Here is a 143,460-nt window from a genome sequence, read left to right as displayed (position 1 = left end):
AGGAAGGGATGGGTGAGAGGAAGAACAGGTTAGGAAAGCAGAGACAGGCTGGGCTGGTTTTGTGATGCTGTGGGGGGAGGGGACGAGCTGGGCTGGTTTTGTGATGCAGTTGGGGAAGGGGAAGAACTGGGCTGGTTTTGGGATGCAGTGGGGGAAGGGGAGATTTTGAAGCTTGTGAAGTCCACATTGATACCATTGGGCTGCAGGGTTCCCAAGCGGAATATGAGTTGCTGTTCCTGCAACCTTCGGGTGGCATCATTGTGGCACTGCAGGAGGCCCATGATGGACATGTCATCTGAGGAATGGGAGGGGGCGTTGAAATGGTTTGCAACTGGGAGGTGCAGTTGTTTGTTGCGAACCGAGCAGAAGTGTTCTGCAATGCGGTCCCCAAGCCTCCACTTGGTTTCCCCAATGTCGAGGAAGCCACACCGGGTGCAATGGATACAATATACCACATTGGCAGATGTGCAGGTGAACATCTGCTTGATATGGAAGGTCATCTTGGGGCCTGGAATGAGGGTGAGGGAGGAGGTGTGGGGGCAAGTGTAGCACTTCCTGCGGTTGCAGGGGAAGGTGCTGGGTGTGGTGGGGTTGGAGGGGAGTGTGGAGCGGACAAGGGAGTCGCGGAGAGAGTGGTCTCTCCGGAGGGCAGACAAGGGTGGGGATGGAAAAATAGCTTGGGTGGTGGGGTCAGATTGTGGATGGCGGAAGTGTCAGAGGATGATACGTTGTATCCAGAGGTTGGTGGGGTGGTATGTGAGAATGAGGGGGATCCTCTGGGGACGGTTGTGGTGGGGGCGGGGGTGTAAGGGTGTAAGGGTCTTCGGTCCACCTTCTCCTCTCTCCCTATTTATTCCAGTTCCCTCTCCCCATCCCCCTCTCTGATGAAGCTTTTGTGCTCCTGAGATGCTGCTTGGCCTGCTGTGTTCATCCAGCTCCACACTTTGTTATCTTGGAATCTCCAGCATCTACAGTTCCCATTATCATGGACTCCATTTTCTCCCACTTAGTCCAGGAACTCCCTACCTACGTCCGTGACACCACCCACACCTTCCACCTCCTCCAGAACTTCCACCTCCCCAGTCCCCAACACCTCATCTTTACCATGGACGTCAAGTCTCTGTACACCTGCATTCCCTGTACAGAGGGCCTAAAGGCCCTCCGCTTCTTTGTCCTGCAGGCCCAAGCAGGCCCCCCCTCCACTGACACCCTCATCCACTTAGCCGAACTCATCTGCACCCTCAACAACTTCTCTTTCAATTCCTTCCACTTCCTACAGACAAAGGGGGTGGCCATGGGTACCCGCATGGCCCCAAGCTATGCCTGCCTCTTTGTTACGTGGTTACGTGGAACAATCCCTCTTCAGTACACTGGCCCTAAATCCCACCTCTTCCTGCAATACATCGATGACTGTATCAGCGCCGCCTCGTACTCCCATGAGGAGGTTGAACAGTTCATCCACTTCACCAACAACTCCACCCCAACCTTAAGTTTACCTAGACCATCTCTAATACCTTTCTCTCCTTCCTGGGCCTCTCTGTCTCCATCTCCGACAACCACCTAGAAACTGATTTCCATTTCAAGCCCACAGACTCGCACAGTTACCAAGAATACACCTCCTCCCACCCACCTTCCTGCAAAAATGCCATCCCCTATTCCCAATTCCTTTGCCTCCGCTGCATCTGCTCCCAGGATGAGGCATTCCACTCCCGTACATCTCAGATGTCCTCGTTTTTCAAGTACCGCAACTTCCCCCCCTCAGTAGTCGAGGATGTTCTCGACTGTGTCTCCCGCATTTCCCGCAGCTCATCCCTCACACCCCTCCCGCAACAAAAAAACCAAACCAGAATCGCCCCTCGTCTTCACGTACCACCCCACCAACCTCCGGATCCAACGCATCATCCTCTGATACTTGCACCATCTGCAATCCGACCCCAACACCAAAGACATTTTTCCCTTCCCACCCTTAACTGCCTTCTGTAGGGACCATTCTCTCCGTGACTCCCTTGTCTGGTCCACACTCCCCTCCAGCGCCACCACACCCAGCACTTTTCCCTGCAACCGCAGAAAGTGCTACACCTGCCCCTACACCTCACCTCCATCCCAGGTCCAAAGAAGACTTTACACATCAAGCATATGTTCATCTGCACATCTGCTAATGTGCTATACTGCATCCGCTGTTCCTGTTGTGGCTTCCTCTACACCGTGGAAACCAAGCGGAGGCTTGGGGACCGCTTTGTAGAACACCTATGTTCACACTAAACAACTGCACCATTCCCCCTCCCATTCTGCAGATGACATGTCCATCTTGGGCCTCTTGCAGTGCCACAACGATGCTACCTGAAGGTTGCAGGAACGGCAATTCATATTCCGCTTGGGAACCCCTGCAACCCAATGGTATCAATGTGGTCTTCACAAGCTTCAAAATCTCCCCTCCCCCTACCGCATCCCAAAACCAGCTCAGCTCGTCCCCGCCTCCCTAACCTGTCCTTCCACCTGTCCCCTCCTTCTACCTCAAGCCCCAATCCCATCTCCTACCTACTAACCTCATCCCGCCCCCTTGACCTGTCCGTCCTCCCTGGACTGACCTATCTCCTCCCTACCTCCCCATCTACACTCACCTTTACTGGCTCCATCCCTGCCTCTTTGACCAGTGTGTCTCCTCTCCACCTATCTTCTCTTTTATCCACCTTCTATCTGCTTCCTCTTCTCTCCCTATTTATTTCAGAACGTCCTCTCCTTCCCCCATTTCTGAAGAAGGGTCTAGGCTCAAAACGTCAGCTTTCCTGCTCCTCTGATGCCGCTTGGCCTGCTGTGTTCATCCAGCTCTACACCTTGTTATCTCTGCTTCTTAGGCACCATTCTCTTTGCCACTGGTCCCACCTGGCTGTTGCCGAGCCCACACTGAACCCACACTTGCCCCACAACTACGAGTCCCTGGCTCCGCTGTGGCCTCCATGACCCCAGGAGTCCCCACTCTGTGCATGCCATGTTGCTGCCTCCTCGCTATTGCCAGGAATGCCCACTCTGGTCTCACTGCAACCAAAAATCCCTGGCAAGGCCAAACAGCATTAGAGGAGCAGGAAAACTGACGTTTTGGGTCTGGACTCTTCTTCAGGAATTTTTATTTCCCCCTCTGATGCTGCTGTGTTCATCCAGCTCTACACCTTGTTATCTCAAATTCTTTAGCATCGGCAGTTCCTTCTATTACTGTGCCTAGAGTCCTGCTCTGGGCAGACCCAACATTTTGCCTTGTCCGTGCTACCTTGAAGAGTCTACGACCACTGCCACCAATGCTGGAGATTTGCTGCCGCTGCCACTGCCACTACTGCTGGCCCTAAACGCCGGGAGAACATCCTTACTCTGTTTCAGAGATAATAGGAAGAAAAGTCTTTGGCTGAAGAAGGGTCTAGGCCCGAAACTCAGCCTTCCTGCTCCTCTGACGCTGCTTGGCCTGCTATGTTCATCTAGCACTACACCTTGTTACCCTTACTGTGTTGTTGTCGTTGTGTCGAACATCTTTACTGCCGCTACCACCACCTTCAATCGCCAGGAGGAGCTGTGTTACCCGCTACCGCCTCCGACTGCTGGGAGACTGCCGGCATTCCGTGCATGGCCCGCTTTCGCTGCCGCGCTGATACTGTCGACTAACTCACCAAAGAAAAGAAATGATAAAGAGCAAAAGTGAAAAGAAAGCAAGCAAATGGGAGTGGTTGAGCCCCGGGCAAGAGCCCGCATAAAGCGCTGCTACTCCACCTGCCTCTCCCCAGGAAATTACTGGGACCAAACTAGGAGAAAATCAAAAGAGCATTACTTTAAAAATTATGTTTGTTTTCATTTTCTTTGAATGTTTTACATTTATTATGTATGATTTATAAAATGGAGTTTAAACAGGTCAATACAAACACATAACATTCATTTTGATTGATTGTAACAAATTTGATTGCACTATTTAAGACATATTTTCCTTTTACTGATGGAATTAATTAGCCTATCGAAGGCAAACTGCTGCAGATGCTGGAAATCTGAAATAAATTGTAGCACCTTTGTCTGTTTCTCTTTTTAAAACTGAGATAATGAAGAGGAATTTCATCTCGGAATCTTTGGAAGTTCTTGCCATAAGGGAGCTGTGGAGACAGAGTTCTTCTGTGTATTTAAAGCTGATATTTACAAGGAAAGACATGAAATGGACATGTGGAATGTTAGATTGGGTATGACCCTATTGAATGGCAGAGAAGGCTCAAGGGGCCAAACAAGTTACTTTGGTGATAGTAGGAACTGCAGATGCTGGAGAATCTGAGACAGCAAGGTGTAGAGCTGGATGAACACAGCAGGCCAAGCAGCATCAAAGGAGCAGGAAAGCTGACGTTTTGGGCCTAGACCTTTCTGTTACTTACTGGCAAGTTACTTCTGTTCTAATTTTTATTGTCTTAAAATTCTCAGCATGCCTGAAACAGCTTAATGTTGAGATTTTATCAGTTGTGATAATCCTTGAAACAGAATTACCCATGGCACCATGCATGCAATTGCATACGGTGTAACATCTGCCCATTTACTTTCTCCTTTCTCACCATCCAAGACCCCTGACAGCAGCAGTTAACTTGTACTTTTTCTAATCTAGTCCACCTGTTTGCTGCTCACAATACTTTACGTTGCTAAGAACTAACATATATTGGGTGACCACTTTATGGAACACATCCATCATGTTCGTAGGAATGACCCTGCCCATCAGCTGCATGCTATTTAAATAAACCATCTTTCTCCCACATTAACATTTCTGTCCTTGGGCTGCCGCAGAATTCCAATGAAGCTCAACACAACCTGGAAGAACTGCACCTCTTACCGCCTAGGTAATCTTCAACAACTAAGACTCAACATTGTGCTCCATAACATTAGAGTCTGACCTCTGTTTCTTTTTCTTACATGCCCCCATTCTTTGCTGGCTAAGTCTTGTGTCTTTGATCTCAGCAGAGTGGACCCATTTTCTCTTTCTCACATCTAATATTTACACCTATTTTACATATATATCACTCTGTTATCACCATTACCACTACTTTTGTGTTTTACCCAATACCACTAAGTCACCTAATTGATTTACAGGGTGGATAAAGGGCAGTATAGCAGAAGAATGAATTATTTTGTTTAGCTTCAACCCTATGATTCTATGAAGGGCAAACTCTTGTGGATGCTCTAGGCACCTCTGAATCTGTTCCACATGCTCCCTCTGTCAACTGGACAAAATACAACATCTTCCAGTTTTGAAGAGCAGTTTTACTGGACTTGAAATGTTAACTTTGTTTCTCTCGCCACATTTTTTAATGGCAAAAATGTACTTTATTCATAAAAATATCTATAATTGCTTACAAAAACATTCTCATTCTGTTCTGTACAATCTTCTCAATGAGGGAACAGAAACACAAACGATACATTGGAATTTTACATCCCATTGAGCAATGGCTTTTTGATCGTAGAAAGAAAATATTTACATTTTGAGGCAACAAGGCTTTCTGACAATTGAACAGACCACTGTTATACTTTGGCAGAAAGATCACAGACCATAGTCTCTCCAGATATGCAGCCAAACCTGCTGACTTTCTCTAGCTTTTTTTTTCATTCCAGGAATATAGAGTTTTGACTTTCCTAGGATAACACCACAATTTCTTTGGTATGGCTTTCGATACATGTTTACAGCCTAATATAAATTGTAACCAAAGTACTTGAAGTGCCTTTGAACAAGTCTTTATTTTAAATTAACTTTTCACTCACTCCACGTTATGTTGGCAGAACGAAAATATAATTTGTAATCTAATTAATATGTAAATGATAATGTAATTGATGATGTTACTCTGGCATCAGAAAAAGAGAGCAGAGATCTTGTAGGGAGTTGTTTCACAGTAGACATATGGAAAATTGGAGCACAAATAAGTCATTTGGCCATTAAGTCTAGTCCACCATTCAACATGATCATGGCTAATCATCTATCTCAATGCCACAATCCTGCTCTCACCCCATACAACAGCCCTTGTTGACACCCTTAGCTGCTGGAAATCTATTTCTTTTTATTAAGTATTTTCAATGATTTCACATCTTGCCTTCTGTAGTAGAGAATTCCACAACTTTACCACTCAGTGAAGAAATTTCTCTTCATCACAATGGCCGATCTTGTACCCTGTGACCATATCCTTGTTCTGCAATCCCTGGCCACGGAAACATCAACCTTGCATCCAGTCTGTATGGACTTGCCAGAATTTTATACATTTTAATTAGATTCCCTTTAATTTTTCTCAACTCCAGTGATATTTAGACCAGTCAACCTGATTTCTCTTCATATTATATGCCCTGCCATCCAGGAATTAGTCTGGTGCAACTTTGCAGCACTGTTTATGTGGTGCGTATATTTTTTAAACAATACTCCAGGTTTGGTCTCACCAAGTCACTGCAGTTAGATTTTCTTGTTCCAGTACGCCAACCCTCTTGTAATGAAAACCAACATACCACTTGTCTTCCTAATTACTTACTGCACCTACATGCTCACTTTCAATGACCAGTGTAGAAGGGCAGCCAGGTCCCTTTTATGCATCAATCTTTTCCAATCTGTCACCATTTAATTATGGTGATTTAAATCTATCTAAATCACCAATCTATCACAGGATAGTTTGCCATTCTATTTTTCATAACAAAGTGGACAACATCACATTTACCCACTTATACTGCATTTGTCATTTATTTATTAAATTAGATTAGATTCCCTACAGTGTAGAAACAGGCCCTTCAGCCCAACAAGTCCACAACGCCCCTTGGAGCATCCCACCCAGACCCATTCCCCTATAACCCACACACCCCTGAACGCTATGGGCAATTTAGCATGGCCGATCCACCTATTCTGCACATCTTTGGACTGTGGGAGGAAACCGGAGCACCCAGAGGAAACCCACGCAGACACGGGGAGAATGTGCAAACTCCACACAGACAGTTACCCGAGGCGAGAATTGAACCCGGGTCCCTAGTGCTGTGAGGCTGGTATATATGCAACTTGTCTAAATTGTCCTGAAGCCTCTTTATGTCCTCCTCACCACTCACACTGTCATCTAGTTTTGTGGCATCAGCAAATTGAAAATATTACTTTTGATTCCCTCACCCAAGTTGTTGATGTCTATTATGAATAGCTGATGTTCAACCACTGATGCATGTGGTATCACACTAGTGCCTGCCTTCGACCCTGAAAATGACCCATTTATTCCTACTCTCTATTTCCTGTTTGCTAAGCAATTCTCAACCCACGCCAGTATATTACCACTAATCCCATGTGTTTGTTTTTGTATAATAGCAAAAAAACTCACATTCAAATACATCAAATCTGCTGGTTCTCCCTCATCTATTCCACTGATGACATCCTGAAAAAATTCCAATATGTTTGTGAAAAACAATTTCCCTTTCATAAACCTAGGCAGATTGGTGGATTTAAGAATCCTGTTATCATATCATTTATAATCGACTCTAGCCTCTGATGTTAGGCTGAACAAACTGTAATTCCTGGGTTTTCCTGCTCCTTCCTCTCTTAAATGATGGTATATTTGTCACACTCTGATATACCAGGCCTGTTCCAGAATCTACAGAGTTTTGAAGATGAAAAAAATCAATAGATTCACTACTTTTATGGCCACCTCCTTAGCACCCTGAATGTAAATTATCAGGCCCTGGCAATTTATCAACCTGTTCCATTAACTTTTTCAGCACTTTTTAAAATACTAATTTCCTTATATTCCTTCTTCCCAAAAGGCCCGTGATCCTTAGCACTTCTGGGAAAACTATTGTGTCTTCTATGAAGACAGAATTAAAATGATTATTTAAATGTTTGCCATTTCCTTATTGTCCATTATTCTCCTGTTACAGACTGTAATGGGTCTACATTTGTCTTCAATAATCATTTTCTTTTACATATTTATAGAAGTTCTTCCAGTTTGCTTTTATGTTCCCTGCACATTAACTCTCATATTCAATTTTTCCAACTTAATGAACCTCCTGGCCTTACTTTGCCAAATTCTAAACTACTCCCAGTCCTGAGGCTTGTTGTTTTTTCGAGAAACTTTTATGTAACTCCTCTTTGGATCTAACATTATCCTTAATTTCTTTCATTAACCATGGTTGGACCTGTTGTATTAATTCACATCAGAAAAATGCATAACTGCTGCAAGGCTTACATTCATTCATTCATTAAATATTAACCATTGCCTTTCCTTTGTCATGCCTCTGAATTAAGTTGTCCAGTCTACCACAACTGACTAACCCATTTCTCTCTATACTTTACTTTGTTTAGATTTAGAATCCTAGTTTTCAGTTGGACTACCCAATTACCCAGTTGGACTATCCAAAAGGAGCTTTCACAGCAAAATTATTAATTAACCCCATTTTAAATGCACAGAAGCAAATCTAGGTTACCCTGCCCTCGGGTTGGTTCTTCAATGTACTGATCTAAAAATCTATTTTGTACACACTTTAGGAATTCATCCACCACAAAATGAATGCAAATATGGTTTGACCAAACCATAAAAATCAGTCATGATTAATTTAGGATAATAAAGTGTGAAGCTGGATGAACACAGCTGGCCAAGCAGCATCCTAGGAGCACAAAAGCTGACGTTTCGGGCCTAGACCCTTCATCAGAGAGGGGGATTGGGTGAGGGTTCTGGAATAAAATTTTATTCCAGAACCCTCACCCCATCCCCGTCTCTGGTGAAGGGTCTAGGCCCGAAACGTCAGCTTTTGTGCTCCTGAGATGCTGCTTGGCCTGCTGTGTTCATCCAGCTTCACACTTTATTATTTTAGATTCTCCAGCATCTGCAGCTCCCATTATCAATGATTAATTTAGGACCTTTGTTGCATGCATGTCTAATTTCCTGTCATCCCGTACCTCACCGTTAGTATTTGGAGGCCTATAGATACTACCACCACTTGATACCATCTCCCAACACTCTAGTTTTAATCCATCTCCACTATATCAGTGGATGCCCTGTGAGGATATTGGTCATGGTTCTGCTGGGATGCCATTCTTCCAGCTTGTGTGGATCCCATCTGCTCTGGAATCGAACTCAGTGCCTCAAAAATCTAATTGCCTCCCTCCGACACCATCTCCAGTCATATATTCTTTTGATCTATTCTCTGTTTCCTATCTCGCTAGTACATGTCATTGGAATAATCTTGAAATTCCTACCTTTGAGATGCAACTTTTTAGTTTCATGCTGGCTGGGTCCCTATATTCTGTTTGAAGGACCCCATCCTTGGCTTGATTGACCATTTGCAATTTACTGACATGGTGACCAATCACTGAACATATTCACAAGAGGCTGCCAATGTACTTTTTACAAAAGAACATCAAAGTTTTGGATGTGAGTTTGCTCGCTGAGCTGGAAGGTTAGTTTTCAGATGTTTCGTCACTTTTGTTTTATTTGAAAAGATATAATTTATTCGTAAGATGTACAAAAAAAAACATATTTATACACCTACCCAGTCATGCAAGCCGCTCTGGGTTACCCAGGGGGTACGTACACGAACTAAAGGAAAAAAACAAACAAAGAAGAAAAAAAAACAAAGCAAATACCCCGGCAGTCGTCACCCCGCACAGTCCCAGTTCGCCCCCTGACCAGTTGGGGAAGGTGCCAGCAGGGCCCAGTTACCAGATAGGGCCCTTTTTTCTATTCTGGACGAGAGGTTTCATACGGTGGTCTTTCCCCACCGCGCCTTGGCGGCGGCTGCCGCAAGCTTTAGCGTGTCCCTCAGCACATATTCCTGGACCTTGGAGTGAGCCAGTCTGCAACATTCGGTTGGGGTCAGTTCTTTCAGCTGGCAGACCAGCAAGTTGCGGGCAGACCAAAGAGCGTCTTTCACCACATTGATGGTCCTCCAGGCGCAGTTCATGTTGGTCTCGGTGTGCGTCCCGGGAAACAGCCCGTAGAGCACGGAGTCCCGCGTCACGGAGCTGCTCGGGACGAACCTCGACAAATACCACTGCATCCCCCTCCAGACCTCCTGTGCATAGGCACACTCCAGAAGGAGGTGATCGACAGTCTCGTCCCCCCCGCAGCCACTTCGAGGGCAGCGTGCAGTGGCGCAGAGATTCCGGGCATGCATAAAGGATCTCACTGGCAGAACCCCTCTCACCGCCAGCCAAGCAATGTCCTTGTGCTTGTTTGAAAGTTCTGGCGATGAGGCATTCTGCCAAACGACTTTGGCAGTCTGCGTGGGGAACCACACGACGGGATCCACCCTCTCCTTTTCCCGAAGGGTCTCGAGGATACTACGTGCTGACCATGCCTGACGGCGTTGTGGTCAAAGGTGTTTCCTTTCAAAAATTTCTCCACGAAGGACAGGTGGTACGGAATGGTCCAACTACTCGGAGCGTTCTGCGGCAACAAGGCCAGGCCCATCCTTCGCAACACCGGGGACAGGTAGAACCTCAGTAACTAGTGACACTTGGTATTTGCGTACTGAGGATCTACGCACAGCTTGATGCAGCCGCACACAAAGGTAGCTGTCAGGGAGAGGGTGGCGTTCGGTACGCCCTTTCCCCCATTTTCCAGGTCTTTGTACATGGTGTCCCTGCGGACCCGGTCCATCCTCGACCCCCAAATGAAGTGGAAGATGGCCCGGATGACGGCAGCAGTGCAGGTCCAGGGAATAGGCCAGGCCTGTGCCACATACAACAGTACCGAAAGCCCCTCGCACCTGACAACCAGGTTCTTACCCGCAATGGAGAGGGACCGGAGCGTCCACCTGCCCAGCTTCTGCTTCAATTTGGTGATACGCTCCTCCCAAGTCTTAGTGCACGCCCCAGCTCCAACAAACCAAACACCCAGCACTTTCAGATAATCTGTCCTGACGGTGAAGGGGATGAAGGAGCAGTCGTCCCAGTTCCCGAAGAACATGACCTCGCTCTTACCCCTATTGACTTTGGCACCCGAGGCCAGTTCAAACTGGCCGCAGATGTCCAATAGTCTACTCACCGACTGACGATCGGTGCAGAAGACAGCGACGTCATCCATGTACAGGGAGGTCTTGACCTGAAGGCCTCCGCTGCCTGGGATAGTCACGCCCTTCAGGCTCACGTCCTTCCTGATGGACGCGGCGAAGGGCTCCACACAGCACACGAACAAGGCAGGAGAGAGTGGGCAGCTGTGCCTGACTCCACATCTGATGGGAAAACTGTCCAATTCCCACCCGTTGATCGAGACTGCGCTAACCATGTTGGTGTAGAGCAGCCGGATCCAATTGCGGATGCCCTCCCCGAACCCCAATTTGGAGAGGACTCTTCTCCTGGTCCAGGCTGACGAGGCAGGTGTCCACCTGCCTGTTCTGTACGTAGGCGATCGTATCCCTGATGAGCGCGAGGCTCTCAGCGATCTTCCTGCCGGGCACAGCACAGGTTTGGTCAGGGTGAATCACCGACTCCAGGACAGACCTGACCTGGTTGGCTATGACCTTGGCCAGCATTTTGTAGTCCACGTTCAATAGTGAAATCGGACGCCAATTCTTAATTTCTTTCCTCTCCCTCTTCCTCTTGTAAATGAGGGTGATGATGCCCTTCCTCATGGACTTGCACATTTCCCCTGCCCGAAGCGCACTATCGTACACCTCTAGCAGGTCCTGGCCGACCATGTCCCACAGAGCGGAATACAGCTCGACCTGTAAGCCGTCGCTCCCGTGAGTCCTATTCTTCTCCAAGGACTTGAGGGCTCTGGAAAGCTCGTCCAGGGATATCGGCCGGTGCAGCCACTCCCTCGTGCCGTCGTCTAAGACCTCCATGATAGACGACAGGGACAACTCGGAGGCCGTGCTGTCCGTGGGCTTCGTGTCGTACAGTCCGGCATAGAAGGATCTGCTGATCCTCAAAATGTCGGGCCGAGACGACGTCACCGAGCCGTCGTCCTCCTTCAGCCGGCTAAGCACAGAGCTCTCTTTGTGCACCTTCTGAAAGAAGAAACGCGAGCACGTCTCGTCCTGCTCCACCGAGCGGACCCTGGACCGGAAGATTATCCTGGAGGCCTCCGCGGTGAAGAGCGAGGCTTGCTGGCCCCTCACCTCGCGGAGGTCCTCCGTGACATCGACCCCCATCATCTGCAGAAGGAGCAGGTTCTGCACCCTTTTCTGGAGTCGCGACAGCTTTCCCCGCCTCTCTCTCGCCTTCCGAACACCCTTGAGGACAAAGAACTCTTGATGTTCTCCTTCATCGCCTCCCACCAGTCGCCCAGAGACTCAAAGAGGGGTTTCACGGTTCTCCAACCGGCGTACTCCCTCTTAAGCTCCTCGACGTTCTCTGGGGTCAACAGAGTCGTGTTGAGCTTCCACGTCCCCTTGCTGGCCAGCTGGTCGTCCTGTAAGTGACAGTTGGCCAGCAGGAGGCAGTGGTCAGAGAAGAACACCAGCTCGACGCCGGTGGACCTGACCGAGAACGCCCATGACACAAACAGGAAGTCTATCCTTGAGCAAATAGACCCGTCCGGCTGCGACCAGGTGTCCCTCCGCTGCGCTCCGTCTGCAGGGGTGCTGAAGACGTCGAGCAGCTTGGCGTCCTTCACCGTGCCCATCAGGAATCTGGACGTGATGTCCAGTTGACTCCCCCCACCCACTGTCCCCGCGCCAGATCTTCCATCAGGGGAGCGTTCCTGTAGGTGACGTCAGCTACTAGGAGGCACCACCACCCCGACCACCTCCTGAACTTGAGAGATGGTGAAGTCGCGCCCCCGCAGCAGAATAGCCAGGCCCGAGGAGCGACAGTCGTTACCCCCCGACCAGACCGAAGGACCACAGGTCCAGGCGCCGGACCATTTCCCGTACCTGCCGAGGTGCGGTATCCCGCACTCCTGCAGAAACAGGAGGTCCGCCTTGATGGTGGTCAGGTAGGCCAACGTGGATACACATCTTGCGGTGGACTTGACACTGCGCATATTAATGCTCGCAACTCGTACCCCCATTGTGGGCAGTGACCGCAGTACCCTCCCCAAGTCCAAGGTCCAGCCCCTCCATCTGTCCCTTCATGCCCATTGCCCGGGCTAACTGCTGGACGCTCTCCGGGCTGAGGAAACCGTCCGTGCTGCCTTCCGGGTGGCATCCCCCCGTCGGGGGTATGGAGGCAGAAGAGTCCGGCTCTGGATCAGGCTGGGGACGCGCTGTTTCCTCCTTCCCGCCTGGAAGTTCCCGGGGGCCCTCCAGGGCCCCAGCGGCACGTGACTGGGTGTCAGAGGGAGCCTCAGGACAACTCCCATCACCTGGAAGCGTGGTGCTGCTTTCCTTCTCCCTCGAGATCTTTAACTTCTGCTTCGGGCGGGCCCTCTCCGAATCCCCCTCGTCAGAGGAGCTCTTATAGCCCCCCGTAGCTGTCTCTTCCCGCCTGATGGTTGCGGTTCCTGGGCCTGCCGACGCACCTTCCTCCTCACTTTCCGGGCCGTCGTCCACTCCCCTGGGTCGCCTGTCGCTGCCTCCATCGACTCCAGGTTGTCGGGGGGGACCGGAGCCTGCAGGGGCGCTTTGCTGGCCTCGGGTCCGTCCTGCGGGGCTGGGCCCTCCTGCACGACCTGGCCCTCCTGCACATTAGTGGGGTCCTTGCTGGGCCCTGGTGCCTTCCTCTCCTCCGGGGGGGCTGGCCCCGCATTGCCCCTGCCAGCGACCTGGGCGTAGGTGGTCCCCCGCAGCGGACATGCCCTATAGAGGTGGCCTGCTTCCCCGCAAAGGTTGCAGTTTTTTTCTTTTGGGCATTCCTTTGCAAGGTGTTCCTCCTCCCTGCAGTTCCTGCAGATGGTGGCTTTGCAGTCAGCCGCCACGTGACCTGACCTACCACAGGCATGGCAGACTTTAGGTTGCCCTGCATAGGTCAGGTAGCCCCTGCTCCCGCCGATCGCGAAGCTGGACAGTGGGTGTACGACGTTCCCGTCCGCGCCCATCCTCAGCGTCACCTTGACCTGCCTCTTACTGCTCCAGATGCCAAAGGGGTCCATGATGTCAGTTAGGTCCCCTTCCACCTTCACGTACCTTCCAAGGAAGGTCAGTACATCAACTGCTGGCACATGCGGGTTGTATATGTGTACAGTCACCATACGGCTCCTCTGCGCTGGCATCACAAACAGCGGGACAGCGGTCAATACAGAGAGGGGGCCCTCACCTCCTTTCTCCTTGAAAACCTCCAGGAAGCGCTCGCAAAGCTTGGCTCTCCTGAAGGTCTCATCGTAAAAACCTCCTCCGGGGAAATCCTGCAGGCAGTAAATGTCCGCAGCAGCGAACCCGCAAGAGTCCAACAGGACCCTCTTCACGAAGAAGGTGCGGTCTACAGGTGCACCTTCATCCACCTTCTTTACAGAAACACGGATGGTGTTCTGGACCCCCTGACCTGGGGCACAAGCACTTGCCGCAGCCATCGTTGCAGGTTGGCTGCTCCCCTGAACCAGCGTTAGGCCGAAGCCAGCATTAAGATCCACCGGTTGCGAGGGTGCACAGCCAACCCGACGTCTTCCTTTCACCTCCAACCCAGCACTCTCCTCCTCTCGGTCCACAAGAGAGTGGGTCTTTATTTTGTTCCAGATGTAAGCTGGTTCACTGAGCTTGAAGGTGTGTTCCCAGATGTTTCGTCACTTTTTTTTTATTTGAAAAAATATACTTTATTCATAGAATGTACAAAAAAATAAAACATTTATACACCTACCCAGTCATGCAAGCCACTCCGGGTTACCCGGGGGTACATACACCAACTAAAGGAAAAAAAACAAAACAGAGAGAAAAAAAAACAAAGCAAAGAAAACACCCCGGCAGTCGTCACCCCGCACAGTCCCAGTTGGCCCCCTGACCAGTTGGGGAAGGCGCCAGCTGGGCCCAGTTACCAGATAGGATTCTTTTCCCTTTTCTGGACGAGGGGGCTCATACGGTGGTCTTTCCCCACCGCGCCTTGGCGGCGGCTGCCCCAAGCTTTAGCGCGTCCCTCAGCACGTAGCCCTGGACCTTGGAGTGCGCCAGTCTGCAACACTCGGTCGGGGTCAGTTCTTTCAGCTGGCAGACCAGCAAGTTGCGGGCAGACCAAAGAGCGTCTTTCACCACATTGATGGTCCTCCAGGCGCAGTTGATGTTGGTCTCGGTGTGCGTCCCCGGAAACAGCCCGTAGAGCACGGAGTCTCGCGTCACGGAGCTGCTCGGGACGAACCTCGACAAATACCACTGCATCCCCCTCCAGACCTCCTGCGCATAGGCACACTCCAGAAGGAGGTGATCAACAGTCTCGTCCCCCCCGCAGCCACCTCGAGGGCAGCGTGCAGTGGTGCAGAGATTCCGGGCATGCATAAAGGATCTCACTGGCAGAGCCCCTCTCACCGCCAGCCAAGCAATGTCCTTGTGCTTGTTTGAAAGTTCTGGCGATGAGGCATTCTGCCAAACGATATTGGCAGTCTGCGTGGGGAACCACACGACGGGATCCACCCTCTCCTTTTCCCGAAGGGTCCTGAGGATACTACGTGCTGACCACTGCCTGACGGCCTTGTGGTCCAAGGTGTTTCCTTTCAAAAATTTCTCCACGAAGGACAGGTGGTACGGAATGGTCCAACTACTCGGAGCGTTCCGCGGCAACGAGGCCAGGCCCATCCTTCGCAACACCGGGGACAGGTAGAACCTCAGTAAGTAGTGACACTTGGTGTTTGCATACTGAGGATCTACGCACAGCTTGATGCAGCCACACACAAAGGTAGCCTTCAGGGCGAGGGTGGCGTTCGGTATGCCCTTTCCCCCATTTCCCAGGTCTTTGTACATGGTGTCTCTGCGGACCCGGTCCATCCTCGACCCCCAAATGAAGTGGAAGATGGCCCGGGCGACCGCAGCGGTGCAGGTCCAGGTAATAGGCCAGGCCTGCGCCACATACAACAGTACCAAAAGCCCCTCGCACCTGACAACCAGGTTCTTACCCGCGATGGAGAGGGACCGGAGCGTCCACCTACCCAGCTTCTGCTTAAATTTGGCAATACGCCCCTCCCAAGTCTTAGTGCATGCCCCAGCTCCACCAAACCAAACACCCAGCACCTTCATGTATTCTGTCCTGACGGTGAAGGGGATGAAGGAGCGGTCGTCCCAGTTCCCGAAGAACATGACCTCGCTCTTACCCCGATTGACTTTGGCACCCGAGGCCAGTTCAAACTGGCCGCAGATGTCCAACAGCCTACTCACCGACCAACGATCGGTGCAGAAGACGGCGACATCGTCTATGTACAGGGAGGTCTTGACCTGAAGGCCTCCGCTGCCTGGGATAGTCACGCCCTTCAGGCTCACGTCCTTCCTGATGGAGGCGGCGAAGGGCTCCACACAGCACACGAACAAGGCAGGAGAGAGTGGGCAGCCCTGCCTGACTCCAGATCTAACAGGAAAACTGTGTGATTCCCACCCGTTGATCGAGACTGCGCTAATGATGTTAGCGTAGAGCAGCCGGATCCAATTGCGGATGCCCTCCCCGAACCCCAATTTGGAGAGGACGTCCCTCATGTAAGCATGAGAGACCCTGTCGAAGGCCTTCTCCTGGTCCAGGCTGACGAGGCAGGTGTCCACCCACCTGTCCTGTGCGTAGGCGATCGTATCCCTGATGAGCGCGAGGCTCTCAGAGATCTTCCTGCCCGGCACAGCACAGGTTTGGTCAGGGTGAATCACTGACTCCAGGACAGACCTGACCCGGTTGGCAATGACCTTGGCCAGGATTTTGTAGTCCACGTTCAAAAGTGAAATGGGACGCCAATTCTTAATTTCTTCCCTCTCCCCCTTCCTCTTGTAAATGAGGGTGATGATGCCCTTCCTCATGGACTTGCACATTTCCCCTGCCCGAAGCGCACTATCGTACACCTCCAGCAGGTCCTGGCCGACCAGGCCCCACAGAGCGGAATACAGCTCGACCGGTAAGCCGTCACTTCCGGGAGTCCTATTCCTCTCCAAGGACTTGAGGGCTCTGGCCAGCTCGTCCAGGGATATCGGCCGGTCCAGCCACTCCCTCGTGCCGTCGTCTAAGACCTCCGTGATAGACGACAGGAACGACTCGGAGGCCGTGCTGTCCATGGGCTTTGTGTCGTACAGTCCGGCATAGAAGGATCTGCTGATCCTCAAAACGTCGGGCCGAGACGACGTCACCGAGCCGTCGTCCTCCTTCAGCCAGCTAAGCACAGAGCTCTCTTTGTGCACCTTCTGAAAGAAGAAACGCGAGCACGTCTCGTCCTGCTCCACGGAGCGGACCCTGGACCGGAAGATTATCCTGGAGGCCTCCGCGGCGAAGAGCGAGGCTTGCTGGCCCCTCACCTCGCGGAGGTCCTCCGTGACATTGACCCCCATCAACTGCAGAAGGAGCAGGTTCTGCACCCTTTTCTGGAGTCGCGACAGCTTTCCCCGCCTCTCTCTTGCCTTCTGAACACCCTTGAGGACATAGAACCTCTTGATGTTCTCCTTCACCGTCTCCCACCAGTCGCCTGGAGACTCAAAGAGGGGTTTCACGGTTCTCCAACCGCCGTCCTCCCTCTTAAGCTCCTCGACATTCTCTGGGGTCAACAGAGTCGTGTTGAGCTTCCACGTCCCCTTGCCGGCCGGCTGGTTGTCCTGTAAGTGACAGTCGGCCAACAGGAGGCAGTGGTCAGAGAAGAACACCGGCTCGACACCAGTGGACCTGACCGAGAACGTCCGTGACACAAACAGGAAGTCTATCCTTGAGCGGATAGACCCGTCTGGCCGCGACCAGGTGTACCTCTGCTGCGCTCCGTCTGCAGGGGTGCCGAAGACGTCGAGCAGCTTGGCGTCCTTCACCGTGCCCATCAGGAATCTGGACGTGACGTCCAGTTGACTCCCCCCACCCGCTGTCCCCACGCCGGATCTTCCATCTGCATCAATGACGCAGTTGAAGTCTCCGCCTAGGATGACCGGCCTGGACGTGGCCAGCAGGGGTGGAAGCCGCTGCAGGACGGCCAACCGCTCACTCCGTACCGCTGGGGCGTACACGTTGATCAGCCGCAGGGGAGCATTCCTGTAGGTGATGTCAGCCACTAGGAGGCGCCCCCCCCCCCACCACCTCCTGAACTTGAGAGATGGTGAAGTTGCACCCCCGCAGCAGAATAGCCAGGCCCGAGGAGCGACAGTCGTTACCCCCCGACCAGATCGAAGGCCCACAGGTCCAGGCGCCAGACCATTTCCCGTACCTGCCGAGGTGCGGTATTCCGCACTCCTGCAGAAACAGGAGGTCCGCCTTGATGGTGGTCAGGTAGGCCAACGTGGACACACATCTCGCGGTTGACTTGACGCTGCGCACATTAATGCTCGCAATTCGTACCCCCATTGTGGGCAGTGACCGCAGTACCCTCCCCAAGTCCAAGGTCCAGCCCCTCCATCTGTCCCTTCATGCCCATTGCCCGGGCTAACTGCTGGACGCTCTCCGGGCTGAGGAAACCGTCCGTGCTGCCTTCCGGGTGGCATCCCCCCGTCAGGGGTGCGGAGGCAGGAGGGTCCGGCTCCAGGTCAGGCTGGGGACGCGCTGTTTCCTCCTTCCCGCCTGGAAGTTCCGGGGGGCCCTCCAGTGCTCCAGCGGCACTTGACTGGGTGTCGGAGTTTGCCTCAGGACGCCTCCCATCACCTGGAAGCGGGGTGCTGCTTTCCTTCCCCCTCGAGACCTTTAACTTCTGCTTCAGGTGGGCCCTCTCCGAATCCTCCTCGTCAGAGGAGCTCTTATAGCCCCCCTGTAGCTGCCTCTTCCCGCCTGATTGTTGCAGTTCCTGGGCCCGTCGACGCACCTTCCTCCTCGCTTTCCGGACTGTTGTCCACTCCCCTGGGTCGCCTGTCGCCGCCTCCATTGGCTCCGGGTTGTCGGGGGGTATCGGAGCCTGCAGGGGTGCTTTGCTGGCCTCGGGCCCATCCTGCACGGCCTGGCCCTCCTGCACATTAGTGGGGTCCTTGCTGGGCCCTGGTGCCTTCCTCTCCTCCGGGGGGGCTGGCCCCACATTTCCCCTGCCGGCGACCTGGGCGTAGGTGGCACCCCGCTGCGGGCATGCCCTATAGAAGTGGCCCGCTTCCCCGCAAAGGTTGCAGCTTCTCTCTCGTGGGCAATCCTTTGCAAGGTGTCCCTTCTCCCTGCAGTTCCTGCAGATGGTGGCTTTGCAGTCGACCGCCATGTGACCTGACCTACCACAGGCATGGCAGACTTTAGGTTGCCCTGCATAGGTCAGGTAGCCCCTGCTCCCGCCGATCGCGAAGCTGGACGGTGGATGTGCGACATTCCCGTCTGCGCCCATCCTCAGCGTCACCTTGACCTGCCTCTTACTCGTCCAGATGCCAAAGGGGTCCACGATGTCAGTTAGGTTCCCTTCCACCTTCACATACCTTCCAAGGAAGGTCAGGACATCAACTGCTGGCACATGCGGGTTGTACATGTGTACAGTCACCATACGGCTCCTCTGTGCTGGCATCACAAACAGTGGGACAGCGGTCAATACAGAGAGGGGGCCCTCACCTCCTTTCTCCTTGAAAACCTCCAAGAAGCGCTCGCAAAGTTTGGCACTCCGGAAGGTCACGTCATAAAAACCTCCTCCGGGGAAATCCTGCAGGCAGTAAATGTCCGCAGCAGCGAACCCACAACAGTCCAACAGGACCCTCTTCACGAAGAAGGTGCGGTCCACAGGTGCAACTTCATCCACCTTCTTTACGGAAACACGGATGGTGTTCCGGATCCCCTGACCTGGGGCACAAGCACTTGCTGCAGCCATCGTTGCAGGTTGGCTGCTCCCCTGAACCAGCGTTAGGCCGAAGCCAGCATTAAGATCCACTGGTCGCAAGGGTGCACAGCCAACCCGACGTCCTCCTTTCACCTCCAAGATAGCACTCTCGTCCTCTCGGTCCACAAGAGAGTGGGTCTTTATTGTGTTCAAGATGTAAGCTAGTTCACTGAGCTTGCCGGTTTGTTCCCAGATGTTTCATCACCATTCCAGGTAACATCATCAGTGAGCCTCCGACCAAGCGCTGGCGTTATGTCCCGCTTTCTATTTATCTGGTTAGGTTTCCTTGGGTTGGTGATGTCATTTCCTGCATTGGTGATGTCATTTCCTGTTCTTTTTCTCAGGGGATGGTAGATTGGCTCCAAATCAATGTGTTTGTTGATGGAGTTCCGGTTGGAATGCCATGCTTCTAGGAATTCTCTTGCGTGTCTGTTTGGCTTGTCCTAGGATGGATGTGTTGTCCCAATCAAAGTGGTGCCTTCCTCATCTGTGTGTAAGGATACAAGTGATAGTGGGTCATGTCGTTTTGTGGCTCGTTGATGTTCATGTATTCTGGTGGCTAGCTTTCTGCCAGTTTGTCCAATGTAGTGTTTGTCACAGTTGACATCATCAACGCAGGAAATGACATCACCAACCCAAGGAAACCTAACCAGATAAATAGAAAGCGGGACATAACACCAGCGCTTCGTCGGAGGCTCACTGATGATGTTACCTAGATTGGTGATGAAACGTCTGAAAACTAACCTTCCAGTCAGCGAAAAAACTCACATCCTGAGCTACAAATCTTCTCAAAACTCACTAACATCAAAGTTTATTATAACAATTACCCTACTTAACAATTATACAATTTAAAAGGAAAAATTGAAGTATTTTACACAATACAAGAACCAAGTGAAATATTCCAAATATCACTAATAAAGATTCAATATTTTTTACTCTTAACATTATAGCTACTCATACTTCAACGAAAGGTCACCTTACTTCCAATTTAAAGTTCTGTGTACAGTGAGTGTGACTGTACCTGATTGCTTTCCAGCACATTTCTGCACTCACTTGATGCTAGCTTCTTTACTTAATGACTCCTCATGAGACCCTTCATCAAACTGCCAACACAGTTTAACATGTATTCCTTAAAATTTAACAGCCTTGTAGGACGTGTTCCTGTCTAACACCATTAAACCATCTGTTTCTGGAGTTTTTCTCTTCCTACTTTTAAGCTGTGCATGGCTTCTTTTCTTCTGCCTTAACTGTTTTGGAGATTGCAGTGGCCAAAATAAATTTGAACCTTGATATTACAGAATGTTTTGACAGGTACAGCTATGACCAGCAGCTTGTCAGAAGAACAATTTGAAAAATATGATGCTGTCAAAAAGGGAATACTCAATGCCTATGAGCTTACCCTGAAGCTTATCAATTGAAATTTAGGACAACAAGAATGAAATCTAAGCAGATATTTGTGGAATTTGCAAGGAAGAATGAAATGCTGTAGGATCAGTAGTTCAGATCACTTACACTAGAGAAACATTTTCAGAACATGATAGAAACTGTGATCATGAAAAAATGCCAAAACAGCATTCTCACAAATTTTAAAATGTTATAGAATCGTAGAATGCAGAAGAAGCCCTTTGGCTCACTGAGACTACGTCAACCTGTGAGAAACACTTGACCTTCAACCTATTCTCATTTACCAGCACTTGACCCATAGCCTGGAATGTTATGATGTGCCAAATGCTCATCCAGGTACTTTTTAAAAGATATGAGGCAACTTGCCCCTACCACCCTCCCAGGCAGCACATTCCAGACTGTCACCACCCTCTCGGTAAAAGGTTTTTCCTCACATACCCCCAAACCTTCCAACTGTCTTCTTGAACTAGTGTCCCCTTATTACTGACCCTTCAACGAAGGGGAACAGGTTCTGCTTATTCATTCTGTCCATACCCTTAATAATTTTGTACTCCTCAATGAGATCGGCCTCTCAGTCTTCACTGTTCCAACAAAAACAGCCCAAGCCAATCCAAACTTTCCTCTTAACTTAAATTTTCCATCCCAGGCAGCATCCTGGTGAATTTCCTCTGCATCCCCTCCAGAGCAATCACATTCTTCCTGTAACGTGGTGATCAGAGCTACACATAGTACACTAGCTGTGGTCTCATCAAAGTTCTATACATCTCCAACATGAGTTCCCTGCTTTTGTAATCTATGCCTCAACTGATAAAAGCAAGTGTCCCATATGCCCTTTTCACCACCCGACTAACATGCCTTCTACCTTCAGAGATCTATGGACAAACATGCCAAGGCCCCTTTGTTCCATAGAACTTGTTAGAATAGAATTGTTATGCCATTCGTTGAATACTTCCTTGTCAGATTACTCCTTCCAAAGTATGTATCCCCTCACTTTTCAGAGTTAAATTCCATCCGCTACTCACCTGCCCTTTTAATCATTCTGTGTACATATTCTTGTAGGTACAAAACACTCAATCTCACTGTTCATCAACCAACCTATCCTTGTGTCGTCTGCAAACTTAGTAATCCAACCACCCTACACAGTCATCTATGTCATTTATATAAATGACAATGATAGGGGACCCAGCACAGATCCCTAAAAGCAGCCTTTTGTCATCATCTTCTGTCTCCTAAAACTGAGCCAATTTTGAAAACACTTTATCAAATTACCTTTTATTCCATTTGCTTTCTTGATAAGTCTCCCGTGTAGGATTTTGTCAAAGATTTTGCTAAAATCCAAAAAACTACATCAACTGCAGTACCCTCACCTACACACCTGGTCACCTCCTCAAAACATTAAGCCAAATTTGTTAGGTATGACTTCTCTCTGATAAAGCCATACTGACTATCCCCGATGAAATCTTGCCTCTCCCAGTAGAGGTTGATGCTTTCCTTAAGAATTTTTTCCAATAGTTTCCCTACCATTGATATGTGATTCATTGGTCTGTAATTCTCTCACTTATCTCTGCAATCCTTCTTAAATATTGGAACCACATTAGGTGTTCTCCAGTCCTGTGGTACCTGCTGTGTGGCCAGAGAGGAATTAAAAATTTGGGCTAGTGCCCTAAAATCTCCTCTGTTGGCTCCCACAGCAGTCTGAAACAAAATTCATCCAGACCTGGAGATTTGTCCATTTTTGAGCCCGTTAACATCTCCAATACTTGGTTTTCCCTGCGTTGATTTGCTCAAGTACTTTGCAGTGTCTCTCTTTAGGTTCCATACCTTCACTCTCATTCTCTTGGATGAAGATGGAGGTAAAATATTTGTTCAACACTCTACCTATTTCCTTTTGCTCACCCACAGATTGCCCCCATGGTCTCTAATGGACCCTATTCTTTCACTCGTTGTCATTTTCCCATTTATATACTCAGAGAATATCTTGGGATTTTCCCTATTTTTACTCACTGGAGTTTTCTCATATCCCTTCTTTGTTTCCCTAATTGCTTTCTTATACTTCAACCTGGACTTTCTGGACTCCACTAATGTTTCACTGATTTGTACCCCATGTATTTGCTAAAAGCTTCCTTCCCTTCTCTTTGTGCCCTGAATATCTCTGATCATCCGTGGTTCTCTGAGCTTGTTACTTCTTCCTATCACCCTTAAGAGAACATGTTGGACTAGTACCCTCCCATTTACCTTTTGAATAGCCCCCCATTGCTGTTCTATAGATTTTCCCACCAGTAGCTGTTCTCAGTTTACCTTGGCCAGATCCTGCCTTATTTTACTAAACTGCTCCCCACCACCAACTCAACCACTTGTCTGGTTTCATTCACCAGAATTAGATCTAGAACTGCACACTCCCTTGTTGGATCCTCTACATATTGGCCTAAAAGGTTCTCCTGTACACATTTCAAGAATTCCTTTCCATCCAAGTCCTTAACACTATGAGTATCCCAGTTACTGCTGTGAAAGTTGAAATCGCCTACTATAATTATCCTTCTGTTATTATTTTTAAGCATTTCTGTGATTTGTGCTGAAATTTGCTCCTTAATTTCCCACCAACTCTATGATGATCTATTAATAAACAGCTAGCTGCACCTTTTTTATTCTTAAACTCTTACCCACAAAGCTTCATTCAATGCCACCTCCAAGATATTATCTCTCTTTACTTCGATAATTGATGCCTCAACTAACAATGCAATAACTAATAATGCAATGCCACCTCCACTTTTACACCTTCGTCTGTCTTGCATGAAGATTCGATATCCCAAATGTGGAGTTACCAATCCTGCCACACTCTCAACCACATCTCTGTGATGGCTACTGTATATCATTTCTAAATCTCAATCATTGCCAAATCTCAATCATTGCCCTTAGCTCATCCATTTTACCTGTGACACTTTGAATTAAAGACTATCCAGCCATGCCTTACTCCCTTGAAAGTTATATAGCTGCTCTCCCTCGGACTTGATTGTTTTATTGTGGAATGCTGTGCCCATATTCTGCTAACAGTCTCTGTACCCTCCCCAAGCTGAATTAGTTTAAACTCAGCCCACCAGCACTAGTAATTGGTTCTATAAGAATGTCAATCCAGCACTGTCTGAGATGTAGAATGTTCTGCTTTTACAAGTCCCACCTTCCCAGAAATGGTCCTGCTGATTCAGGAATCTGAAATCCTCTTTCCTACATGAAATGTTAAGCCATGCATTCATCTGCACTATCCTCCCATTTCCGCGCTTGCTAGCATGTGGCACTGGAAATAGTCTAGAGATTGTAATCAAAAGGTCCTGTTTTCTTAGTCCACATTAGCTGTTGTTCAGTCGTGCGGTTCCTCCCCCACGGCCAGAGAGGAATTAAAAGTTGGGTCAGTGCCCCAGCAATCTCAATTCCAAATCTGCTTGTTGTATTTCTGTTAAGGACGATGGACTAAATGTATCAGCATCGTCTCTTTGTCATCATCCTTTGTGGTAAGTAGTCAAAAATTATATATGATAACTGAATTTCCAAATTATTTCCTGTTTCATAGATTTCTTTGCTTCCCATTTAATTTTATGGGATCTGAGATATATTCAGAACACAGTCTGGAAATATTCAAGGATGTTGTTTTTATAACATTTCAGGTTCTTTTAACTGCATTGGTCCTTCTACCACTCTTGTTGAACACAATAATCTTGAATGTGCTGGATCATTTGCCCAGATAAAAATTAAATCCCCCTATGGAATTTGTTTCATCACTTCAACTCCTGCATCTCCATTTGAACAAGTAAATCTTTAATCCAATTCTCTAATGTGATTGGTTTATAACCTCTGTGAATTGGGTGGCACAGTGGTTAGCACTGCTGCCTCATAGCTCCAAGAACCTGGGTTTAATTCCACTCTTGGGCAACTGTCTATGTGGAGTTTGCATGTTCTCCCTATGTCTGCATGTGTTCCCTCCGGGTACTCCGGTTTCCTCCCACAGTCCAAAAGTGTGCACACTCAGTGGATTGGCCGTGCTAAATTGCCCATAGTATTCAGGGATGTGTAGATTATGGGGGATGGATCTGGATGGAATGCTCTGAAGATCAGTGTGGACTTGTTGGGCTGAAGAGCCTGTCTCCACACTGTAAAGATTTGATTTGATTTCCTCTTCAGCAACTTTCTCCTGTTGCATTAAACTGAACTGTGATGTTAATGGCTATGCTGAGCTGACATGAAAGAGGAGTTAAGGTCCAGGGCTGATCAGCCATTATTTTGGTGAATGACAGGGCAGACGTGAGGAGTCAAATGACCTATTTCTGTTCCTACTTCTTATGTTTCTACGTAATTCCAGAAGGTGTGCCACTAGGAAAAATTCTGCCAAATTGATAGTGAAAGTTAGGTCAATTTTTACTACAGCTATGATTACCCATAGAAATATAATCAGATCAAGGTGACATTCTTCAGAAAGGATGGACATTGCAAAGTAGCTGTTATGAACCTTTTGAGTAAGGAGTCAGTACTGCATCTGATGACTTTCCACAAGCAAAGCCACGTTATTTTCCAGCCATGTTAGAAAAAAAGCAAATATCGCAGACAAATAGCATATTGGAGCATTAGATTCCTCAGAATTTTGGATAGCAAAGGTAACCTGGAAACAATTTTAGTCACAGACTTTTATGGATTCCAGCTGGAATATGAAACAGTGCACATTGTTTCTCTGAGAATTGGCACATTTATTTTGAATGTGCACTGCATTGATAGATAAGAAAAAATAGTTAAAAAAATGGCAAAAATTCTTCACAAAAAGGTGAAAATGAAGGGAGACAGTAAACAGTGTGTCCACAACTTGGAACAAACAGATGAAATTTGAGGAGCTTTGTTAAGATGTTTCAGAAGGCTGATATTGGAAGAATTGAATCTTTAGGGAATTAATTAGAGCTGGTAAAGATTATAGAAAAGAGCTGTTTGAATTATTGTTGGAAATATAGACAAGATTAAGAATTTTAAATACAATGCATTGGACAGCAGAGAATTTGCGCAAATATTAAATGTGGGGACGAAACGTGAGCAGAAACCCTGAAGGACTATGAAGAAGCATTTGATTTTTGTACAATTGAATTTTAAGTGTCACCTCGGTATACCACTCCAACTGGAGTCAAACATTATTTGTGGTTTCTTCAACAGAAAGGAAGGCACGTAAATCTAAACTGACATCTGATAGAAGTTCTGAATGGATAAGGAAATGTTAATTGTTCTGAGGCACTCCCTCAGGATCAAGGAAGGCTTGAGTGTCAGAGGTACGACCTTTAAGATTAAGATAAATTGAAGCCATCTCTCCACTCTAAAATCAAATAGTTATGGTACAGAGAAGTCACTTCACTGTACACTGACTCTTTGAAAGTTATCTAATTAGTCCTACTCATCTATGCTTTATCCGTCATTGTGCAAATTTTTCCACTTCAAAGATTTTTAAAATTCCCTTTTGAGAGTAATTATTCATTCTTCTTCTGCCACTCTGTCATGCAGACAATATTTTCCAAGCCTTTGTGTTTTCTTCTCTCTGTATAGTTGTTCACATGTGATGCCGCACATGAAGCTTTTGGTCAAGTGCTGGAAAATGGGAGTAGAACAGTTAGGTGGTTGTTTTTTGATCAGCGCAGACCTGATGATGCTATTGATGTATCACTATGTCACCCCAATTCTTTTGCCAGTTATGTTAAATATGCATCTTCTGGTTCCAAGCCTTCTGCCAATGGAAATAACTTCTCCTTTATTTTCTTCTTGAGAATTTTCACACTTCTGTCAAATTATTTCAGTCTTTACAACTCTAAGGAGAACAGAACCAGTTTCGATAAACTCTCTATACTTATGTCTTTTGACCTTGCTCTTCCAGTAAATCTCCTCTTCTCCCTTTCTAAGGCTTTGACATCCTTCATTTTGAGCGGATTTTTCCACCTGAGGCTGACACGTTTTCTAAAGGGTAAGCATGACTTTTTGACTTCTGTGATTTTATTCAGAGAGCCAAGGTCCCTTCTTAACTTGACCTGCAATCTTCAGAGACTGTGTATGTACAAATTTCAAGGTCTCTCTTTTCCTGCACTACCTTTAAATTTGTTTTGCCAGTTCTCTTGTCTCTCTCTTCTTTCTGCCAAAACATATCACTTCATATCTCTGCTTTAAATTTAAACTGTTCCATGTATCAGAGAAGTTAATCAGGGAGAGCAGCATGAATTCATGACAGGTAGGTCATACCTGACAAACCTCACTGAAGTTTTTGAAGAGGTGATTAAGCTAGTGGACAGGGACTGTCTATGGATATTGTTTTTATGGACATCCAGAAGGTATTTGATAAAGTCGCACATAAGAGCTTGTTAACAAAGGTAGAAACCACAGAGTGTAGGCAAATTACTGACATGGCTGGGAAACTGGTTGAGTGATAGGTGACACAAAGTAGGGATAATAGGTAGATACTTAAATTGACAGGATGTGACTAGTGAGCGCCACAAGGATCTGTGTTAGGGCCTCAATTATTCACTTTATTTATTAACAATTTGGATAACGGCATAGAAAATCACATATCTGAATTTGCTGATGGCACAAAGTTAGGTGGCATTGTAGACCTAATTGTAGACTGTGTACATTATAGCATAAAATTACATAAGGATATTAATAAACTAGGTGAATGGGCAAAACTGTGGCAGATGGAGTTCATTGCAAACAAGTGTGAGTTTATCCATTTTGGCCTGAAAAAGGATAAATCAGGGTACTTTCTGGGTGGAATGAAGGTAAATACAGTGGATGTCCACAGTGACTTGGTGGTTCAGGTACATAGATCTATAAAATGTTACAAATAGGTACAGAAAATAATCAAGAGTGCTATGTAATGCTGGCTTCTATATCTAGAGGACTGGAGTTAAAGGATGCAAAAGTTATCCTGTAGCCATACAAAACCCTAGTTAGATCTCACCTTGAGTACCACATCTTCGGAATGATATGTTGGCCTTGGAAGGAATAAAACATAGGTTTACACAAATTGACTTCAGAAGTTAAGTTATGAGGAGAGGTTATACAAATTAGAGATAACAAGGTGTAGATCTGGATGAGTACAGCATCAGAGGAGTAGGAAAGCTGACATTTCGGGCCTAGACACTTCTTCAGATATGAAGAATTCTGAAGAATTTCTGAAAAAGGGTCTATGCCCAAAAGATCAGCTTTCTTGCTCCTCTGATGCTGCTTGGCCTGCTGTGTTCATTCAGCTTCACACCGTGTTATCACAGATAAAGATGAACTACTTACACTGGTTGGAGATTCTAAGACTTGGGAGCATAGTCTAAAAATTAAGGCCAGACTGCTCAGGAGAGATTTTAGGAGGCACTTCTATACGTGAAAGGTGATAGAGGTTTTGAACTCTCTTCACAAATAGCAGTTGATGGTAGATCAGTTGTTAGTTTTAAATCTGAGATCAATTTTTTTTTGTTAAGCAAAGATATTAAGGGATATGAGCCAAAGGCAGGTATGTGGTGTTAGAGCACAGATTTCGATGAATACTGTAACAGGTTTGAAGGGCTGAATAGCCTGCGCTGGCTCCCACATTCCTGTGTGTCTTCCCATTTCAACAGTCTGTGTATGTCATTCTGAACTCTGTTACTGTGATCCTCACTGTTAAAAAATATCATTTTTAAGTTTTGAGTCATCTGCAAACTTTGGAATTATGTACCTGTCACAAATGTGTAATTACAATATTGTAGATTTGGTATAAAATACAATCTCCCTTTCAAAATGGAAACAAAAGAGCATTCAAACATGCCTTTCAAAAGTCAGAGAAGGATCTAGACCCGAAGCTTCAGCTTTCCTGCTCCTCTGATGCTGCTTGGCATGCTGTGTTCATCCAGCTTTAAACCTTGTTATCTCTTCCTATAGCCTGTCACAGCCAACCAGTATCACCAGTATAACAAAATGTGGAGCTGGATGAACACAGCAGGCCAAGCAGTATCTTAGGAGCACTAAAGCTGACATTTCGGGCCTAGACGCTTCATCAGAAAAAAAAATCACCTATAGGTGTACGTGCGTGGGACAGTTTTGATGTTCTGGATAACACTCCATTTCCACAGGTTTTGCAGCACAACACATGAAACAAAGTGTGGAGCTGGATGAGCACAGCAGGCCAAGCAGCATCTCAGGAGAACAAAAGCTGACGTTTCAGGCCTAGACCCTTCATCTGCAGTTCCCATTATCTCTGATTGTTGAGTACCTTCCTTTGTAACTCACAGTGTCAGAAAAATATCCCTACTTTTATGTACTATTCACAGTTAGTTCAGTGGAGAATGGCCTGGAATAATCTTTTTGTTATCCTGAAATTTACACCAAATGGCTATTCATAGTCTGACATTATCGATATCGTACATGGTTGCTAAATTAAACTGTTGAATTATCTATCCATGTTAGGTATTGGGTTCGGCCTTGTCTGGTGTATAACTATATCCATTATCTTTTAGCCAAGGTAATTAACATTCTAAGTTACTCAGACATTAACTTCAATGGCTGATATTCTTTCAGATTTGGTGAGGTAGCTAGAGCTATTTACACCTCTAAGGAAGGCATTGTCAATGAGTTTCTGCTTATCTTTCTGGTAAAATGCACATAGAACTTCAAGTATTGAGTGGTCTTTTTTGATAACAGTGATGTCAAGTTCCAATCATTATCAACTTCAAAGGAGAAGCCAAATGACTTTTGAAAGACATAACGAGGTGTAGAGCTGGATGAACACAGCAGGCCAAGCAGCATCAGAGGAGCAGGAAGGCTGACATTTCGGGCTGAGACCCTTCTTCAGATTTCTTCATGTCTGAAGAAGCGTGTAGGCCTGAAACGTCAGCTTTCCTGCTCCTCTCTTGCTGCTTGGCCTGCTCTGTTCATCCAGATCTACACCTTGTTATCTCAGATTCTCCAGCATCAGCAGTTCCTACTATCTCTGTAACACAAACACACACACACCCACCCACACACCCACACACACACACACACACACACACACATTCCCCCACCCTCGGTAGTGTTTGTGGTGTAAGTTTCCTTGGCCATTGCATACTTCCTTCTCTGCTGTTGCTGCCTCATCATCTGGCCTTCTCCAGCTGCCCTGCTGTCTAGGGAGGGGCTGTTACTGGAGCCAGATGGCCATGCCTGAGGACCAGGGCTGCTCACATGCCTATTTCACAATCCCACCATCCTCCCACCTCCCCCATCCCACACCCACCAGATCCTCCAACTTGTCCAGCGACAAAAGTGTAAATCTCTTCTGAACCTTTCCAGCTTGATAATCCCCTCCTTATAACAGGGAGACCAGATCTGGACACAGTACTCCAGAAGAGGCTTCACCAACATCCTGTACAACCTCAACGTAATGTCCCAACTCCTAAACAATGAAGGTGAGCATGCCAAATGCTTTCTTAATCACCCTACCTATATGTGGTGCAAACTTCAAAGAATTACGTACCTGAAGCCCTAGGTCTCTCTGTTCTACAACACTGCCCAAGACCCTACTTTTAATTGTATAAATCTTGTCTTTGTTTTTTCTACCAAAATGCAATACCTTTCATTTATTCAAATTGAACTCCATTTGCTACTGTTCAGCCTATTGCCCCAATTGGTCAAGATCTCTTTGTAGTTTTAAATAACCATCTTCACTGTCCACCATTCAACTGATCTTGGTGTCATCCACAAACTTACTGACCATGCTTTCTATATTCTCATCTAAATGGCATGGTGTCTCAGTAGTTTAGCACTGCTGCCTTACAGCACCAGGGAGCCAGGTTCGATTCCACTCTCGGGTGACTGTCTGTGTGGAGTTTGCATGTTCTCCCCGAGTCTGTGCGGGTTTCTGCTGGGTGCTCTGATTTCCCCTCACAGTCCAGAAATATGTAGACTGGGTAGATTAGCCATGCTAAATTGCCCATAGTGTCCAGGGGTGTATAAATTATGTGGATTAGACATGGGAAATGCAGGTTTACAGGGAAAGTTTAGGGGGTTGGGACTGGGTGGGTGCACTTTGGAAGGATGGTGTGGACTTGTTGGGCTGAATGGCCTGTTTCCACACCGTAGGGATTCTATGATCTAAATCATTTATATAAATGACAAACACAAACCATTGCAGCTGCTAAACATAATTCTTAACATTCCACTCCTTCAGTCCAGCCAACCAATACTTCATTTGGAAGTTATGGGCCTGCAACAATATCAGAAAGAACAGAGCTGAATTTCATAAGGATACTTATTTGCAATTAGTTGTTGTATATAGTCATAGAACGTCATAGAGTGATACAGCATAAAAATTGGCCCTTTGGTCCATCATGCCTATCACAACCAATAAACAACAAACTATATTAATCCCATGTACCTGCACTTGGTCCTACTATGCCTTCACACTTGTCTGTGCCTGTCTAGATGCTTCTTAAGCTTTTGCAAGTGTAACCTGTTTCCAACACCTTCTTGAGCAGCACTTTCCATTATTTTTACTACCCTTGGGATGGATTTTATTTTCTCACATCTCCTCTCAACCACTTGGTCTTCACTTTAAACCTATGTCCTCTAGTCTTAGACACTTCTATCATAGGAAGAGATTCTCACAATCTGTTTCCATGCCTCTCATAATTTTGTATACTTCAATCAAATCACCTCTCAGCCTCCTTTACTCCAAAGAAAACAAACTTAGCCTGTTCAGTCTCTGTCCATAACTGAGACTTTTCATCCCAGACACATCCTGATGAATGTCCTCTGCACCCACTCCAGCACAATCACATCCTTCCAATCGTGTGGCAACCAGAATTGACACAATATTTCATCTTTTGATTATTCAATGTTTTATAAAGTTGTAGCAGGACTTCCTTGCTCCCATATTCTGTTCCCTGGCTAATGAAGACGAGCATCCCAAGTGCGTTCTTCACCACCCCATCTACCTGTGCTGACACCTTCAGGAATCTGTGGACTTGTACACCTAAATCCCTTTGTTCTTCGATATATCTTAGGGACCTACCATTCACTGTGCATATTCTTCTCCTATTAGACTTCCCAAAATGCATCACGTTGTACTTATTGGCATTCAATTCTATCTACCATTGCGCTACCAAATTTACCAGCTGATCAATATCAGACTGTAGCCTCAGACTAAGCTCCTCACCATCAAATGATCTGTAATAATCTAAGTTTTATGTTATTTAAGACCAAGTCCTAGATTTTCACAATGACAAGGAACTCCTTGGTCATGGTAAAAATGGTGTAAGATATCAGAAATCTCAAGATTACCCCACAATCCCTGCATTTTCATTTTCGCAGGGGTAGTTCTTAGTTTATATATAAATTTCTCACAGGTAGCCCTCCATTTAAATAATATCTGCCTCCACTCAAAATCGGATGTGGAGAACCAGGTTTCTGAAAGCTGGAAAGTGACTAGATCAAGTGAAAGCCTGTCTCTTGACAATGCATTCCTTTTGAATAACCATGTTATTATTTTGGTGATATTCCATGTCTATGGCCCAGGACACCTTCGGTGTACTGGTCAAAGATCCTTTGGAGATGAGGTGGTCATGTATCTTTTGGAAAGCGTGGCATGACAGTGGAATGTGGTGATTCTTGGGATTGTTAACTGTGGAGAAGATTATGCCCAGGCCCCTTAGAAAATCTAACTTGACACGGCCTGTCAAGGAATGTTAATCTATTTCAACTTAATAGGTGACTACCATTCTCTGGTCAAAATTTTTCCATGAGAAATGAACCAGTCAGTGTTAACCTGCCTGGTTTAAATTTAAACAAAGCATGACTGTTAGCTGTCAGTTATTACCTAACTACTGCATTCTCCATTACAATACTTATGCAAATCAGAGTCGACATGCTGTAGGAAATATTTTTCCACTTTATGTTGCTCCTCTTGTGAACTTCCCGATGAGTGGAAACAAAAGGTTTTGGTAAAGGGTGTATTTTTTCAAAAATACCCGAGTTCTATATTACCAAACATCTACTTATATAGAGATATAAATCAAAATAATTCCATGTGTTTTAAGTTTTCAAATTAGATTGTCAAATATCTTTTGAACATCCATATACACACTAACCATACTATTCTCTTTGCTCTTCAGTATTACTTCATCAAATAACTCAACAGTATCAGTTGAAACGACTTAATCTTAATTTCTGGTGGATATAGTTCTTTTGGAGTAATGTCATTGAACGAATAAATCAGAATTCTGGGCTAATTTCCTCGGAGTATAAATTCAGATCTCCCATGGTTTCTGGTTGCATTTAAATTCAATTAATTAATACAAATCTGTAGTTGAATGCTAGTTGCAATAATGGTGCTATGATTGTCACAAAAACCCATCTGGTTCACTAATGTCTTCAGGGAAGGGAATCATCTCTTGTTACCTGATCTGACCTACCTATGACACCAGACCCACAGCAATGTGGTTATCTTTCAACTGGCCTCTGAAATAGTCTAGCAAGTCATTTAGTCCAAGGGCAATTAGTGGCTTTGCCAGTGATGCCCAGAACCCATTAAAGACTCATAAAAAAAAGAATGCTAGCTTTTATATCCAAATTCCAATTAATTTTGACTTGGATCAATGTCTCCTAAAGTTTCCTTATTAACAAATGTGTAGTTGCCAAGTTTACCTTTTCTCCCACTTTCACAACAGGGTTGTCACATCTGCAAGAATCTTCATTTCCTGACGCCATTCCCATTTCTAAGGAGGAGGGCAGGACCAGGAGTAATGTCCTCAGGGTTTTTTTTGCTTGTGCTACTGGGGACAGTTTAAACCAGAATGACAAGGATGGAAACCTGAGGAGGGAGAAACAAAGACAGAAGGTAAGATACAAAAGTGGAAGACAGAACAAACCTGGGAGATAAACAAGCGGGGCTAGAATGCAAAATAAAGCCAAGATGACGAACGAAGTTAAAAACACAATTCTAAAGGTTTGTGTCTTAAATCATGGAGCATTCACAAAAAGCTAAATGAATTAGCAATGAAAATAGATACAAATGGTCATGAGATATAATGGGAACTGCAGATGCTGGAGAATCCAAGATAACAAAGTGTGGAGCTGGATGAACACAGCAGGCCAAGCAGCATCTCAGGAGCACAAAAGCTGACGTTGCGGGCCTAGACCCTTTATCAGAGAGCTGATGAAGGGTCTCGGCCCGAAACGTCAGCTTTTGTGCTCCTGAGATGCTGCTTGGCCTGCTGTGTTCATCCAGCTCCACACTTTGTTATCTTGGTCGTGAGATAGTTGTGATTATGGAGACATGGCTGCAGAGCGACTTAGAATTGAACATCCATGGGTACTCATTATTTAGGATGGAGAGCCAAGAAGGACAAATATGTGGGGTTGCATTATTTGTAAAGGAGGAATCAATGCGGTATACAAGATAATGAGAGGCATAGATAGAGTTGATAGCCAGAGACTATTTCCCAGGGCAGAAATGGCTAGCACGAGGGGTCATAGTTTTAAGCTGGTTGGAAGAAAGTATAGAGGGGTTGTCAGAGGCGGGTTCTTTACACAGAGAGTTGTGAGAGCATGGAATGCGTTGCCAGCAGCAGTTGTGGAAGCAAGGTCATTGGGGTCATTTAAGAGACTGCTGGACATGCATATGGTCACAGAAATTTGAGGGTGCATACATAAGGATCAATGGTCGGCATAACATTGTGGGCTGAAGGGCCTGTTCTGTGCTGTACTGTTCTACGTTCTATGTTCTAATGCAACAGTGAGGAACGATATTAGTTTGGAAAATCATGATGTGAAATCTGTACAAGTGAAAAGAAGAAATGCCAAGGGGCAGGAATCTATAGGAGAGATGTAAAGAAAGGGATGAAACAAAATATCATAGATGAATGCAATAAGGGTACAACAGGAGTCATGGGTGACTTTAAGTTACATATAGATTGTACAAAATAAACTAGCAATTTTACTATGGAGGAAAGTTTCCTGGCGTGTGTATGTTTTTTTTATGCCAGAGAAATGGCTGTTCTAGACCGGGTATTGTGCAATAATAAAGGATTCATTTTCAATCTTGATGTGCAGGGACTGTTGGAAAAGAGCAATCGTAATATGATCAAATTCTTCATTAAGATGGAGAGTGAAGTATGCAATCTGAAACTAAGGTCCTCAATCTAAATAAAGAGAACTACAGACTATGAGGTATGAATTGCAAGGATGGATTGGAGAACCATACTAAAAGTGTTTGCGGTGGATAGGCAATGGTTAATTTATTTTTTAAAATGTGCATGAATTACTATTATTCATTCCTGTCTGGTGTAGAAACAAGAGGAAAAATGGCTCAACTATTGCTTACAAAATAATTTAAGAATAGTATTAGATCCAAAGAGGAGACATGTAAAATTGTCAGAACAAACTGCAAGCCTGAGGATTGGGAGCATTTTAGAATGCAGCAAAAAAAGACAAATGTTTAACCAAGAAAGGGAAAGTACAGTGTGAGGGTAAGTTTGGAGGAAACACAAAAAGCAAAGCTTCTATCACTGCTTGAAGAGGACAAAAAAGGCTGAGTAAAGACAAATATAAGCCATTTATAGTGAGAAGCTGGGGGAATTATCATGGGGAACAAAGAAACGGTAGAATGAACTTTGGTTCTGTCTTCAAAGAAGAAGGCACATATTATCTCCTAGAAATGTTAAGAAACCAAGTGACAGGATGAAATTGAAGGAAATCAATATTGGTAGGAAAATAGTGTGAGGAAAATTAGTGGGTTAAGGCTGTCAAATCACCAGGGCCTGTTAACCTAAATCTAAAAATTACTAAAGGAAGTGGTCCTAGAAATATCAGATGCATTCATGGTAATCTTCCAAAATTCTGCAGAAGCTCCCACAGATTTGGGTGTGGAAAATGTAACCCCACTATTTAAAATAGGCGAGCGAGAGAAAACAGAATTACAGACCAGTTAGCCTACCATCAGTCATGGGAAAAATGTTAGAATTTATTATAAAAGACAAGACAGCAGAACACTTGGAAACCATTAGCGGGAATGAGCAAAGCCAGCATGGATTTATAAAAGGTGAACAATGCTTAACAAAATCCACCGGATGTAACTAGTAGAATAGATAAGGGAGAACAAGTAGGTGTAGTGTATTTGGATTTTCAGTATTCTTTTAAAAAGGTCCATATAAGAGGTAGTTGCAAAATTGAAAGTACATGGGATATGGGGTAATATGGATTCAGAATTGATTGACTGACTAGAAGCAGAAAGTGGGAATAAATGGGTCTTTTTCCAAATGGCAGGCAGTAGTTAATGATCAGTGCCTGGTCCCCAGCTTTTCTTGATTATATATATATGACCTGGATGAGGGAACCAAATGCAACGTTTCCATGTTTGCTGATGACACAAAACGGAAAAGATGGTGACATATTGGTAATATCCCAGCTGATGTTCTAGGACCTGGGTTTGAATCCCACCATGGCAGACAGTGAAATTTGAATTTAATTTTTTTTTGCTGGAAAATGGCATTTGAAATGTTGGGTTTTTTAAAAAACCAGCAGGGATGTGATGGCCCATTAGGCCTTTTTATGCCCTATGGACAGGATTGTGAGTTACATGGAGGATACTTGGAAGCTTTGAGGTAACTTAGATAAAATGCATGTGTGGGCAAATATGTGATAGATGCAGAACAACACAGATAAATGTGAAGTCAAAAACTTTGATGTAAAAATTAGGAAGATATCATTATTTAAATAATGATATTACTATGACATAGGGAAAGCAAGCCAAACCAAGTCAGCCTCCCTATCCCTGGATTCACAATACAGTAAAAGTAAAACATTCAATGACCCTCAAAATCACTCAACTGTTCCTATTTAAGACTTTAAGCATATGAGATACTGCATTTATAATTTAAACAGAAATTAACAATTTATTATTAATGTAACTTTAGCTGAATGGATAAACAACAAGGCAATCTACTTAATACCTATGATTGAAGCCCAATTTTATTTATTCAGAACCTATGACTCTCAAACTGACTGACAAGTTAGACATAAAATATACGAAAAAGAAATTGTAATTTGCCAATTCAGTAGTTTCCTGATGGGCAGTCATAAATCCTTGTTTAATGGAGTTGTCCGCAGGCAAGTAAACTGTAGGTCTTGCTCAAATTCCAAAATCACCAATTCATGTGAGCAGGTCCAATAGCCTTCCTGGATTATTCATTCATTTCTTACACAGGGGTGCTTTCCTTAGCAGAACAACCAACAAATTTACAACTGCTGTAAAGCCAAAGAGAGAAAAACCAAAACATGGCAGCACTATCCACTGCTACTTTTTGTGTTTTTTAAAATATACTCACGGCTTTAAAGTTCCAGTCGAAACTGGTTCACTCTTATTCTTGTCTCTGACCACCATTAATTTACCTCACAAATCTGCCCTTAATTAGCCAATTTAATATCCAACCAGTTGCTAGTCCTGAGTTGGAGAACACCTTGGTGCTGAAATGTCTTTAGTGTTCTAAGGACGGTAATTAACCTGCAATTACCTTTCCAGGCCAGTTGTCATAAAGTTTATTAGTTTGTTTCTCAAAAACAGGTTCTTTTTCAGATTTTAAAGGCGTCATGAGGTGTGGGGCAAAAGTTGGAGTATGACATTGGGATAGAGGATCAGCCATTGCCATTTTGAATGGTTGAGCAGGCCTGAAGAGCTGAATGTTTGGTTCATTGTTTCTATGAAATTTGAAGCCAGAGCTTTAGGAAATATAAACCCTTACTACCCTCAGGACTCCAGCTGCAGGACATTTCTACTTTTATGAACCTCTTTATTTTAATCCTATCCTATCTAATTCATCCAAAATCTCATCCTTTATAGTTCACTTGACATCATCCTCATTTCTAATGAAGACACTAGCAAAGTATTCCGTATTTCAGCCACGACTTTTAAGGTCCTTAAGTAGATCTATCCTTGCTTTGACTATATTTTTATTATTTATATCTGCAGTGCATCTATCCCTCACAACCAATCTATTGCGATGTGAAGTGGATGCTAAAAACATCTCCAGCAGTGTTCTGCAACCGCGAGCCTCTCACCTATCAGAAGCCACCGCCCTGTCCAATCACTGCGAGTGAGGGAAACATGTGGGCCATTCGATTTTGATCCAATCAAAGCATGAGCATTTGTCTGGCTTCGTCCAATCAGCAAGCGTACCTCCCACACTACGTCCAATCAGAATGTTGTTAGCCGTTCGGCATTGTCCAATGAAAGTGCGCGGTGCGGTTGGAAACCAAGCGCTTGTCACATGACACGGTCTAGATGGAGTTGTTTAACTTTTATGTACAATGGTGCCGAATGATTTTATTTTGTACCAATAAAATGGTACAAAATGGCTCCGACTTTGCTGAAAAAGCTGTTTAATAAAAGAACGAATGCGGCGTTGCCTTTGAAAAGTTCTAAGGAGGGTCCAGGGTTTAGGTAACGTCGAGTAAAATGTCTGATATGGTCTAAAGGGAGCTGCAGCAAGGTTTTTGGGGACATGAGTGAAGAAGGAGGGACAGGGAATTGGGATCTTATTATATGGGATGAGACGCGGGAGGCGTTCCGAAATGTATGTGTGTATGTATCCATGTATGCATCGGTATGGACGTCTCGGGCCGGCCATGAATACTGCTGTATTGTTCGTGCCGTTAACCTCTGTTGCTATAAGATGGTTTATAGTTACAGGTATTTGCTACGATCGATTTATTTATGCAATAAGGGTATATTTTCAATTGGCATATTTATGTTTGTATAAAAATAAATTGACTTAGAATAGTGCCCCTAAGTTTCGTGGTGGATATGTTCAGAAATTACCATCAATTTCTATATGTTGATAAGCAGTTTCGTATTATAATACGATTGAACTGAAATATTAATGACTGCTGGCTTCCTCTGAAGAAATAGTTCGTACTGCTTCACTGTGCCGTATTAGATATCAGTTTGCAATTAGCATGCTTGTTGATAATATAGATTGGTTTTTTTTAAAGAACTTAAATGATAAAGGCACACATTGATGTATGACGTTTTTGGTTATGTGAGTGCAAAGTAAACTTGCAGTAAGTAAGGCTGAAAGAATTTTTGCTCTTGCACTCCCTTTAAAAGCTTTACTCTGCAGAGCATGTTCCTTTGAACTACTTCTACAAACTTAATTTTACTGAAAGCCCCATCTGTACTTATAAGCAGCCTTCAGTTTTCTCTTTTATAATAGTGTTGTCAAAAATTACTTGTATATTTTATGGATTTAAGAAAACTTGACTTTAATTTTATGCAGAGAAAAGTAATTAAGTGCATGTTGATTGATGGAAAAATGATCAATATTCTCCAGTGATTGTTTTTCAGCTGGGAAACCTCATGATTCTAACTGTATGGTAAGCTATAAATTGAGCATGGGCATCCAAGAATATGTGTATTAACTCCACATTCAGTGTGAAAATTTTCAATAATCCATCAAAGTGGAAGTTCAGACCTGGTTCACCATAGCCATAAGTTTGTTGCTTGAGTTGAGGGACTATATGGGGGTAAACTGATAGATCCCAAATAAGAATGTTAAAGAAGCCAGTTTGATGATTTTCAGAATTGAACCAATTCATGCACCTGACCTGAGAATAATATAGGGTCAAATGAACTTGCTCATTTGAGATTCTTGTTCAAGTTTGCAAAAATACTTAGATAATTCCATTTGTGTGGCAATTTGTGGTGGGTTGCATTATTTGCAATTCAGAGTATTAACTTGTTTGTGACTTTCATTTAAAAGGTGAAGAAACTTCATTTTTTTTAAATTTCAGACTTATTAAGGGTAAGTTCTTCACCATAAAACACATCTTTTAATATGTATGTCACTGGTGCAATCAGCAATTGACTGTCCCTTGTTTGGATTTTCAGACGGCAGTTAAGAGTCATTCACATTATTGTTTGCTGGAGTTGTATGTTGGATAGCTCAGGTTTGCTTTCTTCAAGGAGGTTAGTGGACCAGTTTTTTTTAATTTAAACAATATAACAAGCAATGCGGTCAGAATTGCTGAGACTAGATTTCCATTCCAGATACTGTTAACTTAATTTCAAATATCAGCTGCTGTAGTGGGATATGAACACAGCAGGCCAAGCAGGAAAGCTGACGTTTCGGGCCTAGACCATTCTCAGAAATACTTAAAAGGCCCGAAACGCCAGCTTTTGTGCTTGGCCTGCTGTGTTCATCCAGCTCCGCACCTTGTTATCTCGGATTCTCCAGCATCTGCAGTTCCTATTATCACTAACAGCAACTAGTTGTCCCACTGCTGCCTCCCTCAATATCTCTTAAATTTGTCAAAATGTTTCAATTTGCAGAAATTTGCTGAATTCAGTATTGAGAATGCTGTAACCAGCTTCAGGATTCATATAAACAATACTTTTTGTTTGACCACTGATCCTATCCTTCATGGAAATCAGATTGTCTGCAACTCCCTCTTTACTACATTCAGACATATTTATTCTAAAATGTTCCTGGCCAGCTTCTGACTTTCTGCCCTCTATAAACTTGAACATCCATGTTCTTGTTCCCACATTCTTATTGCTGCATCACCCTCAGATATCATTCTTGAGCTCACTGACTTTTACTGGCACTGGTTCAAAAATCTAACTTGATTTGGAAATGCTCATTCTTGTTGACAGATCTCTCCCTGACCTTGTCTTTCCCAATCACTGTGGTCTTCAAACTCTTAAATCCTCATCTGCAGTCAATTTTGGCCTCGAGGAGCAAGTGTAATTCTAATCAAACCGCCATTGGTGGCTATACTTTCAGCAATCGAACATGCAAGCTCTAGAATTTGCTTCATTAAACTGTAGCTTTAAGATGCTCTTAACAGCTTGGTAAAAGTTGCATGTTCTGAGCATTCACCCTAATATCACCTTATGTAGCTTTGTTGTTTTGTAATTTACCCCATGAAAAGTCTTGCAACATTTTATAATGTTAAACATGCTGTTTCAGTATTAGTTTGTCTGTTGCCTTGAGTCAAACCTGAACCTATAGGACGGTTGTCTTATATATTGGTTTCCATCATGCCAAATTTTCAGTGGACGTGCCATGAGTATCTGAAAATAATTTGCATGTATTGACTTTATTGTTGCATGTACCAAAGTACAAAGAAAATATTTGTTTACAGGCAGGCTGTAGTAAGCAAGGATTTCTTGATCAAAAAGACTTAGATATAGGTGAGATCAACATTAGCAAGATCTGCATTATTTAAGGCTAACGAGTCTGTTCATTGGTCACATAATGGCCAGGAAGCTGTTCCTGAACCTGCTTGTTGTTTATCTCTGTCTTTTCCCTGACTTTCTAATTCAGCTGTACTCCAATAATCCTGAGCACCAGTGCCTTTAAATGAGGTCATGGTTTTTGTGGTTGCTAATGATGTGAAATGCTTCCTTAGTCACTACATGTAAATGATGAGTGAAATAAACCTAAGGATTGAATGTTGAGGACTCTTGGACTCACTTCTGAGCTGGCAATGTTCCATTTGCTGTATAAGGGAAGAGCACACTGCCTTACTCATGCTTCAGACCACATGTTAACAGAGTAATGTCACACAAAAATGGTCAAAATTATATAATGCACGAGTTTGGATTGCCTTGCAACATACACCAAAAATCTCAAGTATAACTTTAACAGCAGTCTGGAAGCAGCTTCCATTGAATCTCAATTGCAGCTTGTAAGATAACTGAGCTTGGCTCTTGCAATCAACTGACATTTATTCTGTGGTAGAACCAGGAAAAAGACAAACTCGGGTTGAGCAAAACAGCTGTTAGAAAGTTACCTTCTCACACCACTCACTTGGCCAGAAATAGAAGGTAGCTGTTATGGTCGTATCCTGGGAATATTCCTGATTCAATATTGAATATGGTTTTTTTTGATTAACATTAAATTTATGTGGCCAGTTTTGTCAGAATTTTTAATTAAAATTTTGAATTAAACCTTTGTTTTTATTTGTGACACTTTGCAAGTAAACTAAATTAGAGCCTAACAGAATTTCTTAAGTTTGCTGGACCAAAGTAGAGCAGGGAATTATCCCATGTGCACTGAGATACAGGGAAAAGTATTCTATTGCATGCTAGTCAGACAAATCATACCTTTTATAAAAGTACAGCAGGGTAATAGAACAGAATGTAATGTTAAAACTACAGAGATGGTGCAGAGAAAGATAAACTTCAATATGAAAGGTCTGTTCATAAGTCTGTCAACAGTGAGCAAGAAGTTATTGAAATCTGTTGTTTTCAATCTCTTGTTTCTTAGACTATAACTGAGGTGGGAGGGGTCTTTAGGTTGACCACTTTTCTACGGCAGTGGAAAATGTAGAGAATCAATGGAAGAAAGGCTGGCTTTTGTGACGGACTGGGCTGTGTTTGTAACTTCTTGTCTTGGGCAGAAGAGTTGTTGTCTCAAGCTGTGATGCATCTGGGTAGGATGCTTCCTGTGGTGTGTCTGTAAAAAGTTCTATGACTCAATCTGGACTGTCTGAATTTTGTTACCCTTCTGAGGAAGTGGAGGTGTTGGTATGCTGTCTTGACTGTAGTGTCAATGTGGATTTATCAGGATAGATCTTTGGAGACATTTACTGCATGAGACTTTTTGAGCTCTTGACCCCATCCACGTCAGCACCATTGATACAGATAGGGGCATGTCCTCCAGCTCACTTGTTGAGGTTGATGACCCACTCCATTATTTTGCTGAGCTTTTGTCTTTACAATGGGCCACTAAGCTGTCTATATCCTTGCTTTGATAACAAGGTGTAGAGCTGGATGAACACAGTAGGCCGAGCAGGAAAGCTGACTTTTCGGGTCAAGAACCTTGTTCAGAAAGCTAGGGAAGGGTCTAGACCCAAGACGTCAGCTTTCCTGCTCCTCTGAGCATGCTTGGCCTGCTGTGTTCATCCAGCTTGACACATTGTTATCTCATTTTCCAGCATCGGCAGTTCCTACCGTCTCTATACCCTCTCTGTACTCTGTTTCATCACTATTTGAGATCCAACCCACTACGGTGGTGTCAGCAGCAAATTTCTAAATGGAATTAGAGGTGAATTTTGCCACACGGTTAAGTGTGTCGGTGATATATTAAACGGCTGAGTACACAGCCTCACAGGCACTGGTATTGAGAATTATCGTGGAGGTGGTGTCGCCTGTCCTAATCAGATTGAGTGTGCGGATTCGGGAAGCCGAGGACCCCGTGCAAAGAGGGGAGCAGAGTCCTTGGTCTTTTGTCTATGACCTGACCATCAGGAACTTAGTGAAATAAATACTGATGTCTTGGAAAGGTTACAGAACAGGTGGTAGTGGTGGCGGTAGCAGCCTTAAAAAGCATAAAGGTAGATTAATCTCCAGGACTTGAGCAAGTGCATCCCAGGATGTTGTGGGAAGCTGGGGAAGAAATTGCAGGGCTCCTAGCACAAAGATTTATGTCATCTACAGCTGCAAGTGAGGTGCCAAAAGACTGGATTGTGGCTAATATTGTGCCTTTCTCTAAAGTTGTAAGGAAAAGCCTGGGAACTGTAGACCCCCTGAGTTTAGTCAGTGGTGGATAAATTATTGGAGGGGATTCTGAGAGAGGATTTACGTGCATTTGGAGAGGCAAGGGCCGATTTTTAAAGTTTAGGCAGCATGGCTTTATCTGCAGAAAATTGTGGCTTTCAAACTTGATTAAGTTTTTTTTGAAAAGGTGACCAAGAAGATAGATGAAGGCATAACTATAGTCATTAGCAAAGGCCTTTTCCCTGGGGTAAAGGCAGTTCAAAACTAGAGAACGTGTTTTAAGGTGAAGAGAGAGTTTTAAAAGGGACCTGATGGGCAACTTTATCACACTCAGGATGGTTTGAACGCAGAACGAACTGCTAGAGGAAGCGGTAGATGCAGGTAAAGTTACAACATGTAAAAGACATTTGGACAAATGTGTAAGAAGGAAATATTTTTTAGAGGATTATGAGCCATGGGGCAAATGGGACTAGTTTAGGTTGGGAAACCTGGTCAGCATAGACTAATTGGACCAAAGGATCTGTTTCTGTGCTGTATCACTTTCACTCTAAATTGGTTTCTGCATCACTTGTTAGTGACTGCTTCAGCATTATTTAATTGACTAAAGGCTTTTGAGGAAAACTAAGTGGGTGATCACCACCACGCCTGTCTTCTCATTTCTGAACTTCCAGTGCAAAATTGTATCTAATCTAATGTGTATTGTTTGGTTAAGTTATTCATTGTCTTCAATTTTGCTTTATCCATTAATGGAAAGCCAAGAAGCTCTGCTCAGCCTTTGATAGGAGACTGTCTGTCTTTTGATTTGGCTTCTGAGGTGCATGGCTATGAAGTGGTCACTCTGATAATCTTCGTACTTCACATGCACAAACCTGCATCTATGATATAAGAGCTCGAGTTGTTTCTGGACTCACTATTTGAAGAATCATGAACTAACTTTACAGATCAATCTATTATACCATCAGGCTGCTATATTTTTGTCTGAAATACAGATTTAGGATTGTGCATACAGTGTAGACACATAGAAGCTTCTTCAGCAGTCGCTTGTCCCGTACATTGTGAAGCTAAATAAAGTATGTGTCATGTTCAAGGGTGCTAATTGTGCTGTGGTTTTCTTAAAAGATGAAAACAATAAAACATCTTTGAAAATCATTTTCATTTTCACTGACCTAGTAAACTACTTGTCCCGATCATGCATTTAATTCAGGCATGTTCTCAAGCAGGAATAGTGTGGTCTTTTAGTCTGCACTGTTAAATTTTGGGTCTAAATCAATATTTTCATCTCTTGTAAACAAGATTTCTAATCTGTGCCATTGTGTTGCCAACAGCCTGCAGTGTTAAGAATTTCAATTCCCCTGGAAACTAGTATTAACTCTTTAAATGAAACAAGCTGGTGCCATGAAGCTTATAACAAGCGTGTCATACATATGAAGTGCAAGCCAGCTGACGAGCTGAAGCTTGTTATTTTGACATAACTGTATTTCTGCAGACACAAATTTTAAAAATACTTAATCCCATAAATCCACACTTCACACATGCAAATTGTTCAACCAGTAAGGTTGTTGTGCACAGTTTGCTGTCTTTTCTGTAAGGCAGATCACAAATTGGATGCCAATGCTGAAAGATTTCAGATTTCCAAATGTTGTTTCTTGTTTACAGCCATAACTAAATGGCTGTCTGATTTTGATTACTTTCCTGCTTTGGAAGATACACTTTTTTTGAGCCTGAGTGAGTTTTCTGTTCGTTCTTGGCTCATTAATGGACATTCCTCATTCCTCTTTATTTTAGAGTAGAGAGAGACATTTGGTTCAGTGTGAATTTTCCAGTGTTGTTTTAGAATGCTCTGAGGTGCTGGTAATGGTGCAGATTCTGAGACGGGGTGCCACCTGTTTCCAATCCTCAGTGAAGACGCTGCTTCATGCTGTGTATAGCCTGATGATAAGACAGGTCTCCAGGCATTCTGTAATAGTTTAAATTTAGCATCCCTTATAAGAGAGATTCATATATAGTACCTTACATTATCTGAGAAATAATACGTAAATGCATTTCTCAGACTGTCAAGTATGTTCTGTTGTGTCCAACTGGTCTAGTAAATTTGTACAAAGCGTAAACTCCAAACTCTGTCATTTAAATAAAGGAGCAGCTTTCTTATAGCATTGGGTAAGGGAAGTATATTGGCCAAGTGTGGTTCCCTTAGTGGCAGATGTATCAAAGTACTTACTATTAAGTAAATTTACTTTTGAATGATCAGAAATTTTATTCTGACCTCCACCTCTTTACACAGTCCAGGTGTCCCCAAATTTTGGGCCTTCATAGTATTTTGAGCTGTAGCTGAGGGCAAGGTGTACAACAAAAATGCAAATACTTTTCATGAGAGCAGGAAAAGCTGCAGTTGTGACTGAAAGGCTTCCCCTCTCCAACAAGTTTGCTGTATGATCGGAGGAACAGAAAGAGAGTGAGCACCTGTATCTGGAACTGGAGCATCACAAATAACATGATTTGTTACAGAGCTTAGTAAACATTATTTTGTCCCCATTTGGAGTATGTGGCAGGGAAAAGTCAGATATCAGGAAAATGACCTTAGGGCGCTATACTGCTGCATTTGCTATGCCGTCAGACATAGAATGTATTAAATTTAGGGCAGCACGGTGGCTCAGTGGTTAGCACTGCAGCCTCAGTGCCAGGGACCCGGGTTCGATTCCAGCCTTGGGTAACTGTGCGGATTTTGCACATTCTCCCCATGTCTGCATGTGTTTCCTACAGGTGCTCTGGTTTCCTCCCACAGTCCAAAGATGTGCAGGCTAGGTGGATCGGCCATGCTAAATTGCCCGTAGTGTTCAGGGGTGTGTGGGTTATAAGGGTGATGGGTCTGGGTGGGATGCTCCAAGGGGCAGCGTGGACTTGTTGGGCCGAAGGGCAGAGGTGATGATACCTAATGTTGGCTAGTTGAATCCTTGGAAACTGAACAATAATCCTGAGAATGACCACAGGGCCCAGCAGATGAAGGTCAGTGTGAGTGAACGGGTGATCAGGTATATATTATCAAAGTGGTAAATGTTTCAAATGAGCTGTCGGTAGAGGTGATAACAGCAAATAATATCCAGTAGCAATTTAAGAGGTAATTGGGTGGCTCAATAGTTAGTTGTCCTCATTGCACTAAAATACCAGTTTTAAAATTCCTCCATGGCCTCGCTGCTTTTTGTTTTTGTCACTTTCTCTGAATCTATAACCCTCTGAGATATATGCTCCTCGAAGTCAAGCCTTTTGTATATCCCTGATTTTTATTTTTAACTTACTCCTGCATCATTGGCTGTACCTTCATTTTGTTGAGATTCTAATTGTTCTCTTGCCATCTGTTTTTCACCCAAGGACTGCTTAAAACCCATCTCTTTGGCCAAGCTTTTATCCATTATTCTATCTCTTGTCACAGTTTCATTTTGTTTGCTCCTCTGAAGTGCTTTGGAACATTGTACTGCATTAAAAGTGATACATAAGTACAAGGTAGACAAACAGGAAGCTGGAAGAACACAGCAAAGAAAGAAGCAGTAAACATTTCGGTTATTACCCTTCCAGCCTCCTGTCTGTCTACCTTGAATTCCAGCATCTACAGGTTTTTTTCCCTCTCTAAGTACAAGATTTGAGATCACTTGAGAGGTGTAAGCATGATGTGCATTTTTGTTTCTGAAGTATGATCTGAACCGGTCTTTTAAAGTTCAATTCCAGCCTTGGGCATCTGTCTGTGTGGAGTTTTCACATTCTCCCCATGCCTGCATGGGTTTTCTCCCACAGTCCAAAGATGTGTAGGCTGGGTGGATTGGCCATGCTAATTTGCCCATAGTCTTCAGGGGTGTGTAGATTAAATGGGTTATAGAGGGATGTGTCTGGGTGGGATGTTCTGAGGATTGACGTGGACTTGTCGGGCCGAAGGGTCTGTTTCCACACTGTAGGGATTGACTTTTTTAAAAAAACATGCCAAATTGGAGAACAGAAAATGTGCCCTGAATCAGATTCTAACATTGTCTGTCATCCACTTTACACAGGTATGAATTGAGATATTGGACTAAGCATCTCCAGGCGATTTCAACTTATTGACTTCTCAGCAAGGCATTGGACACTTGTTTCAATTTCAGTTTCATTTTGGAAACTGCTGTATGGAGACAAGTGACAATTATATTTGTGATTCCCAGCAAACAATGGCAATTGGCTAATCTTGTCCTATCCCACTTATCCAATGTGTATAGGCATGCATTCCTGATCATAATCTTTCCAGATAGCATAGCCAGTGAACTTCCTGGTTCTAAACCAGGGCTGGTGATGCAATTATGGGACACCTACTAAGGTTTGGAGACATGGTGGAAAATGGAGATGAAAGCTTGTTGTGACTTTCAAAGTTAATACATTTCAGCCCAAGCAGAAGCAGATGAGATTTGCTGGCTTCCTTCATCTCCTCCCCCAAAACAAAGATTAACATTATTGGTCCCTTAAGTTGGTTGTGATTTAATGCAGTGACTTTGGCAGAGACATGATTACTTTCCCATCAGCATTTTTTGGTAGATAGCACACAAAGTTTCAATTCATAACGATAGAATTCTCTGAAACCTTGCTTTACTGGATGTACGTCTTACTAATCCAGACCTACCAAGTCAGAAGATAAATGTTATACAGCTTGAAAGATTTCCCTCAATTTGTAAACTGGAAATAAACCAAACAATTATTGCAGTACGGCAAAATAAGAAAAAAGACAAAACCTGAATTCAGACTTAATTGTTCAAATTTGCTGCTGTTTGCTGGAAGACAAGTGACCATTCTTGTTAGTTAAACTGCACGGTGCTTTATGAAGATCCTTTCTGAGAATCAACTTGTGAAACACTGGCAGAATTCTGTTCTCTTCAGCAAAACAATACATTTACTAGCTAAATTGCCCTCCTGAGAGCCAAATGTGGCTCATTTGGTAAAGCCCTAGCCTCTAGTTAAGGATCTTGGTTCAACTACTAAACTAGAGCTTGAATACACTATATTCCAGCACAGCATTGAAGGTGTTGTGTTGTTGGTGTTTTCATTTTATATTTGTGGTATTGAAATATGGGTTTTAAAGGTCCATGATTCCCAATATTCTTACCTATACCTACCCCTCAATCAACATCACAGTAAAATGGATACTCTGTCGTGATTTATCATATTACTGTTTCTGAAAGCTTGCTGTGCAAAAAGTTTGACTCCCAAGTTGCTTGCATGGCAATGGTGGTATGGTTCAAAAACACTATTGGCTGGCTGTATAGGTTCTTTTTGAGAGATCTGTGATTGTGAAAACTGTCATAAAATTCTAAGTCCTTTCTAACAAGAACAAAAATACTGTAACAAATACTGTCATGTTCTTAGGCATGTGACTGGCATAATCTAACTTCAGAATTTGGTGCTTTTTTTGGGTGTGGCTTTTGTTTGTACTCTGATATGATTTACAAACAGGAACTCTGGTTTTTCTGTTAACTACAGGATTAACTACATGTAATAAAGCCTGTTTGATGGAAAGCGCTGCAGTATGGCTAATTTGTTGGTTTCAATTTTAAAAATGCTGTTCTATTTTTCTATGTTATCTCAAATTCAGTTAAGCATTCTGATGGGAAATTCAAATTTCTAAGGAGTTCAGTGAAGTAATCAAAAATAAATTTATTTTCTTTTTGAAAGATGGTTTAAAAACTGCTGATGCTGGAGCTGGAGGAGCACAGCAGGCCAGGCAGCATCAGAGGAGCAGGGAAGCTGAAGTTTCTGGTTGGGGCCTTTATTGCATCTATTATAAGGTGCGTATGAATATTGTATCAGAGATTATGGGAACTGTAGATGCTGGAGAATTGAGCTGGGCTGGTTTTGGGATGCGGTAGGGGGAGGGGAGATTTTTGAGGCTGACGAAATCCACTTTGATACTATTGGGCTGCAGGGTTCCCAAGTGGAATATGAGTTGCTGTTCCTGTAACCTTCGGGTGGCACTGCAGGAGGCCCAGGATGGACATCTCATATGATGAGTTAGAGAGGGAGTTGAAATGGTTCGTGACTGGGAGGCGCAGTTGTTCATTGTGAACTGATCATAGGTGTTCTGCAAAGCGGTCCCCAAGCCTCTGCTTGGTTTCCCCAGATGTAGAGGAGGCCTCAACGGATGCAGCTTTCCAGAGGGACCACTCTCTCCATGACTCCCTTGTCCACTCCACACTCCCCTCCAACCCCACCACACCTGGCCCTTTCCCCTGCAGCCACAGGAACTGCTACATCTGCCCCCACTTTCCACATCAAGCAGATATTCACCTGCACATCTGCCAACATGGTATACTGCATCCGCTGTACCGTTGCCGCCTCTACATCAGAAACTAAAGAGGCTTGGGGACTGCTTTGCAGAACACCTCTGCTCGGTTCGCAATAAACAACTGCGCCTCCCAGGCGCGAACCATTTCAACTCGCCCTCCAACTCCTCAGGTGACGTCCATCCTGGGGCTCCCGCAGTGCCATGATGATGTCATCTGAAGGTTGCAGGAACAGCAACTCTCATTCTGCTTGGGAACCCTGCAGCCCAATGATATCAATGTGGATTTCACCAAGCTTCAAAATCTCCTCTTCCCCTACTGCATCCCAAAACCAGCCCAGCTCATCCCTGCCTCCCTAACCTATTCTTCCTCTCATCTATTTTCTCCACACCCCCACTTCGTACCTACTAACCTCATCCCGCCCCCTTGACCTGTCCATCCTCCCTGGACTGACCATCTCCTACCTCCCTTCCCACCTACACTCTCTCACCTCCTACTGGCTCCATTCCCACCTCTTTAACTTATCTGTCTCCCCTCTACCTATTTTCTCCTCTGTCCATCTTCAATCTGCCTCTTCTCCTCCCCCCCCCCCCAACTTATTTCAGAATCCTCTTTGCCCCTCTCCCTTCTCTGAAGGGTCTAAGCCCAAAACATCAGCTTTTGTGCTCCTAAGATGCTGCTGGGCCTACTGTGTTCATCTGGCTCCATGCTTTGTTATTGTGTATGAATATTGTGGCTGAATTTAAAATAATTCAGATTTAAGAGGTGAATACACTACTGTGTTTTTGTCATAGATGGTAGTTATCTTCAGTTCTCCAGTGTGTATTGCATTGAAGCAAAATATATGCTTAGTAACATAGCTGCTTTATTTAGCTGTGTACTTGGATTAGATCAGATCACATGCTTTGGAGTTGGAATGAAGAGCATGTGAAATGGTACAGTCTAGACCAGACATTCCCAAATGTAATATGTTGAGTCCTGTCTCTTGAGGCATATTTAATGTCCTCCCCTATTTCTGTAGCAAGTATTTTGTCAAATGGCAGAATTAAGTCCCTTTTTTAAAAATATTGAGATACAAAATTGAAGAGTCTTTTAGAAAATGAAGTCATGTAGAGTTGTGCCTCAAATAGAAAACTGATCAGGATATATCAAAGAAATGTCTGTCATCTTGCCTTGCGTCACTAAAGTGAGTCAGTTCAAAATAATACTTTAGAGTAATTGCAGAACAGTGTAAGGTGTTTGACGATTTCCTAAAGAAATGGACATTTAGATGTATCTGAGCTGTTTCAAGCAAGAAGTAATCAGTTGCTGTGTACCAGCAGGAACTCTGTCCATGTTTAGAAATTGACGGTTCACCTAGTGATGCACTGTGGTGGTAATAGTGAAGAAAGGACATATTTTGAGTGGTGCAATACAAGAATGATTTGTTAGCTCATTGAGGAAGTAACCTTAGCATAGCCCGTGTACGTGTGAACTAAGTCTGCTGTAGTTAGTTGTGCTTTTTTTTTTGTTTTTACTGCTCCTATCCCTAACTTTCAGTTTGTCTTCCCTAAATTGCACTATAAAATCTACATAAACCCCCACTACTGTTTTCTGTCCACTGGTCCATTTACACCATACACTTCACCTGCTACAAACATCCATCCCTTGCTGTTGTTAATCTCCCCTTTATTGAAGTTGATTGGTTCGCCGAGCTGGTTTGTTGTCCTGCAGATTTTTCGTTACTGTGCTTGCTAACATCCTCAGTGCAGCCTCTGATGAAGCGTCAGTGTGTTTTCCCACCTGGTTTTAAACTCTGGAGTCCATTGCAATGGATTACCCCACTTCTGGGTTTCCTCCGTATTGGAATGTATATGGGGTCGAGTTCTGTGTTTCTTAATAGCGTGCTTCATGGAGCGCCATCCTTCCAAAAATTCTCGTGCTTGTCTCTGCCTAACCGGTCCTAGGATCTCGGTGTTGTCCCAGTCGAAGTCTTGGTTCTCCTTGTCTGTGTGGATTGAGATGAGTGACTATATTGATCGTGTCTTTTTGTAGCCAGTTGGTGTTTGTTTTCACTTGTTAGTTTCCTTCCTGTTTGTCTGATTTGTACCGTTTCTTGCAGCTTCTGCAGGGGATTTTGTAGATGACATTGGTCCTGCCCATGGGGAGTGGCTCTTTTAGTTTGGGTGAGCAATTGTCATACGGTTGATGTGCGTTTGTGAGCCTCTCTAGTGCCCAGCGGTCGTAGATGTCTTGTGGTGAGTTCTGACGTGTTCCTGATGTTGTGGTGAGTGTGTCAGGACGTACAGAATCTTTTTGCTGTTCCTGTAGGCATCTCCTGACCCAGGTCTTTGGATATCCATCATCCCAGAATACTTGGAAGAGTATTCCTCCTCCCTGTTGGCATAGTTCTGTTCCTGCAGTGTGTTGTTGCCCTTTTTTGAATAGTGTTCGCATGCAGCTTTGTTTGTATGCTGGGGTGGTTACTGTTGAAGTTCAGTTCGCTCTGGCTCTGTGTGTGTCCCTCCTTTCGGTGTACCTACATGTGCAGTTCCCCGTCGGTTGTGCTCTCTACCATGACATCCTGGAATGAGAGTTTTGTTGTTCTCCTCCTCTCTGGTGAATATTATTCCAGTGAGGGAGGTGTATGAGTTCGTATATCTCTTCTAATTTGGTCCATTTTAATGCTGACAAAGGTGTCGTCTACATAGCATATCCATAATTTTTAGGCTGGATTTGCAGAAGGGCTGTCCGTTCCAGTCTTTCCATTACTGCTTTTGCTATGGGTCCGGAGATGGGCGATCCCATGGGTCTTCTGTTGATTTTGTTCATACGTTTGGCCATTTGAAGATGAAGTGGGTGGTCAGGCATAGGTCCAGTAGTTTAAGTGTGTTGTCCTTGGAGATGGTTTCACTGGGGTCATGTTCTTGTTCAAGTAGTGTTGTCATTGTTTTCCTTGCTAGTGGTATGTTTATTGATGTGAATAGGGCAGTGACATCCAGCAATATCATGGTCATAACCAAGAAATTACATGCCAAAACAAACAATATTCCAGAAAGTTTGTTTTCACTGTGACCCTGTTTGGATTCTTGCCAATCAATTTTCTTCTTTCCAACTGGCTTTTGGTTTTTCCTTTTTTTTTTAGTTCCCTCTCTTCTGTTTTCTCCCCTCCCTGCCCCCCCGCTCCCCCAATTTTTTTAATATAATGATTCCCACTGACTTGCAATTTTCATTCTCCCCAATTGCACCAGCAAATGCACCCCAAGAACATTCATTCCCAGACCTACCAAGGTGCAACCAATCCAGCTTATACTAGTTCAACCCCCCCCCCCCCCCGAACCAGTCTCGATACCTCAGGAATCTGAAACCCTCCGCCTCAGCATTTGTCCAGCCATGTATTCATCTGATAAATCCAGCTACGTCTACTCTGGCATGTGGCACAATAGTAATATCTGGATTGGTACTTTTTTTTATTCCTACTTTTTAATCTGCTTCCTAAATCCCTATATTCTGCTTTTAGGACTTCATATTTTATTTATTTTTATGTTCACCCTCCTATATCAGAATGTCTTCTAGGGGATAACTGAAGAGATAGTGGAAGCATTATTGGTGATTTTTCAGGAATCACTAGAGCCAGGGAGGGTCCCAGAGGATGGGAAAATTGCTAATGTGACACCCCTGTTTAAGAAAGGAGTAGGGCAAAGGATGGAAAATTACAGGCCAATTAGCCTAACCTCGGTCGTGGGCAAGATTTTGGAGTCTGTTGTAAAGAATGTGATTTCTGAATATTTGGAAGTGCATAGTGAAATAGGGCAAAGTCAGCATGGTTTCGTCAAGGACATCATGCCTGCGAAATCTCCTAGAATTCTTTGAGGAAGTAACGAGCAGGGTAGACCGAGGAGACCCAATGGATGTTTTCTACCTGGAGTTCAAGAAGGCCTTTGATAGGGTGCTGCACAAGAGGCTGCCAAGTAAGATAAGGGCCCACGGTGTTAGAGGTAAGGAGCTAGCATGGCTAGAAGATTGTTTTCTGGCAGAGTGGTATTAAAGGGGACTTTCTCAGGATGGCAGCCAGTGACGAGTGGTGTCCTGCAAGGGTCAGTGCTGGGACCACAACTTTTCACTTTAAACATTTAATCTAGTTGAAGGAACTGGTGGGCATTCTGGCTAAGTTTGTAGACAATACAAAGATAGGTGTCGGGATGAGTATTGAGGAGGTGGCAACAGGTCATATCCAGGGATGCTGAAGGTGTTTGTGGGATCATTTATTTAAATATCCAATAACCAGGAAGGTGGGAGTGGGGAGAGAAAGTCCTAGAAATCTGTGATTATAGTTAAGCCTTAGATCTTCAGGTATTCTGCTCTTCAAATAGTACCTTGTATCCTGTTGAAGATCTAATTTGATATCATGTTGAAAGATGACACCTCTGGCAAAAGTTATTTAGAATTGCACAAGTATCAATCGAAGATGTGCTCAAACTCCTAGAGTGGGCCTTGAATCTGAGATTTTGACTTTTAAAACATGTGCTGCACACATTTCAAAGTGGCAACAGCCTATTCTGTGTGCGCACATAGCAAACACCAATTGGTCACAAGGCTTGGCTTTGCTCCTTTTTTAACCTTACCCATACCTTGTTTACATTAACCTGCACCAAAGTACTCTCTTTATGGGTGAAAGAGACTGGAGTGATTGTGCTGTCTATGTTTTTGTGATATGTAGTTCTTTGTCAATACACGCATTGCATTCCTAGAAGTACCATGATTTGTCCAGTGATCTAAAATTTTTAGATTTTAGTTTTTAGTACATATTACTATTACCTGAACTCAGTTTTACAAATTTGGCTTGCTTTTTCCATCCAACAGTAGAGAGGCTCAGAGAAGCAATGTTTAATAATGTTCAGGCTTCTTGAAAAAGATGTGACATTCCGCAAGACAATGGTACTGTGACAAAGCAGATATTTTTCTACACTGATTCAGGAGGTGAATCTCCATATAAACATAGATAATAACAGAAGTAGATTATTTCAGCCTTCATGCTTGCTCTGCCATTGGATGATCATCCATCATCCTGCTGACCTCTTACCATGTGCTCACTTTTTCTCTCTATATAGCTATTGAGCCTTTGATCCTCGGAACTATCCAATTCCTTTAGAAAGCAGTTGATCGCAAAACGTTGAATGTTGTAATGATAGAAAACTCCAGTTTCCCCATCTAGACTGTGATCTATGCACCACTTCTTCAATTTAAATCATTTTTAAGATATGATAGAAATAAATGAATGTAACTCAACTGATTTGAATATATTGAAATTATTTTACTCCCTCTCTGAATCACTTTAAAAGCTGTTTGTATAAGCAGGAACTTTTTTGTCCTGTATACTGCAAGCAAAATAACTTCCATGTTTCCCACTTGGAGTTGTGCGTAGATGGGTAGAGAAGAGCCTTTGCATGTAGGTACAATTGATGACTTTACACAAATAGATGGTGCAGAATTACATTTTGTCATGAACATTTTCCTACATTAAGCTGTGTTATATTAAAGTTTAAACTTTCAAGAAAAATACTATGTAGAATTGTAGGGGAAATGGGTATTGGCTAAACAATTTTAAGGAAGTGAACTTTAAAAAGTAGAAATTTTTTTTGGACAACATGAAAGAAAAACAAAACAGCTAATCAATGTTAAAGTCAGACATTAACAGAATGCAAGAGAAACTCGGCTGGTCTGGGGATCTGTGGAAGGAGCAAAACAGCTAATGTTTTGAGTTTGGTATGACATTTTTCTGGAGCTACTTCATACTAGATTCAAATGTTACTTCTCTTTCCACAGACGCTGCCAGAACTGTTGAGTTTCTTCAGAAATCTGTGTTTCAGATTTCTAGCATCTGCAATACATTTGCTGTTATTTGAGCTCAGACATTTTACTTAAGTAGCTAAAGATGTCCACTATTTGCTAATTATGTAAGGTATATTTTAGTGTGACTGAACAAAGTAATAATGTAACTTAATTCCTTTTATGTATTTTTATTGCCCTCCTTGATTTTTGACTGTTCTGTGTGACCGTGTTTGTTTCTGTTGGGCTAAAAGGCTTGTCTTTGGTTTGTGTGCAGCCAGTATCACTTTCATCACTGATTCTTCTGAGCAACATCAAATTCAGTTTTAAATTTTTAATGTCAAATTAATGGTGAGGCTAATGATGCTGCCTGTACATGAGTGGTAAACAACTTCAGGTGAGGAGCAAGTGAGTATTTAATCAAAATATGAACATTTGATGCCTGTATTGTGCACTGCACTACACTACCATTGGCTTTGAATACAGAACATATAAAACACTGCTTTGCAAAAGCAGCATTTGACTACCTCATTATTGATATGTATGGGATATTATCAAATTGATTTGCACAATAATAGCAAATTGTAAATGTGACACTTATTGCAAACCTAGATAAACCTTTTCATTCCGTATCATGAATGTTGTGCTGAAGGCAGATCTTTGGCTTATTATCTGTTGATAGCTTGTCCTGGGTCATTTCTCTTGGAGGTTATTCTCACTAGTGATTCCCTGCCACACTTAAGGCACAGTGAGCAGGCAGATCAAGGTCAGTTCAGCCAGGGCAGGAATTACAGCCGTGTTGGCATTATGAGTCACGTCTAACCAACCGATCTAACAAGACATCCACCTTACCTGTCAAAAATCAGATAAATGTTGATGACTGCCAATCAATCTCCTTTTAGTATGCAAAATTAGTTACTATAGCTTTGTTTTATAAAGCACCTTTCTGTAGGGAGCGGCTGATCACGCTGGGGCTATCCTCCCTGGAGTGTTGGAGGCTGATGGGTGATCTTAAAAGTTTATAAAATTATGTGGAGCATGTACAGGGTGAATAATCAACGTCTTTGTCCCAGGGTAGGAGTGTCAAAAACTAGAGGGCGTAAGTTTAAGGCAAGAGGGGAAAGATACAAATTGTCCCTTGGGTCCCTTTTATAAGAGGATGGTAGGTGTGTGAAATGAACTAGCAGAGGAAGTGATGGAGGTTAGCACAATTGCAACGTTTGAAAAGTATCTGGATGAGTGCATGAATAGGAATGGTTTGGAGGGATAGGGACTACATTAATTTAGAGCACCTGGTCAGCATGAACTGAATTGCACTAAAGCGTCTGTATCTATGCTGTACAACACTTACACCTCTCTAATTTTAAAACAAAAATTGACATTAAAAGCACCTGAGGAGAGATTGTAGGCAGGGGATCAAAATCTTAGGTCAAGCTAATTTTAAAGACTGTCTTGCAAGTGGGCCAAGAACTTAGTAAGAAAATTCCGGATCTTGGGGACTTGGCAGCTGAAGGCAGAACCATGATTGGTGGAACAACTGAAGTCAGATGAGGAAGAAGCCAGAAATATGGCTTTGGAGTTCCAGAAAATTGGAAAGGGCTGAACTAATAAAAGCACTTGAAAAGGAGAATAGACAATTCAAAATTTGAGCTTAACCTCGAATGTAGGACAGTAAATACAGGAATTACATGAATTGGGTCACACAAGCAGCAGCATTTGAGATGACCTCCAGCTTGCACAAGGTAAAATCTCGGATGGCGATGAGAACATTGGCATTCTCGTGACGAGAGGTAACACTTGAAAGTGAGTGATTCCATTCTGTCAATGTGGAAGTGAACCGTTTTAGTGCTATTCTTGATTTGTATGGATGGAAGTCCATTCAGTGTCAAGTATATCACACTGCAGACTGACCTTAAACAGTTATCAGATGGGGCATGGAGTTCATGACAGGACCACAGTTGGGTGTGGTGTGTTATTCTTTTTAAGTCATTGTTAGTCTACTCGTAATCTTTCCCTTTTTTTCTATTCTATAACAAATTTTACATAGAATTTGCCCATTCTAACTCCTCCTCATTCTGTACTTTTGCTGTTTGTTTCCTAATGGGCAATATCTGTGTGGCTGAGTTATCCACCTCATTATACTGTTGACAGATTGCAGTTTCAGCAACTTTGTGGGTAAAAGATTTGAGTTGATGCATGTAGGATAACTGTAATTAATGTGGATGGTTAGATGTCCTCCTACAGCAGAATCATCCAGATATTAACATTTTGTTCATCTGGAACTATGTGAAATCTGTTGAACAAAAACAAAGTTGCTGGAAAAGGTCAGCAGGCCAGGCAGCATCTGTGAAGGAAAAGCTGACTGAGTTAATGTTTCTGGTCCAGTGACCCTTCCTCAGAACTGTGTCCGACCCATCTCCCGCACTTATGCCCTCACCCCTTCTCTGTCCTGCTACAGCAATAGGGTTCCCCTTTACCCTCACCTACCATCCCACGAGCATCCACATCCAGAGATCATCAGATGCCACTTCCACCACCTCCAGTGAGATGCCACCAGCAGACACCTATTCCCCTCCCCTCCCTTGTTCGCCTTCTGCAGGGACCGTTCCCTCAGGGACACCCTGCTCCATGCTTCTTTTAGCCCCGGCACCTACCTGTGTAACCGGCAAAGGTAAAACACCTGCCCATTTACTCCTTCCTCCCCCATATCCAAGGTCCCAGGCACACACCTTCCAGGTGAGGTGACACTTCACCTGCACTTCCCAGAATCTAGCCTACTGCATTCACACTCAGTGTGATCTCCTCTACATTGGGGAAACGAAGCATAGACTTGGCAACCGCTTCGCAGAACGTCTGTTTCGCTCGCAAAACAGACCCTGAACTACCTGTGATAATGAAATGTGAGGCTGGATGAACACAGCAGGCCAAGCAGCATCTCAGGAGCACAAAAGCTGACGTTTTGGGCCTAGACCCTTCATCAGAGAGGGGGATGGGGAGAGGGAACTGGAATAAATAGGGAGAGAGGGGAGGCGGACCGAAGATGGAGAGTAAAGAAGATAGGTGGAGAGAGTATAGGTAGGGAGGGGATAGGTCAGTCCAGGGAAGATGGACAGGTCAATGAAGTGGGATGAGGTTAGTAGGTAGGAGATGGAGGTGCGGCTTGGGGTGGGAGGAAGGGATGGGTGAGAGGAAGAACCGGTTAGGGAGGCAGAGGCAGGTTGGACTGGTTTTGGGATGCAGTGGGTGGAGGGGAAGAGCTGGGCTGGTTTAGGGATGCAGTTGGGGAAGGGGAGATTTTGAAACTGGTGAAGTCCACATTGATACCATTAGGCTGCAGGGTTCCCAGGCGGAATATGAGTTGCTGTTCCTTGCAGAACACCTCCGCTCAGTTCGCAACAAACAACTGCACCTCCCAGTTGAAAACCATTTCCACTCCCCCTCCCATTCTTTAGATGACATGTCCATCATGGGCCTCCTGCAGTGTCACAATGATGCCACCCGAAGGTTGCAGGAACAGCAACTCCTATTCCGCCTGTGAACCCTGCAGCCTAATGGTATCAATGGGGACTTCACCAGTTTCAAAATCTCCCCTTCCCCAACTGCATCCCTAAACCAGCCCAGTTCGTGTGTCTCTCTTCCCCCCCCCCCCCCACTGCACCACACAACCAGCCCAGCTCTCTTCCTCTCCTCCTTTCCCCCCCCCACCCCCACCGCATCCCAAAACCAGTCCAACCTGCCTCTGCCTCCCTAACCGGTTCTTCCTCTCACCCATCCCTGCCGCACCCCCGTCTACCTACTAACCTCATCCCACCTCCTTGACCTGTCCGTCTTCCCTGGACTGACCTATCCCCTCCCTACCTCCCCACCTATACTCTCTCCACCTATCATCTTTACTCTCCATCTTCGGTCCGCCTCCCCTCTCTCCCTATTTATTCCAGTTCCCTCTCCCCATCCCCCTCTCTGATGAAGGGTCTAGGCCCGAAACGTCAGCTTTTGTGCTCCTGAGATGCTGCTTGGCCTGCTGTGTTCATCCAGCCTCACGTTTCATTATCTTGGAATTCTCCAGCATCTGCAGTTCCCATTATCCCTGAACTACCTGTGGCCTACTACATTAACACAACACCCTGCTCCCTGGCCAACATCTGAGTCTGGCTTGTTATAGTGTTCCAGTGAAGCCCAACGCAAGCAGGATGAACAACACCTCATTTTCCGCTTGGGAACCCTGCAGCCCTCTGGACCCATTAATAGTTCAATCATTTTAGGGCCTAAACTCTCCCTTATCTCAGCCCCCTACCCCCCCACACCAGGCCTTGTTATCACTAGCCTGCCTTTACACACCCTGTTGTTCGTCACTAATAGTCTCCTTTAACAACTATTCAGTCTCCAGCCGGATCATTAGCACTTCTTTTGTGTGTCCAACTATCTTTGCCTCTTTCCTCTCATTAACTCCCTACCCCACCCACCTCTCTCTCCTGCATATCAACCGATGTTTTCCCAGCCAGTTCTGTGGAAAGGTCACCGTACCTGAAACTTATTTTTTCCTTCACAGATGCTGCCAGAACTGCTGAACTTTTCCACCAACTTTGTTTTTATTCCCGATTTACAGCATCCACAGTCCTTTTTGGTTTTTATTTGAAATCGGTTCATGTGTTTTTGAATCTATTAATTGTTAAAATCGGCTTTTATTATAAAAGGACCCAAAATGCTTCATCGTAAGTGATGAACAGGATTGATCAAGACTGTCAATTTCTAAGGCAGGGAGCGCAGGAAAAAATTTCTGGAATTTGAAAAACTCCTCAAAATTTAAAAATGAAATCCACTGATTTTTGTTTTAGATTTTTCTTTGTTCCAGATTTTTCTTTTGACTCCTCTGTTCCTCCAAATCTGTGTATTTTTCTGCTAAAGATGCTTTTCAGGTGTCTTGAAAATAAATGGAAGTTTAAAACGTCAAATAAAAAATGCTGGAAAAGTATAATAATTACTTCAATAAATTAACAGGAAGAGAAAGGGTAAACAAAATATTTCCACTGGTTGGTAAGCCTCAAAATAGGGGGTATAGTCTGAGAATTGGGGCCAGAGCAGGCAATTCAGGAGCGATGTTAGAAAGCACTTTTCTCATGTGCACCCCTACCCACAGAGGCTTGCTGCTTGTAGCAGTGTAAGATGCAGCCTTCTGTCTGAGGAATCATTTGGCTCCGCTTCACGTTCACTCAAAACCCTGCTGTTCAACTTTTAACTTGTATTATCTCCCAGGTACCCATCACACTGACTTAGATTGACTCTTGGTTAGTCGCCCCTCAATGTCAAAATTAAGAACATAGAACAGTATCGACCCTTTAGTTCACGATGTTGTGCTGACCTATTATCCTACTGTAAGATCAGACTAACCTGCATACCCTACATTTTACTATCATCCATATGCCTATCTAAGAGTCGTTGAAAGGTCCTGAATATGTCTGACTCTGCTGCCTCTGGCAGTGCATTCCACACAACCACCACTCTGAAGAACCTACCTCTGACATCTCCCCTATACCTTTCTCCAATCACCTATAAGTATGCCTCCTCATGATAGCCATTTCAGGAGAAAGTCTCTGGCTTTCCACACTGTCTATGCTGCCTCATCTTGTACACCCCTATCAAGTCACCTCTTGTCCTTCTTCACTCCAATGAGAAAAGCCGTAATTCACTCTAAAGACCTGCCCTCCAGCCCAGGCAGCATCCTGGTAAATCTGCTCTGCACCCTCTCTGTAAAGCTTCTGCATCTTTCCTATAATGAGGTGACCAGACCTGAACACAATATTCCAAGTGTGGTCCAGCCAGAGTTTTATAGAGCTGCAGCATAACCTCACGGCTCTTAAACCCATTTCTCTGCCAATGAAAGCCAACATACCATACACCACCTTAACAACACTATCAACTTGGGTGGCAACATAGAGGGATCTATGTATGTGGACCCCAAGATTCCTCTCTTCGTCCACACTGCTGAGAATCCTGCCATAAACCCTGTATTTTGCATTCAAATTCAACTTTCCATACTTCTCTGGGTTGAATTCCATTTGCAACTTCTTTGCCCAGGCCTGCATCCTGTCAATGTCCCACTGCAACCTACAGCAGCCCTCGATGCTGTCCAGGACTCCACTAATCATCTTGTCATTGACAAACTTACTAACCCATCCTTTCAATTCCTCATCCAAGTCATTTATAAAGATCACAAAGAACAGAGGTTCCAGAACAGATCCCTGCAGAACATCACTGGCCACCGAGCTCCAGGCCGAATACTTTCCATCAGCTACTACCCTCTGTCTTGGGCAGCCAATTCTGTATCCAGACAGCCAAATTTCTCTGAATCCCATGCTTCCAAAACTCTTGTCTCTTGTAAGTCCTTTCATGGCCCTGCCCCTCAACAATGTTTGTTTGTAACTTTCTCTACCCATACTGCCCCTTCAAGTTACGTGCACTCCTGTAATTTGGGTCTGCTTTTTAAATTGTTCAACCATTGGCTGTTGTGCCTACAGCCATCCAGACCTTTAAATTCTGGCATACTCTCCCTTCTTTAACTGTTCTATCTCTATAAAGTTTCTCCTTTTTAAACCTGTTTTCAACAAATCACCTTTGTAAAATCTACTTAATGCTCTGATCTTGCTTAAATCTACACTTCACTATATTAACACTGCTGCAAAAGGGAAGTTTGTGGTACTTGTTAAAATGCCTGTCGTGACCCAGGGGATGTATTGACTAATTGCACTAATCTGAGCTCATTTTGGTGTAAAGTCTGTTTTTTTTGTTTTGAGCAACTTGAGTACTGCATCACTCAAGTACCCAAAACCAGTTGTATTGTTTGTAGCAGTTTGTAAGTGTTGTGTAGAGCTTTTATTTTGACTTTTGTCATGAAGTCTACTGTGTGCATTTTCCCCTGAAGATCTGGAATGTGAAATTCAAGATGTAAACAGTGGAAGTGGTCTTATTCTGTTGCCAAATATGACCCAACAAATGGGTGAATACAGCTTTTATCTTGTATACTCATTTAGCAAGAAGCACGATTTTTAAATGCAGTGTTTAGTTTTTTTAGATTACTTGAGTCTATAATCCATTTTACCAGACTTGTGTGTGTGCTAGTGTTGTGTAGTTTTTTTTTACTGACCAGTTTCAGACATTGTGCCTTGCTGAGTTCAGCAAGGTTGCTAAGAACTATCAGATGACATCTACTCTCATGACAGCAGTTAGAAGCTATTGTAGCCAATGTTTGAACAACCTTGCAGGGTGAGTCATAAAGAGTATGTCTAAAAGAACCATATTGAAAGCAGCATGTGACACTGTGATTAGCTATTAACTCATGACAACAGTGCTATGCTCAACACTGGTTTAACTAGTTAAGTGCTAGATTAGGAGCACTCCATTTTGTTAATTTGGATTCTTGTTTCACAGTCATTGGTGCAAATTGGAATTTTTGAATGTACCATAAAAAATAGGTTTTTTAAAAGTCATTGAATTATTGTGATTTTTTTTCTTTTTTAAAATCTCACTTTTTAGCAGTTAGGTGAATTTTCCATAAGCAGGCTAGTAAGTTATCACCACCTTTCCCATATCTTCAACTTTGCTAAGTGGGCTTTTGAAGTAATAAAACATGTACCAGAGATGATTGCAGATTTTAGAACAATTTAAAAATTGGATGTTTTATTGCAATGATGACTTTCCGGTTTATGAAACAGTGAAATTGGTCGATGCTTGCAGATGCATTATGGCCACAATGTAAAGTTTTACTGGTTATATTTGTAAATTGTCATTGTTCACTTACTTAAGTGTGTAACTCATTCTGAAGTAGAGCATTTAGATACTTCTATCTAATGGTCACCCTTCACATTCAAGCTCATACAATGTGCCACCGGGCTCTTTAGAATTATTCTCCTAACTCAAAGTTCCTGCCCAACAACCAAAACCATGACAAACACTTACTGGATGGTGATCAGAAACAATCCCACTGCTTTTCTTTCTTCCCACCCCATTCCTATATTGCAGTTAGCTCACTGGCTTTGAGGTGTATCAATACAGCTGCAATTAGCTAGTCAGGGGATTGACTGATTTCAAACTACATTGATCTATCTGGCTTACATCCACCAGTAGGTCTTGCACTTGCCAATTGAAGAGCTCCATTATCCATTCACCATTCAGAAGTTAAAACAACGATTTTGTAAAGTTAAGTATTGCAAAAAGAATATTAGAAGTTGAAACTTGCGTCTGAGTGCAAGACACATTTTAAATATCATAAGATGCTCATTGGGTCACCATTGGCATGGAGATGGAGCAATCTGAAATGTTCAAGATGCTTTAAAGGCTTGTCAAGTTTTTTTTTTGTTTGATATTGCTTCATACGGCTCAATGAGGAAAGATGACCAAAAGTTGGATCAAACCAATAAATTTAAAGGTGAGTTTGAAAACGTTAAAATGGAAAATTTGGATTTGGGACCGAGGCAACAGAATACATAGCCATCAGTGATGGGGCAATTAAATCAGATGCTCGAGGCCAACAGAGAGCAGAAGCTCACAGGGCTGGAGGAAATTACAAAAGATAGAGAGCTAGGACATGGGATGATTTGAAAGTAAGAAAGAGAACTTTAGCTTCTGGTTAAGTAATGTCTCGTTTTTAAATGAGGCAGACTGAAGATTTGGGGATAACAAAGTATGGAGCTGGATGAACACAGCAGGCCGAGCAACAAAAGCTGATGTTTTGAGCCTAGACCCTTCATCAGAAAAGGGGGATGGGGAGAGGATTCTGATCTAAATAGGGAATGAGGGGGAGGCGGACCAAAGATGGGTGCAGAGGAGAGGGGATAGGTCAGTCCGGGGAGGATGGACAGGTCAAGGGGGTGGGATGAGGTTGGGAGGTAGGAAATGGGGGTGTGGCTTGCGGTGGGAGGAGGGGATCGGTGAGAGGAAGATCAGGTTAGGGAGGTGGGGATGAGCAGGGCTGGTTTTGGGATGCATTGGGGGGAGGGGAGATTTTGAAGCTGGTGAAATCCACATTGATACCATTGGGCTGCAGGGTTCCCAAGCGGAACGTGAGTTGCTGTTCCTGCAACCTACAGGTGGCATCACTTATGGCACTGCAGGAGGCCCAGGATGGACGTGTCGTCTAAGGAATGGGAGGGGGAGTTGAAATGGTTGGCGACTGGGAGGTGCAATTGTTTGTTGCGAACGGAGCGTAGGTGTTCCGCAAAGCGTTCCCCAAGCCTCCGCTTGGTTTCCCCAACGTAGAGGAAGCCACAGTGAATACGGTATACCACATTAGCAGATGTGCAGGTGAACATCTGCTTGATGTGGAAAGTCATTGGGGCCTGGGATGGGGGTGAAGGGGGAGGTGTGGGGGCAAATGTAGCACTTCCTGCGGTTGCGCGGGAAAGTGCCGGGTATGGTGGGGTTGGAGGGGAGTGTGGAGCGGACAAAGGAGTCCCGGAGAGAGTGGCCTCTCTGGAAGGCAGACAAGGGTGGGGTTGGAAAAATGTCTTTAGTGGTGGGGTCGGATTGTAGATGGTGGAAGTGTCGGAGAATGATGCGTTGTATCCGGAGGTTGGTGGGGTGGTATGTGAGGACTGGGGGAATTCTCTTTTTGTTTTGGCAGTTATTGTGGGGGTGGGTGTGAGGTATGTGTTGCAGGAGACACGGTCGAGGGTGTTCTCGACCACTGCGGGGGTGAAGTTGCAGCCCTTGAAGAATGAGGACATCTGGGATGTACGGGAGTGGAATGCTTCATCCTGGGAGCAGTTGCGGCGGAGGCGAGGGAATTGGGAATAGGGGATGGAATTTTTGCAGGAAGGTGGGTGGGAGGAGATGTATTCCCAGGTAGCTGTGGGAGTCAGCGGGCTTGAAATGGACATTGGTTGCCTGAGATGGAGACAGATGTCCAGGAAGGTGAGGGATGTGTTGGCGATGGTACAAGTGAACTTAAGGTTGGGGTGGAAGGTGTTGAAGTGGATGAACTGTTCGAGCTCCTCTTGGGAGCATGAGGCAGTGCCGATACAATCGTCAATGTAACGGAGGAAGAGGTAGGGTGTAGCTGCGGAAGAGAGACTGTTCCACATAACCTACAAAGCGGCAGGCATAGCTTGGGGCCCATGCAGGTACCCATGGCCACTCCTTTGTAGAAAGTGGGAGGAATTGAAAGAGAAGTTGTTGAGGGTGAGGACAGTTCGGCTAGGCGGATGAGGGTGTCGGTGGAGGGGGACTGGTCGGGTCTGCGGGACAGGGAGAAGCGGAGGGCTTTCGGCCATCTGTGTGGGGAATGCAGGTGTATAGGGACTGGATGGTGAAAATGAGGTGTTGGGGGCCAGGGAATTGGAAGTTCTGGAGGAGGTGGAGGGTGTGGGTGGTGTCATGGACGTAGGTAGGGAGTTCCTGGACCAAAGGGGAGAAAATGGAGTCCAGAGAGGTGGAGTTGAGTTCAGTGGGACAGGAGCAGGCGGAGACAATAGGTCAACCAGGGCAGGTGGGTTTGTGGATTTTGGGAAGGAGATAGAAGTGGGTGGTGCAGGGTTGGGGAACAATGAGGTTGGAGGCTGTGGGTGGGAGGTCACCTGAGGTGATGAGATGATGGTTTGGTGCTTGGGGGTGGGGTCATGATCCAGGGGACAGTAGGAGGTGGTGTCGGAAAGTTGGCGTCTGGCCTCAGCAATGTAAAGGTCGGTGCGCCATACTACAACTGCACCTCCTTTGCCTTCGGGTTTGGTGGTGAGGTTGGGATTGGAGCGGAGGGCTGCACGTTCTGCAGGGGAAAGCTTGGAGTGGGTGAGAGGGGTGGAGAGGCTGAGGCGGTTGATATCTTGACGGAAGTTGGAGATGGAGAAGTGGTGTCCAGGAGGAAGACTTGTGTTGGAGGGAGGGTTAGGTTCCAGTTAGAGAAATAAGCATGGAGATGGAGGTGGTGGAAAAACTGCTTGATGTCCAGACCCATCTGTAATTTGATGTTTGGGTGCAACCCCCCCGCGCAGTAGTCGAGAACACCCTTGACCGTGTCTCTTGCATGTCCCGCAACTCATTCCTCACACCCCACCCCTGTAATAACTGCCAAAAGAGAATCCCCCTTGTCCTCTCATACCACCAGATACAACACATCATCCTCCGACACTTCCGCCATCTACAACCTGACCCCACCACCAACGACACTTTCCAACCCCACCCTTGTCTGCCTTCCGGAGAGACCACTCCACACTCCCTTCCAACCCCACCACACCCACCACTTTTTTCCCCTGCAACCGCAGGAAGTGCTAAACTTGCCCCCACACCTCCTCCGTCACCCCCATCCCAGGCCCCAAGAAGACTTTCCAAGTCAAGCAGATGTTCACCTGCACATCCACCAATATGGTATACTGCATCCGCTGTACCCGGTGTGGCGTGTGGCTTCCTCTACATTGGGGAAACAAGCAGGGGCTTGGGGACCACTTTGCAGAACACCTATGCTCGGTTCACAAACAGCTGCACCTCGCAGTCACCAACCATTTCAACTCCCCCTCCATTCCTTAGACGACATGTCCATTCTGGGCCTCCTGCAGAGCCATAATGATGCCACCTGTAGGTTGCAGGAACAGCAACTCTCATTCTGCTTGGAACCCTGCAGCCCAATGGTATTAATGTGGATTTCACTAGCTTCAAAATCTCCCCTCTTTTCTCTCTTTCTCTCCCCCCACCCCCCCGCCACATCCCAAAACCAGCCCAGCTCATCCCTGCCTCCCTAACTTGTTCTTCCTCTCACCTATCCCCTCCTCCTACGTCAAGCCACACCTCTCTTTCCTACCTGCTAACCTCATTCCACCCCCTTGACCTGTCTGCCGTCCCAGGACTGGTCTATCTCCTCCCACAATTTTTAAAAGTTGCACTGATAATCTTGGTTGATATTTCTTAAAACTGCTGTGTAGAAGGTGGATGGCTAGCTAATTGCAGGATTTTTTAAAAACTGGGTTGAGATGAATTAAGCTCAGATCAAAATTTTTGGATGTCATGAGACTAAGTTTTCTGCCACTATGTAATGAATTGTGACCTCTTAACGTAATTCTTATGGAACTTCTTTTGTCTGTTTTTAAGTTTGTGAATAATGGTGATTAGACAGCTGTTTGGAGCATTTTGTTTTTTGTGTCCTAAGCAGAGGGCAATAAACTAAATTTAGTGTTTAATTTTATAAGAATGAAGGCAGCTCCATGTTATCAGCTGAACAGGCAGAGAGGCAGACTTATTATTTGGCTAGTTAGTTTATTTGTCTACCCCTTGTTTAACTTTATTTTTGTTTCAGTTCTTAAGATATGCTGCGGTTATGTGAAATGATTTGTGTATTATAGGCACCACTTTAGGTTGTTTGCATTGCAAGTTGAATATTTTCTCAACATGATTTACACCTGGTGCAGATATCAGGCTGCAGGAAACAACCCACGATCAAAGCAACAAGTTCCTATAGGAAGTTTTGGAATTTCTTGTTGCCCAAATAATTTGGGACTTGTTCTCAAACTTCCTCTTTCAATTTCTGAGGTGCTTTAACTATAGCTTACAACATGCTGTGAAGGCTGATCGGATAGATTGTATTCAACCTCCATTCATATGGAGATAATGGGAACTGCAGATGCTGGAGAATTCCAAGACAATAAAATGTGAGGCTGGATGAACACAGCAGGACAAGCAGCATCTCCTGAGATGCTGCTTGGCCTGCTGTGTTCATCCAGCCTCACATTTTATTGTCCATTCATATGGATATGTTTTAATGTAATAATGTGTTCCATATGCATCACTAAAGTTATACAATAGAAGGGCAGCACTTCAAGCCTTGGGGGCTAGACAGTTGTCCGAAATTGACTGACTCACCATGGTTGATTAAAAGAAAGGATAAGTTGCTAAGAAGGTTGGTAAGAAAGCAGTGAGGAGGGAGCCAGTGAAGAGCAGCAACATGAGAGAATCTGGAAAGAAAGTTACTCCATCTACATGAACAGATTGATGAAACACATTCACCCCAACGCTGGCATTTCCTCCAAGGCCCTTGACAATGATAAACTCATTCATCAACATTTTTGCCAAGTGTGTTGTTGGGGAGACTTCCCTCCTGACCCATTACAATGCAGCAGCATAATTTCCTGGAGGATTCAGACCACTGTTCCTCCTGCTCCCTGGAGCTGGCCATGCCCGCCATGTCAGAGAACCAAGATGGCAACTTAATACACCCATTCCAAGTGAAACACTATTGTACTTCATTTTTAAAAAAAAATGAAAATTGCAAATCCATTAGACACTAAACTGGATGAGCACACAGTATTTTGGACTGTCTCAGGAATGGACGAAGTTTGAAGCAAGAAGAGATGAAACAGTGGATGGCTCTGAGGGGTTTTGAAATTGGAGGAGTTGAGAGTACTAAGCAGGAAACCATTGGAATGTCAAATCTGAAGTTAGCACATACATTCAGGGATTCCAGCAGCACATGAGTTGGGGCACAGACAGAAGATATTCTGGATTTGGGATTGGAACCTCAGTTAAGCCATTCACTTTGAAGTGTGGTGCAGTATGATGGGTTTGCGTTGAGTGCAATTTGCATCATCATAAAAATGAAAGTAATTCATTTTTTCTGCCAAGCTGCAATGTAAAAAATGCCCAGTGGAATTTTGGAAGGACAGCAAAATGTGCAAAACTGACGTTTAGGTAATCCGAAACAAGCTCCTTCAGATTTCTTAGGAAAAGAATTGAAGGAATTTTCAGTGCTTTTTAAATCCAATCAATTCTAAAAATTAAGTCCTTACCACTCATGTTTGTCTCCATCACTGAGTGAGTGTATGCTGAGTGACTGCTTGACTGATGGCTAGGTCATCCAAGTCCAGCATGAAATCCTGTCTGAAACAATCTCCTTGTTTTGACTCCTATTACTTTGCTGATTTAACAAGTAATATGGGATATGTGGCAGATCTTCAAACTATAATCTTTCATCCTGTAGGCAGGCATCTGGAATGGATGTTTTGTAACTTCTACAGTTTACACCTTTTCCTACCAGTGCTCAGCTAATCTGTTTCTTTAGCCAAGATACAATTCTTACAATATACTATCAGTACTCAATATTGAGTATTGTACATCAGTCTCCAAGTCAAGATTATAAATTTGGACTTCCAGTTTTGCTTGATTTTAAATTTTCCAATTATATCTGAAAATATTCCTTATTATAAACGTAGAGAAAATTGCATTGGTCAAGTTTTATGGACCCTGCTGAAGGTATGCACAAGATTGATTAAATTTGATATTATCTGTACCCTGCAGTTTGTCTTAATTCACATACCAAAGCTACATTCTCTTGTTCATATCTTGCTTATGTCCCTGTGAAGCATGTTGTGTTGTTTTATACTGAAAAATAGTTAAGGCGCATTAACTAATCTGTTTTCATTCTTGTCACTGTCTAACCTGCCCTGCTGGACACTGGGTGAGACAATGAGCCTTGCATTTGGATTGATTCCCAGGACACTCTTTTTTTTAGCTTTGAATGTGAAAGGTCCTGGTGACCACGGAAACCTCCCATTGTAAGACTGCTTTGAGATTTTTGAAAAGGATAAAAAAGAAATCTATTGTGACATCTGAGCATAAATAAAAGCCGTGCTGAGGAACTAGGGAGTAAGCATGTTAATTGAATATGCTGCATTCTAGTTACACTGGGTAAGAAATAAAATTTTGGGCTCTGTTTTTGAGTAATTGTGACGTGCAGTAACTTTGGCAGCGAGCAGCAGCCTAAGAATAGAATGTAAGTGTGTGCAGTGGTTGAAGTCTCTGTCAGAGCTTTATACGCTTGATATCTTTAGCCATAGAGACTAGTATATGACCATGGTTATGCACTGGGAGGACCAGACTAGGTGATGCAAAGTGGTGTGCTATGCCTATCGGCTAGACTAACAGCAGGAGCTTTGCAGAGGAAATCATTTGATAGTCTTGTGCTTTTGGGATGGTTGAAAGCTAAAATAATAACTGCAGAGCACTCTAGGACATGTTTCTTGTGGTTAACAATCGGTGTGGGAAGATGAAACACAGGCACTTCTGGTAAAGTGCCAGAGAAGGCCGGATGAGACACATTTACCCATGAAATAAATATTCTACTAAATTTGGACATTTGTGCACAAAATAGGTTATTAGTTGAAGAGTTCATAGCTTTCTTTTTGTCCCCTGAATCTTGCTTTGTTTTTTTAACCTGAACTCATTGTAGCAATTGATATATGTTCATTCGCTAGTTTGGCTTATATTTTTGATCTTCTTTCTAGTGCTGCTGTGATTGTGATTCTATAATTTTAATAGGATGAGTTTAAAGAATTAGTTTAAAAGCCTGCTTACCATTTTGAGTAGCATGTCAACATTTGATGTTATTAGTTAATCCCTCAATTCTGCATAATATAACTTCTAGCATTATATCAGTAGAAGCTGCTAGCACAGATTTTAGTTGGTGCACAAGTTTTAGGTATTAGTTCACTTTGTAAGTACAAGGTTGTCTTATTGTGTTGCTTCTGGGTTGTTGATTTGTCAGTCTGATTTACTAGTGCTGTTCCCTCAACTTTAATTTTGAGTGGTAAGTAGTCCAAGAATGCAAGAAATAAACTTGATTATATTTTTCAGTTGAGTTTAAATTTGTTTCCACATTTTGTGGTCTCTCTTTCACTATTTGGTTTATAACAACATAAACAGAGACCAGTGCAGGAAGAGGAGAGTATTGTTAGTAGTTTGAGAATAACTTTTTAATTTCAAGTTTACATTCAGTACAGTGATATTTAATATGCTATAGTTTAAATTTTTATCTATTATTTGTGAGGGCACTGCAGAATGTAATGGCCGCCAAAATTTTAAAATGGGCACAGTGAAATGCCTGTCCAACTACAGCAGGAAGATACAGCAGAGATTAGTGTGGAGCTGGAGGAGCACAGCAGGTCAGGCAGCATCAGAGGAGCAGGAAAGCTGATGTTTCTTCAGGAAAGGATCCCAACCCGAAATGTCAGCCTTCCTGCTCTTCTGATGCCGCCTGACCTGCTGTGTTCTTCTAGCTCCCCACACACTCTCTCTTATGTAGTTCCACACCTAAGGTGCCTTTTGGCCTTCAAGGAGTAAGGTAATTAGTTATTGGCAGTTTACACCTATTCTCTGGCCTACACATGTTGGACCATACAATTTAAGTTGTAGGAAGAAAAGAGAAAACCATAAATGCAGTGTTGATTTTGGAGCTTGAAGACATACCAGTTATTTTAGTTGTTCTTACCTCTGCATTCTGATCATTTACTGCTTTAGTGTGGTAATGAAGTGTATGTTCCATCGTTTTGATCATAATTGGTGCATGGATGAATTATTACGTCTTTATTTCTGTCTGCAAAGTACAAGGCCTGTATGAATACATGTAACTTGCAATACATGTATGGAACTATACCAAGAATCTGACGGACAATCCTAACTAGTTGTCAGAATGATTCTTTGCACTCCAGTTTATCCAGCATATGTTGTCCAGTTGTGGAATCGTATCACCTGTTGGACGCAATCATGGTTGGCAAGCAGTGGGCTGTTCGGGTATGGTTTCTCCCTTGCTTGTTGTTGTGAACAGTGAAAAGGAGGTACTATTTGATATATTCCAAAAACTGTCAAATCACATGGCCGACATCTGGCATCACGCCCACTCTGATATGCAGGTCCCAGGTTCATTTGTGATAGGCAATGTGTCTTTTTGGCTCATTTGATTTAACAGCATTCTGTCAGTGGTCAACACTGCCTATTGCTAATGCAAAAGCAGAATGAAATTTGTTGCTCATGGTTCCCTACCTATGAACCAGAAGACCTTGGTTACTGTTTCTCTTACTCCAGACGAGTGTTAATAATTAATGCCTCTGGCCAGGTTAATTATGCAAAAATCTTATCAAGACAGAAATGACAGCTTTTGGGCCCATTCAAGATTTTGTACAGAAAGAAGTGGTCTTCTCAGAGTGGCTTTTGTTTTGTTCCGCTATCAAAATCATGCTTGCTCAGAACAAGTGGCTTGGGCCCCAATTACAAAGTTGCTGATGAGGCAAATTCAAAACACTGCACATGTTTCAGTGCAGAAAATAAATGCTAGTCATTAATCTTTAGAATCATGACGACCAACGAGAGTGGTACTGTTATCTGGAGTACTAACCTCTGATGCTTAGACCGAGTGCTAGCTCTCAGACGCCTCCTCCTGGATCATGCCCCTAACTGTTGAGCATCAAGCTATTGTTTGCACAAAGGTTACTAATCCAACTTTGCCTGGGGATTCATTCCTCCTTCACACTTCATTGCAAACACCCCCCTGCCCCTGCAAAACCTGTCCAAGCTCGTTGCTCTGAATAGGTCTTCCTCTTAATTTTTCTCATTTTCTTCAGATCAAGGGTGAGACCATGGGTACTCGCATGGGCCCCACTTATGCCTATCTCTTTGTGCAGCACATGAAACGTTTTGTTCCGATCCTGCCTAGGACCCTGTACGTGACTTTCTGCAGTTTGTGGATAACATCATTGGTGCTACTTCTCCATCTCAAAGAACAGCACAGCACAGGAGCACTCCATTTGGCCCTCCAGCCTGCACCAACGCATTTTGACTTTGATACTAAAACTGTGTTGCTTACACTATCTCAATCCTTCTTTGTACTTCCTCCTCATTCATGTATTTGTCCAGTTGCTGCTTGTATGTTGCTACTGTGTCAGATTCCACCACATCCTTTTGGCAGTGCATTCCAGGCACTTATCACCTTGTGTGGAAAATCTGCCTCGTTCACCTCTTTTTTTTATACCTGCCCCCTCGCATCTTGAACCTATGTCCCCTAGTAATTGACCTCTCCACCCTGATGGAGAAAGCCCCCTACTTCCTACTCTCTCAATCTTACACTTTTCTCTCAGGTCACCCCCACAAACTCCTGTGTTCCAGTGAAAACAAAGTATCCAATCTTTTGTTTTCACAGCTAAAATTCTCCATACCAGGCAACATTCTGGTAAATCCTGGTGCTCAGAGTGCAGCCCCACACCAAAAATGCACATTCTTCTGGTACAGTGGTGACCAGAACTGCATGTAAGTGTGGCCTAACTAAAGTTCTGTAAAGCTGTAGCATAACTTTCCCATCCTTGTACTCCATGCCCCTTTCCAATGAAGGCAAGCGTACCCATAGCCTTTATTGATTTTTATTTCCTGATCTACCTGTGCCATCACCATCTGTGGACCTGCACGCTGCGATTCTTGTATATCATTACTCCTAAGAATTCTCATTTGGAGTTGGAAAGATTTATCAAATTTTGCTTCTAATTACTACCCTGCTCTCACCTTCACTGGTCACCCAACTCCTCCTTTTCTTAGGCCTTAAATGGAAAAGGAATAAGGACAGAAGTAAGCCATTTGGCCCACTCTCCCTACTCATCCATTCATCTGGAATATGCTGTTTTAACATTGCTTATGTCCACTTTCCTGCATTTTCTCTATAACCCATGATTTTCCTCAACTCCTCTCTTCAATTCATTCACAGATTGTAGGCATTACTGGCTGCACTAACATTCGTGGATTCAAACCCAGGTCCCCAGAACAATACCTGGGTCTCCATGTTAATAGCCTAGCAATTAATACCACCAGGCCATTGCTTCCCCCAATTTAAGAATCTCTCCCTCTCAAGCTTAAATATAAATAAGGATTCTGCTTCCAGAGTGCACACTCTAGTAAGGAGTTTCAAGATACTAAACCCTCAGAAGAAATTCTTCCTTATTGCAGCCTGAAATTGGCACCTTTTGTATTCTGAGGTGGTGTCTTTTGGTCATAGCCCCATGAGGGGACACATCCTGTCAGCATTTACCTTGCCAAGTCCCTTAAAATCTTGTACAGTATTACCCTTGAAATATACTCATTGGAGTTTAGAAGAATGAGAGGCAATGTCTCAATCTGTGTAGCCTTATTTGTTTGACAATCCCTCCATAACAGGTTGTCCTGCTGACCCTTCTGTGAACTGCCTCCAGTGAAATGGTTTTTTTTTAAGGGGGTACCAAACTTGAACCTTCTCATACTCCAGATATGATACCTCCAGCATTTTAGTTGAAGGAAGACTTCCTACTCTTGTACTCCAATCCACTCAAAATAAGAGCCAACATTCCATTAACCTTTCCGATTGCCTCCTGCATCTGTGAGCTAGTTTAGTTTCATGCACAAATACAAAGTCTCTGATTTTGTGACTATCTGCAATTGTCCTCCATTAAATAATAATTCACTTTTTTGTTCTTGGAAGGGAGAACATTTTACATTTTCCCACATACTTTTGCCAATTCTTTTCTGCTTATTTAACCTATCAATATCTCTCTCAACTGTTTATCTACTACTGCAGATTACCTCTCCACTAGTGTTTATATTGTCCGTAAATTTGACTGTATAATGTGTATGCTTCTTTCCTTCCAGTCATTTGTATATGTTATAAATAGTTGAAGCCCCAGAACTGATCCCCATGGAACCCCATTAGATTGTTGGCAGTGGATGAGGAATGGACTGTTATGTCCCAGAGGGAATTGTCTGTGTGGAATGCTAGTGAAGACTTGGAGGGGAATGCGTCTGGTGACATCCTGTTAGAGGTGGTGAAACAACAGCTTGTAATCCCCTCCGAATTGGCTGCTGGGGTAGAAAATAAGGGTCTAGTAGATCCCGTCAGAGTTGTGGGACGGAAGAGAAAGGATGAGAATAAAAGTACAGGAAATAGCTCAGACACGGCTAAGAGTCCTGTCAACCATGCTAGTGTTTCCTCAGTTGAGGATGAAGTGGATGTTTGTGCCTCTGCACCCTAGTCAAAGATTGCATCATCAAAACTGATAAGAAGATGACCGAAACTGGGAGAATGGAATGGAGTCCTTTCAGGAAGTAGGGTGTGAGGAGATAGAGTCCAGTAACTGGGAGTCAGCAAGTTTGTAGTAGGTATGAGTTGCCAGCCTATGTCCATAAATCTTTTACCCACGCCCTCAACCTGTCATGCCGAGGGCGGCTTTCAGCACACCCACCTGTTTTCACATTTCTCATCGTTCATCATGATCAGCTTTTCTCCTCCTTTTCCTGGTTTAGTATCACCCCAGCCCTTTTTGGTATCTAACTTTCACCATCAGTCTGGACTGTGCCCCCACCCTGTCCTGTGTCATCACCACCACTGTTCCCTCCTGTGTCCCATCTCTTCGCAGATACCATCAGACCTGGTGAGTTTCTACAGTAACTTGTTTTTGTTTGGGATGATATTCATTTCCAGGTACAGTTATCCAGGCACTGGCGTGTCCAGCCTGCCTGATTTTAAAATTCCAATACAGTTTGGCAGTTAGCTGTCATCATTAATTGGTCACTTTTATAATCTGTGCCACACAATAGCACATCAGAATTTTCTGTGGGTAATTTCAAACTTGTCTCATCCCATTTGTCTCCTCAGACCCCTCCCCTTTAATTTAACAGATGTAGATCCATAGTCAGCTAATTGTTTAAATTCTCATTTGTACCTTTTTACAGCTGGACACCTGTGGAGTTTGAATTGAACCAGATTCGACTGATTGTATACCAGGATTGTGAAAGGAGAGGCAGACATGTTCTGTTTGATTCTAAAGCAGTATGTAAAGTTGAAGGTGTTTCAGTGCAGGTAACTACTGCAAATTTAAAATCTTTCAGCTTTTATGAAAGTGAAATTGAGCATTTCTTTGTGACAATTCAAATATTTTTGAGTAGAAATGCCCAGAGAATTGTACGTTGGACGTGTCATTTAATCTTAGTCTACATTTCTGGTTCTCACAGTTGTGGTTACTGATAAAAAGCAATCTCAGTTATAAGGGGGTTGCTTGTTGTCCCAGCTTTTTATTAAAACATTTTGCATTTAGTGCAAGCAGCAAAGGACTTTTGTCTCTGCAATTTGTCACTCAGAAAACTTTTTCCCATAAGGCAAGTAACTTTCCTCCTCTCTACTTTGATCCTCCAGTCATTTGAATTCCAGCATTAAACTTTTGGATTATGCACAAATTTCCTACCTGGGCAATCGTGTTCATTGACTAATTGCTGGTGACGATACAGTTTTTTTAAAAAGTCTGTGATTAGTATGTATCCTGTGCTTACAGCATTGAAATATTCAACAAAACTTCATTCTGAGGAAGGGTCACCGGACCTGAAACGTTAACTCTGTTTCCTCCTTCACAGATGCTACCGGACTTGCTGAGCTTTTCCAGCAATCTTGCTTTTGTTCTACCTGCCTGCTTCTGATCTATATTCCTCTAAATCTTTCCTCTTCACATACTTATCCAAATGTCACTTAAATGCTGTAATTGTACCAATATCTACCACTTCCTGAGGAAGTTCATTGCACATGGGAACCCCGTTTTCAAAAAAATCTTGTCTTTTTTAAAGCTCCCTCCTCTCACCTTAATGTCTACCCTAGTCTTGAAATCTGTTACCTGTTAACTCTATCAATACCTCTCATTATTTTATAAACCTCTCAGTTTGCCTTTCAACTGCCTATTGTTCCAGTCTTTTTTTTAAAAAAAAGGTTCCCAGCCTATCTGGCATTTCTTTATGCCTCTGAACCTTCCATACCTGGCAACATCCTGGTAAATATTTTCTTAGCACGCTCCAGCTTGGTAATATCCTTCCTATAACTGGGCACCCAGAATTCGACCCTATCTCAGAAAAGGAGTAAGTTTCATTGACTATTCTAATCATTAGATACAAATGCCAAAAGAATCTTTGACATTAATTTTAAAGACTTGAAATTGCATTAAAACTAATTGTTTACCATACCCATATCTGAAATAGCCTGCTTCAATTTTAAATCTTGTTTATGGGATTAGAACATTCCCATCAAAAGCCCTTTCTTGTACAGGTGAGGTGTTGATCCTTACTGTATAGTCTTGGCATATAGTTTACAGCATATCCATTTAATACCATGGATAATCTCCCTCCTTTCCACTCTATTTAAACTTGGCAAAATTATACCACTTTTTTAAATGGGGTGGTATGTGGACAACTTGCTTTTATAACTAAGCTAGACTAGGTTATAAAGTACATACTTTCAAAGTGTTTGATTTTAAAATCTTCAAATGCTGTAAATAGTGAGGAAAATGGTAGTAAATTTAAGGTGAGCATAGAGAAATTGGTGAAATGGAGCGACATGTGACAGATAAAGCTTAATGCAGAGTATGCAACATGATGCATTTCAAAAGGAACAAGGAAAAGCAATAAAAATGAAATATTATAATTTGAAAGCAAATCCTAGTATTGAGACACCTGGGAATTCATGTTCACAAACAGTCGAAAATGGCAGGATAGATCAACGTGGTTCTGGGCTACATAAGGATGGGAATACAGAATCAATTTTTTTTTATTAGACACTCGTCAAAACCACTGCCTCTTACCTGATTTGGCTTACATGTGACTCCAGACCCATGGTAAATCAGTTGACTCTTAACTGTAATTTGAAAATGCCCAAACATGCTGCTGCGTTCAGGGCATTTAGGGATGGGCAACAAATGATGGCCTTGCTAGTAACCCCCAATTCCTATGAAAGTTAAAAAGAAAAATTGTATAAACTTCAAGTATTGTGTGTCCAGCTCTCAAGATATTATATTTTAGGAAAAGTGTCACCAAATCTTGGGAAAGATGCAGTTTTACTAGAATGGCAGCGTGTATGAGTAGTGTCAGTTACGAGCAAGTAACAAGTACATGGATTACCTTTCACCCCCTTATCAAAAATCAGTCTACCTCTGGCTTAGAGCTTTGTAGGCTTGCTTCCACCATCACCTTGAGAAAGTGTTTGAGATTCACAGCCCCCTGCCTTAAATGGGCAATATCTTTTTACTTTTAAACAGTTCTCGTAGTTCTAGGTTTTCCCACATCCACCTTGTCAAGACCCCACAGGATCTTTGTTTCAATCAAGTTGCCTCTGACTCCACTATGCTCCAGATACGAACCTAGCCTGTCCAATTTCTCACATGAGAATATCCCCATTCTGGGTATTAGTATAAAATCTTTTCTGAACTGCTTACAATAAGTCTACATCCATAAATAAGGAGCCTATACACTGTATTGTACTGAGGTCTCCCCAATGACCTGTAAACTAAAGTACAAGCTCTCTACTTCTATTTTGTATTTCTCTTGCATTCTGTTAGTTTTCAAATTATTAACTATACCAGCCTTTTGCAATTTATGCTTTAGGGCATCAAGATTTCTCTGCGTTTTTCAGCTGTAATCTGTCTCTTTAGGTATGCTTTTCTGTCTTCCTGCCAAAAAAAACAGTTTCACATTGTCCCACAACATTCCATTTGCTATGTCTTTGCCCATCCATTTACCCATCTATAAACCCTTTCTGGCATCCGCTTTCACAACTTGCTTTCTTATCTTTGAAGGTATGGCTGCTAAATTTGATACAAGTTGCTTTATCCAAGTCATTTTATACAAACTGTAAAAATTTGAGGTACCAACATTGATCTCTGTGACAGACTATTCATACTAACCTTCCAGTCAGAAAATGACACACTTAAACCTACTGTCTCCTATAAGCTAGCTAATCTTCTATTGATGCCAACGCACTCTTTATATATGCAGCAGGAGCTCTTATTTTCCATAGCAATCTTTTTGCTGTTTCACATGTCTTCTGGACATAAAAGTACAGTACATCTGCTAGCTTACCTTTGTCCACAGTGCATAACTCCAAAGAGTTTGCTAAACATGATTTTTCTTCCGCAGAATGTTGTCCCTGTCTTAATTGTGACAAGACTGGAAAAAACACCGGAATGTTGAGAGCAGAGATATTTAGGCTAGGTTAATAAAGTTGTGAAGGGTTTTATAAAGTAAACTGGAGAAACGCTTGTTAGGAGATGTGATCATAACCCTCTCACACCAAGTTGGCATTTAATGCCTTGGCTTAGGATCGTAGACTCTCTACGTGTGGAAACAGGCCCTTCGGCCCAATAAGTCCACACTGAACCTCCAGGGCAGCCCACCCACACCCATGCCCCTATAACCCACCTAACCTACACACCTGTGAACAGTATGGGTAATTTAGCATGGCCAATTGACCTAACCTGCACATCTATGGACTAGGGAGGACACTCACGCAGACATGGAGAATGTGCAGACTCCACACAGACAATCACCTGAGGCTGGAATCGAACCCGGGTCCCTGGTGCTGTGAAGCAGCAGTGCTAACCACTGTGCCACCGTGCCGCCCCCAAAGCTGACCCATGCCACCTTAGTTGGGTTGGGTGCACTGGAAATCAAGCTTTGCTGTCTGAGTCATCCCAAATGAAAATGAGGTGAAATTGGACAATGTGGTTTAATCAAACTGTCTAATTCTAGTTTAAAGAATAAACATTGTTTCTTGTTTAATGCAAAATTAAATATACAGCTTTTAACCAATAGCAAGATTGAAACAAATTGCTAATTTATCACTCAAATGCTAAACCGACACAGACAAGGCAAGCCAAATATTATGGGTGGGGAAGGAAAAGAAGTCAGAAGCACAGTTCTGACACCAGTCAGGATCACATTAATGATTTGTTTGCTTTCAACTCCAGTACCATCAGTTCCTGTAACACAAATTTTACTGTACAAAAGGCCATACTTAATGATATTGCTAATGGTAATGTGCAGCAGGTAATTTGTAGTGCTTACCTGTGAGAGTTTGGGTAGGGTTCATTCATGTGATAGCTTCTTTCCACATCTGATGATTTTAAAGTTGTGTGTAGAATTTAACTGCTGTTTGTTATTATAATAATAAGAAATCACATTGTTATAGTTCGTGATTAGCTATGGTGCTGGTACATTACTGCCATTTTATTTGAAGCCTCCGTAAGCTGAGATTGTCTGAATGATGTTTCAAAATTTACTTAAATGTATCCTCCTGTCTTAATTACAGTAGTTGTCAGTCTCCTGGTACTGCTGCAATTTTGTATTTTGAGTTAAAAATATTTTTCCTGTGTCATTCTCTGGTCCTATTCAAGCATTTAGATTTATGAGACAATTCTTCAGAATTTGTCAAGCATTTGTAAAGTGTTTTCTAGCAATATAAAATATAAATCATTCGCTTGGCCCTGATTTCATCTTGGTCTCTTAAGACATGAATCATCTCACAGATGCAAGTGGGGAGAGGTTGGGTTTGCATATAATATGGTGTGGAAGGAATTTGGATGTCGAGGCACACTGTACATAACATCCGTTTTGATTCTCTGAGATGGCAACTCATAACTCAACATTACTCATATGCTGCCAGAGATGTAATTCCTTACCCCAATGCATTTAGGAAAAAAACTTGCATTGGTGTGAATTTTCCACCACTTGGTAGAATTCTGACTTTTGGAAAATGAATTGAACCATTTAATTTTTTTCATTCTTCGCATAGACCACTCCTCCCTTTTGAATCTGCTGGCTTCTGTAAAAAATTCCAAAGTGTGATAAATTGTAATTTATAAAAAATGAGCATTGAACCAAATAAGGGGGTACAATGTGGTGGGGTATGGTTGGATAGAGAGATGGAAAAAAGAGTCTAAAAGCTTGATCAGAGATACAACTTGAGGATAGTCTTAAAGAGCAAAAGCATACGGAGAAGAAAATCCAGTGTGCTGGGCTTTGATTGAGGTAACATCCATAAATAATAGGACAGAAAAGTTGATGTAAAGTCACTGTAGTCCTATTAGACCATTGGACTGCGCTCTCATTAGGGAGAGAGATGACTGGTAATAGTTTAACACAAGTGTGACACGTCTCGGGTGGTGAAGGCAAATCTTTCATGGGTCTCTCGGCCGACATGGGAAGTGAACCCATGCTGTTGGTGTCACTCTGCATTGTAAGTCAGCCACCTAGCTAACTGAAGTAAACTAACTTCCTGTGCAATACAGAGGTTGAGTCAGAGTAATGAAGATTTGGTTTTCAGTGTGAAGATGATGAAGAAAGGAGTGGTTGGGGCTTATAAAGGATTTAAACGTGAAGATGGGAGTTTTAAATTTGAAGCATGATAGCTTAGAGCCAAGATAAGCAAAGGTTAATTTCACAGGTATGATGCTTTCTCTTGTCCAAAGATCCTTCCTAATTTATGTAGAGGTGATTACTAATTTGATGAACTTCTCTGAGAGTCCTTCTTTTGAAAAGACACACTCCGATGAGTAAGCTGCTAATGGGAGGAATGATCTTGTAGCAGTCTCAATCGCAGGGGGCGTAATATTTGGCAAGCTAATGGAACTTAAGAAAGAGAAATGATAGAACCTGATGCCTGCATCCAAGAGTTTTAAAGGAAATGGCAGCAGAGATAGTGGAGGCATTGGTCAAAATGTTACCAGAACTCATTGTTACTGTGGATTGGAAAATCACTCATGTCATTGCCCTCTTCAAAAAGGAAGGGAAACAGACAGCAGGAAACTACAGGCCAGTTTTACTACCATCTGTCACTGGGAAAATGCTAGACTATTAAGGAAGAAATATCAGTATATTTAGAAAAGTTCAACACAGTCAAACAGAGTGAGTATTGTTTTGAGATCAGGAAGTCATGTTTGATAAATTTGCTAGTGTCTTTGAGGATGTAGCAAGAAGAGCTGCTAAAGTGAAACTAGAGGATATAGTGTATTTGTGTTTTTAGAAGGCATTTGATAAGGTGGCACATGAAAAGTTATAAGACCATAAGAAACAGGAATGTAAATAGGCTGTTTGGTGGCTCAAGAAGATCCTATTGCACAAGCTAGGGGCTCATGGTATTGAGAGTAGTGTATTAGCGTGCATTGAGGATTGACTGAGAAAGCAGTCAGGATTAATGGGTCTTTTGCAGGCTGAAAATATGTAACTAGTGGAGTGCTACAAAGCCTAAATAATTTACTCTCTGTATTATGACTCGGAGGCAGGGACAGAGTGTGATACATCCAAATTTACTGATGATATGAAAATAGGTGGGAGAGCATGTTGTGATGAGGACATAAGGAATCTGCAACAGGATATAGGTAGGTTGAGTGAGTGAGCAAAATCTTGGAAGGTGGTGTTTAATGCAGGAAAGTGTGAAGTCAAGCAGTTTGGTCAGAAGAATGAAAAAGACTGCTATTTAAATGCAAAGTGACTTTAAAGAAATGTAACGCCGAGGGATCGGGGTGTTCTTATGCACAAAACATAAAGTGTTAACTTGTAGCTGCAGCAAGTAATTAAAATGCTAGTTGAATTTTTGCCATTATTGTTCGGGATTTGTGTTTAAGAATCGGGAAGAATTGTTACAATTGTACAGGATATTGGTGAGGCTTCACTTGGAGTACTGTGTACTAGTTTGCTCCCTGTATTTAAGGAAGGATATGCTGGAATTGAAGGTAGTTCAAAAGAGATTCATTTGGCTGATTTCTAGGGTGGAGATGTTGTCTAATCAAGAATGGCTAAACAGAATAGGCCTTTATTTGTCAGAATTTAGAAGAATGAGGGATGATCTCATTGAAATACAAAAGGATTTTGAGAGGGCTTGCTTTGGTTGATATTGAGAAGATGTAGGTTAGATGGGCTTGAGATCGGTATGACAGGTCGGCACAACATCGAGGGCCTGTACTGTGCTGTAATGTTCTATGTTCTTCAGACTCTTTGCTAATGACATGAGGTTGTGGAAACACTGATTTAGTGTTCCATTCACTTTTATAGGAAAATACTGAGTAACAACAGCTACCAGGAGAAATTGTTACTTCTCCACACAAGGAAAGGAGGAGATTTAGGTGCTTTCTCTTTGTGGGCAAGATGCTTCTCTTTCTTAATGACATACGGGATATAGTTATGTTCTGAGGAACCAGTAAAGTGGTTGTTAATATGCTGAGCCTTCCTGAAACTGATCCTGTTGGGAAATGTAATAAACAGACTGGACAAAACTGCCCCAAACACACCTAGGTGATTTTTCATCACTGTTTGAATTAGGCAAGTTGTAGATACTATTAATATATCCAGAATTACTTGTATAAAACTGCAAACATCTGTAGCTTCCTTAGTTTAAACAAGTAGCTTTTCGCAGTTTGTAGTCCACAGTCCAGTAGTGAAGAGGATTTTTAAAAACAAATGCGTTCTTGACACTTAAGCTGCTGATCCTTAGGTGCTCCAATTTTCTTAATTGACCTCTGGACAGGTTCATCAATGAAATATGAAGATATGTAAATTTGCATGGGCATGTAGGTATTAACATGTTGTATTCCTTCAATACAGTATGGAGAAAGTGTTATTGCTATTGTATAATAAACAGGGAATTAGCATGTTGATTTCTTTCAAGTTTTTTCCAATGTTGTGCAAATTGTCAACCACAACAAATTTGGTGCTTGAGATGAAAACTCTTACTATTACTTATTTTATAAACTTAAGATTCCTCTTTCAAACTATTTGTTTAGACCCTTTGGTGAATATACCCAATTTCCAGTTCTGAAGTTGATCTGCTGAAGTTTGAATTTTTCAAAAACTTTTAATCAGCCAAGTGTTAGCTTTGTGTGAGCAAGTGGGTTTTTTTTTTAAACAGTGGGAAGAAATTAAGGCATCAGCTAGTCCCACAAACTGCTGCTCTTTTGGGGGCATTTTAAAGTCTAAAATAGTGATTTTTTTTTTTTGTTTTTCCTCGAGTTTTGACCTGGAAAAGGTAGATTTTAGAGAAACACATTCTTCACAACTTAGATGATGGGAAGTGCTTTAAAAATCTTTTTCTGTCAAAAGTTGCTATGCAACAAACAGTCCTGATTCATGTTGCTTTCTAATTTAAAAAAAAATCCCATTATCACATTCTGTGCCTATGACTCTAGTTGCAACTAAGCAGGTTTGAGAGGATGTAAATTCTAGTAGTTATGTCCAGTTATAGTCGTCTTATCAATGATAAGAATCAGTATTTTTCTTGTCACTGGAAACTAGACAGCAAATATGTCACTGTCACATGTTGAAGTCAAAATTAAATGAGTGTACCGTGTCAGGCCTACTGTGATCAACTAAGAAAACTAAGTGCTCGGAAAACCTGAGTGTTCAGTTTCTTTGTCTCTGAATATAAATATTTGACTAACTGAAGAAATGTGAGCATTTAGCTGGAAAATTGTTGAACAACCATGCATGTGTACACGCACAAATGTGATTTGATCAACTTTAGCCCTTTTGTGCCATGGCATTATTCCAGGACACCTGTGTTACATCTACTTTAAAACAAATACAGCTTTCAAGATATGATGCCCAAAATTGAATATAGTCGTGTTTGAGTTCTTCAAGAGCTGCAGTTCAATTCAAATGAAAATAACTTCCTATTATTGCGTTCCAAATCCATGACATAAAGACTGATGTTCAGTAACCTTTCTTGATTTCTGTTTTGTACCTCTGCAGTAAAAGTGCTGTGCATTGATTTTGATGTACAAAAACCTTTGTTTTAGCTGGTGCCTTATGTACACACAATTAAACTGGTAAAAATTGTATCCCTTAAATTCCAAAAGTTTACTAATATCAATCTTTGCAATGTCTAGTAGTCACTTGAGGGTGGGAGTGATGAGGCGGTATGGTAAGTGTCACAGTTCATATACACCCCGTGTCACGATTATTACTTAGTGTGTTTTTACATTGATTATGTAGACTTCTTGTTCAAAATATTTTTGATCAGCCGGCATACTCCTAGTTCCATAGGTAATGGTTTGCTGAATTTTGGAAAATGTCATGGGCTTTCAGAAGATGTGATATAAATATCATGTGGAAACTACCATACCTGCCTTTTCAGTGACCTTCTCTCAAACTTGAGCCTTCGTTATTTAAAAGAAAATAATTGGGAGATTCTCCATACTTTGCGTCTCCACCATATGTATGTGTGTTGTCCACATTCAGGAGTTCTCCTCCTGTGTATCTTTGAATTGGGCAGAATGGTAGCTCAGTGGTTGTCACTGCTATGTCTCAGTGCTAGGGATCAGAGTGGAAACAGGTCTTTGGCCCAACGTCCTTAACAACCCTTAGAGCATCCCACTCAGACCCACCTTCTTGTAAACCACCTGATTCACACATCTCTGAACACTGGGCAACTTAGCATGGCCAATCCACCTAGCCTGCACATCTTTTGGACTGTGGGAGGAAACTGGAGCACCCAGAGGAAACCCACACAGACATCAGGAGAATGTGCAAACTCCACAGATCTAGTCACCCGAGTGTGGCATCGAACCCGGGTCCCTGGTGCTGTGAGGCAGCAGTGCTAGCCACTGTGCCACCCAGGGATCTGGGTTTGATCCCACATTAGGCAATTCTGTCTGGAGTTTACACATTCCCCCTGTGTCTGTGTGGGTTTCCTCCCAGGTGCTGTGGTTTCCTGTCTGTTGATGTGTGGGTTAGGTAGATTAGCCATGGGAAATGCAGGGTTACAGGGATAGGGTAGAGGCCTCGTTCTGAGTGGGATGCTCTTCAGAGCGTTGGTGTAGACTGGGCTGAATGGCCTGTTTGTTCTCTGTATGAATTCTGTGAAAACTTTGGAATGTGGTAAACTTAATGTGTTCTGAGGATGCATCACGGGACTGAAACAGTTAAGTCTGATATCGCTGTACAGATGCTCCAGACATGTGCTTTTGTTGTGTACAAACTTACAGCACACTAAGATACTTGGTTTATTTAAATTTTTGTTCTGTTACAGTAAACATTTATAAATCATTAGCTAATCCTTGTCTGGAGTACTTGTTCATTTCTGGTGATCCCACTCTGTCAAGATCTTTGGGAGGTGCAGCAGAGATTGCCGGAATAAATTGTAAGCGTGAGTGATTTTGGTTCTGCATTGAGGCAGAAGGCAGCTTCCCACCACCACCACCAAGGCAAATAGGCCTAAGCATTAAATACTGGCTTTGCCAATGATGCCAACTACTTAATCATGAATAAAAAGCCTTTAAAGTGGGAGGTGGGGAACTATGGTCTTGAAAGGAAGAGAGGACATGATCAGGATAAAAATAAATGATAAGCACCATATCCTAAGTGAGAACTGAAATAGTTTGAAGAAAACCACGTGCCCACCATTAGAAATATTTTGTGAAATATTTTGTGAAATATTTTAGGGATTTTAATACATGTTTCATATTAACATGAAATATGTAGCTGTAATTGATTTAGAGTCTGCAGAATTCGAACAGTAAGGGTTAAATATATACCTAGCCAACAAAATATATCTTCATCTACGTCCTTTCCCTCTGTGCACCCAAAGATTGTTCTGATACAAGATTCAGTATATTTGACAATCACTGATATATAAGCCAACGTGACACACATGACTATTCCTGAAACTGAAATGCTGTTTTTGCGCTCTTTTCTAGAAAGGTTCAGATAATGTGTCCCCATTGCAAGGGAAGTGCCACCACACAGGTAACAGTAGTACCTGCATCCAAAATCTCTCCTCTTCCATTGCTGTTAAAGAGCAACTGCCGAGGTATCAGGTATGTTGATGAACTTCCATGGCAAATGTTACTACTGTGGACAGATTGAGATGGAGTAGAAATTCAAAACTCGAAATTGCGTTATTAGATGGTGGTGTGACTTACTAGAGTAGAGAGTAAACACAAGCTGTTACTGTAGAAAAATTGCCAGGGAAACCAATGGGGCTAAAGACCAATAAGAAAACTAGATCTGATGGGATTCATTGTAAGATGTTAGAAGTGGCTGCAGAGTTTTTAAAAAAAAAAAAATTCTAGATTCTGGAATTGTTCAAAAGTTTTGGAAAATACTAATGTAACATTTTTATCTAAAAAGGGAACCTGACAAAGAACAGGTAGTCCAATTACCTTAACCATTGTTAAGGAAATGTTAGTGCCTTTTATAAATGATTTAATGACACAGCATTTTGAAATGAATAACATTATTAAGCAGAGTCAGTATGGCTTCATGAGGGGAATCATCCTTGCCAAATTTACTAGAATTCTTTCAGGAGGTAACAAACAGGATAGATAAATGGAAAGCATTAGATTTAATGTTTGAATTTTCAGAAGGTGTTTGGCAAGTTACTGGACATTAGGCCACCTTAAGATTACTGAGTTGGAGGTAGTATAGTTGCATGAATAGAAAATTTGATAAAAACATTTTGAGTAAGGGGACTGGGTGGATGCGTTTTTTTCTTTTCAGGATTGCAACCTCTAACTCGTGGAGTGCCACAGGGATCAGTGCTGAGGACACAATGCTGAATCAATATCCTTGAATTCCAAAGAAATAGTCATTGTGTTGACGTTGTACTCACGAGGCCTGAAGGCCACAGAACTTAGTGTAACTGGGGTTGCCCAATTAACACAGCCTTGCTGCAGCACCTGACATCCTAGGAAACCTACTTTAAAAGTTGTGAATGCTCAAATACTTACTTGAAAAATACTTTGCTCTGCTTATACTTCCATTGTAATTTTTTACAATTCTGTTAATAGATTTGAAAGTAAATGATCCAAATTTCTTTCTTTTCAATTTTAAAACAAGTATCTAACTTTGTGGTTCTATTTTCCTGTTTAGTAATTACTCAGTAAACAACCATTCCTGACTTGGCTAAATCAAATTTCAGATAAATGAGAGGCTCTTCATACCCTGTTTAGGCTCTGTCTAAGTGAATGAGCTAGAAGCCTGTGGTGCATTTCTTAATGTGATTAAGATACAGTCTCACCTGTATATTCCCTTATTTGCAGTATTTGCGTCCTGTTTCTGATGTCAACATGCTTGGAGAAATGATGTTTGGTTCTGTTGCAATGAGTTACAAAGGCTGTACTTTGAAAATACATCATATACGGTAAGAAATACAGCTGAAAGGCATTTTAATTATGCTGCATTTACAATAAGTAATCAGTTTAAATTTTAGTTACAATATTTTAAAAAATGGTAACTTCACGTGAGTTTGAGTTTTTGTTTCAAGTATGCTGCTTATTATAGACTGAGGCATTCCATTCTTCTTCTCAAACTTATGGGTGGTTACATTCTGGATTACTTTTTGCTTTTGGAGAGATCTGTTTAATAGAAAATAACTTATTTCAAAAATTTGTTGGAAGTGGTGCATTGTATTTGTTCAATGCTGGAGACTGGCAAGTTCGTCTCTTCTACCAGTAAACTTTTGATGATTTGACTGCGTATATAGGAGATTCTTTGGTAGAATGCTAATTATGGAAATGTCAAGTTTTAATGGGCAACATCATAGCTGAAAATTGTGTTCATATTGCGTTTAAATTTCCGGTCGTCTATAAAATAATAGAATATTATGGTGACTAAAGTATTGTGTTTTTTTCTTTAGCTCCCCCCCTCAATTAATGATCAGTAAAGTGTTCTCTGCGAGAATGGGCAGTGTTGGAAGTTCAAATATGTAAGATTCTTACTCTTTGCAGTTCTACCTTGTATGGAAGAATGTTGGGTTTTTGACTTTCAAAAAGTTAATTTTATTGTACAGAATTTTCTGATTTTGAAGTATCTTTTTGAGTATTGCAAATTTCCATACATACCAGATCACTGAACATCTCAATGTCTGTCACTAAATTTAAATGTCTAAACTTTGCAAAGATCTTTGAATAAAGTTTTAACATTGTATATGTATGTCTGGAGTTACCCCTATCCAAATACATTCTTATTTACATACGTCAAAAAGATTGATACCCTGAATCCAAATGAATGCAATCCATTTATTGTATGGAAAGTCACTTTACACCCGTGTGAATCTTTACTCATCCACGTTCTGCTGAAGTCCTTGATCCCACTGATGTTTAAAATTGAACTGTAAACCAAAATTCCAGTGGCTTGTGATAGATCTCTACACGGACCACTACAATTAATTCCATCTGTGGGAATATACCAATCTGACATCTATTCAAATGGTACAAGCATCCACCACCTTTTAACATTGTGTTGAAAATCAAGACGCACAGTATCAAGTTTGGGACAGCTCAGTGGTGCCTTACAGCTCCAGAGACCTGGATTCGATTCCACCCTCCGGTGACTGTGGAGTTTTCATGTTCGTCCCGTGTCTGTGTTGGTTTACTCTGGGTGCCCCAGTTTCCTCCCACAGTCTAAAGATGCGCCATGTAGGTGGAATGGGCATGGTGAATTGCACGTAGTGATCAGGGATATGTAGATTAGGTGTTGAGTCTGGGTGGGATGCTGTGAGGGTTAGTGTGGACTTGTTGGGACGAAGTGGCAGTTTCTACACTGTAGGGATTCAATGATCTGTGGTAAACTTGGCTTCATTAATTCACTACTATTGTGAACTGAGTTGGCAAAATTAGACCATCTTTTCCAGAAGCCAAGTAGAGGCTTCTTCATTACATACATCTCTCTCAGGGTTGTCTTGTGGTTTTGAGGATTATCAGATTAACTATAATCTCATTGAATGGTGGAGCAGATTTGATGGCCCGAGCGCCTGCTTATCCTACGTTTTGTGGTCTTAGTGAGCGTCTGGAATGATCTGTCCATAACCAGTGCAAAAGTAATGTGCTAATAAAACCATTTAATAAAGGAGCAGAATTAGGCCGTTCAGCCCAATGTTCTTCACTGCTATTTGATCATGGCTGCTAAATTTTTATTTTTTAAAACCCCGTTCTCCTGCCTGTTATCTTTGCTCCCCTTACTAATCTAGAACCTGTATGTTTTAAATGCAGCTAATGATTTGGCTTCCCCAACATTCTGTAACAGTTTCAAAGACTAAACACTCCCTGGCTGAGGAAATTTCTTTATCTTAGTTCTAAAGTGATTTCCATTCTCTGAGGCTGTGCCTTGGGTCTAATCTCTCCTCCTAGAGGATTTGTTCTCTACGTTTGCTGTATTCAGGCCTCTTGGTATTGTGTAAGTTTCAATGAGATTCCCCCTCATTCTTCTAAACTCTATTGTGTACAGTTCTAGAGTCCTCAATAATTCCTCATATGACAATTCTTTCACCTCCAAGATCATTCTTGTAAACTTCTGGGCCCTCTTTAGAGGCAGCACATACTTCCTTAGATACAGGGCCTTAAACTGCTCACAATATTCCAAAAGCAGTTTGACCAGAATCTTGTACACCTTAGCATACATACCTGCTCTTGTATTCTAATCCTCTTGAAATTAATGCTAATGTTGCAGTTGCCTTCCTAACTGCCAATCCATCCTGTATGTTAACCTTAAGTGAATCCTGAACTGGGTCTCCCAAGTCCCTTTGTGCTTCAAATTTCCGAAGCCTTTGCCTATTTAGAAAACAAGCCTGTGCCTGTGCTGCTCCCACCAAAGTGCATAACCTCACTCTGTCCCACATTGTATTCTGTCTGCCACTTCTTTGCCCACTCTCCTAGTCTATCCAACTCTAGCTTCCCCAACATTATTTGTCCATCCACTGATTATCTGTATTATCTGCACATTTACCAATAATATCCTGTTTCTTCATCCAGATAGTTGATGTATAACATTAATAGTTGTGGTACCGACCACTGACCCTTGTGGAATTACACTAGTCACTGCATCGCTATTTACTGATTTATTGTTTTATTTAAATTTCCAACTGGTGTCTCTCTCAATCTGTAAATATTTCTTCCATTTACCTCTAGTCTTAAGGTGATCTATAATTAAATTAGCAGCTGTTACCAACCAATGAACTTACAATTTCCTTCTGATATCACATTCTGTCTCTTGTGCTGATCCCCTAATCCTGGGCTTCAAGTTACTCAGTTTAACAAATCCTTTAATGAGTCAAACAGCAAAAAAAAACACCCCTTCCCATCTGCATTAAATTCCCATGCTTCCTGCAAGATCCTGGAGGGGTATACTCGCATTGGCTAAGTCCCTGAAGATGTGATCTCTCCTTCCTGATTTGTGCAATGTGCTTCAACAGGCTTTCTTGTTTTATTTAACCTATCTTTCTAATCAGCTGGTTCAGAGATGTAACTATACACTTCTGGAGCAGGTGGGGCTTGCACTCAGCCATCCCAGTTCAGAAGTAGGAAGACTACCACTGCACCACGAGGATTGTAACAGTTCTCTTCCCCCACCCCCCAAAAAAAACTAAAGAAGAGCTGAGGCGACCAACCCTTGCTAAACTTCAGTAGTAATCGACACCTGTTTGAGGCCCTTTTATTGAAGTTTTATGTGATTGACTGATAACTGTCTTTAAATCTGTTGAGTTAGCAACCTTATTAACATTTTAAATAGACAAGAGTTAAAACTTTCAAAATCAAGAAAGAAAGAAATGATTTACCAGTTCTATTCCCATGCTGCCTTCAAAGATCCCAACTCTGTGTTTGGGGACTATTAAATGTTTTCTGTCCACAGATGCTGCCAAACCTGCTGAGTTTTTCCAACAATTTCTGATTTCCAGCATCCACGGTTCATATTCCCTTTCTAATAGTCATGCGTGGTTTCCCAGTAATGAAAGGTACCTTTTTAAAAATGGTGTATTTCAGCATTGCTATTATTTCATTCTTAAAACTGCCTTTCAGTCTTCCTCCAAAAATCTGCAACTTGATGAGTTTAACCCTCTTAAAATCTGATCTACGTTTACATTTTTGGCTTGCAATTAAAAGGCAATACATTTTGCCACAACTTTCCTCAGACCAAGTGATTAAAAAAAATTCACAAGAACAAGAAGGGCAATAAGTCAACATTTGAGAGGAGAATGCTGATAGGTTTGTAACAGGACTCTTAGAGTTCTTGTCATAAAAATTGCAATTTCTGTAACTGAAAATGATCTGATAACTACCAGATTAATTTAGGTTTCACGCCAATAAGTTGACTCTTCATTGAGTTCTGATTGTTGAGTCACTGGACTCAACTTCTGCTTTCTCCCAGAGATGCTACCAGACCTGCTGAGTTTTGTCAATGTTTGTTTTTGTTTCAGACCTCCAGCATCCGTAGTAACCTTTTTAATTTCGCTCTTGATTAGTCAGGGCATTGCTCTGAGAAATGAACCAATGTATTTGTTGAAGTCAAAGACGTGCAATGTGCGCATATTCTGCCTGCAAAGAACAAGCTCCCACGTATTAATTTATATAGCCAACATTTGCAAAACGTGCAGTAGAAGTCAGCAGTGTAATGTCGGATGTGACTCTACAGCAAATGTTATCCAACTGGATAAACCCAATTATGCAAGGAATTGCACTGCCAGTGCATTTAAATTAACATTTTAGGATTGTCAGCCAGGTGGAAGCTATGCATAATAATACTTATGCCCTTTCTGCAAAAAACAAGGTCTGTGCTCATGATGCAGCTGTTTGAACTCAACTGAATAGGTAAGTCATTTTGCTATTTCATTTCTCGGGGCAGTGTCCATTGGAGTAAAGTTGCCTGGTTTGACATCTGTTATTAGTTGCCATTGTTAACTGCAGTATTCGTCATGATAATGTCTCTGCCGATCTCTGTCCACTTACCAACCAGTCACACCCCCCCCACCCATGTCATAGATAATAAATGTTGGTTTGCCCCCTTTATAAATTAAGTTCAAGACAAGCAGCTTCGATAACATGCTTTCTTTTTGCAATTCTTTGAATTCTGTGCTGAATGACTATATAACATTTTCAATAGTGTTCATTTGGTTGAAATAAATTCAATCTTTTATAATATTGCAACAGTGTTTCCTAATGTGGAAGCTTGAGAACAGATCAGGATCACTACTGGGAAACAATCTCATATTGGCATGGAAGTGAATAATATTTACACATCCTCCGCTCTTCCCCACAAAGTTTTATAATACATCACTATCAAATAATTGAATGTCTGGATGTAAAAATTTGCTGTTTACCACAGACATTTCTCAATTTAATTGCAAGGAATTTGCTTAGGTTACTTCACTGAACTGTTAGAGTAATTTGCTATAAAATGACCTTGACGCAATTATCTAATTTCAATGTTACGGGAAGTTTAGGTATTCTCTGCAAATTCAACTTCTGATTTGAACTGACGGTGCTTGAATGATATGTCGAAGTTTAGTGCTCTGTGCATTGTCTGTATAAGTAGTGGTGAGGCTTTCTTCCTTGGTGACTGTCTCCCACCCATGTTTTGAGAGAACTGTCTGATTCGGGCTCCAATCCACCACTTAAGAGCTCACCATCAAATGTCCAAGTAAACCACATTGTCGAGCTGCCAGCCGATCAAAAGCAGCTGCAGGATGCTTTAAACAGTCATGGGGTCCCAGATTTTAAGGGCTGTAATAGCGAGAAGTGGGGGCTTTTCTTTAGGACCATGTAGTGTGGGGATCATGGGACAAGATTGGAGAGGAGGATGTTGGTGGTCTTGCATCCCATCCTTGCCCTGACTGGCCCTGGATTATGGTAAATTGGATGCCATGTGCAGCAGGCAGGGCCACCCTGGTTTCCTAGTCAGGAAAAAGCTACTTTAGACACCTATCTGATCAGTAATGAATCAAGTTGCTTGTGAGTTGAAAGGCCTTTACGTGCTGTTTGAGCATATAAAGGGACAAGAACAGGGTGACATTTTTTTCAGTTGGACCATTTACCAAATTATTTCCCTTTCTCACCACCTCCAGTATAGGGATAGTCACGCTGTGTAGTGTTGAACAGTACCATGGATAGAAAAGGTCTAAATTTTTCCCTTCTCTGTCTGCCTTGATTTTTGGGCCTAGTTTTTTTATTATTATAACTCCTTTTATTATGGAGTAAAGGTTACCTGCATTTGGACACTCAAAAGCACATTTGAAATGTTGAACTATATTTTCAAAAGTTCATTTAAACTTAATGCTTTCCTTGTGTTGTGGCTTTAATTTTAAGACCCCATGTATTTATGTTCGTGTGCGTTAGTGAGCTAAAGTTAACACTGCATGAATTTTAATAAAAACTGACCAATACACACGTGCACATCATCATAAATGTGCTTTTCACAGACTTGGGAGGTCATAGCTAATCAGTTGCATGTTTGCTTCTAACAGATGCTACACTCCAAAAGAAATTCAGTGTGAGATGCTTTGACATATAATAACACAATTGTAAATTGTTATGAAATAAAATTGCTCAGTAGGAAATTATCCAACTGACTATTAGTGTTCATGCAAATAACTTCTTTTGGAAGGTTTAAAACTGCTTGCTTGCCTTTAGCAGCCAAACAATTGGCAGACCTCACTGCATTTCCATTCTCAAGCTACTTAACTCCCATATTTAAAGTGGATAGGTTCACTATAAGCCTATTGGCAACAGGTGTGGGAGAAAAGCAGCCTTTGGAGGACTAGCTCTTCACTTTGTTCTAACTGTAGGCCCGCTTTTATCCATTGTGTGTGTGTGTGTTTGTTTTGATCATTTTTTTAAAAAACTGCAGAAGGCTACTTTTTTAATTATTTCAATCAGAAGTTAATTCTGTAAGTAGACTACTTTTTGCTCAATATTTCACAATAGGTCAGAGGTGACCCCTGCTCATCTGTTTCCATCTCTCATGTTTTAATTATGCATCTGTCATCTGTGGTATTGTGGTTACAGCTTCTGTGAATCCTTCAGATTTTTCCACAGTTATTTGCTAATTTTCTTATTGAGTTCCATGGTAATGGCACTTTTTGACTAAACTTGTAGAAATCTGAGGGAGCTGAATTGAGTTTTTTTCAAAAAGTCTTTTAACATAATTTTTTAAAATCATGACGAGAAATCATCTTGGTGTCCTGCGACTTGTTTATCACAGATAACAGATTTCATTTTCAAGATCTTTCCAAGTCTTAAATTTTGAGATGCCTTCCTAACCTGCATGGATTATGATGCAAACCAGAATCTCTTCTAGGCTAAATCGATCAATTTCACTAAATATGATTTTAAAAAAATTAATATCTGAGCAAACTCCAAATATTCCTTCATCTGCTTTTCTACTAACCTTTTATTTGAACCAATGGTTTTGCAGGCTGCAAGATAGTTTTGAATGCATCAACCAAGAAAACACCGTAGGAAAACCTTGTCCTAGTCAGGATGGTATCAGTAACTCTCGTATTGCTAGTAACCTGGGTAAGAACAGATTCAAACACTTCAATTATTTCTATCGACATTTGAGCTCTTGTAGTTATCGTAGTCATTGGTATTTTCTTACCCAACTTTTACCATTAGGTCACTTGCTGGTTTGTGGCAGCAAGCTGCTACTATGTCCTACTGAACCAGGTCCACTCCAACTCATCCAGAGTGCTTCTTTCTTCGCAGGTTTGTGTGGAATGCTCAGCACAGTGTGGACGATGCAAAAGCACTTGTCCTATTTTGTGATTTAATGGAGAATACAAAGGCAGAAGATTGTGAAATTTATGCTTTTTGATTTAATAAATCCCAGATGCAGTTTAATTTTCCCTGTTTAATGCACAAATGGCATTGCCAAGAATATGATGCATCTGTGAGCATATTCTAAATGATTGGCAAAACAGGTAATCCTTTTTCAGTTGTTGCTGAATTCTGCCCATGTATTCCTAAGCTGTGCATTCGGAATAGTTTTAGCTTTTGCCTCTAAATAACTATTCTGCCTCAGTTTTGCATAAAATCCAAATACCATAAGATATGGAAGCAGAATTAGGCCATTCAGCACATTGAGTCTGTTGTGCCATTCAATCATGGCTGAAATGCTCCTCAATCCCATCCTCCTGCCTTCTCCTTGTAACCCTTGATCGTCTTACTAATCGAGAAAAGTGCATAACAATTGCTGTGTGACCAACCATTTCTACAAGCAATATACTCTGCATATATGACAAGCAAAGGAATGAATTCATGTTTATCAGTTGCACTGCTTATGTTTGAGCATTCCTTAACCACAACTGCAAAACACTTGACAGTTTTTATAACTAATTCTGCATGTTGAGTGCATTTTCTGTTAACTTAATAAACTGGCACTCTTGCAGTGGATTGTTGAATTCTGATTTTTATCATAGCTGCGAAGTACCAAACGGCTGCCTAAGATATGGCAAGTGCTGTCTGTAGCCCAGTTTTTCTGTTTTATCCTTTTCATATTTTCTCTTCAGCTATTAAGAAGGAATTTGACTAAGTACTCCTTTACAAGTAGCTGTCAGTCTTGTGCACTGTATATTTTAGTAACTGATAGCATTTCCTCGTTCTTTGTATTCGAAAGTAATTCTATTTGCTACTCAACAATGAACTCCTTCTTACTTAACCTCGGAACATTTCTAAATTACAAATATTGAGGTTGGTTGGCTCACTGAACTGAACATTCTCAGTGCAGCCTCTGATGAAGCATTGGTGTGTTTTCCTGCCTAGTTTTTAAAAACTTAAGCCCATTGAGCTGGATTGCCTCACTTTGGTTTTTCTTTGTAGTGGAGTGTATATGGGGTCGAGTTCTATTCTTCATGAAGTGCCAAGCTTCTAGGAATTCCCATGCCTGTCTCTGCTTAGCTTCTAACAGGATTTTGGTGTTGCCCCAGTCAAATTGGTGGCTCTCCTTTTTATCCATGTAGATTTGAGATGTGAGCATTGGTTGTGTCTTTTTGTAGCCAGTTGGTGTTTGTGTACCTTTTTAGTTTCCTTCCTGTTTGTTCGATATAGTGTTTCTGACAGTCTCTTCAGGGGATCTTTATAGATGTTGTCCTTGGTGGGGAGTGGATCTTTAGTTCGGGTGAGCAGTTGTTGTAAGGTTGATGTGGGCTTGTGTACCACGCCAATGCCCAGTGGCCGTAGGAGGCTTGTGGTTAGTCTGAGTTCCTGATGTAGGGTTGTGGGATATACTGTTCTCATTTAAACTTCTGTGATCTAGTGAAGTTAAGCCAAGATTTTAAAACAGAATGTGGATTAGGAGAAAGAAATGGGCTGTAAACATTAACTCTGTTTCTCCCTTCACTGATGCAGCCAGACTTACTGAATTTCTCCAGTCCTTTTGTTTTTATTTCCGATCCCCAATATCTGCAGTGCTTCTGTTGTAAAACTATGTTGTATCCCAATGTTGGCACTTTTAGCAAGTTGTAATAATTAAAAGGCATGTCTCCTTTTTTTCATAGACCAACTGGAGAGTGTAAAATGTGACGTGTGACCAGCCCTCTTATTGAAGCGCTTTTGCTGTTCATCCTACAGTACTGTCAGATAGAAAATCCCAAGGTATTGCCTCAGTGGTGAAGAAAATTACACTGCAAATTCACTTTCAAAGTGGTATAACTTGGATATGAGCACAATCTTTTGGAGGTAGTGGTAGCAGGGGAAGAATAGCCCAAACAATGATAGGCAAGCAATATTGCACAGCAGGCGGAGAGATCAAGACTTGTGGTCCAGAATGTGTCTCCTTTAGCCAAGCTATTCCAGTGTAGCTGCAAAACTAACATCTACCCAACAATTTGAAAAGTCAATATAGTGTGGAGCAGGAAGAATACAGCAGATCAGGCAGCAAGACAGGAGCAAGAATGTAAAGCAAAAAGGTTGACTACTTTCAGGACTGTGGAGGGGGTTGGGGAGGGAGCTTGGAAATAATTGGGGTGGTGGGTCTGGAGGAGATAGGTGGTATGGTGATCATTGGACACAAGAAGGGGGTAGCGGAGGTTGGTCAGTTGGTGGGGTGGGACTGATAGGTGGGGAAGAAGATGGGAAGGTTAAGGAGCGGGGATGAGAGAGAGAGTGAGTTGGACATGAGATGAGACCGGGGTGGGAACATTTCGAAATTGGTCAATTGCATGTTAGGGCAATCGGGCTTAAGCTCCCAAGGCAGAATGAGATGTTGTTCCTACAGTTTGCACATGGTCTCATTGTGACACTGGAGGAAGCCCAGGCTAGACATGTCACCAAAGGAGTGGTAGGGATGAAATTAAAATGGTTGGCAACCAGAGGGTGATGTTGATTATAGTGTTCAAGGCGCAGATGTTTTGCGAATTGGTCACAGAATCTGCACTTGATCTTGCCGATGTAGAGGAGACTAAATCAGGACCAACAGCTGCAGTAGACAGAGTTGGAGGATGTACAGATTAGATTTGGAAAGATTGTCTGTCTCGGGCCTTGGATGGAGGGGAGAGGGGAAGTGTAGCACCTCCTGCGCATGTAGGGAAAAGTGTGGAGCAGATAAAGGAGTCGTGTAATGAAATTTCCCTAAAAAAGGCAGATAGGCATTGGGAGGGAAATATCTCTTTGGGCTCAGATTGCAGGTAGCAGAAGTGGCAGAGGATGATGCACTGAATGGCACCCTCTGTCGCCGTTGGTCTGGTGCGTGCGCGCGCGCGCGCCCTCTCTCTCCCCGTGGGTCTGGTGCGCGCGCGCGCACTCGCTCCGCGTGGGTCTGGTGCGCGGGCCCTCTCTCCCCGTGGGTCTGGTGCGCGCGCGCGCCCTCGCTCCGCGTGGGTCTGGTGGGCGCCCTCGCTCCGCGTGGGTCTGGTGGGCGCCCTCGCTCCGCGTGGGTCTGGTGGGCGCCCTCGCTCCGCGTGGGTCGGGTGGGCGCCCTCGCTCGCTCCGCGCGGGTCGGGTGGGCGCCCTCGCTCGCTCCGCGCGGGTCGGGTGGGCGCCCTCGCTCGCTCCGCGCGGGTCGGGTGGGCGCCCTCGCTCGCTCCGCGCGGGTCGGGTGGGCGCCCTCGCTCGCTCCGCGCGGGTCGGGTGGGCGCCCTCGCTCGCTCCGCGCGGGTCGGGTGGGCGCCCTCGCTCGCTCCGCGCGGGTCGGGTGGGCGCCCTCGCTCGCTCCGCGCGGGTCGGGTGGGCGCCCTCGCTCGCTCCGCGCGGGTCGGGTGGGCGCCCTCGCTCGCTCCGCGCGGGTCGGGTGGGCGCCCTCGCTCGCTCCGCGCGGGTCGGGTGGGCGCCCTCGCTCGCTCCGCGCGGGTCGGGTGGGCGCCCCGTCTGATTGCACTGTAGCCAGGAAGTCAGTTTTTTTTGGTCCCTCTAACTATAATTCAGTCCATGTACTAGGATGGTCTTAGTGTTTGTAGCTGGTCTCAACTGAGATGTTCTTGATCCATGTTTCTGTGCTGTCTATTTCATTGCTGTGGGTGAGTTTGGATAGTTTTTTTTCAAGGCTATTCGTTTCTTTGTTCTGGTTTTGTGTGCGGTACGGTCGTGCTTGTTTCAGTGTAGTTATTCCTTCTTGATCAGTCATGTTGGGGTATAACATTTTTTGGCATGCAATTTCCAGCTTACATTCGTGGAGGCGGGCTGTGGGCATCGTTGATCATAACCCTTATTCTGTTTGGCAGTTGTTCATGCCTATGGAGTGTTGATCTGTGGTTTCTGTTTTTAAGCTTTGTGATAATACCTGTTTCCTGAGGCATTAGTACAGGAAATATATTTGTTCCCAGGTCACACTGAGATGGATGGCATTCGTCGCCCATCTGCTGGCCAACTTGAAGGTGTCACGACCATAGGTGCTTGCTTTTTGATAAGATTCGTAGCTCAGATTTGTGGAGTAGGTTGTAGACTGTTGCCGTTTTGTCACCGTTAGGTAACATTATCAGTGCGCCTCTGGTGAAGTGTTGATGTTTTGTCCCACTTTTTATTTATATGCCTCAGTTTGTTGAGGTGGTTGGCATTACATCCCAGTTTTGCTTTACAGTGGTTTGTATATTGATCTGTGCCTCTCAATCCACTTCACCTTCAATGACCATATGTTGAAACAAATCAATGGAACACCAATAGGATCCCCAATATCAGGACTGATCGCAGAAGGATATTGCAAAGGTTAGAACAAACAGTGGTTCCCACTATACAACCCTTAATCTTGGGTCTGCTGTGTAGATGTCACCTTTTTTGTGATTATCAAATGTACAAGATGAGAAGAAACCCACTGACACACAAACAACATCTTCACCCAGAATAAAATTCACAAAAGAGAACAATAACTGATACCCTTCCAAGACATAATGGCAGAACATAAGAACAACAAGGAACTCCAGACTAGTGTATACAGAAAGAAATGCACATACAGACCAGACTCTTAATTACTTTTCTCCTCCGCACTGCCGCCACCACCGCCCGCCCCGCACCCCCCCGGAACAAATGCCCATAAACAGAGCTGCATCAGGACGATATTCAGAAGGGCTACAACACGCTGCGGCAACCCAAATTGCGCAAAGCAGAGCAGGAGCATTCATATGGAGTTTTTTAAAAATGGACGTTCAATAAGCACAATCTGCTGTTACCTCTGAGACAGACCACAATAAGAAGGCGCAACTCTGCCAGGCACAGTAACGTATTATACAAGACACCATGCAAGGACTATAAGACTCATTACATAGGCCGAACTGGAAGAAAACTGACAAAGGTACTCTAACACCAATTAGCCTCCAAGAGACGTGACCAATCCTCACTGGTCTCAAGACACATGGACAAAAAAGGACACGAATTTGACTGGGACAACACATCTATAATAATAACACAAGCCAAACAGACATATCAGGGAATTCCTGGAAGCCTGGCATTCCAACTGGAACCCCATCAACAAATGCATTGAAGTAGACCTGTTATACAAACCACTGAAAAACAGAACTGGAGGCATATAAATAATGAGCGGTACAGAGCACTGATGTTACCTAGTAGGGTGATGAAACATATGCAATCAAACACACTGCCTTGGCGAGCAAGTCTACAACCTCAACTGGATTAAAGTATTTCGGGATTTATTAGCTGATGAAGCTTCCCTGAGGAACTTCTGCAGTGAATTCAGAACGCTGTGTATGTGTGTGTGTGTGTTTCTGTGAACTATAACCTTGCCTCCAGTATGCCTGGAGAGAGACTTTTTTCATTTGATTTCTAATGGCCTTGGTTTTACCAGGGACCTTTTTTATTGCAGCAATTGGATTAAATATTTTTTGAATGTCAAGGGAAACAATTCTGTAATACTCAGTTTATTGCATGTGTCTCGTAGAACCTGAACAGAGTATTGGTGATTGGGGTAATCCTAATGATGTGTCAGTTTTGAAATTATTGGGGCTACTACTTGCACTGTTTTGGAAGGAACTAATGAATTAGTAATTCTAAATTGCATTTATCCTACTGTGCACCATCTGTCCCTGTTACGCCTATACCAATACTTTTCTATCTAACTCTTCCAACAGGTTTTGCTTTATGTAGCACTCAGTCCAAATGTATCCCACTGTTGTATTCCCCTTGATAAAATTGAGTTAATTCAAAAAAACAAGCATGAACACTTTTATAATTCACTTTAACTGACTCTATTTAGCCCACATGTTTGAGTTCATTGATTTCTATGACCTGTAATTGTTTATCTTTAGGTAAGCTTTGATTCAAATTCAGTTCAGATGAAAAGGAAACTTTTGATTTTATACTTACGCTGTTTCAGCCTATTGCTGTGATGTCTGAGAATAGTCTGGCTGGAACAAGTTAGAGTTGAAGAAAGGGCAAGGCTGTTTCAACAAAAAAATGAAATGTTAAAACTGAAGGTGTTAGTGGACCAGGGCTGGTGCAATTTAGGATCCAGAACAATATGAAGGAACTCAAATTTCTATGAGATGGGATGGGGTGGGGGGGCGGGGGGGAGGTTGGTCAAAAAAAATTGGAACAATCAAGACTGTAAAAGCACCAAAATCATGCTTGAGCATGTCAACAGCAGATGATCTGAAAGAGTGCAGAGTTACAACATGGAACTAGCTGTTGCCTGTGACTGCAGATTTGTACTAAGTTTTTCAACATCTGATAGCTCCTGGAGGAGAATTCAAGTAATTGGTTCCTGCAGGGGCCAAAGACATGATTTTTTTTTAATGCTTAGAAGAAAGTTTTGCTCTTGTATATTGTTTTGTTTGTTTGCTATTCAGTTTCATCTGACAAATTGGAGAGATTGAGAAAAGTAGTGGTGAAGTAGTTCTAGCAGTGTGCATATAATACTGGACATGTTCAAAGGATGTCGCATGAAGTTAAGAATTAGTCCTTGATCTGCTCTTATTTCTTTTGACTTAAGAGGTGCCGATGTGAGAACAGCCATTGGACATGATTTTGTGTATATGAGCAGACAACTTTAAAGAGGCCTTCGGGGAAAGTAGTAAAGTCAACTGTGTCAAAGTCTAAGGATATGTATTGAAAAGGATGAGAAAAATTGGTTTCCCATGGCCTCAGTCATGTAGAATGTCATCTGTAACTTAACTAAGGGCTAATCTGATGCTGCGAAGAAACTACTTTTGGAGGACTCGGGCAATGTATTGCATAAAAGGTAGGCACAGGTTTGGAGTTCACAGCTCAGTCATGGACTTTGGAGAGAAAAGGGGCCCCAGAAATGGGGCAATACTTTTCATTTCTTCTCCCTTCAGTTTTTCTAATGCAGAGATTTGGAGCATTGCTAGAAGGTGGCCTTTTATTGACTATCTCTAATTGCCGTAAAAGTGGATACGAGCCTGCCTTAGATCTGTTACTCACTGTCAGCAATGTCCTGAGATTGGCTGCCAGCAGCCACAAGCATCATCCATTTGCATAACTCCAGCCACTCTAGAATTTTCAAGTTTCATTGAAATCAACTTTTCTCAGGTTTCACAATGCCTCACTCAATTAAGTGCTTCCTTGATGTCCAGAATAGTTACTCTTCCCCCCCACCCCCCCCCCCCCCATGTTCATTATTTCATGCTTATACCTGTAAATTGTGATGTTTTTCACAAATGAAAGTGGCCGTAATGATGGTAGAACCCAGAGTTTGTTTCTGATACATCAGTATTTAACACATGAAAGACAATTTAAATTATTGAGAAAGAAAAGTAAAACCAAATGTATAGCTAAGAACCTAAAAAAGAGGTCCATTACATTGGTGTAGTGCTTGGTTGGAAAGATTTTTAGTCTGCAGTAAGTTTTATCTGTTTTTACACAAGGATCAGCAGATGGCATTTAATTTAGATGGATGTGAGATGCTGCATTTTTGGAAAGGCAAATCAGGGCACGACTTACTCACTTAAGCTCCTGGGGAGTGTTGCTGAATAAAGATACCCTGGAGTGCAGGTTCATAGTTCCTTGAAAGTGGAGTCGCCGGTAGATAGGACAGTGAAGAAGGCGTATGGTATGCTGGCGTTCATTGGTCAGTGCACTGAGTATAGGAATTGGGAGATCATGCAGCTGTACAGCACATTGGGTAGCTCACTATTGGGAATACTGTGTGCAGTTCTGGGCCACCCTGTTATAGGAAGGATGTTGTGAAACTTGAAAGGGTTCAGAAAAGATATTTATAAAGCTATTGCCAAGGTTGGAGGGTTTGAGCGATAGGGAAAACTGAATAGATTAGGGCTTTTTTCCCTGGAGCGTCGGAGGCTGAGAAGTGCCTTTTTTGTAGAGGTTTACAAAATAGTGAGGCGCATGGATAAGGTAAATAAGTTATCTGCCTGAGGTAGGGGACTCCAAAACTAGAGGGCATAGGTTTAAGATGAGATGGGAAGGATTTAAAAGGGATCTAAGGGGCAAATTTTTCAGAGGGTGGTGTGTTTATGGAATGAGCTGCCAGAGGAAGTGCTTGAGCTGCTACAGTTACATTTTAAAAAGCATTTATTTGGATGGGTTTATGAATAGGAAGGGTTTAGAGGGATGTGAGCCAAATGCTGGAAAATGGGACTAGATTAATTTGGGATGTCTGGTCAGCACAGACGAGTTGGACTGAAGGGTCTGTTTCTGTGTTGTATGTCTCTGACTCTTATCTCATAAATAACTTGAATATTTTTCTTGGTGTGTACTGTGTACCATCAAATTATAAAGATGTTAATGTGCTTTAAAGTAATTCCAATAGACTGATTTCTTATTTTACAACTCATTGAAAAATGAAGTCTTATGTGAACAAACCTTAAAAGTCACTGAAGGAATGGTATTTTATGATTGTGTTTTGTTTTTATTAATTGAGATAGTGAATGAGATTTGAAATCCGTTCTCAATATTGGATTTCCTAATTAAATCAGGGTTGTGAGATACTACTTTGCTTAATTAAAAGAAATACTTCATTGAAATAATTCTTAATTCAGCATTAATTTGTGATATACTACAGTAATTATTAAATCCCACCATTCTAGGTGGTGCTCTGCTAGGACCAGTATAATTATTAACTTACTGCAATGAAGAACAAACCACCAGCCAACCCACCACCTGATGTTTGTCATTTTGCAGTTTCATCTCCTTTTCGTTTTTTCAGTGTTGAATGACACTGCAGAGAACACTAGATGGCCTAAATGTTGTAATACTTATGGAAACAACCTGTTTCCATTTTTTGATCAAGTAATTATAGCTCAAGGTCAGCTGTGAATTGAAAGCTACTTTATTGGTTTGTCCTAGGATATGAGAAGCAGTACCACAATGAATTTGCAAATAAATGTGGATGCAGTGTGGAGTTGGAGAAACACAGCAGGCCTGACATGCTATGTTCATCCAGCTTGACACTATCTATTCTAGCTTCGCATGTCTGCAGTTCTTGCTATCTCCAAATAAATGTGCTTTTTCTCAATGTTTCATATCTTTTATCAATGTTTTCCTCTGCTGAAGGAAGGATTATCCTTGACAATTTAAGTGACTGCTGGACATGCACATGGACAGCAGTGAATTGAGGGGAATGTAGGTTAGGTTACTTTATTTTTGGATTAGGATTATTCCATGGCACAACATCATGGACCGAAGGGCCTATACTTTTCTATGTTCTATTAGTACATGGCTACCTGTTACATTTCCCCAAATCCCATTCTTGGTCAGAATCTTCGGCTCTTCTACAGTAGTTATAACTGATTCCAGTTGTGCTATCCAATGGTATTCACAGACTTGCGCCTGTTATAGGGAAAAGGAGTTTTTGCCTTTCTGTGGATGGCTGTTTTTCACAAACAGCTGCACCAAGAAGGTAATGCACTGCATGCAGCAAAGATGTTCAAAAGGAACAATGACTTGAACAGCATGGATCAAATTTGTGACAGTGCAGTAATAGGGCAACAGTATTGTATCTCTGTGCAGCATAATTGCCATAGTATCTTGTATAGCAGCGATATCCTGTGATTGCATTTTGGTTAGATGTGTGTGTTGTTTGAGACATTGTGTTATAAGGCTTTCAAAATTTAGTCCATTGTTCTAGAGATCTGACTGTGTTACTGTCTATCATTATTTTTCCTGTAATGTTGCACCTGTGTTTGATCTAAAGATTTTTGTCTATATTTTTGCTAAAACCCATCTTTCCCTTGGATGAATTGCTACCTAACTGCTGGCAACAAAAGTGAACTATGAGAATTGGATTTTGTGAAATGAATGTCCTGATGGAACTTTCTACTTGCAGCTCATAGTACGCCTGTAGATATGCCAAGTCGAGGTCAAAATGAGGATGGAGATAGTGGAATAGCACGATCAGGTATTTATTGCATTTTTGTTAAAATCAAAGAACTAATTTTAAACTGAAATATTAGATCATTTTTAAAACTGTCAATTGTACTTGAAATAGTAACTTTTCACCAGACTTATTGTAAAAATGAAAACTAGAAGGAATTAAAAATTGTGCTTAAATCATATTTTATAGAACTTGCTGGTGTTTTGAGTTGAGAATGCTTCTAATTTTCATTAATGGTTTAGTTTCTGTTTCAGGAACTATATTGCCGCAGTTGGAAAATAACTTGCTGTTGTCATATCACTGTGAATTATGCATTAGTTCAATGAAGCAGTCTGTGGTTGTGGTTCATAATGATCTTTTCCTTTTTTTAAAATCTTGCAGCATCCCTCAGTAGTCTGTTAATTACACCATTCCCTTCTCCAAATTCCTCCTCCACCAGTAGCTGTGCCAGTAGTTTCCAGCGACGCTGGCTACGCAATCAAACTACCAGTCTTGAAAATGGCATTTTTCCAAGGTGGTAAGTTTGTTTCCAATGTAATTTTGCAGTCATTCTGAAGGAATGAACTGGTAATGGTTAATGATTAATAGTGGCAATTGAACTTTTTTGAAGTAACTAAATTGGGTAACGATGACATAATTAAAGCATGCTGTTTAAAATACCCTTAAATTTAGTGATATTATTCAGTGAGAAAGTTCATAAGAATGGTTTCTAAAAAGCCTGGGTTTCTGTCCTACATGCTCCACAGGTGTATATTAACAACATTTCTGAATTAGCTGATTTTAAAAATATCTACAAGAATGTGTCTGTGAAAATCATGGAAGTGAAACTGTATTCTGCTTGTGGGAAGTAGACATCGGAGTATTGTTATGAGAGGGTGATCTGCATGATTGATAAGATAAGCTGTAATACTAATGGAATTGTAAGGTGATTCAGAATAACTTTAATCATTTGCACTTTTGGTCATCATCTGTTCTAATATCTTTCTGACTCGTAAATGTTGTTTGATCCATTCCTATGAACTGCCTTGATAACTTCATCAAAGACGCTATATAAATGCAAGTTATCAGAACTGCAAATCATAGAATTGTTACAGCACAGAATGGGACTATTCTGCTCAGTGCGACCAAGTCTCTCTCCGATCCACTCTGCTATTCCTGCTGTCTTTCTTAACGCTCTCAACCTGTCTTCAATCTTACCTCCAACTCTCACAGTTACTTGAATATACCTACAGCAGATTCTTTTGTTGTGATTCTAAAATGAAAGAGATTTTGTCATCCTTGGTCCTCTTGCTATTCATGTTAAATTCTTATCCTCTAGTTCTCAACTGCTTCTGCCATTTCAAACATTTTCTCACTTCTATTTCCTCATGGTTTGGTCATAATTTAAGCCTCCATCCCCCTCTTAATTTGTTCATTTGAGATTTCATCTAATAAGGCAACAGGTTACCATAATGGTACAGTAACTCAGGAAATATTACTTCAGATAAAACAATGCTTCTCATAACAGTGGAGTGATTTTGCAGATGTACTGCATCTCTTGCTTGCTTCAACTTGGGGCGGGTTGACACTTGGCCTCTGTCAACAACATGGCGGTTGTCTTAGTCTTGAGAAACAGGTTAACTTCACGGGGTCACCAAAAACTGCTGCTACTTTGCTCTTTCCAGGCTATAACCAGCAGGATGATCAATTACATCCTTGTACTTGAGATGAAATTTGGTGTGATTTATCGCTAATTGGTTTAAGATGCAAGATCAATCTCTAGTTGGCTTTAAAGAATGATGGCCATTGATGTCACCTCTGGTTATCTCCTGACTGGTTCTTTTAAGTTAACTATCCACAGACCCAACCTTTTTCTGTTATTGTAACTTTGCTATCCTCTTAGGGGAAAATAAATGTTTTTCTTACTTGCCTCTTTCAGGGAAGAGATACACATACTGACAGGACCAAATGATGTCGGGCTCATGTCTCAAATCTTTTATTTGGTAAAGTTCCCATTAAATCAGACACTTGTTTAATCAGTGACCATTTGGTTGCCTTAGAGCACTTTGTTAAATTGTTTTCTTTTTGTGCGGTGCTTGAATGCCTGTAAAGAGTTTACTTTAAAACAAAAATAAACAGAAGCATCTAATTTTACAGAACAGAAGGAGGCCGTTCAATCCATCATGTTGGTACTGTCTCCTGAAAGAGCTACACAACTAGTCCCATTTTCTAGCCCTACCTCAGTAATAACCTCTAAATTAATCAATTTCAAATATATATTCAGCTGTTCGGAAACCTGGATTCTGCCGCTTCTACTATTCCAGGCAATGCATTCTGAATCCCAACAACTGAATAAAGAAGTTTCTCCTCATTTCACTCCTAGCTGTTTTGATGGCAGTCTTGAAACTGTGACCCCTTACACTATACCCTTCCTTACCCTGTTTTAAAAAAAAATAAAAAAAAATTGCCAGAATTTTGAACACCTAGTGAGGTCATATCTTTATCCTCCCTGGAGCAGAGAAAATTAGCCCAATTTCCTTGTATCTAAAATTCCTTATTCTTGATACTGTTCAAGCAGGTCTTTTTTGTGCACACTCCAGGGTTCAAACGTCCTTTAAATAAGGTGCTCAGAACTGAACACAACTGTGGTCTCACCAATGATTTGCAGAGATGTAGAATTACCTTTTTTATACTCTACGTTTGCCTTTGTTTATAAAACAACGATCCTGTAAATAGTAAGAATTGTTTAAACTTGTCTGGTCACTTTCAGAGAATTATGCACATGAACCCCATGGTCCCTCAGCTTCTGTATTCCCATCGGAGTTGTACCATTGAGGCTGCATTGTCTTTCCATGTTTCTTTTATCAAAATGTATTATCACCCATTTCTCTGCATTGAAAATCATTTGCCAACTGTCTGCCCATATGGCCAACTTGTCAATGTAGTCCTCAGGTTCCTCCGTGTCATCCTCAAATTCACTATTCTCCCTAGCTTAGTATCATCTGCAAATGTAGAGATTTTGTCCTAAACACCCAGCTCAATCATTTATATAAATCAGAAAAACAAGGGTCCCAACATCAGTGCATGGGGAAACATCATTTTCAGCTCATCTGCTATGTGGCATTCCCATCTATACCTGCCCACTGTTTCCAATCTTTTAACCAACCTCTAATTGATGCTGTTAAGGACCTGTCAATTCCAAACATTTCTAATTTGCTAACCAACCTGCCATATGGCCCCAGATCAGATGCTTTCTGGAAGTCCAAACATACAATATCCATAGTACTGCCTATGTCACCTTATCAAAGTACTCAATTAAATTTGTCAAGATATAACCTCCTTTATGAAGCCATGTTGACACACTGAGAAAAAGACAATGTTTACCTTTTTCTCCTATTTTATGGCCTCAGTTGGTTTCCCACTATTGATGTCAGGTCTGTAGTTTTGTGGATTATTTCTTGCCTCTTTCTTAAACAACAGTGTAACATTTGCAATTGTTCAGTACCCAGGACTAATCCTGTGTTCAAGGGGCCTGAAAAATTTGACATTGGCTCTGCTCTTAGATCTCTCGACAATCGAGGATGTATCCTACTCAGGCCTGGTGACTTCTTTACCTGGATTGCTATAAGCCTTTTTTTAAGACCTTTTATCAATTACTATACTGCTCGGTTGCTCAACACTCAACCCGGCCACTGTCACCATTTTCTAATTAGGTATAGACAGAAGCAAAGTACTTACTTCCATACCCTTTGCTTCAGTAAGAAGCTTGCCCTGTTTGTCCCTTTATGGGCTCCACTCTATCCTTCACTAACCTGTTTACTGTTATTGGGTTTGAAGAACATTTTACTATTTGTTTTAGCACAGCCTTTCCTCATGCTTCCTCCCAATCCAGCTTTAGACCCTCTCCTGCATTTGAAATACTCCTCCTGATTTATATTGCTGGAGTTATTTTGGCAGACATCATTCACATCATTTTTTTCTTTTATCTTCTTACCAATATCCTTCATCCAGGGTATGCTAGCTTTGGATATCCCATATTTATTTCTCATGGGTGTGTACCTAGCTTGTACACTACTAATCTGTCTTTTTGAAAGTCTGCTATTTTTCATCCACTGTTTCATCTACTAATCAACCTGCTCCAGTTAAACTTCTTGACCCCTAAAATCTGCCCTATTCCAGTCTGGGATCTTAATACTTGACTGTTATTCTTTTTCAATTTAATGTTGAACTTTATTATATAATGATAGCTATTTCCCAATTGCTTCCCCCTCTGTAATGTCCCTCCTTGGCCTGCCTTATTTGCCAGGACCAGAACCATCGCAGCTCCCTCCCTGGTAGGGTTGAAGATACACTGTTTCAGAAGGTTCTCCTGCACACGTTGTAGAACTTTCTGCCCTTCTGTGCCCTCGGGTCTATAGTAGGGTAACTGAAATCATCAACTATCTCAATCCTACATGTCCTGCAGATTTCCATAATCTGCCTACACATCTCTTCTACCACCTCCCTACTGTTTGGATGTCTGTAATAAATATTCAACAAGGTCATTGCTCCTTTCCTATTTATCACCGGCAACCATATTGCTTCTAATTCAGGAGCTGCATCTTATTCAAGGGATGCAAAAGTTCCGATCCTGTTGTTTTGAGCCATGCATTTATCAATGCTAATGTGTCCTATCCTTGAGCAATTTCTGCTTCCAGTTCCCCATCTTTTGTTCGCTATACTCCAGTGCAATTACATACATACAATTTTTAATCCTGTTACCTCTCCGTCTTGCCCATGGGAACATAATCCCTTTTTTGTGGTCACTACTCAAGCTTTCCCTCACTCTTTCTTTTTTTTTCCTTATTCCCCACCTTCTCTCTTTTTTTGCCCTCTGTTACATCCAAAACTTGGCCCCTTCAGTCAAACCACTCCCCCACCCCGCCTTACAAGTCTAAAGCCTATGCTGAATGACCTCTTAGATGATTTTGTGCAAAGCAGTTTTGCCTTTGAATATTATTATAGATAAATTTGGTCACCAGCTCCATAAAATGTAGAACGGAAGTGTCAGTGTTCCATTCCTTTAAATCTATGACAGCTATCTTGTTGAAGCCTTGTGCCAATTTAAGGCATACAGTAGGATCTGGCTTGGTTCTCTGACAGTTTTTCAGGTTTCACAATTTCCATTCATGTCTCAATTTTTCTTTCATGTGAGCATCAGTGACAAAGGTAGCATTTGTAGCTGTCTCTAATTGACTTGGGTAGCTTGCAAATCAACTTCACAGGACAGTTAAGAGTCAGTCACATTACTGCACTGGCGTGTAGGTCAGACCAAGTAAGGATGGCAAATTTTCCTTCTCCAGGGGACATTAGTGAGTCAGATGGGTTTTTAAAACCAGTAGATGATGGTCAACAGGATCTCCTTTCAGGGACTAGTTTTATATACTCGATTTTATAAGTTATCCCAGTTACCATGTTGGCGTTTGAACTCATGACTGCAGTATATCAGCCTGGTCATGTATCACAACTAATACGAATACCAGTACTGTTTTTTTAAAAATGTTGTACAGGATGTAGAAACAGTGAAATTGTGAAATATTCTTAATTCTGGTTGCATGGGGGTTTGTATGTTTGCTGTGTTTAAAACACTTTTTTAAAATCATAATTTGGTAAAGCTGCAACATGGTAGGGGTGGGATTTGCATAAAGTTGGATCCATTCTGGAATTATTGAAATTGTAAAGGTTTTTTTAGCAAATTTTTGATTTTTTTTTCAAATTCTTAGATGCAGGTCTAAAGAATTAAACAATTGCAAACTTAAATGCATTTCAAATGTTACATTTAGTCAAAATGTTATTATTTTCCAGAACAACTTTAAACAACTCCAGAGCGAGGGCATTGCTTGATTATGATCTTTGAAAAGGTCTACAAGCTGGGAGGATCTCAAAACTTAAGTTTGGATATTAAATATAAATAAACTCGACAAGGACCCTTGGACTTGTAACTAATTCTAAAACATTAGAAGCTGAGGATAGTCCCTTGATATTAAAGTGCTAAAATTTGCAATGGTTGCACTTAAAGCCAAGCAATGTACTGTATTAGTCAAGGAATATTCTTCTGTTGTGTGATTGTAATTAAACTAAATCATGAAAAGTTAACTTCCCAACTAATGCAGCGCAATTTCAAGTCGTTTTTTGCTTAAATTTTTCCTCATCGTCAAAGTCTAGCTGCCCCAACTTGTCTGTTCCATCTTTGTAATTTGCTCTTTGTAATTCTTCTTGTAAAACTTGTCTGTATGCACTTGAAGCTTGTTACCTAGAATGGATGTACTATTCCAGTTGAGATTGAACCAGTGTTTTGCAAAGGGCCACTGCAATGTCCTTGCTATTGTACTGTATAAAGCCCAGGTTCCCTTGTGTCATATTACTTGATTTGATTTCTCAACCTGCCATACCGCCTTCAACTTGTGCACTTCTCACCCTGCAATTCTTCTACTCCTAAATCCCCTTGAGATTTGCATCCTTCATTACTTTGCTTTTTGTCATTCCTGTATGAAATATTTCATTTGCTTATCTCTAAGTCTTCTATTTTAATTCTCAGATTAAAATTTGAGAGCCCATACTTCTGAACTAACTATCAATATGTGCATATATTCATGTTTTCATAGTTGATTTTGGCTTTTTATGTTTAACCTTTCCTTATTCACAAGGTCAACTGAGGAGACATTCAGTATGGCAGATGAGAGCTATGCCTCAAACCCTCAGATGGTCAGGAGAAAGAAGATAGCAGTTAGTGTTGTTTTCTCTCTGCCAGAGAACGAAGAGGAAAATCAGACGTTCCAGGAGTTCTTTTTTTCACATTTTCCTCTCTTTGAGGCCCATCTAAACAAGCTGAAGAGTGCCATTGAGAAGGTACCAAGCAATTATAATGCTAAAAATATTGTAAAAAAAGTCTATTGGTTATATTGCTAGATGTGTTCAAGACAAGTGATTGCCAGGCGTTTCCCCTAATAAAAGTTCTCTAAAAATACATAATCTTAGTAAAGTTTAATCTATTTTGGATTTATTTTATTGATCATATCCCACCTGCAAGTTTTAAGAATTTCTGTTGAGATTGTTTCAGCTATATTAGTCATCACTCCTCTGGAGTTGCCCATAGCTCCCCAAGGTTGCCATAACTAAAGCTAAGTTGATGTTTTGTTGAGAATAGGAGAATTTCTATCGTACAGACCCCTTCATGATTTGAGGTGAGATTGGGTTACGTTGATGCAAACAAAGTAGTTTGGCATTTGTATTTATCTTGCACATGTTTGTGAGATAAAATTTAGTGTGGGTGGGTTTTCACTAATCAAAATTTTGAGCCCATGCTCTAATTAAAAAATTTAATGTACATTCTTCTTTGTTTTTGGTAGGCAATGATTACCTGCAGAAAGATTGCAGAATCTAATCAGAGAGTGCAGGTTTACATCAGTCAGGTAATGGAGGGCCTCGGAGAATTCAGGTGAGATATGAAGAAATTAGTGTTGTTCTATTCTCCTGTATTTGAACACCACTCTTCTTTTGCAGCCATGTGCCATTGTTGAAACTATTATCTGAGAGGAATGTTTGCGATACTCACTAGTACTGTGATTCCTTTCATTGAAGAGTTCATTATTGCAATATGTAAATTGCCTTTAAACTTGGCATCCACTGGAGTCTGGCTGTTGCCTGACCTTGATCAAAATAATGTAATACTATTTACTTGAATTACCTGGACAACGATTTTATAAAGGAGACATTTTAGAATTATTTCTGAATTGGCAGTGAGATGTTAAAGCATGGCCCAGATTGGTTATCCGTATCCATGCTTCTATCACCTGACTTCATGTTCGCATCTTTTCAATCAAGTTTCCATCCTGATCTCTCAAGACCTGTTAACATGGTTATGTAGTGGTGAAGGTAACATCGGTGGGGTAGGCCCAGCAGTGAAAGATGGCGACTTAGTCATTAGTTGGATCAGGCTCTGGCAGTGGCGGAAGTGCCATTTGAGGTGGTCCCAACAGTGAGCGATGCAGCATTGGTTAACTTGCACAGGTGGCCGTGAAGCAGTGACACAGGAATGTCAGCTAGCGGTGAAAGGTGGTGCCTGAAGATTGGCGACTTCATTGGTCAGATGCACTGGAGATGGCATAAAGCGGTGGAAAGGGGCTGATGGTGCAGGTGGTGTTGATGAAAACATGTCTCAGGACTAATAGGCTCTCTTTAAACTATATTTTTCTTTCCTTTTATTCTTTTAAACTATTCAAAATGGCACAAATGACAGCTTTTTACTGTATTGTCTTGTGTTCTTAATGTTAAAATACATGACCATAAATCATTCATTAATCATTCATCAAACATGACTTTGATAAAACTAAACTACCTCTACTACTCGTTGATCTGTCTGGAGTTTTTGGCATTGCTTCTCCATCTCTTATCTCTCCACTTTGTTCAGCAAGTTAGCACTGCACGTGTTTGACTCCATTCTTATCTGTTTAACTGTAGCCAGACTATCATGACTTCTCTTCCTGTTCACACGTCTTGCATCTCTTGTAAGAAACTATTAAAGCCAAGGACACTCTCTTTGTTATTGCCCTTAACTTGAATTGTCACCATTGAATATTGTGCACCCTCATTCCCTGGTCTTGCTATCCTAACCCTCCTGGAAAAATGTACTAATTTAGTTTACATTGCCACGCCTCATCCTGCCTAACTGAATTACTTTACAGTTATTTGCATTAAATTTCATCTGCCCATTTCTGTCTTCCTGACATATTATCTTTCTCTCTACATTTGCTACTCAGGTCTTTAAATCTAATCAATAATTTTAGAACCTGAACATCACCCTGTGTCCATTTCTACCCCCGCACACCAGGCCATGTTATGTCATGGGCTGCTTTCAGTACGATTAACCAATTTTCCCCACCTTTATGGGTTTCATCTCTGCCTGTTTGTTCACTCAGTCTCCTGAAGAACCTTTCGAGTACCTGATGGGTTTTACAAAACTAATTCTGTATAATATACGTAGCTAGGATGCAGTTTACAAATGAGAGAAGTATGATCTCTGTGTAACTTGCTTTTGTTGGCCATCTCTTGTCATTCTGTGGTCAGTCTTGTTCTTGAAATGTTCACAAGATCTAGAATAGCAGCTAACAAGATCTTTTCCATTCCCTAAAATAACTTCTTTTTAAGGTCTTATTTTATGTTGCAGAGTGTTTTCTAAATGTGTATTTGAAAACTCCTGTGCTAGCCCTGACATGATCTCTCATGATCTGACAAATTCTCCCATTGAGCAAAGAGCAAGTTCCCCGCTTCTTGGATTACCAAGAGATAAACTGTGTTAACTGTAAAAATCGCTTCAATTTGTACTGTTAAGGTTTTTAAAAAAATGGAAAGTTACATGTTAACTTAAGTTTTATTGTGCGTAAACTCTTAAATTAATTTCTAAATAACATTTTGAAGTTGTTGAAAGTACTTGTTTGCTTTGTGACTTTATACTTTTTTGTGCATATGTTGCAACTAATTAAAGGATCGCATAAGTTGTATGTAACGTTTGGTGACTAGAAAGTGCTTTTAAGAAATAGTTAGTTTATAAATTGTGTTTTCTCTGCAGGGCCACTGTATACAATCTTTACACGGTTCCAAGGATCACAGAGCCTGCATGGCTTACAATGATGTTCAACACATCAGAGAAGAGTAGGCTATGCCATTGCTTTGTCAGAGATTTCACCTTGCTGATAGAACATATGTCAAAGAATCAGTATGTATATGGTCAACTTTAGAATGTTTACATAAACATCAAAAAAACTTTGATTTCATTGGCAGTCAGTAGTATTAAAATGCTCAAAGTTTAGTTTAATATTGGTAACACTTCCAGACAAATTCTCCATAGTGGCCATTTGTGGCAATGTCTGCTTTCTCACTCCTATGTAGTTACAGTATTGACAGCCATCTTGGGTGTTGTTGGCTTGCTTGCTGAACTGGCTAATTATCATATAGATGTTTCATCACTGTGCTAAGTAACATCAGTGCAGCCTCCAATGAAGTTGATGTTCTACTTCACTTGGTATTTGTATGATCTGGTCTGTTAAGTTGGGTTGCCATTTCCAGTTTTGTTTTGCATGTGTTTGTAAATAGGGCCTAATTTCACATGTTTGATTACATTATAGGTTGAAAACCAGCCTCTAGGAATTCCTGTGCATGTCTGTGTTTGCCTTGAGCTAGGATCGTCATGTCGTCCCACTTAAGTTAGTGGCCTTCAATGTCCAAGTGCGTTGAGCTGAGGGAAAGGTTGTTGTGTCGTTTTTGCTGCTAGCTGGTGGTTATATATCTTGATGGTTGGTTTTCTTTCGGCCTGGCCAATGTAATGTTTGCTGCGGTCATCACAAGGTATTTTGTGAACTCTGGCCCTGTGTGCCATAAGTACGGGGTCTCTGGTCCTTGAGTGTGTGTTTGTAGCGTGACTGTGGGTTTGTGTGCTGTTGTGATTTCTAGTGGTCATAGGAGTCTCATTGCCAGTTCTGGCATGTTTCTGATATAGGGTAGTATGGTCAGTGAATTGGGGCATTCTGTGTCCTCTTGATGTTGTCTATCTTGTAGGTCCCTACAAATGAAGTTGTTGCGATATCTGTTGTTAGCAAAGACCTTGGATAGGTGCTCTTCCTCTTTCCTGCGTAGTTCTGGTGTGTGGCAGTGAGCTGTGGTCTGCTTTGAATAGTGTCATAACATAACTTTGTTTGTGGATATGGGTGATTTGCTGTGGAAATTGAGGATTTGGTATATAGAGGCAGTCATTGCAAAGACTGGAATGCACTGCCGTCCTCATACAGACAAAACTGTGGATCCGATACTTGGATGACACTTGTCGTCATTAAACGCACAGAGTTAGAAAGACACTCTCTCATCAATGTTTTTGCCTGTATCAAATTTGAGAGGAGAAGAAGAAAACAACAATGAACTTCCATTTCTAGATGTCAGGGTAGAATGAATCACCAACAGGGAGTTCCAAACCACAGTATATAGGAGGCAACCCACACTAACCAAATTCACCTTTTCCTCAGCAATCGCCTCAATATCCACAAACAGAGCAGTGATAAGACACCTATTCAAACGGGCCACAACTCATTGCACCATGCCAGAACTAGTCAAGATGGAGGAAGAGCACCTTTCCAAGGTCTTTGCTAACAACGGATATCCTAATAGCTTCATCTGCAGGTACCTATGAGATGGAACATGTCCTCTTGGCATTGTCTAATACGTTGGCCACCATACCCTGTATCAATAACATATCAGAGCTGGCAAAGCGACTCCTAGGAATCATGGTACCACACTAACCCACAATCACGCTAACAACAAACACTCACAAGGGCCAAAGACCCCGTACCTGTGACATGTAAGAGTTCACAATATACCTTGCAATAACTGCAGCAAACATTGGCCAGACTGGAAGAAAACTAGCCATCAGGATACATGAGCACCAGTTCCCTCATCTCAATGCACTCGAACAATGGAGGCCATCAATTTAAGTGGGGCAACATGACAGTCCTAGCTCAAGCCAACCACAGATGTACGTGGGAATTCCTAGAAGCCTGGTTTTCAACCTGTAATGCAATCAACAAACACATGGAAATGGACCCCATTTACAAACACATGCAAAACAGAACTGGAAATGACACAATCCAACTTAACAGACTTGATCATAAAAGTACCTAGCGGAATAGAACATCACTTTGTCGGAGGCTGCACTAAAGATGTTACCCGGCATGGGGATGAAATGGCTATACAATAACCAGCCAGCTCAGCAAGCAAGCCACCAACCCCATCCGCAACCTGAGCTACAAATCTTAACAAGAACGTTAAACCATCAATGCATTTGAAGCATTTAGATTTTTTTTTAAAAATGCTGTTGCTCAAGAGAAAAAACTCATTCATGGAATGTGGGCATCACTGGCATGGCTAACATTTGCTGATTCCTAACTGCACTTCACGTGCCCCCTTAAATACTGCTGTCTATATGGTGAATGTACGTCTGCAGAGCTATTAGGAAATTTCATGTTTTTTTTTCCACCAGTGATGGTGAAATGGTAGCATGTTTCCAAACTGGGTTGTAAGCTTCCTTTCAAGCCACTTAAAATCACCGATTACATGTGTCTTCTGCCTCCAGCTTAGTGGTACAGTTTGCACATTTGGAAGGTGCACTCAAAGGAGACGTGAGTTGGTGCAAAGCAACTTGTAGATGGCACATACTGCTGCTATTGTCTGTCTTAAAAGATGAAGGTTTAAGGTGGTGGTTAGGATGCTGATCATGCAAGTTGATTTTTGTCCTGGACGGTGTCAAGCTGCTTTTGTTAGCACCATTTAGAGCTGTGTTCGGCTTGATTATTGATGAGTGTTTCATCCCAGCCCAGAATTGGCCAAACACTTCAGGCCCAAGTCAACAGGTGGGTCAATCACCTCCGCCTACACAGCCTCTGTCGTACTACAGATGTTTATCTTCTGGTCAATGGTGTACCCCTCTCCTGGACCCCTGCTGGTGGTCAGCAATTTGAATGCCATCAGGTGATGGTTAGGTTCTCCCTTTTTTGGGGAATTGACAGACTGACTTTATCAGCCCAAACCCTGAATGTCCTTCAGGTCTCTTCTCCTCATGAGAGTGAAATGCGTTATGAATGGTACTGAATACTGTGAAGGTCACTGTCAACAGCACCCACTGCTTAATTTAAGGTGTTAGTTCATTGAATAAGGTATTTAGTCTGAAGCTGTAGATTCACCAGGTTGGTACGGGTGCTATTCTGACATGCACTGTGAACCAGTGCTGTCATTGAACCATTGTGGTTTCTTTTCTTGCCAATACTATTCGTAATGAGGAATGTGCTAGGCCATGAGGCAAGAAGTTATAATAAAATCAATTCTGCTGTTGATGGTGTCCATTGATTCCCAGTTCTGAGCTGCTAGATCAGTCATGATCTCTCAGCATAATGGCTATGCCGCAAACAGCAAACAGTATTTGTGGTGTGATAAGATTCCAAAAGGACTATCAATGCTGTTGCAGACAGACCTATGAGAACTTTTTTAAAAATTATTGGTTCTTTCACCACCTGCTGCAAACCCATAGTTATGTCTCTTCGAATAACTTCACTGAAATGGTAAATTCTGCTGTTCATGAAGAGCTTGGAATTCCCCTGACAGTAGAATCCTTGCTCTTTCTGCCCTCAACATTTCTTTTAAATCAGTGCGCCTTCATGTCGACTACCACTTGAATCAGCCAGCTGAAGGCAGTGGGAGGTAATCAGAGGATATTTCTTTGCTGTGCAAATGAAGTGAACTGGAATATTTAACATCATCTTGAATGACTTTAAATGGAGATTTCCTTTTTGAAAAGGAATGTTTTTATGGAACACAGATCTGAACAGATGTAAACCATTTATCTATCATGTTCACACCCACCAGTTTTTTGACAATTGCAGTTCTTGTTTCTTTGATTCTAGAACATAGAACAGTATGGCACAATACAGCTCCTTTCGCCCACAATGTTGGGTCAACCTATTATCCAACTAAGATCAGTCTACCCTGCATACCCTACCTTTTTTATCCTTCATGTTCCTATCCAAGAGTCACTTAAAAGTCTCAAGGATCTGACTCCGCTACCACTGTCGGCAGTGCGTTCTACATGCCCATCACTGTGTAAAGAACCTACCTCTGACATCGCCCCTATACCTTCTTCCAATCACCTTCAAATTATGCCCCCTTGTAATAGTCATTTCCACCCTGGGAGAAAGAGTGGATAGTCAGAGACTATCTATGCCTCTCATCTTGTACACCTCTATCAAGTTACCTCTCCTCTTTCTTTGCTCCTAGTTCTCAATCTTTCCTCATAAGACCTGTCCTGCAGTCCAGGCAGCATCCTGGTAAATCTCCTCTACATCCTTTCTAAAGTTTTCACACACAAGTTTCCTATAATGTGACCAGATCTGAACACACTATTCCAAGTGCGATCTGACCAGAGTTTTATAAAGTTGCAGCATGACCTGGCGGCTCAAACTCAATCCCCCTGCCAATGAAAACCAACACACCATACACTGTCTTTACAACCCTATCAACTTGGGTAGCAATATTGAGGGATCTGTGGATGTGGACCCCAAGATCCTTCTGTTCCTCAACACTGCCGAGAATCCTGCCATTAACTCTGTATTCTGCATTCAAATTCAACCTTCCAAAATAAATCACTTCAAACTTTGCTTGGTTGAATTCCATCTGCCACTGCTTTGCCCAGCTCTGCATCCTGTTAGTGTCCCTTTGCAATCTACAACAGCCCTCTGTGCTGTCCACAATTGCTCCAATCTTCGTGTCATTGGCAAACTTACTAACCCATCCTTCCAATTCCTCATCCAAGTCACTTGTAAAAATCACAAAGAACAGAGGTCCCAGAACAGATCCCGGCAGAATGCCACTGGTCACATAGATCCAAACTGAATACTTCCCATCTACTACCACCCTCTGTCTTCTATTGGACAGCCAGTGTTGTACCCAGACAGCTAAATTTCCCTGAAGCCCATGCCTCCTATACTCTCTGAATGAGCCTACCATGTGGAACCTTGTAAAATGCCTTTGCTAAAATCCATATCCACCACATCCACTGTCCTACCTTCATTGTGTTTTTGTCACATCCTGAAAGAATTTAGTAAGGCTTGTGAGACATGACCTGTCCCCCTCAAAGCCATGCTGACTATTTCTAATCAAACTATGCTTTTCCAAATAATCATAAATATTGTCTCTCAGAATCCTCTCCAGTAATTTGCCCACCACAGAAGTAAGACTGACTGGATTGTAATTTCCACAATTATCCCTGTTCCCTTCCTTAAGCAAAGGAATAACATTTGCCATACTCCACTTCTTCTGGCACTACGTCCAGTGAGGACATAAAGATCATTGTTAAAGGGGCAGCAATGTCTTCCCTTGCGTCCCATAGAAACCTTGGGTATATCCCGTCTGGCCCATGGGACTTATTTATCCTCACGTTTTTCAAAATTTCGAGCACATTTTCCTTCCGAACATCAATCTGTTCAAGCATATCTACCTGTCTCATGTCTTCCTCACAAACGTCAAGGTCCCGCTCACTGGTGAATATGGAAGCAAAGTAGTCAGTAAAGACCTCCCCTACCACCTCTATCTCTGCGCACAAATTCCCTCTGCTATGCCTGATTGGTCCTGCCCTCAATCTGGCCATCCTGTTGTTCCTCACATGAGCATAGAATGTCTTTGGGATTTTCCTTGATCCTACCCACCCAGGCTTTTTCATAACCCCTTCTAGTGTTCCTAAGTCCATTCTTCAATTTCTTCCTGGCTACCTTGTAGACCTCTGGAGCCCAGTTGGATCCTTGCTGCTTCAATCTTAACCAAGTTTCTTTTATCCTCTTGACCAGGTGTCCCAAATGTCTTGTCATCTAAGATTCCTTCACCTTGCTATCCTTTGCTTGCCTCACGGGGACAAACCTATCCTGTACTTGTAGCAACTGCTCCTTAAACAACCTCCATTTTTGTTGTGCATTTCCAAGTGAACATCTGATCCCAATTGGTGCTCCATAGTTCTTGCCTAATAGTATTGCAATTCCCCCAACCCCAATTAAATACTTTCCCATACCATCTGCTCCTATCCCCCTCAATGACTATAGCAAAGGTCAGGGAGTTGTGATCACTATCACCAAAATGCTGTCCCATTCAGATCTGACACCTGGCCTGGTTTGTTGCCAAGCATCAAATCCAATACGGCCTCCCATCTAGTCGGCGTGTCTACATATGAGTCAGAAATCCTTCCTGGACACCTGACAAAACCTGCTCCATCCAAACTATTTGGAATAGGGAGGTTCCAGTCTATATTGGGGAATTTGAAGTCACCCATGACAACAACCCTGTTACTTCTGCACCTTTCCAAAATCTGTCTCCCAATCTGTTCCTATTGAAGAGCCTATAAAAAACTCCCAGTAAAGTGACTGCTCCGTTTCTGTTTCTCACTTCCACCCATACTAAGTGGACAAACCCTTCTCCCTGACCTCCCTTTCTGCAGTTCTGATGCCATTCCTGATTAGCAATGCCAATCCCCCACCTCTTGCCTCCCTCCCCTATTTCTTTTGAAACATCTATACTGTGGAACATCCAACAGCCATTCCTGCCCTGGTATTATCCATGTCTCCATAATGGCCACATCGTTCCAGGTACTGATTCATGCTCCAAGTTCGTCACCCTTATTCCTGATACTACTTGCATTGAAGTGGACACACCTCAACCAGTCGTACTGACTGCCACTTTGCCCTATCGACTGCTTATCCTTCCTCTCAGATTCTCTGCATGCTTTATCTGCCTGTACACTGGCTTCCCCATCCTCTGATCTGTAGCTCCAGCTCCCATCCCCCTGCCAAACTAGTCTAAACCCTTCCGAAGAGCTCTAGCAAACCTCTTCCCCAGGATATTGATGTGCCTCCAGTTCAACCAGTCCTTCCTGTACAGGTCCCACTTTTCCAGAAGGTATCCCAACGATCCACAAATCTGAAGCCCTCCCTCTTGTACCAGCTCTGTAGCTACATGTTCAGCTGCGCTTGTTCTGTTTCTGGCCTCACTAGCCCGTAGCACCAGTAGTAACCCTGAGATAACTATTCTGCTCATCCTGGCTTTCAGCTTCTATTCTAACTCCCTGTAATCACTTCTCGGGTCCTCATCCAGTTTCCTGGCTATGTCATTGTACCAATGTGTACCACAATTTCTGGCTGCACTTCCTCCCCCTTAAGAATCCTGAAGGCTCAATCCAAGACATCCCTGATCCTGGCACCCAAGAGGTAGCATGCTATCTGGGAGTCTCACTCAGTGCCACAGAATTTCCTGTCTGTTCCCCTAACCATTTGAAGCTGCTATCACTATCACTGTCCTATTCTTCTCTTCTCCCCCCACCCCCCCACCCAACCTTTCACCTCTGAGCCACAGAGGAGGGTCAGTGCCAGAGACCTGGCTGCTATGTCTTACCCCTGGTAGGTCAACACACACCACCCCTGCCAAAAAAAGTATCCAAAGCGGTATATTTATTATTAAGGGAAATGGCCATGGGATGCTGCGCTGTCTGCCTATTCCCTTCCCCCAGCTAACTTTGTCCTGTAACTTAGGTGTGACCACCTCCCTATAATTCCTCTCTATCACCCCCTCTGCCTCCTGAATAATCTGGAGTTCATCCAGCTCCAGTTCCCTAATGTGGTCTGTGAGGAGCTGGAGCTAGAATTGGAGTTGGGTGCACTTTTCACAGGTGAAGTCAGAATGGACACTAGTAGTGACCCTTGCTTCCCACATCCTTCAAGCGGAGCATGTAACTGCCCTAGCTTCCATTCTGTTTACTCAAGATTGCCTGAAGAAAAAAAAATCTTACCTTTCCGAGCCTCCACAGTCATAATTTGGCTTAGAGGAGGATGAGTGGGAGACGCTACACGTATAGTGTTTCGGGGTGCAGACAATGCCAGAATATAATAGTTCACTTTCCGGCTCATGCGCTCGCCACTCCCGCCGCTCAAATGCAGAAAGCCGCTGACACATGAGGTTTTTTATAAGGAAAACCTTCCCTTCCTGGCTGCCCCCAGCCAACGCTCACCCCTCCTGCTCAAGTCAATAATTCCCTGCCTTTTCTTTGTACCCTGAAAAATCTATTTTATGAAGTATTCCCTTTTAGATCCATTAATTAGCTCGAAGTCTAACTTTCTTGAGCAGTACGTTTTACAAATTATTACTCTTTGTGCATGTGTTTTTCCTCTCTCAATGTGGAGTCCTTGTATTGGATTTGACTGCCATTTTTATGCTTCAAGATATTCAAACTTGATTAGATTTTCCCTTTTCATTTTCTCATCTTTTGAAAATATGAATTTATTGAATCTTAACATTGCAAGTGCTTTATTCCTGGGGTGTCTTATTGTAATGCTGTGTTCTGTTGTCACCTGTCCCAGTGTTAGGGAAGTTTATTTGCTGTTGTGATTAGATTTTCAAATTTTTTTATTCTTATTTCTCTCCCTAACTCCAGATTCTTTTCAGCATTGATAACAGCTGTGCTCACATATCACCTAGCTTGGGTTCCCACAGTTATGCCAAATGACCACCCTCCTCTAAAGGCGTTTTATGAGAAACATGCATCCCAGAATGTGGACCTGTTGGGAAAATCACATCCATATAATCCTCTTTGGGCACAACTTGGTAAGATTAATTGATCTGTTTCACATTTGAATAATTTGGTGGTATTAGAACTATTTTTGCAGATGGGTGGTGAAGATGAATCTTCACCCTTTTGATAAAATAATGAACTGTTTCAATTGAAAGGAAGGCATGTACAGTGAAGAAGGGATTTGTTGTGGAATGCTGTATTAAGATGACTGTTTCTCATTAACAGCTGGGAAATATTTATCACAATCCATTCAAAGAAATCTCTCTACACAATAGGATATACCCCCTGTCGAAGAGCATTAAGCTTATGTTAGACGTGGAATTCAATCTTCATGAAACTCCATTGGCACAATTATTAGCTGTTCTCCTGTGGTATTCATGCTAACAGGCTAGTCTACTTTGAACTGGAGGGCAGCAAGTAGAGGGTAGGTTAGAATTTGAAAATTAAAAATGTTGAACCAATAACTACAGATTGCACTATTTAATAAGATGTGGGAGCTGAGATAGACAATGGCTATTGTGTTACTTTTATCTGGACATGATTTCTGCATTAAAGTTGTATATGAAGATTTTCTGCTCATAAAATTTAGATGCTTTTACATGTTTGTCATCAAAATATACCATTCATAGATCATGTGTTTTCCTATTTTTGTCTTATCCACGCAACCCATTTCTAAATATTGTCTGTGGTTGTGTTTTGGCACCCATATGGTTGTGAATAGAGTAACACTGCTTATTTTGGAGTCTGTTTCATCGAATAGTAATTGGTATTGTGCAGATGGCTATTTGGCTTATTGTGTATGTACCACCTCTCCAGTTATGGCATTTAATGCCATTTGCCTCCCTGTTCCCTGTAACTCTGCATATTGAATGTTCACATAAATAGAAATAATTCTCTCAAATACCTTGATTACACATGCCTTCATCACACTTTTCAAGTGGAGTATTTCAAGTGTGAATCATTCATTGTTAGAGAACATAAGTTATTGCATCACACTACTTCTGCAAATCCCTTTCAAATGGCTGATGTCTCAGTTTTCATTCATTTTGGGTGAAATCAGTTTCTCCCTGTATACCGTATCTAGACTTCCTGTGGTTTTGAAAATTTCTATCATATCTCCTCTTAGCCTTTTCCTGTCCAAGGGGAAACAGCCCCATCTCCTCCAGTCTATTTTCATAATTGAATTTTATCATCCCTGGGATTATTCTTAAACCTCTTGGTCACTGTTCAATGTATTACCATTCTTTCTTCCTATAGTGTGGTGTCAGAACTGTACATACTCCAGTTGAGACTGACAAGTATCTTGTATGGTTCAACACAACTTCTCTGCTCTTGTACCTTGGCATTAATAATATCTAGGAAACTGTATGCTTTAACTCCTCAGCATCAGTTCTGTCACTTCTAAGAATGTACGCACACCCGTACTGGAATGTGACTGTGTTTTTAAGAAGTACAGTTTTTAGTTTATACTGTCAGTCCGTATTCTTTTACCACTTCTCTATATTGAATTTCATCTGCCTATTTGCCCACTCCACCAATTATCAATGTCCTTTCAAAGTCCATTCTTAGCTTACACTTCTCCCAAATGTTGGCGTTCTTACCTGCACTCAAAGATCTAGATTTTATATATATATATTGACCCCGAAGATCTCAACTATAAACTTTCTTCCAGAATGAAAAATATTTATTAATCGTTACAGTTTCCTATTACTCACTTTTGTTCCACATCTGCCTCAGACTCATTTACTTTGAGCTGCAATATTTCTCAAGCCTATGTGACACTGTATCAAATACCTTTTGGAAATGCATGTGCACCACATCCGCATTATACTCTACCTTGTTTGGAAAACTTCAGCGAGTTAATTATATCGTGGTTTTCCCTTCAGAAAACCATGCTTGCTCTTCTAACTACTTTATTTATCTGTGTGACTTAATTCTATTCCAAATTTTTGTTTCCAAAAGTTTCCCCACTTTTGAAGCTGAATTGTGTTCTGAAGTCATTGAGTGGATCCTACCTTTTTGAACAATGACTTGCTTGCAGTTCTTGTCTCCTGGCGTCATGCTCCAAGTCCACACTGTCAGTGAACAGTGTTTACATTGTCGCAATTCGGATAGCTTTTAATTCCAGATTTTTGTTGAATTTGAATTCCATTAGTTTCCATAATGCGATTTGAATCCGTGTGTAGGTCTTGGAACTCCTAGCCCTTTAATGTTACTGCCATGTCACGGTTTGTCCTTCAGTGTCATAGAGTGCATCTTATCTGCATTAAGTATCTGGTCAACTTTTATGTACCACAGCTTATCCATTATTTCTGTCTTATTTTTCAGCCCTTCTAATGAGGATTTCCTCCTCTGACATTGTAATTTGTGATGTCTAATTCCTTGATTTTAAAAACCCACCCACAATATTAAATTAATGTTATATCCCCTACCTCCACATGCAGGTTATTTGGATTGCTCATTGTTCATACTCCTTCCTCTTTTGACTGCCCTTTTTATGATATATCTGCAAAGGCTTTGTGATTCCTGGTTGTTAGTCTCTTTTCATAACTCCAAACGGCAATCTATGCCTTTAAATCATTCATCTTATTTACCTTTGCATTCACATGTGCTGTGCAAGCCTAATTTAGAATTCTTTTAATTTCTCCCTTACTTCAGATTCACCTATTTATTTGCAATTCTGTCTTCCAGTGCTATCTGTCTCTCTGGATTTTGTGCATCCTGATATTCCTTTCCAATATTTCTCCTGGTTCCCATACTCCTCCAGATTTAGTTTTAAGCTTCCCCACAAGAGTTCAGTATGCCCCTATGAAGAAGCTGATTTGATGGGTGACAAAAATCCAGCTTTGTTTTCATACGTCCAGGTGACCTAAAATTTATGAAGTGCTTTGCATGGCATCAGGTCATTCCAAAATCTTCATTAGCAATGAATTATTTTGGTCTATAATCATCAGTGATGTGGATGATAGACCAGCCAATGTATACACAGTGAGGTTGCTCAAAAACAGGAATGAGAAAAATGAACAGTTAATCTGTTCTTTTGTGGGCATCCATTGGCCAAAACGCAGGAGAACTTATTGTGTATGTTTTGAGTAGTGTATGGCATTCCAGAACAAGGTTCATTTTCCATAAGATTTTAATATTTTTAAAGTACCTGAGAATATTCTGTTATTTATAGCTGTTACTAATTCTGTGCCTTTCTTTCAAGGTGATTTGTATGGAGCTATTGGTTCTCCGGTGAGGCTCACCAGGACTGTTGTAGTTGGGAAGCGTAAAGAACTTGTTGAACGCCTACTTTTTGTCCTTAGCTACTTTATACGGTGCTCAGATCTTCAAGAAAACCAGCTAATGTGCAAAGGGAAACTGTCAGATGGTGAGAATGTTCAAGTAGGAACCAAGTTCTCCACTGCACTAGAGAAGGGAGAAGTGGAAGAATCAGAATATGTAGTTGTCACTGTTCATAAGAATGACCCTATTGTTGTGACTTCATTTCAATCTTCAACCAATGTTGGGAAAGAAAATATGATGGCTGTAGATAAATCGATACAACTAGATTTCACATCTGAAGCAGTTAGTAGCAGAAGGCCTGAATCTGATAGCTATGAAAGGTGTACTTCTGGACAGTACAATGAACCCCCTTCAGTTATGAATGGAGCCAAATTTGATGCTGCTAACACTTGCACAGAAATCACAATGCTGATTCCAGAAAATGCAAAAGAAACTGTAACGACTGTGAAAGAGTCTGCGCAGTGTACTACAGAAATACAAATACTTGGGCATGAAGCATTTGGATTAACTGATAGACCTACTCATTCTGCATCACCAACTGCAGGAAAGCTGGTGAGCAGTCCACCAGTGAAAATGGCTAAAGCCGCTTCTGGAATGAAGTGCCCAGACAGGTTTCCTCAAAGGACCCCACACCTGCAGGATAGAGTGCTGTTTCAGATTGGGTGTTCACTGTCACCTGACTCTGATATTGAAACTAGAAGACAAGAAATGGAAGAACAGGTGGAACAATTCAGGAACCACCAAGGTGGAAAAAGTAACAGTAATCAACTGCAAGAAGACATCGACTTGTCAAAAATAGACACTGTAGATCAACCCACTGAAGCTGTAGGAAGGAGGCAGGAGAAGCAGAACCGTTATTGTGAGAGAGATCCTTTTTCTGAAGGAAACACAAGTATCTTTGAACATTTCACTGAAGACAGTGGCACTGCAGCAAGCAAAGTAGCTGAGCTGTCTAACCAGGTTTCTGGTACCTCCGTTGCAAAGGAAATGGTCAAATTATTTGTGTGCTCAAATAGAGAAAGCACCACCCCCAACACAGCAGCCGTAAGAACTTCATGCTGTCACAATTTTGAAATGCCTCCACTTGAATTAGTGGATGCTAATTCTGCAAGTCAGAATTACGGGGACAGAGCCTCTACTGGCGGCATCCCTGGGACGGAGGATGATTCTGGGAAGAATGTTACCTTGAGGATAGATGGTGACATTCCCAGGAATGAAAGTTCTGACAGTGCTCTTGGAGACAGTGATGATGAGGCTGTAACCCATGATTCATCGAAGCAAGGACTAGAGCGTTTTAATGAGAGGCGAGATACCATGGAAGAGCTTGAACTTTCAACACCAAGGCAAGTAAGAGCATGGTTACTAAAGATTGGCTGGAAGAAAATGTCCTCCTGTGGTAGATTTGGTCAAGTTTCTTTGTTATGACCCCTTTTATAATCCCCACACCCAGTCCCTTCCCTAAATTAAATAACCTAATCTGTACTGTCTTGGATTACAGTTCAGGAGCGTACACTTGATGTGGCAGACAACTGCCAGTTTCCAAGAAGTCATGGCTGTAACTTGAGAGACTTTGAGCAAAAGCTAGGAACACCAGAAACAGAATAAGTCATTTAGCCACTTGATTGTCATTCAATGGAATTATTACCAACCTATTATCTGATACCATAGACTCTTCTTTACCAATATTCTTAATGTCTTTTGTTGAGTTTAAAGCTGAGATTAATGCATTTCCCTTAACAATTGAACTGACATCAGTTGCTGTTTTTAAGGAAAAAAAGTATATCTTTTTGTGTAGAAGTATTTCCTAACTTAGGTGTGCCTGTTATTTTTAGGCTATATTCCCTGATCTAACATTGGCATCCAGTGGAATTATTTTTAAACTATCCATCCTGTCACTTACTCTTAATATCTCTCAAAACACGAGTGCAATCATATCATCATCGGGAGTCATTATTGTGCCAATTTGAGTAATTGCCGTCTGTCCCTACTATTAGTACAGTTCAGTCCATTCCCTAACTAGATCAATTAATCCTCCATTGCAATAACCCTACCTTCTAGTTCCACCTCTTGGGAGGGATTCACATCAAATGCCTTAAGAAATTGAAATTTAAATATAAATACATATTCCACTCTTGGAATCTAGTAGAGTAGGGCACAGTTTTTAAAAAGTGATCTCTCCATTTAAGTATTTAGAATTCTGTTTGCCAGGGAACGATGTAGACTGTTCATTTAATATATTCAAAGCAGAGCTAGATTCTTGATCTCCAAGGAAGTCTGGGGTTGTGTGTAATGTTAACAAGATATCAAATCTGTCTTGACTTTATTGAATGGCAAAACATGTTCAGTGGTCTGAACGGCCCACCTGTTGCTTTGAAACTTTTGCAATCATGTGCGCACATAAAGTCTTAGTCACCGTCTTAACCTGCTTTGTGAGGCACAACCAACATTTTGCATTCTACAATGACACTGTTAAGCTCACTTTTCACTATCCTTAGCTATAGATGTTAAGGTTAGGCTAACTGACATTATAAGTCTTGTACTGTCTTTTCTGTCACCTTCCTGGAATGGAAGTCATGTGCAATTTTTCAAATTTATGGAAGGTTTCCTGAATTGAGAGGTTCTTGCTATCTGTTTTGTCACCCTTTTGTTTGTACTTCTCCCATCCAGTAAGATCAATGCTGCTTCATTTAGTTTTATATTGTGCCTTAACTCTTTCAACATCCATTGTTTTCTGTGGTACCTAGATCTCATGCCTGCCCCCCCCCCCCCCCCCCCCCCCCCCCCACCCTGAGCAAAACTGGTTTAATATTACCTCTTTTGAATATAGCTATTTGGTCTTCTATTAAATTAACCATTAGTATATTTATGATATGGTTTACTGTTAGTCTCCGGTTTCATTTCATTTAAAGTCACCCTTGTCGAGTGTTGAATTATCGATGGTATTATGTCACTATTGGTTAAACGCCTATACACAGGTTGTTAACACAACCTATGGCCTTTACATGTTTTATCTAATTGAGCCAACAAGGGATCAAACCAAAGATCTGTTGCTTTCTGACTTTGCCTGCTTAGCCTAGTATACATAGAACACAATATTCCTCATTACTCCAATCTTCTTTTGCTTACATGCATTTTGCATTAATCCAGTCTGCAATATCAAGGTGCCTTTGGAAAACAGCACAGTTTCACCTGCCTGCTTGCTTTTTAGTTCATTATTTTTGGTTTCAACTTAAACTTGATGAAACATCTAAGCATCCTGTAATTAATTTATTCCTTTGTATCCTTAAGTCCTGTGAACAAGAAGGTTCCAGACTTGATTTCCAGATTCTTACATGGCTGACCTCAGGTGCAGTAATTAATCCATTGATATAGAGGAAAAAGAAAAATCATCCTTTGCTGATTATTGCTTAGTGTTTGTTTAAATGTATACACGTGGACATTGGATGAGTAGTAGATACAGCTGTGCTGTGACATTCTATAGGAGTGAAAAGGTGGTGACATTTGGGGAACTTATGAGTAGTAACCACTTGAACTTATCTTTGGAAGATGTGCCTTTGAAAAAGACAGATATTCAAAATTGCGTAAAGAAAGCCATCTGAATAAAAAAAAATTGTTACAAAATGGACATGGTAAATGTTAAAGAAGGCTGTTTCTGTATATTAGGATAAGTGTACAGGGCTATTATGTCGATCCATATGTGCAAATATGTAACTATAAAATACAAATTTTTTTCCCTGTGGTTGTGTTACAGCATCAAATTGAGCAGTAGATCAACTATCAATAATTTTGGAAAATCTTTGTTTGGTGGATACTGTTCTCGATATGTTCCAGACTTAGTCTTACATGGAACTTGCTCTGATGAGAAACTGAAAGAGTGCTTAATGGCGGATTTAGCTCATGCTGTGCAGGTAAGTGTTTTGATGTAATATCACTGACAAATTTAGTTTTAGCATCTTCTGTCAGCATATTGTGTTCTTTAGGTTTTATGAAGCACCTCCATAATTTCTGGAAGGAGGAGGTTACCCACATCAAAATACAAAACCATTTGAGACAAAACATAAACATTTTAAAATTTTGCATCTGTAGTCTAAAACAGGGGATCAAAAGTAGAATTGGTCCAAAGGCTAACTTTCAGATGTGCTTAAAATGTAACAGGGAAAAGTGACAAATCTGTTAGTGTGTGTGTATAATATATACACATTCATCCATACGTTCTTGTCCAATAAAACAACTTTCGATGCCTGAATTGCTAATTTGTTGCTCAGAGCCAGTCCTCTCTATCCAGCCACCAGACATGCTGCAAGGCTGAGCTCTGGCATCCAGTGATTCCCTAGCTACAACATCAAAAAGGGAAGAGCATCCTGCTATCTTCTCAGAAATTCTGTTCACTTCTCATTTCAGCTTCAGGCAAAAACTGGCATGTTTCAAACACGCTTGTGCTTTTTAGAGCACATGATGCATTCAGTGCCAAACAGGTTATTGTCTTAACACTTGGATTATGATCAATTCAATTCAAGACAATCAACTTCAAAGTTGACTGGATTTGTTGAGCGCACAGAGCTTGCCAGCAGAATCTTTTGGGTATGAACTTAGGCTCTGTATAATTTGCACCAATATTTGTGTATGTGTGGGCAGGAGGTAGAGTTGGTTGGCATTGGAAGACATTTTCAGCCAGCCAAGTCGAGGAGCTAATTGATTTGGAAATGTTTTGACATGAGGGTCTTTCAACTAGCAAATTAGATCACCTTCGGAACAACGTCAGGCGGTGAAGAAATTAAACTAAGCTGACTTTAGCTTTCGCAGATAATCATAACCTCAGATTTTTGATGTTCTGTTGGCAGGCACCTGACATTTTATAGCATTCCCTCAATTTTGAATGGAGTTTAATCATGTGTTGTTCTCCAGCAGCTTATCATGGTCAAAGCATTCAATACTTTTATGAATTCTTTGCCTTTTTCACTTTAGCACCCTGTTTTAGATGAGCCTATTGCAGAATCTGTCTGCATTATTGCGGACACGGACAAGTGTTCAGTGCAAGTGGCTACAAACCAGAAGAAAGTGATGGATAGCAAGTTGGGTAAAGAGGTGTTGGTCTCTAACCTGATTTCCTCCTTGCTGCAATCAATTCTCCAACTTCACAAACTGAAACTCCCATCTGATTATGTAAGTAAAAAGTTATGTCTGTCTTTTATTTTTGTCCACACTACTTTCTGACCACATGTCTAACCAGGTGGTGTCCATTGTGCAATATGAAACGAATCTTCAGGAGACCCAAGGGCCCAACCAGGGTTAGATTACTTTTAAGTATATAATTGTTGCTCCATCTGAGTTGGATGCTAAATTTTAAAAAAAGACAACAGGGGCATTAATCTCTAAGTCACGACCTGAGCTGTATGAAAATTCTGCGTAGAAGCAGACAGGTCTGAGAATTAGCATGTGCTTAAAGGAAGGCATGATTGTTCAGTGGTTGGCACTTCTGCCTCACACAGCACCATTGTTTGATTCCACCCTCAGGTGATGCTGTGGAGTTTACGAATTTCACCTTTGTGCCTCCCCAAACAGCCCAAGATGTGCTGGCTAGGTGCAGTGGCCATGCTAAATTGCCCATAGTATCCAGGGATGTGCCGGTTAGTCATGCAGAGATAGTCTGGGTGGTAAGCTCTTCAGAGAGTCGGTGTGGACTTAATGGGTTGAACAGCCTACTTCCTGCCTTTAGGTACTCAATAACTGTTGGAAAGAGGAGCTAAGTAGACGCCATTAAAATTATTGGGAGAAGTCAACAAAATGGCTTTGGTAACCTAAACGTAAACAATACCCAGCAAAATGAGCCGACAAGAGAGTAAAGTAAGGGGAGATGTTGATGGCAAATCGTTATGCAATGACAGGTTTTTTTGTTTAAATTAATCGTGAAATGGAAGGAAAACTTCTTAAAAAATAAGTTATCTAAAGAGCAATGTTCTGAACCATGGTACGACAATCACAACCTGTAATCCCATAAAGTGGAACACATGAGCTTTCACTGAGACCCGGATCCCGTTCTACTGACTTAGCCTACTTCGGAGTGACCTCCAACTATTCAATTGCAGGAACCATTGCATCTCTCACCCTGACTTCAAGTATCGACTTCACTTCAGAAAGAGTCGTGAAGTATGTCAGGCCTGCAAAAATGCTGGAGATTGTCACCATCACCATCTTTAATAACTTTACCTGATTTTCCATAAATAACTTTCAGGAATAATTGTGATAAACTAACCACTGTCTTCTTTAAAGAATAAAGATGTGTTACTGGTTATTTCTAAATTGAAATGCTGCACAATCAAAAGGTCAGTGTATATGAGCTTATATGAATTCTTAGTTCATGGACCACTTCTCATGTGATCATGGCACTACTAAAGTAATGAAGAAAATAAAGTCTATAAACAAAAGAAAAATTAATAACCAACATGGACTTCAAAAATGAAAATCTTGTTTGACTAATATTATTGAATGAACCGAGTAAGCTGAGGTAGTAGACAATGATAATGTAATAACTGTCCTAAACCTTTGTATTCAAAAGATCTCCAATAAGGTGCTCCCTAATAGTCATGTTAGGACAAGTGACAATAGATGTGTTTCAACAAAGAAGAATGAAGTGTAGTTCTTCAGAATAGAAGGCAGGAAATGGCATTCCACGTGATTAGTGCCAGGATAATTGCTATTCACAATTGATCTCAATTATTTGGACTCTGCAATCAAAAACACAATTTCTGAATTTGCAGTGGCTGATTTAAAAACTATAATAAATGGGAGAAGAGAATAGGATTGTATTAAAATAGACTAGAGGATGCTCAAGAAGAGCATAAATTTTGATATCCAGGAAGGACAGACAAGAATGCAAAGGATGTAGAGTTGTGCTAATAATGGATGTGGTCAGTACATTACAAAGCAGGGAATCTCTGATCCGAACAACAGTGTACAAACCATTTGCATGGCACTGAAACAGCAAGGCACAGGCATTGGTGGTTTATCAAAACTGTAACCAAATAGTGGTAGTGTCAAGCATGAGATTAATCGATTAATGAGGAGCGTGTCACATGAGCAACACAGTAATCATGGGTGATAGCCATCTGCATATAGACTGGGTAAATGAATTGAACACAAGTTGTAGAGTTCAGGTGTCTGGAATGTGTTACGGCTGGTATTCTGATGTTCAGGAACTGACTAGTAGTTGGGCCGTTTTGGGTCTAGTATTATGTAATGAAAATTGGCCAATTTAATTTAGTTGTAAAAGAACATTTAGGGACAAATGAACAATACAATGAATTTTACAGTTCTTTTGAAGTGAGGTAATTCAGTCAGAAATAAAGGTGAAATTTGAATGAGGAAAATTTGAAGGCATGAGGCACAAATTGACTCAGATTGGGAAAGTAAAAGGCATGACTTAAATAAGCAGTGATGTTAAAGAACTGTTGCAACGTTTTCACACCTTTTAAAATGTATAATTGTTGTCTACCATACATGACAAAGGAAGCTAAGGGTTATGAGTAACAGGAAAAACCATTTGGCAGAAACAGTACTGAGTTGGTGAATTGGAAGGATTTTAGAATGTAGCAGCGGAAGACCAAGGAATTGTTAAGTCAGGGGTGCGTAAATTAAGAATGAATTCTAGTTTTTAAAAAAAAAATTATACTGTAGAATCATCTGTAGGTTAAGGAACTATTTAGCTAAGACTTGCAATAGTAAATAGAGAAATGATAGAGGGACTAAATGATTACTTGCACCTTCCTCAGCGAAAACAAGCAATCTCCCAGAATTATGAAGTGACTAGGGAGAATGAGGAGTTACAGCAAATTAGTACTAATAAGATTGTACAGAAGCAATTAATGGAACTGAAAGTTAAGTCCCCAGAATATATAGACTATATCCCAGATTATTGAATGACTACCCCTTCATCTACCTCAATGTGTTGATGATCTTCCAAAATTCTCTAGATTCTGGATTCCTGCAAACAGCAACTAGCAGTTGTTGCCCCTTCTACTTGAGGGAGAGATCATCAGTCATAGGGAAAATACTATATAAATGATTTGATAAATGGACACTGGGATAATAATTGTGGGCAGAGTCAGCATGGATTTGCAAATGAGAAATTCTAGTTTGAAGAAATTGCAGACAAATTGACAGTGGATCTAGTATACTTGAATTTTGGAAAGGGTTTTGACAAAATATTGTCCAGGTTTAGCAAAATTAAACTACATGGAATGGAAAGTGTAATGTACTTGCATGGATTAAAGATTGGCTAACAGGCAGAAAACAATAAATTAAGCAAGTTATTCTGATGTTGGTAGGCTGTAACTTGTGTGGTACTGCACAAGTGGGCATGTGTTAGGCAGATGTTAAGCACCATCAGGAAGATTTGGACAGGTTTGATGGTGAGCAAAAACATGGCAGCTGTGAAGTAATGTACAAAAATGTCACGTTATCCACTTTGGTAGGGGGAATAGATGTTCAGAGTATTTCTCAAATGGTAAGATGTGGGGAATGGTAGAGATAGGAAGGGACCTAGCTATCCTTGTCAATAAGCCACTGAAGGCTTAACATGCAGGTGCAGTGAGCAGTTAAGAAAGTTAAAGGAATGGTATCCTTATCATAAGAATTTAAGTGTGGGAATGGGTAGAATCAGACACAGCATCCCTTTACAAAAGGGCAATCATGCTTGACAAATCTACTGGAACTCTTCAAGGATGTAATTCATAAAGTTGAGCCGGGCAGCGGGAATCTAGTGGATAAGGTTTGTTTGGACTTTGACAAGGCTTTCAACACAGGCCCACATAAGAGAGTAATGTATAAAATGAAAGCTCATTTGATTTGAGAGTGGCGTATTGAGACAGAAAATTGATAATTCAACAAGAGTAAAAATAAAAGGGCCTTTTTGAATGGCAGGCAGCGATTAATGGGTTACTCCAGGGATTAGTGCTAGGACCCCAACTGTTTGCAATGTATGTTAATGATTTGAATGAGGAAGCTAAATGTGATACCTCAAAATTTCCAGTGACAAAGCTGGGTGGGTGACCTGCGAAGAAGAAAGTGATACTGCAGTGTGTTTTGAACAGGCTGTGGGTGAATGCATGCTGGATGCAATATCATGTGGAAAAATGAGAGATTATCTACTTTGGTAACAAAAATAGGAAGGCAGATTATTATTTGGCTGTAATTAGAGAGAGGTGAATGGTCAATGAGATCTAGGTGTCCTCCAGCACTAAATGCTGGAAATACATGTGCAGGCCCAGTAGACAGTAAAGAAGACAAGCTGTGTTAGCCTTTGTCGTGAGAGGATATGAGTACGGGAACAAGGATGTGTTTTGCTGCAGTTTTACAGGGCATTAGTGAGGCAACAACTGGAATATTTTGTGCAGTTTCAGTTCCCTTGTGAAGGAAGAATGTTCTTACAATGGAAGTAGCATGGCGAAGGCTTACCAAATTGACTCCTGGGATAGCAGGACAGACTTGAGAGATTTAGTTAGGATTGTAGTCACTGGAATTTACTGAGGGGTATCTCATAGAAACCTATAAGATTACGTGCAGGAAGTATGTTCTCGGTGGGGGAGTCATAGTTTAAGGATAAGAGGTATACACTTATGGCAGAGATGAGAAATCTCTTCCGATTGGGGAGTCTGAGTAATTCAGTATCATAAAGTGGTTGAAGCTGAAATAGTGCCTTCAAGAAGAAAGTTGATCCAGTTCTTATGGCTAAAGGGATCAAGAGATACTGGAGGAGGGTGGGATCAGAGGATTGAGCTTGATGATCAACTATGGTTAATTCAATGGCAGATCAGGCTCAAGGGGTCAAACGGCCTACTCCTATCTATGTTTCGATGTTATTTGATAGTTGGTCATGTAGGTTTTCAAATGTGTGGAAACCTACATCTGCTCTGGTCATATCAAAAGTATTCTCCTTGCCCCCACCCACCCCCAAACCTTAAATCACTTTGTTTATAAAGGCACTTTTAATATTTATCGACTTTTTACTCAATTTCTCATGATAAATGTTTGGATGAATTTCACATCATTGTGTTTTGGAATAGGTTAAGCAGTTTTGGTGTTTTTTTTTTCTTTTTTTTCAGTGCGTAATCCATCTTGAGGATAGACTTCAAGAGCTGTATTTTAAAAGCAAGATGCTATCCGAATACCTGAAAGGCCACACCAGAGTGCATGTAAAAGAACTGGGAGTGGTGCTGGGGTAAATTGGAATCTTGAAACTTAACTGAATATTTTACTAGTTGTTTTCAAACATGTGCTTTCAGTAGTTTTCACTAAAGTTCCCAAAGTTATGGCACACTATTTTGTAAAATTATCCATATACTGTGACTGAATTTTACATTGTTTAAAATTGTGTACCTTAATAACTTTTCTGTTTTTACACTGGCTCTTTTCAGAGGTACATATAGTCATGGAAGTATTTATGGCACAGATGGGCTGTTTAGTTCAAGTCAGTGCTAGGTCCCCATGGACTAATTCAGTCAATCCCATTTTCTTTTAAAACCACTCTCCACCCCCATCCCACTGTCCCCACTCCTCCTCCCAAGTGCAAATCCTGTTTGCTTTTGAAGGCATTTACAAGTTTTGTTTTTTTAACAAGACTTTTTTCAAATTCTTGGTTTTGTGTAAAAAAAAAAATTGTCCTGCTCTTGGTCATTGCTTCATAAATGTGACCTGTCGCAGATATAGTGTCAAAATTTGGAACTGATCTTTTGAAACAGCATCGCTTCAGGGATAATGTTGGTGGGAGAACTTGATTTTTTGTTTTGTTTTGAATCTACATTTCTATTTATGATTTTCCATTTTTTTTTTAGAGTTTTTAAATGATCCCAGAAACTTTACCTTGAGAAAAGATGATAGGTTCCTTAATCAACCTGAGGCAGAGAGGCAACTTAGATTTGAGTTTACCAAAATGGTTCATTTAAAACTGGTCCAAATGGGTGATCCTGATTCTGGTGCATGAGAATAGAAGATAATAGAATTTTCTGGCCAACCCAGCCTCCAGTTGGCCTCACTTGATTAAAATGACTACAGTACTACAAGGGTTTTTTTGTAAATTGTAAACAAAGGACACTTTTTGTTCTTTATATAAACAAACTGATTTTGGGGAGAACTGGCTACTAGAGGTAGCTTGTATGTTATTTATTATTTAAGGCTGCTGTTTGAGATGCCATTCATATAACACTCGCACTTGAGCATTGTACTTGAGGTTTTGTATTTTCTTTCTGACTTGTAGCAGAGTGAGTTTTTTTTTATCCTGTATGTTGTTCACAGCAACTTAGTTCTTCTTTTTTTACAGGATTGAATCGAATGATTTACCTCTGTTGGCAGCTATAGCAAGTACTCATTCTCCATATGTTGCTCAAATACTCTTATAAGCTAAATACTCAGAACAGCCTTTGCGAGAAAGGACTTAAAAATCAAACTGAGCACATCAGACAGCACTGAATTGGTAAACTTCAAGCACGTGGTTACAAGTAGCATGTAAAATGACGACTGGTTGTGCTGCAGTGTACATTCAGTAATTTTTTATAATGTAGACGTTCTGTCATTTTTCAGAATTTCTGAAAAATATGTTCATATCAATGAAGTTTTAATGAGAAGTGGCTATGATTTTTAACAGAACTTAACGAACTCTTTCAAATCCTTCAAACATAAGGGTGACAACTAAAGCATCTATTTTGTAAGAAACTGACCAGACTCACATGCCATCTTGAATGTTGGCTTCTGTGATGTTTTGACTTTTGAGTCACTTTATCAATTGCCTTAACCGATATGTAATTGAGTATTACAAAAAACATTCCTATTCAAAAAATATGAAATTGCATCTATTGATTTTACATTTTTGAATTGCAAGGATACTGTACAATCCTGTGCAAAGCACAGCAAAAAACTCCAATTTAGCAGTTTACTTTGTACAAAGATTTGACAATTGAGTCTAGCTGTCTGTTCAACTTTAAAGGGACAAAGTAGGCAGAAATATATTAAAAATTTTTATGGAGTATCTTCCTTAAATGAGTGTTGTTTACAATGATTTCTAAGCTTCTGCAAGATAGCATTTTTCAGTTAAACAGCTTACAGTACATGAATAGTGGGGCTAGTCTTGTGATCTCAGCTTTGTACAAATATAGACTCTGCCCTTTTGCATTTAATTAATAACCATATTAGTGATGACCAACAGAGTTGTGTTAAATAACTTTCAGACTGACTTTAATGGAGAAATCTAAAATGTTGAATGATAGGATTATTGAAAATTAGGATTCATGGTTGTGGGGCATACTGTATTTTGGTTGTGTAAATGCATATGGTACAATCTCTGCTAGTAAGAACTGTATAGAGACTGTGTTTCGGTCATAAATCTAATGGCAGTAATGAATTTCAAAACCTGATGAGAAAATGTTCCATTTAAAAGCTACAAATAATTATATTGATGAGTATCCCAGAATGTGCTGCAACTTCACCCAGTGGTTGGGGCAGGAAATGTTTTACATTATACTCAGCTAATAGTATTTTGTGTGGAACCAGATAGTCAGCTCAATGATGGGTTGCCTTTTTGAATTAGTGCACAGGAGACCTTAGAAATAATCCTTCTGCCATTGATTTCCACACAAAACAGTCAAGTTTCCTAGCTGGTACGTAAGTTGACTTCATTGGCTGGAGAAATTTCATGAATAATTTAACTGTTCCTTTTCCCAACTTCAGCCTTTGCTAAAGCAGCATTCATCCATTGAGGTTATTACTTTACGTGTGACCTGTTTACATGTGACAGAGCTGCTGTTTTGCTTTTATTTTCATTTTAATGCTGAACAAACTGGGCAGGGCTTCTGTTAAGAGAATTTGAATTTAAGCATATTGGTGATTTGCCACTAGAAAGGATCATGTTTTATAAACCTAAGATTATGAAGTGGGAAAGTAATGAAATCCACTATGAACATATTTCTGCAGTTTGATGCTCATCTTGCATGCTTTCAATGAAATTAGGGGCTTGATGCTATATTTCAGTTTGTTTTCTAGTTTTGATTTTAAATTAAATTTCTGATAAATAGTATACTCAAGCATGCAAATATTTTTATGATTAGACATAATTATTTGGAAGGAAGTGGATATTAACTGTATGTAAGCTTTGTCCTTAAACTTTTAACTGTTGTAGAGCCTGAAATTTATGCCACTTTTTGAAGGCAGCGTACCATTTGATTTTCTTGCCACAAAAGGTTACATGTTACTGATAGCTGCATGTTTAACATTCGTGGCATCGATCAAACTTATCTAATTTAATATATTCCAACTTTTTAAATTTTAGTTTATTCTCATCACCCATTCCTATGAAACCCACTACACCAAACACAGAAACTAAATTGTGTAAGACAAAAATAGAAACTACTGGAAAAGTTCAACAGGTCTGGCAGCATCTGTGGAGAGAACGCAGTTAACATTTTGGGTGAAGTGACCCTTCTGCAGAACTGTTTTGAGGAAGGGTCAGTTGACCTAAAACGTTGACTGATTTCTCTCCACAGAAGCTGCACAACCTGCTGAGCATTTCCAGTAATTTCTATTTTTGTCTTTGACTCAACATCTGCAGTCCTTTTCAGTTTTTGTTATTCAGCTTCATGCATGTATGCATCAAGACAGTGAGAAATATTAACAAGCATGTATGTTACCATCATCCACAGAATCAGATGATGTCTGGTTGTTATTCAAATACTCTGATATCTACATAGTTCTGCTAATCCACGAATGTATGTATGAAAGAATTAGTTCAAAACCTATACAAATCAAGCTTAAGAACTTCTTGTCAAATCATTTGGGGGATTAAATAGTGTAGCTGTGGAAGGCACTAATTTAATGGGTTTTTATTTTTGTTAACCCCCACTTTCATTTGAGGTACCGATCTGGTTTAGCCATTTGCTGCATATGTTGAATTTTGGCTCCACTGCCAACTATTGAGTGAAAAGTATATTTATCCTGAATTACAGTATTAGTGTTGTAAAGATACAGTTCAACATAGAGGTTAACTTTCAGTTGTCAATAAAGTTCTCCTGGCATAATTTTACAAAACAGTACAAACCTTCCAAGCTGAAATAAAAAGTATGCTTACTTAATTATTACACTTATCTACCAGTGCCTTGATTGTCCCCCCTTTTTTTAAAATGTTTGTAGCTGGAGCAGTGTTCACCTTGCTCAGTTAGTCTATGAAGCTACAAGCTAATCCTTTAAGACTGCACTTCGTTTTTTTTTCTTCTTTGTAATCTGTTTCAATAGGAACAGCTTAGGTCACTACTTGGTGTTTCCTTGCTTCTTCATTTAGATATTTGTCAGGTCCAGGATGAGTGCTGTTCTGCATATTTTTGCCTGCATGTTAGATTATTGGTTACTCACTCACTTTTCTACTGCATCATTTGAACAAATGAGAACCAAATGCTGCATTTGTAACCTCATACATTAATTTGTTGTGTACATACCTGGCTTTTAACACAATGGGTTTTTCTAAGTTTTTGTTAAAGCTTGGTCTCTATACATCCATTTTTAAATGTGGGAAAATTTGAGAAACCTGAATTTTCATAATTTTTGTTTTTAAAAAATAGAAAGCTCAAGTATGTTTCTATTTTAAATGGGAATTTAAACTTGCTGGCAAATTCTGAGAACTATTGCTTGTTAAAACTACCTCAGTTGACTAACATGAATCCAAACAGAGTTCCTTTTGTTTCTAATGTCTTATCTATCTAAAGTTGTCTTTGTTTTTGAATTTTGCTATAAAATCAAAATCAAATTCCTAAGATGATAAATGGCATGTTAATGCAAAGCATGTTTTAATTAAGTTTGGTGTAACTTTTTTGTAAGTAGTTTTTCTGTTGTAATACCTAATAAAGTAAGTGTAAAGTGAATTTTGAAAATGCTGTTTGGTATGTGAAACAGTTCCTGAATGTAACTCTGGAGTAATAGTAAATATAGCTGACATAAGTATCCTTGTATTTTTGGCATTTTGTCTCCATTTCAGTGTTAATATTAAACTAGTTTTATTCAAGCCATCTCCTTCATGCATCTGAATTACAAGCCTATTGGTTTGTTACTTGTTCTGGAAGTGATATGTTGTATGAAACTCAGAACGTGTATGCAATTGTGCCATTGTGTAGGTACGTACAAATTTTTGATCTGAGTTCAGTAATCGTGTTGTCACCATCATTTTATAACAAAGTGTAAAACTTGTCTGATTTTTTTCAAATAGCTTTTTAAAACTTCCTGCCAATGTATTTTAGGTTGCAACATGGGAATTTGAGACCAGCAGTTCTGAGCTTAGAACTTCTGTGAATGAGAAGTGATTTGCTATTACACAGAATTCAAGGTTTCAGTAAAATGCAATGGTCTTTTAAGTACAGTAAATTTTATACTACACACTACATTGTTATTTTTATCTGTTCAGTTCAACGGTGCTAGGATTGAATGGAATGTTGGAAACTGGTCATGTACATTCTTTCATGTAAGTATTCACTATATTTCAGATCTTTTTGTGCAGTAAACTATTGGATTATATACCTGTGTATCTTAATAAATTGAGTGTGTCTGCGTGCACAATACATGAATGATGGCTGAGGGCATCCACATGTGCAGAAAAATTCCACGATGTTGAATTGATTGTTGTCATTGATATTATAGCACTATCCAAAGACACACAACTAGCACAGCTTAATTGCCACTTGTTGAATGGCCGTAGATGTTTATTGTGACACCTGTCTTTATCAAACTTGCAGCAACTTGCAATGTCAGCCGTAGAGATATTGTGGTTTAATGTATGCAAATATGATTCTCCACCAAGAGATGGCTTTTACCACCCATGCAGCCATTTGAAAATCCATTTGATCAATTTGCACCTTGGTATGTAATTTCCAGAAAACAACCCTGATTTGTGCATTCTTTCCTTGTAATTTAGTCATCAAAGGTTATTCTAATTTCTTTCTCTAAATAAGTTAAGTTGGAATATCAAGCTTCACAAATTTCAATTTAAAAAATGACATAATGGAGTAATGGCTATCCACAAATATAAACTAAGCTTTTCAGAGTCAAGAGTTATTTCTTCAGTAAAAATAGAAAATTCCTGGAAATACTTAGGTCAGGCGATGCCTCTGTGTAGACAAAGAATTCATTTTTCAGATTGACCTCATTTTTCAGATT

At 41.8% G+C, this 143,460-nt stretch overlaps 1 protein-coding gene across 6 annotated transcripts; it reads left to right on the top strand.

Annotated features, from left to right (window-relative positions):
* Positions 1 to 38,424: 38,424 nt before the first annotated feature.
* Positions 38,425 to 140,730, top strand: LOC125451780 (folliculin-interacting protein 2-like). Of its 6 annotated transcripts, XM_059644785.1 has the most exons (19): positions 38,784 to 38,856; positions 49,351 to 49,463; positions 76,260 to 76,386; positions 87,026 to 87,145; positions 88,370 to 88,470; positions 88,966 to 89,034; positions 95,514 to 95,614; positions 95,714 to 95,803; positions 105,783 to 105,854; positions 106,212 to 106,347; positions 112,496 to 112,697; positions 113,198 to 113,286; positions 115,417 to 115,563; positions 123,853 to 124,022; positions 127,199 to 128,621; positions 131,030 to 131,186; positions 132,244 to 132,441; positions 137,379 to 137,494; positions 138,593 to 140,730. In XM_059644785.1, the coding sequence occupies exons 2-19, from the start codon at positions 49,369 to 49,371 to the stop codon at positions 138,669 to 138,671; spliced, it is 3,492 nt and encodes a 1,163-aa protein (XP_059500768.1). In that variant the 5' UTR covers positions 38,784 to 38,856; positions 49,351 to 49,368; the 3' UTR covers positions 138,672 to 140,730. The 6 variants fall into 6 exon arrangements, with proteins under 6 accessions (XP_048385322.1, XP_059500771.1, XP_048385331.1 ...); XM_048529365.2 differs by lacking the exons at positions 38,784 to 38,856; positions 49,351 to 49,463 and adding an exon at positions 38,425 to 38,607; XM_048529347.2 differs by lacking the exon at positions 49,351 to 49,463 and having other exon boundaries at positions 38,627 to 38,856.
* Positions 140,731 to 143,460: the final 2,730 nt, after the last annotated feature.

The sequence above is a fragment of the Stegostoma tigrinum genome, chromosome 1, assembly GCF_030684315.1.
Source record: "Stegostoma tigrinum isolate sSteTig4 chromosome 1, sSteTig4.hap1, whole genome shotgun sequence".
Taxonomy (NCBI): domain Eukaryota; kingdom Metazoa; phylum Chordata; class Chondrichthyes; order Orectolobiformes; family Stegostomatidae; genus Stegostoma; species Stegostoma tigrinum.
The sequence above is the reverse complement of the archived record's forward strand: the minus strand, read 5'-3'. Positions and strand labels throughout refer to the sequence as shown.

Coding starts and splice junctions, on each gene's coding strand:
- LOC125451780 (XM_048529347.2), top strand. CDS start 38,669: ATGAGTGAAGAAGGAGGGACAGGGAATTGGGATCTTATTATATGGGAT. Junction 95,615..95,713: donor TCGTATTGCTAGTAACCTGG/GTAAGAACAGAT, acceptor TTTTACCATTAG/GTCACTTGCTGGTTTGTGGC. Junction 131,187..132,243: donor ATTTAGCTCATGCTGTGCAG/GTAAGTGTTTTG, acceptor TTTTCACTTTAG/CACCCTGTTTTAGATGAGCC.